Source organism: Entelurus aequoreus, linkage group LG08, assembly GCF_033978785.1.
Source record: "Entelurus aequoreus isolate RoL-2023_Sb linkage group LG08, RoL_Eaeq_v1.1, whole genome shotgun sequence".
NCBI lineage: Eukaryota > Metazoa > Chordata > Actinopteri > Syngnathiformes > Syngnathidae > Entelurus > Entelurus aequoreus.
Genome location: NC_084738.1, coordinates 17,367,529 through 17,511,082, shown reverse-complemented (window position 1 = coordinate 17,511,082; position 143,554 = coordinate 17,367,529). Strand labels below are relative to the sequence as shown.

The 143,554-nt window shown below is 38.8% G+C and overlaps 9 protein-coding genes and 1 long non-coding RNA gene across 17 annotated transcripts in view; 6 read left to right on the top strand and 4 right to left on the bottom strand.

Moving 5' to 3' along the window:
• The window catches only part of si:ch211-180a12.2 (uncharacterized), a 113,610-nt gene extending 99,963 nt beyond the window's left edge, over positions 1 to 13,647 (top strand). For both annotated transcript variants that reach the window (XM_062055774.1, XM_062055773.1), the window contains exons 8-13: positions 3,990 to 4,040; positions 4,185 to 4,439; positions 4,504 to 4,851; positions 9,898 to 10,158; positions 11,195 to 11,488; positions 13,408 to 13,647. In XM_062055774.1, the coding sequence (XP_061911758.1) occupies positions 3,990 to 4,040; positions 4,185 to 4,439; positions 4,504 to 4,851; positions 9,898 to 10,158; positions 11,195 to 11,488; positions 13,408 to 13,436 (1,238 nt within the window). In that variant the 3' untranslated portion in view covers positions 13,437 to 13,647. The remainder of the gene's footprint in view (positions 1 to 3,989; positions 4,041 to 4,184; positions 4,440 to 4,503; positions 4,852 to 9,897; positions 10,159 to 11,194; positions 11,489 to 13,407) is intronic.
• Positions 13,648 to 15,851: 2,204 nt separating this feature from the next.
• Positions 15,852 to 35,010, top strand: si:ch211-136m16.8 (uncharacterized). Its single transcript, XM_062055769.1, has 6 exons — positions 15,852 to 16,025; positions 24,990 to 26,777; positions 26,848 to 27,046; positions 34,573 to 34,616; positions 34,692 to 34,777; positions 34,843 to 35,010. The coding sequence occupies exons 1-6, from the start codon at positions 15,984 to 15,986 to the stop codon at positions 34,901 to 34,903; spliced, it is 2,220 nt and encodes a 739-aa protein (XP_061911753.1). The 5' UTR covers positions 15,852 to 15,983; the 3' UTR covers positions 34,904 to 35,010.
• Positions 35,011 to 35,516: 506 nt separating this feature from the next.
• Positions 35,517 to 38,855, top strand: LOC133655528 (lymphoid enhancer-binding factor 1-like). Of its 2 annotated transcripts, none has more exons than XM_062055770.1 (8): positions 35,517 to 35,630; positions 35,719 to 36,145; positions 36,290 to 36,342; positions 37,905 to 37,979; positions 38,068 to 38,221; positions 38,285 to 38,392; positions 38,469 to 38,517; positions 38,679 to 38,855. In XM_062055770.1, exons 2-8 carry the CDS (start codon positions 35,756 to 35,758, stop codon positions 38,804 to 38,806), a joined length of 957 nt encoding a protein of 318 aa, XP_061911754.1. In that variant the 5' UTR covers positions 35,517 to 35,630; positions 35,719 to 35,755; the 3' UTR covers positions 38,807 to 38,855. The 2 variants fall into 2 exon arrangements, with proteins under 2 accessions (XP_061911754.1, XP_061911756.1); XM_062055772.1 differs by having other exon boundaries at positions 38,612 to 38,855.
• Positions 38,856 to 40,233: 1,378 nt separating this feature from the next.
• On the top strand, positions 40,234 to 53,564 carry LOC133655526 (putative uncharacterized protein DDB_G0277255). Its single transcript, XM_062055768.1, has 9 exons — positions 40,234 to 40,414; positions 40,631 to 44,431; positions 46,064 to 46,109; positions 46,200 to 46,328; positions 48,485 to 48,556; positions 48,634 to 48,756; positions 50,117 to 50,233; positions 50,305 to 50,376; positions 53,451 to 53,564. The coding sequence occupies exons 2-9, from the start codon at positions 40,727 to 40,729 to the stop codon at positions 53,483 to 53,485; spliced, it is 4,299 nt and encodes a 1,432-aa protein (XP_061911752.1). The 5' UTR covers positions 40,234 to 40,414; positions 40,631 to 40,726; the 3' UTR covers positions 53,486 to 53,564.
• Positions 53,565 to 53,777: 213 nt separating this feature from the next.
• eif3c (eukaryotic translation initiation factor 3, subunit C) lies at positions 53,778 to 81,785 on the top strand. Its single transcript, XM_062055764.1, has 23 exons — positions 53,778 to 53,950; positions 55,940 to 56,057; positions 56,134 to 56,199; positions 56,278 to 56,467; positions 59,215 to 59,340; positions 59,480 to 59,531; positions 63,384 to 63,508; positions 63,649 to 63,779; positions 66,653 to 66,803; positions 66,895 to 66,998; positions 69,591 to 69,732; positions 69,841 to 69,972; positions 70,123 to 70,216; positions 70,312 to 70,499; positions 71,836 to 72,060; positions 72,133 to 72,324; positions 72,392 to 72,563; positions 78,397 to 78,556; positions 78,636 to 78,701; positions 78,774 to 78,861; positions 81,004 to 81,169; positions 81,264 to 81,305; positions 81,380 to 81,785. The coding sequence occupies exons 1-23, from the start codon at positions 53,782 to 53,784 to the stop codon at positions 81,517 to 81,519; spliced, it is 3,039 nt and encodes a 1,012-aa protein (XP_061911748.1). The 5' UTR covers positions 53,778 to 53,781; the 3' UTR covers positions 81,520 to 81,785.
• On the bottom strand, positions 81,739 to 93,931 carry prodh2 (proline dehydrogenase 2). Of its 2 annotated transcripts, none has more exons than XM_062055767.1 (10): positions 93,441 to 93,931; positions 89,724 to 89,914; positions 89,494 to 89,620; positions 86,686 to 86,757; positions 86,529 to 86,609; positions 85,010 to 85,153; positions 84,298 to 84,464; positions 82,316 to 82,426; positions 82,165 to 82,253; positions 81,739 to 82,079 (listed from the first exon to the last, which is right to left on the bottom strand). In XM_062055767.1, the coding sequence occupies exons 1-10, from the start codon at positions 93,585 to 93,587 to the stop codon at positions 81,910 to 81,912; spliced, it is 1,299 nt and encodes a 432-aa protein (XP_061911751.1). In that variant the 5' UTR covers positions 93,588 to 93,931; the 3' UTR covers positions 81,739 to 81,909. The 2 variants fall into 2 exon arrangements, with proteins under 2 accessions (XP_061911751.1, XP_061911750.1); XM_062055766.1 differs by having other exon boundaries at positions 93,357 to 93,928.
• Positions 84,194 to 93,576, top strand: LOC133655525 (uncharacterized). The gene is made up of 4 exons (XR_009827006.1): positions 84,194 to 84,470; positions 89,434 to 89,626; positions 89,741 to 89,978; positions 93,326 to 93,576. It is a non-coding gene; the product is annotated as an uncharacterized LOC133655525 (long non-coding RNA).
• Positions 93,932 to 100,502: 6,571 nt separating the features above from the next.
• tbx6 (T-box transcription factor 6) lies at positions 100,503 to 106,286 on the bottom strand. The gene is made up of 8 exons (XM_062055765.1): positions 106,087 to 106,286; positions 105,783 to 105,984; positions 105,429 to 105,696; positions 105,210 to 105,353; positions 103,204 to 103,274; positions 103,069 to 103,127; positions 102,665 to 102,992; positions 100,503 to 101,635 (listed from the first exon to the last, which is right to left on the bottom strand). Exons 1-8 carry the CDS (start codon positions 106,154 to 106,156, stop codon positions 100,663 to 100,665), a joined length of 2,115 nt encoding a protein of 704 aa, XP_061911749.1. The 5' UTR covers positions 106,157 to 106,286; the 3' UTR covers positions 100,503 to 100,662.
• Positions 106,287 to 115,019: 8,733 nt separating this feature from the next.
• Positions 115,020 to 125,870, bottom strand: nif3l1 (NIF3 NGG1 interacting factor 3-like 1 (S. cerevisiae)). 4 transcript variants are annotated; one of them, XM_062055761.1, is made up of 9 exons: positions 125,758 to 125,818; positions 124,231 to 124,376; positions 121,543 to 121,565; positions 121,069 to 121,487; positions 120,820 to 120,979; positions 120,612 to 120,735; positions 118,798 to 118,936; positions 118,631 to 118,714; positions 115,020 to 115,254 (listed from the first exon to the last, which is right to left on the bottom strand). In XM_062055761.1, coding segments are annotated over exons 3-9 (1,113 nt in total). In that variant the 5' UTR covers positions 121,545 to 121,565; positions 124,231 to 124,376; positions 125,758 to 125,818; the 3' UTR covers positions 115,020 to 115,069. The 4 variants fall into 4 exon arrangements, with proteins under 4 accessions (XP_061911745.1, XP_061911744.1, XP_061911746.1 ...); XM_062055760.1 differs by lacking the exon at positions 124,231 to 124,376 and having other exon boundaries at positions 121,069 to 121,565; positions 125,758 to 125,870; XM_062055762.1 differs by lacking the exons at positions 121,543 to 121,565; positions 124,231 to 124,376 and having other exon boundaries at positions 125,758 to 125,808.
• A 5,927-nt stretch (positions 125,871 to 131,797) lies between these two features.
• On the bottom strand, positions 131,798 to 136,165 carry cabp5a (calcium binding protein 5a). 2 transcript variants are annotated; one of them, XM_062055759.1, is made up of 7 exons: positions 135,958 to 136,165; positions 135,836 to 135,885; positions 135,484 to 135,514; positions 135,258 to 135,401; positions 133,670 to 133,779; positions 133,438 to 133,585; positions 131,798 to 133,358 (listed from the first exon to the last, which is right to left on the bottom strand). In XM_062055759.1, exons 2-7 carry the CDS (start codon positions 135,881 to 135,883, stop codon positions 133,330 to 133,332), a joined length of 510 nt encoding a protein of 169 aa, XP_061911743.1. In that variant the 5' UTR covers positions 135,884 to 135,885; positions 135,958 to 136,165; the 3' UTR covers positions 131,798 to 133,329. The 2 variants fall into 2 exon arrangements, with proteins under 2 accessions (XP_061911743.1, XP_061911742.1); XM_062055758.1 differs by having other exon boundaries at positions 135,954 to 136,163.
• Between the last annotated feature and the right edge of the window lie 7,389 nt (positions 136,166 to 143,554).

Here is a 143,554-nt window from a genome sequence, read left to right as displayed (position 1 = left end):
AGAAATGATGATGTCGTCCTATTCTTCCTGCTGCCACTAGGGTGGCATACTTTGACTTAAGGGGTTTATTTTTTTAGTTGAACACCTGCTTGGATAAATATATCGTAAATACTCTGATCATAGACAGGCTATAAAGCAAAGCAAGAACAGTTGAGTAGCGGAACCAACAAAGCTGCTTGCACTTCAAATGCTGCTACCATATTTTTCAGACTATAAGGCGCACCTAGAATTATTTAATTTCCTCAAAAATCAAAAGTGTGCCTTTTATAACCTGGTGCGCCTAATGTACGTATTGATTCTGGTTGTGTTTACTGACCTCAAACCAATTTTATTTGGTACATGATGGAATGATAAGTGTGGCCAGTAGATGGCAGTCACATGTGTGGACTGCAGGTTGACGCCTTTTCAATAAATAATGCTAGCAAGTACGGTTAAGCAAGCAAGACCAAAACTTTGATGTTTCATTGAGAATATTACACACGGCGCTCAAAAATCTGTCAAAATAATTGATGGATTGTCGGAACATTACGACTACCATAGTCAGACGTACTGTGCTTCAACATACGGGTATTATTATGGTGTGTGTATAGGCACCCCTAAATGGCACCTATTAGGAGATACACTACCGTTCAAAAGTTTGGGGTCACATTGAAATGTCCTTATTTTTGAGGAAAAGCACTGTACTTTTCAATGAAGATAACTTTAAACTAGTCTTAACTTGAAAGAAATACACTCTATACATTGCTAATGTGGTAAATGACTATTCTAGCTGCAAATGTTTGGTTTTTGGTGCAATATCTACATAGGTGTATAGAGGCCCATTTCCAGAAACTATCACTCCAGTGTTCTAATGGTACAATGTGTTTGCTCATTGGCTCAGAAGGCTAATTGATGATTAGATAACCCTTGTGCAATCATGTCCACACATCTGAAAACAGTTTAGCTCGTTACAGAAGCTACAAAACTGACCTTCCTTTGAGCAGATTGAGTTTCTGGAGCATCACATTTGTGGGGTCAATTAAACGCTCAAAATGGCCAGAAAAAGAGAACTTTCATCTGAAACTCGACAGTCTATTCTTGTTCTTAGAAATGAAGGCTATTCCACAAAATTGTTTGGGTGACCCCAAACTTTTGAACGGTAGTGTATATTATCTGGCGTTTTGTTTCACCGCATTATGCAAAACCAACTTTTCTTACCTATTGGTACCTGCTGATGTGTATTTGGGATCTGCATAAGTCCCAAAAATGTGCGCCATAGTCAATAAACTCATTTTTTGTTATCCTCTTGTTGTTAGACATCCATCCTCTGCTGTTGCCAGTTCTAAAACAAAGTGACGTATAGTTCGAACTTAATCTGTCAGTAAACTTGATATGGAAGCGCTAAAAACTACAACAAAAGATGACAGGGAGAAGACGCAGCAAAAAACGGCGCATCCTAAAGAGACTGTCAGAAATATTATAATCCAGTGCGCCTTATGGACCGAAAAGTGTGGTTCTTATTCCTGCAGCGACATCAAGATGTTTCTACAGCCGCACCTGTTACTGCTAGCGATGTAACGAGTTCCGTCATAATGATAAACCGCGATAAAATGCCAGACCGGCAGTATCGCCGTTTTAAATTTGAATTACTGTAAAACCGTGATGGATTACCTCATTTTTAAAAAAGATCACAGTGCTGCTGCTCATTCCCCAGAGAAACAGCAAGCGTGCTAATCGCTCGCTAGTTTGAATACTAAAGTTAAAGTACAAATGATTGTCACAGACACACGAGGTGTGGCGAAATTATTCTCTGCATTTTACCCATGACCCTTGATCACCCCCTGGGAGGTGAGGGGAGCAGTGAGCAGCAGTGGTGGCCGCGCCCGGGAATAATTTTTGGTGATTTAAAGGCCTACTGAAACCCACTACTACCGACCACGCAGTCTGATAGTTTATATATCAATGATGAAATCTTAACATTGCAACACATGCCAATACGGCCGGTTTAACTTATAAAGTTCAATTTTAAATTTCCCGGGAAACTTCCGGCTGAAAACGTCTAGGTATGATGACGTTTGCGCGTGACGTCAAGGGTTGAAGGAGACATTTTGGAATAGCACGGTCGCCAGCTTAAATTGTCTGTTTTCATCGCTAAATTCCACAGTATTCTGGACATCTGTGTTGGTGAATCTTTTGCAATTTGTTCAATTAACAATGGAAACTGCAAAGAAGAAAGCTGTAGGTGGAATCGGTGTATTAGCGGCTGGCTGCAGCAACACAACCAGGAGGACTATGAGTTGGATAGCAGACGCGCTACCGTGAGTACAGCTTTGGCTTCCAAACATTAGATCGCTTGCCCGTACGTGCGTGGCGCTATGTGCATGTCACGTACGTAACTTTGGGGAAATATATGTTTCTTGCCGACTCTGATGGCGGCCGGGGTGTCGTCGAAAGCTACAACGCCCACCGCCGCGCCGCTGTCCTCACCTTGACTTCCTCCGTCTCCGGGCCGCCGACCGCATCGATGATCGGGTGAAGTCCTTCGTCACACCGTCGATCGCTGGAAAGCAGGTGAGCACGGGTCGTGATGAGCAGATGAGAGCTGGCGTAGGTGGAGAGCTAATGTTTTTAGCATAGCTCTGTCGAGGTCCCGTGGCTAAGTTAGCATCGATGGCGTTGTTAGCAACAGCATTGCTAGGCTTCGCCGGCGGTACAGCATTAACCGTGTGGTTACAGGTCCTGGGTTTAATAGTAATAGTAGTATTGTTGATCTTCTGTCTATCCTTCCAGTCAGGGGCTTATTTCGTCTGTTTCTATATGCAGTTAAGCACGATGCTATCACGTTAGCTCCGTAGCTAAAGTGCTTCGCCGATGTATTGTCGTGGAGATAAAAGTCACTGTGAATGTCCATTTCGCGTTCTCGACTCTCATTTTCAAGAGGATATAGTATCCGAGGTGGTTTAAAATACAAATCCGTGATCCACAATAGAAAAAGGAGAGAGTGTGGAATCCAATGAGCCCTTGTACCTAAGTTACGGTCAGAGCGAAAAAAGATACGTCCTGCACTGCACTCTAATCCTTCACTCTCACATTCCTCATCCAAGAATCTTTCATCCTGGCTCAAATTAATAGGGTAATCGTCACTTTCTCGGTCCGGATTGCTCTCGCTGCTGGTGTAAACAATGTGCAAATGTGAGGAGCCCTTCAACCTGTGACGTCACGCTACTTCCGGTACAGGCAAGGCTTTTTTATCAGCGACCAAAACGTTATCGTCGATGTTCTCTACTAAATCCTTTCAGCAAAAATATGGCAATATCGCGAAATTATCAAGTATGACACAGAATGGATCTGCTATTCCCGTTTAAATAAGAAAATGTCATTTCAGTAGGCCTTTAACCACCAATTCCAACCCTTGATGCTGAGTGCCAAGCAGGGAGGGAACGGGTCCCATTTTTATAGTCTTTGGTATGACTTGGCTGGGGTTTGAACTCACAACCTACCGATCTCGGGGCGGACACTCTAACCAGTAGGCCACTGAGTAGGTACTACAGTACTTACTCAGTATAGTAATACTATTGAATATATATTAATATTGATATCAAATATCAATACTAACAGTAATACAAGACACAACATCTTTCCCCATTACAAACAACACCCATTTTGCCTTTAATATTAAACACTCTAAAACCTTTACGAATTAAAACAGAAGAAGAGAAACACTCAAATAATAATAGAACAATATGTGATGTTTTGATGTGTGTGTTTATTTATTTTTTTTAAAAATGTTGTCACTGGATTTTTAGTGCGTACACAAGGTACTTTTTGAGCACATTCAACAATATTGTGGTAATGCTTTATAACTACTCATTTTAGTCACAATAACCTTTATATGAAATAATATTATCGTTACATCCCTAGTTACAGCCAAGGTTTTTTTAGCTCTGCAGATTAACAGTATAGAGGCATTCATTTGAGCATTTACGATATTTGTATCTTTTCTCTCTCAGCTGCACCAGAAGTATCCGAAATTCAACTGGCAGAGACTCCAAATGACTCCGGTAAGGCAGAGGTTCAACTGTGTTGTTAGGACTGTGATATATATTTATGACGTTTACACCTGGCTATGCTAAAACCCCCCATGTAAATATAGCTACAGTAGTATTAAAAATGTTCCCAAGATTTACCTGTAATTTGTTTTCCAGACATCATCAGTCTGACGGTGCGGGCATCCCATTTCCACCCTGATGTCATCACCTTCCGCTGGTTCTGCCAGGGGGGCGAGCTGAGCCCCGTGGCCTCCCAGGCCTCGTCCTCCCCTCGACCCAATCCTGAGGGCTTTTTTTCCGCCTTCAGTCAGTGTAAACTACCTCGCAGTGAATTAGAGCAGGGGGGCACCAGAGTGTGGGTCAGCGTCCATCACATCGCTCTCAAGCAGCCGGTCACCCGCGAGACCAGAGGTCAGAAGGCAGACTGATTGTTGTGTGACAATATTAACATTAACGCCTCACACTTTTTCTCCAGGCTTCATCAAGCAGCCGCGCGTGTCCGACATCATCAGCGCCGCCTCCCTCTCGACGGACCAGACTTTGACCCTCGGGTGTGAGATCACGGATTTCTACCCTCCCAACGTGACGGTCACCTGGCTGAAGGTGAGAAAAGGCGAGCGAGACGACAGCGAGGACCAGGTTATGGAGGGGGGAGAGCTGTGGGGCCCTACGGAGATTCAGCCCAGGCTCTACAGAACCACCGCCACTTTGAGGACCACAGCCCACCAGGAGAAAAAACAGCGGGGGGACGGGATCAAATGCAGAGTGGAGCACGCTTCCCTGCATGAACCCATTGAGAGATTTTGGAAAAATGTTGACATTGGTAAGAATCACTCAATTAGCTGCATTTTTTAATTTAAGAAAGGTAGTCAGAATTGGCTTATTTGTTGTCTCCTTGTTGCTCGGCATAATTTAAAATCAAACCACTTGTTAAAAAAATGCGGTGGTTAGCCTAATCATTTCATCGTTCTGCCACTATTACATAGTGATGCAGTACAAATTCAAAGGAAACATTGCCCTCTAGTGGCTCTAGTTGGGTAATGCACCCTTGCACAATGCAAAATGTTTAGATATACAGTAATTTACATAGAAATAGAAATAAATATATATATATATATATATATATATATATATATATATATATATATATATATATATATATATATATATATATATACAAGCATTTGTTTATTAAATCTATAATATTTTAGTTTTGGGCTTTTTACAAGGTACATATTTTCAACTTTTTTTGTTGTTATTGTTATCATTAGGAATTCTGAATACTTTTATACAGGATAGCACTTCCAACAGAGCTTTACAATACAAGGGTTATGACTGAGATAATAGTATGAGTAGTATGAGAAGTATAATACAGTACTACAAACAATCTGCTCTTGATGAATAACATTACCCTCTGGTGGCTATAGTGGGCACTGCACCCTGCATAATTATTAAATATACAGTACTTTTACATAGAGATAATAATATATACAATCAATTATTTGTTCTTTAATCTTTTTATACTTTAGTGTTTTTTTTACCAATGCACATATTTTTCACCATTTAATGTTTTTATTATTGTTATGAAATTTGACTACTGGTACTTTTTATAGGATGGTGTTTCCAAAAACAGTATTACAGTACAAAGATTATGAGACAAGTATATCACAACAAATAATCACACAATTGAATCACTACTCTCTTTTGAAAAGAAGAAAAACCCTTTTGTGGCTCTAGTGGGGCATTGCCCTGACACAATGCATAGGTAAATATACAGTATTTTACATAGGAAAAAAATAATACATACATTAACTTATTTGTTCTTTATTTTAATTATAGTATTTTGGGTGTTTTTTGTTTTTTTTAGAGTGAACATTTTTTTTTTTTTATTATGAAATCCATACTACAGTACAAAGTTAATGAGACAAATGTATTAGTACAAATTATATCATAATTGAATCACTACTCTTTCGAGCTAGAGTGGAAATACTCTCCAAAATAATCTGCCTCATTTTGAAGAAGTAACTTTAGAGGAACTCTCACGACTTGTTAATCAGACAAAACAAACATCATGTTGATTCACTTCCTGGAAAACTCATCAAGCAGCTGTTTGCAACATTAGTACCATCGGTGCTAAATATTATTAACTTATCACTCTCCTCCTGTATTGTTCCCTTAGATCAGGGGTGTCAATATCATTTTAGCTCAGGGGCCGCATGGCGGAAAATCTATTCCCACTTGGGCCCGACGGGTAAAATCATGGCATAATAACTTAAAAATACAACTACGACAACTTCAGATTGTTTTCTTTGTTTTATTTTGGCCCAAAACAGAACAAGGCCATTCTGAAAATGTACATATCACAAATAATCCTTTTGACAAAACACTTCAAGTTAGTAAAACATTTTGAGGGGAAAAATGAGTGCAGTTTAAAAAACAACATTAAAAACACAGTGAAATTAGACTGAATCTCAGTGTTTCTACAAACCAATTAAACTTTAAGTCACAGCCCATCTATGATTGTACAGAAACAAAATGAGGCATAAATAAAAACGCTTCTATGTATCAACTACCTCATTAGTGATTTCCATTGTTGACTTTCTTTAAATTTGCACAGAAGAAAATCTTTTTCACAGAACTATATCAATGTGCAGTGTCTCATCCAGCGTTTTAAGTGAGTTACCAATTGTTTACTTTAATCCTCTCTCGTTTGAGTAACACAAAAACAACCTTCTTTCATCTTCGTAATATTGCAAAAAATCTGTCCCATTTTGTCCACCAGTGACGTGTCGATCATTGTACATGCGCTTGTTACATATTGTCTTGATTACTGAAGAAAAAAAAAACAGACATACCCAGAAAAATTCCTAATACACGTATTTTTGGTACTCCAATCTAAAATACCTCTTACAGTAATCAATCACATTTTATATTCAGTTTTACACATTAAGAAAACAATTACAGCCATACTGTATACCAGAGCTAGGCAAATATTTTGACTCGGGGGCCACATTGAGAGAAAAAAATGTGTCTGGGGGGCCAAGGTGTATGTGTGTATAAATTATATATACACATTTAGCTGTAAAAATCTGCTGTACAGTGTGTGTGTTTTGGTCCCTTTTTTTTTCAGGAACACTATTACGAAAAGTCACAATGTCCCATAGAATTCTAAAAAAGTTATGACAGATCACCTCAAAAAAATGGAATGGAATTCCCCAGTTTTTTACTGAATAGGACACCCAAAATGTACATTAAAATATAGAAAGTGGGATTTACAATATTAACTATGAACAATAAAACACTGAATATTAACAACATATGAACATCGCTCTTCTTTTACTTCTCAGACCAGCTCCTCGATAGACATATTTTGCAATCAAACAAAAAACAACAAAAATAAAAAAAACAGCAAAATATGAATGCAATGACACCTACAATATGATATATCATCACTTTTATGTAGAAATTCGTTGTACAAATTTGCTTCTGCATCTGTTTCTGACACACGCGTTTCGGGCTGGCTGCTCTGAACACAAACCCCGGCCACTCTGCGTTGTTCCTCGTCTGAGCTGCTGCGACGTAGATTACCGTAATAACTTGTATAACACCCAAAAGCGCAGATTTCAACCATTGAAATACTTTCTATAGTTCAAGACTTACTGTCATTTAAAAACAGCACTGCACATTATAATGGCGGCTACAGTTTTGATGTTAAAGGTCTAAAAACATTATGTAGAACGTGTGGCCGGCAGGCCGTATTTTGCGCGGGTCTGCTGTATACTGTATTGTACTTTAAAACACATTCAGTTACACAACATCAATTGATTGAAGTCTGATGATTTTTTTGGAGGGAGTGAACTTTTTTTATGCAAATCTCGCAGTTACTATTACTACTCTGTATTAACTACAAACCCCGTTTCCATATGAGTTGGGAAATTGTGTTAGATGTAAATATAAACGGAATACAATAATTTGCAAATCCTTTTCAACTCATATTCAATTGAATGCACTACAAAGACCAGATATTTGATGTTCAAACTCATAAACTTTATTTTTTTTTTGCAAATAATAATTAACTTGGAATTTCATGGCTGCAACACGTGCCAAAATAGTTGGGAAAGGGCATGTTCACCACTGTGTTACATGGCCTTTCCTTTTAACAACACTCAGTAAACGTTTGGGAACTGAGGAGACACATTTTTGAAGCTTCTCAGGTGGAATTATTTCCCATTCTTGCTTGATGTACAGCTTAAGTTGTTCAACAGTCTGGGGGTCTCCCTTGTGCTATTTTAGGCTTCATAATGCGCCACACATTTTCAATGGGAGACAGGTCTGGACTACAGGCAGGCCAGTCTAGTACCCGCACTCTTTTACTATGAAGCCACGTTGATGTAACACGTGGCTTGGCATTGTCTTGCTGAAATAAGCAGGGGCGTCCATGGTAACGTTGCTTGGATGGCAAGGCGAAGTTGGTAGAGTGGCCGGGCCAGCAATCGGAGGGTTGCTGGTTACTGGGGTTCAATCCCCACCTTCTACCATCCTAGTCACGTCCGTTGTGTCCTTGGGCAAGACACTTCACCCTTGCTCCTGATGGCTGCTGGTTAGCGCCTTGCATGGCAGCTCCCGCCATCAGTGTGAGAATGTGTATGTGAATGGGTGAATGTGGAAATACTGTCAAAGCGCTTTGAGTACCTTGAAGGTAGAAAAGCGCTATACAAGTATAACCCATTTATCATTTATAACATATGTTGCTCCAAAACCTGTATGTACCTTTCAGCATTAATGGCGCCTTCACAGATGTGTAAGTTACCCATGTCTTGGGCACTAATACACCCCCATACCATCACAGATGCTGGCTTTTCAACTTTGCGCCTATAACAATCCGGATGGTTCTTTTCCTCTTTGGTCCGGAGGACACGACGTCCACAGTTTCCAAAAACAATTTGAAATGTGGACTCGTCAGACCACAGAACACTTTTCCACTTTGTATCAGTCCATCTTAGATGAGCTCAGGCCCAGCGAAGATGACGGCGTTTCTGGGTGTTGTTGATAAACGGTTTTCGCCTTGCATAGGAGAGTTTTAACTTGCACTTACAGATGTAGCGACCAACTGTAGTTACTGACAGTGGGTTTCTGAAGTGTTCCTGAGCCCATGTGGTGATATCCTTTACACACTGATGTCGCTTGTTGATGCAGTACAGCCTGAGGGATCGAAGGTCACGGGCTCAGCTGCTTACGTGCAGTGATTTCTCCAGATTCTCTGAACCCTTTGATGATATTACGGACCGTAGATGGTGAAATCCCTAAATTCTTTGCAATAGCTGGTTGAGAAAGGTTTTTCTTAAACTGTTCAACAATTTGCTCACGCATTTGTTGACAAAGTGGTGACCCTCACCCCATCCTTGTTTGTGAATGACTGAGCATTTCATGGAATCTACTTTTATACCCAATCATGGCACCCACCTGTTCCCAATTTGCCTGTTCACCTGTGGGATGTTCCAAATAAGTGTTTGATGAGCATTCCTCAACTTTATCAGTATTTATTGCCACCTTTCCCAACTTCTTTGGCACGTGTTGCTGGCATCAAATTCTAAAGTTAATGATTATTTGCACAAAAAAAAAAGTTTATGAGTTTGAACATCAAATATGTTGTCTTTTTATCATATTCAACTGAATATGGGTTGAAAATGATTTGCAAATCATTGTATTCCGTTTATATTTACATCTAACACAATTTCCCAACTCATATGGAAACGGGGTTTGTATAAAATACTAGCTAGTGGTGGTGGGTCCAGTGAAGCACTATAAAGTACTAAATGAATGTCACTAGATTGTGATTGACTTACTTTGCACTTCTCCTCTTTCACAGTTGCTCCCACTATCCCTTTGTCCATTTCGGTGTGTTGGAGCAGCGAAGGCGTGGGCGTGTTCTCTCTCATGTTAAAAGGGGGTCACCCCAAGGTCAAACTACAGTGGACAGCGGGCGGCGCTACCCTCTCGCCACTGGTGTCCAATGAGACAGAAGAGATCGGGGACGACGGGCTGAGGGAGCTCAAAAGTGTGTGCGCTCTCGAGAGGACCACGCGACCACCCAGTCGGACTCCAAAACAAAGGAACAGGCACAGAATAAGTACTTATTTTGGAAAAAAAAGATGTTTGAAGTAGAGATGTCCGATAATGGCTTTTTTGCCGATATTCCGATATTGTCCAACTCTTAACTACCGATTCCGATATCAACCGATACCGATATATACAGTCGTGGAATTATTATGCCTAATTTTGTTGTGATGCCCCGCTGGATGCATTAAACAATGTAACAAGGTTTTCCAAAATAAATCAACTCAAGTTATGGAAAAAAATGCCAACATGGAACTGCCATATTTATTATTGAAGTCACAAAGTGCATTATTTTTTTAACATGCCTCAAAACAGCAGCTTGGAATTTGGGACATGAGCATGAGGAGGTTGAGGTGGGCGGGGTTGAGGTGTGTGGGAGGGGGGGGGGGTTATTTTGTAGCGTCCCGGAGGAGTTAGTGCTGCAAGGGGTTCTGGGTATTTGTTCTGTTGTGTTTATGTTGTGTTACGGTGCGGATGTTCTCCCGAAATGTGTTTGTCATTCTTGTTTGGTGTGGGTTCACAGTGTGGCGCATATTTGTAACAGTGTTAAAGTTGTTTATACGGCTACCCTCAGTGTGACCTGTATGGCTGTTGATCAAGTATGCTTTGCATTCACTCATGTGTGTGAAAAGCCGTAGATATTATGTGATTGGGCCGGCACGTAAATGCAGTGCCTTTAAGGCACGCCCCCAATATTGTTGTCTAGGTGGAGATCGGAAGAAATTCGGGAGAATGGTTGCCCCGGGAGATTTTCGGGAGGGGCACTGAAAATCGTGAGTCTCCCGGGAAAATCGGGAGGGTTGGCAAGTATGACTGGGAGACGCAACTGCTCTGTACTTCTCCCTACGTTCGTGTACCACTCCGTACAGCGGCGTTTTAAAAAGTCATAAATTTTACTTTTTGAAACCGATATTACATTTTAAAGCATTTATCGGCAGTCTGATATTATCGGACATCTCTAGTTTGAAGTGCAGGAAAGTGCTTCCATTTGAGAAACAAAGTGGTACCGCAGTATATGACGGTCATTTTGTATTCTGTTTTGGTTACAGAAACAAAAGCAGTGGTCACAGACCCGAACGCTGAAGAGATAGCGTACATCGACGAAAAAGAGGACGGAGAGAACAACAACAACAACGTGGAAAAATACGAAGAAACAAAGTTGTCCGATGTGGATGAGGGAAGCGATGAGGAGGACGAGGAACGAGAGTGGGACTCCGGTGCGCTGCGCATCAACAAGGTGGATTTGAGGCAGGGCAGCAGAGAAAGCGAGAGGGCTCGCCTGCGGGTGTGTGTGGAGCTGACACACCCTGCACTCACACTTCCTGTTTACAGAAGCTGGACAGGTATTAGGACACACAAAACATCACAAATAGCGTTGCTTGTATTCCGTCACGTGACTTTTTCCCGGAAGTAAAAAAACAGTGGTGGTCAACCAAGTCAAGATGGCTTTTGTACAGAAAGCAGTCCGTAAACTATCTGAGTACGCCAGAGGCCGAGATCTTCCTGCAAAAAGCAGATATGAGCAAAGAGTCAAACTATGCGAGAGAATCTATCACTATACTTCATCAAAAAATATTTGTCGAGTGATGAAGGGTTATCGCGTGGTCGCGTTCCCAAGACATGTCAAAAATATCTTGTGCTCCAGTCATCGTTCTACACGGCAAAACAGATGAAAACTTGGAAAAGAATGGAGGTCTACAACTCCTTTGTGTGTGGCTGGGTCAAGGAAATTGGTATCAAGACCCTCCCGGATAAATCATGCATCGTTTTTGCTTGAGTAAGATTGAGTTTCATGATTCAACTTCACGTCTACAGCCGTGTTTGTTGCCTTGTTGTTGTTGTTGCAGGAGCCCTTTACGAGCATGTGTGTTTTTCCTCCGACTTTTACAAAATATAACTAGATGTCAACATTGCGTATGTGCTGTACACTTAATTTATGATTGCTGCATTTGGTAAAAGCTTTATTCTTTTTGGTTACGCTCACATTTGCTTTCTTTTATTTAGAGTCACCGAGTTGGTGGTTTACGAAACACTCATAGCAAACATGTATTGTAAGAAATACAAATAATATCAAGAAAATACTTAAATGGGAAATAATAAACGTTAAAGTATATCAAACAAACCTAAAGTGATCACTGCAAACTTGTGCATTATTTGACTCTGCTCCCTTGGACTAGAGTATGTGCCACTTTTCTCTTTGTCGTTTCGTAAAATGTTTCACTTTTCCTCCCTTCTTGATTACCTCTCGAGGAACTTCGAAGGAACGTTTATCCTTTTCGCGATTTGTATGGTTCGCACAGCCGAAAACAATGAAAGCATAGGACAATTTTCTTCGTGAAAGGCTAAATGGCGCCTATTAGGGGTGTGGGAAAAAATCGATTCCAATTCGAATCGCGATTCTCACATTGTGCGATTCAGAATCGATTCTCTTTTTTTTTTTATCTTTTTTTTTTTTTTTTTTTTTTAATTAATCAATCCAACAAAACAATACACAGCAATACCATAACAATGCAATCCAATTCCAAAGCCAAACCCGACCCAGCAACAGTCAGAACTGCAATAAACAGAGCAATTGAGAGGAGACACAAACACGACACAGAACAAACCAAAAGTAGTGAAACAAAAATGAATATTATCAACAACAGTATCAATATTAGTTACAATTTCAACATAGCAGTGATTAAAAATCCCTCATTGACATTATCATTAGACATTTATAAAAGAATTTAAAAAATGAACAATAGTCACAGTGGCTTACACTTGCATCGCATCTCATAAGCTTGACAACACACTGTCCAATATTTTCACAAAGATAAAATAAGTCATATTTTTAGTTCATTTAATAGTTAAAACAAATTTACATTGATGCAATAAGTTGATAAAACATTGTCCTTTACAATTATAAAAGCTTTTTACAAAAATCTACTACTCTGCTTGCATGTCAGCAGACTGGGGTAGATCCTGCTGAAATCCTATGTATTGAATGAATAGAGAATCCTTTTGAATCGGGAAAAAAATTGTTTTTGAATCGAGAATCGTGTTGAATTGAAAAAAAAAAAGATTTTGAATCGAATCGTGACCCCAGGAATCGATATTGAATTGAATCGTGGGACACCCAAAGATTCACATCGCCTATAGTACCCATTGAGAACAGATGCTAGCTTGACCACCACGCATATTTAATGAGCCGGACATGACGTCATGTAAATCCAAGCAATAGTGTGGTATGCACCGTAAAATATTATTTTCTTTTTTCTTCTAGAGCCCATTGAGGAAATATCTTCCATGTGAACACCTGACAGCTACGAAAACTACTGTTATTATATTCCAGTGAAAATGTTTAGTAAATAGAAATGACTACTATAGCTCCATTTTTATTCGTCTGGTAGTTTAGATCTTTATTTATTATTGTTATTGTATGCTTGTATTTTTGTACAAATATATTATATGAATAAAAACCATCAAAATAAGCATTTTAGAATAAAATCTGACTTCATTCTGAGGGGGGGAAATATGTGTGTGTCGATGTGTCGTCTGTGCCCAGGCCCATTAAGTTCCCCTTTTAAGTCATACTTCTCTTTGTATTTTATTTTTGGTTTAATTGTTTTGCTGCATCACCATATTGCAAGCCAGGCTTACTGTGTTGCACACCGGATGTGGTTTGGGGTTTTTAGTTCCCCTGGCTATGCTGTGTTGATAGTTACACAAAGCCATGTAGTAATGCACTTTTTTTTTGTTGGTACACTCATGTTGGGAGATACATAAACTCTACGATAAAGTATTTTAAAAAATAAGGACATTAATACACATACTATATATATATATGAATAAATGTAATACATATACATAATATAGTTGACATTCACAGTTCATATTGAAAGCTGGTTTGAATGAATGGGTTATTCCGTTTAACTGTGTGAGAGGGTCAAAACAATAGAAATACGTATAAATAGCACATATTGGTCAATTCTGGTAGGATATCAACATATCTTGTGTTAAAATGTAAAAAAAAATTTACTGGCGTTTTGAGTTTAGAAAGCATACAAATAACTGTGGTAAATTAAACAAAACAAAAAACAAAACGGAAGTCAAATTTGTACTGAAAATGTTGGCATTGGCTCGACGCCACTTACTAATAAATGCAGTGCCAGTATTGTCGATACCGATATAATACTTATGAATTGAACTGTTTCAAGCTCCTTGAATGATTTGCCTTTTTTGCCTTTTTTTAAATCACAATACAGGAAAATGAAATAAAAAAAAAAAAATTTTAATCAACAAACTTATTTGTGAACAATATTGGTCAATTCTGGTCGGGATATCAACATATCTTGTATTAAAATGTAAATATTTTTTACTGGCATTTTGAGTTTAGAAAGCATACAAATAACTGTGGTAAATTAAACAAAACAAAAAATTAAACGGAAGTAAAATATGTACTGAAAATGTTGGCATTGGCTCTATGTCACTTACTAAATGCAGTGCCAGTATTGCCGATACCGATATAATACTTATGAATTGAACTGTTTCAAGCTCCTTGAATGATTTGCCTTTTTTGCCTTTTTTAAATCACAATACAGGAAAATGAAAAAAATATATATATTGTTAATCAACAAACTTATTTGTGAACAATATTGGTCAATTCTGGTCGGGATATCAACATATCTTGTATTAAAATGTAAATATTTTTTACTGGCGTTTTGAGTTTAGAAAGCATACAAATAACTGTGGTAAATTAAACAAAACAAAAAACTAAACGGAAGTAAAATCTGTACTGAAAATGTTGGCATTGGTTCTATGTCTAGCCTTTAAATGGACCCCCTTTTTAGACCAGTTGATCTGCCGTTTCTTTTCTTTTCTCCTCTGCTCCCCTCTCCCTTGTGGAGGGGGAGTTACGATGAAGTGCTGGCTGTCCGAGGTCGGGACCCGCGGTGGACCGCTAGCCTGTGCATCGGTTGGGGACATCTCTGCGCTGCTGACCCGTCTCCGCTCGGGACGGTTTCCTGCTGGCCCCACTATGGACTGGACCTTCGCTGATATGTTGGATCTACTATGGACTGGACTTTCACAATATTATGTCAGACCCACTCGACATCCATTGCTTTCGGTCTCCCCTAGAGGGGGGGGGGGGGGGGGGGTTTACCCACATATGCGGTCCTCTCCAAGGTTTCTCATAGTCATTCACATCGACGTCCCACATGGGTGAGTTTTTCCTTGCCCTTATGTGGGCTCTGTACCGAGGATGTCGTTGTGGCTTGTGCAGCCCTTTGAGACACTTGTGATTTAGGGCTATATATATAAACATTGATTGATTGACATTGATTGATTGATGTCACTTACTAAATGCAGTGCCAGTATTGCAGATACCGATATAATACTTATGAATTGAACTGTTTCAAGCTCCTTGAATGATTTGCCTTTTTTGCCTTTTTTTAAATCACAATACAGGAAAATGAAATTTAAAAAAATATTGTTAATCAACAAACTTATCTGTGAACAATTCCGCAATTTATAAGTTCGACAATATAAGTTTCAATATCAATAAAATACATTTTACATGCTGTTGTTTGAGTAAAATAATGTTGAAGAAAATCGAAATATAAACAAATTAAATTTTAAAAAATTACAATAAACACAGAATAAACGGGAAATCATTGCGCTCATCACGCCAGTGCAATACTGCTGCATCCCTTGGTATCGACACAAGCGATATTTGGATGATTCTTCTTGGCCTCAGCTGAGGTAATCATCCTCGTTACAAACCGGAAGTTCCTTAATGAGGAACTGAAGCGACAGAAGCAAACATTTGTCGTCGACATAGAGTAAGTTTTTGTCAAGATGGATCCAGCCAGGATCGAGGGTACGCTGTGGAATGTTTTGGTGAGACGCTTTTGTGATTATTTGTGTTGGTCTATGCTTGTAAATGATTACGTCGTGCTAAAAGTCGATTCAGAGTAAAGACACATTTCCCTTCCGAGCCCCTCGAGCGTGATGACGTATGAGACGTGTGTGTCGGTGCCTCGTGAGTGATGCTTGTTGATGCTGACAGCCAAAACTTCCAATACTTGTGTATACATTTATTTTTATTTTGTTATTAGTTTGTGTTTAATATCCCATTGTTTTGAACATGTAAAATAATATATGCTGTGTTATACATATAACACTTCTCAACTTAAGTAAGTCAATGTCCAATATGTGCGGCAAACACGTGTCGGTTCTGAAATATGGGACTTTACCCACAAGACCAAAGGTGAGGTCATTTGTAATTGGGACTTCATGGACCGATTGTCCAATCAGATTGCTCCCGTTGTTAAATTATGTATAGCGCATTTCTACCTTCAAGGTACTCAAAAGCGCTTTGACGCTATTTCCACATTCACCCATTCACACACTGATGGCGGGAGCTGCCATGCAAGGCCCTAACCACGACCCATCAGGAGCAAGGGTGAAGAATCTTGCTCAAGGACACAACGGACGTGACGAGGTTGGTAGAAGGTGGGGATTGAACCAGGAAACCTCAGGTTGCTGGAACGGCCACTCTTCCACCCGTGCCACGCCGTCCCCTAAGACGACACTTTATTTTGTAAGACCCATCCATCCATCCATCTGTTTTTTTCCTGCTTGACCCCCTCAGCGTCGCCCATTTTTGTAAAAATATTTTCATGAGAAAACATACTTTCTGTGTGGCGTTTGCATGTTCTCCCCGTGACTGTGTGGGTTCCCTCCGGGTACTCCGGTTTCCTCCCACCTTGTCAGGGGATTGAACCAGGAACCCTCAGCTTGCTGGAATGGCCACTCTCCCAACCGCGCCACGCCGTCCCCTAAGACTGTGGGCACACTAGTGTGCCGTGAGATATTGTCTGGTGTGCCGTGGGAAACTATGCAACTTCACCTAATTGGTCCAAAAAATATTGTTTTGCAAATCAATAATCATAATAATGTGCCGTTGTCTAGTGCCTGTGCTGTGTAGAGCTTTGCAGGGTAATCTTGTAATACTCCATACCAGTAGGTGGCAGCAGGTAGTTCATTGCTTTGTAGAAGTCGGAACGCGTCAAGGATGGTCTGTTGTGATCCCAATATGCAGAGCACAGCGGCAGACAGCGTGCAGGTAAAAAGGTATGTAACGCTTAAACCAAAAAATAACAAAAGGCAAGTCCCGCTAGGAAAAGGCACCGAAGCATAGGAATGGCTATATGTAAAACAAAAGTAAAACTGAACTGGCTACAAAGTCAACAAACACAGAATGCCGGACGACAGCAAAAACTTACAGCGTGTGGAGCAAAGACGGCTTCCACAAAGCACATCCCGTACATGACATTACAATCAACCATGTCCCCACAAAGAAAGATAGCGTACGCACAACTTAAATAGTCTTGATTGCGAAAACAAAGCAGGTGCGGGCAATCGCACTCAAATGAAGGCGTGAAGCTCCTACAGGAGAACACCAACAAAACAGGAAGGGTCACCAAAATAACAGCGCAAGAAAGGAACTAAAGCACGACACACAGGAAACAACAACAAACTCAAAATAAGGCACGACAACCTGGTGGAGTTTCATTGTTTAACCTTTTCTGCTGGTGGTGTGCCTCCGTATTTTTTTCATGAAAAAAATGTGCCTTGGCTCAAAAAAGGTTGAAAAACACTGCCCTAAGACGACACTTTATTTTGTAAGACCCATCCATCCATCTGTTTGTTTTCCGCTTGACCCCCTCAGCCCTTTGAGACACTTGTGATTTAGGGCTATATAAATAAACATTGATTGATTGAGAGTCGCCCATTTTTGTAAAAATATTTTCATGAGAAAACATACTTTGTGTGGCGTTTGCATGTTCTCCCCGTGACTGCGTGGGTTCCCTCCGGGTACTCCGGCTTCCTCCCATCTTGTCAGGTTCAAACACTGATGACATCTATGAAACATACGAGAAGCAAGGAATCATGCAGAGACAGAGTTACATTCGGCTCAATTGAGGAGACTTGTTTGGGCTGTATTCTAGTTACAGATCCAAACTACGTTCTAAAAGTCCAGCCCATGTCCTTCCTCTATTTATTTGGGAGGTCCCTGGTTACATCACTGAAGCTGTCACTGAGGGAAGGGGGTAATCTCAATAGCTCCAGTTAGACACAATATATGATTATACAAAATGTGTCACGGTACTATATGTTCGGCCTTGGCATTAAGCAGGCCGATTCTGGAGACACTGATACGAGACTGGCTTGCAATAATTTGGATTGCCAGCTTTGCAAAGAAAAATAAAATTTCAGCACAATTGATAACTACAGCAACGGCCCTAAAGCATAAGAGTTGTGTGATAGTATATACATAACATACATAATTCTAACAACCTCCAAAAAAAATATATGCACCTGGGGATAGATTGATTGGCAACATTAAATCGGCCCTAGTGTGTGAATGGGAGTGTGAAGGTTGTCTGGTTATCCGTGTTGGCCCTGCGATGAGGTGGCGACTTGTCCAGGGTGTACCCCGCCTTCCGCCCGAATGCAGCTGAGATAGGCTCTAGCGACCCCGAAACGGACAAGCCTTAGGAAATGGATGGATGGATGGAACACATTTCATAAATCATGCATTTTTAAAATCACGTTGCTATCTTGTATTCAGGTCGATACAATAATTTAAAGATTTGATTGCTGTGTATTGTTCGTAAAAGTCTTACTGTGAGAGTAATTAAGTTAAAGTACCAATGATTGTCACACACACACTAGGTGTGGTGAAATTTGTCCTCTGCATTTGACCCATCCCCTTGTTCACCCCCTGGGAGGTGAGGGGAGAAGTGGGCAGCAGCGGTGGCCGCGCCCGGTAATCATTTTGGTGATTTAACCCCCAATTCCAACCCTTGATGCTGAGTGCCAAGCAGGGAGGTAATGGGTTCCATTTTTATAGTCTTTGGTATGACTCGACCGGGGTTTGAACTCACGACCTACTGATCTCAGGGCGGATACTCGAACCACTAGGCCACTGAGTAGTAGTAGTAGTAATAATAGTAGTAGTAGTAGTAGTAGTAGTAATCTACATAGCTCAAGTCGTCACAGTCGTTGCTCGCCATATTGTGCTTTGAGGTTTGCGGCGTCACTCTGTTCTTTTCTAAGCATTTTCAGGCATAAACATTGCTAAATGGATTATGTCCACTACATTTAAATCAAATGAGTCTAAAAGTGACTGTTATTTCATGTCTATAGAGCTGTTAAAACCATACTTAGATTGTCGTGAAGTTATTTATGGTCCAGCTATGAAAATATTCTATTTAAAATCCTTAATTCTTACTTTAAGGGAAATTTAGTTGCAGGGTAAGCCTGCAACCAAATAACCGCAATAAACGAGGGACGACTGTGTAGACCCTTTAACTGTTTGCAAACCGCGATGATGCATTTAGGTCCCGGAGGTATGGCGGCGTTAGTCTTTTTCAAAATATGCAAGAGGATTAGCAACCTAGGATCGCGAAGAGTACTTTAAACAAATTGGCTTTGGTGAATTGTAACCGACTTCCAAGATCCGTGGGTATCTGAGAGGAAGGAACGAAAGATATAAGTGGCCAAATATATACACATTTGGTGGACAAAAACAAGTTTGGGGCATACTGGCAGCTGAACGTATATACCGGTCCCCTGTGGTTACGGAGAAACTATAAAATATCATAACATACACTCAAAGTTTTGTGAACTGAAATCCGAAGTCCTGCCCAGTCAAAGATAAGGACGCAAGACGGATGTACAAGTTCTGGATCATCGTAGATAAGCCAGAGAACTACGTACTTGTAGCCAACTGTACCCAGCATGGTGAGTATTGTCATTTATACAGTAACTTTCTAATTTGTGTAATTTTTTATAAATTCTAAGCTACTGTAATTTCTGGGCTAAAGGCCTACTGAAACCCACTACTACCGACCACGCAGTCTGATAGTTTATATATCAATGATGAAATCTTAACATTGCAACACATGCCAATACGGCCGGGTTAATTTATAAAGTGCAATTTTAAATTTCCCGCCACACTTCCGGTTGAAAACGTTTTTTATGCTGACGTATGCGCGTGACGTCAAGGGTTAGTACGGAAGTATACGGACCCATTGAATCCTATACAAAAAACTCTGTTTTCATCTCAAAATTCCACAGTATTCTGGACATCTGTGTTGGTGAATCTTTTGCAATTTCTTTAATGAACAATGGAGACTGTAAATAAGAAAGTTGTAGGTGGGATCGGTGTATTAGCGGCGGACTACAGCAACACAACCAGGAGAACAGAGATGGATAGCAGACGCGCAAGCCGCCGAACTCACCTTAACTTCCTCTGTCTCCGGGCCGCCAACCGCATCTGTGATCGGGTGAAGTCCTTCGTCGCACCGTCGATCGCTGGAACGCAGGTGAGCATGGGTGTTAATGAGCAGATGAGGGCTGGCTGGCGTAGGTGGAGAGCTAATGTTTTTAGCATAGCTCTGTGAGGTCCGGTTGCTAAGTTAGCTTCAATGGCGTCGTTAGCAACAGCATTGTTAACCTTCGCCAGCCTGGAAAGCATTAACCGTGTAGTTACCTGTCCATGGTTTAATAGTATTGTTGATTTTCTATCTATCCTTCCAGTCAGGGGTTTATTTCCTTTGTTTCTATATGCAGATAACGTGATAGCATCGTGCTTAGTTCCTAGCTAAAGTGTTTCGCCGATGTATTGTCGTGGAGATAAAAGTCACTGTGAATGTCCATTTCGCGTTCTCGACTCTCATTTTCAAGAGGATATAGTATCCGAGGTGGTTTAAAATACAAATCCGTGATCCACAATAGAAAAAGGAGAAAGTGTGGAATCCAATGAGCCAGCTTGTACCTAAGTTACGGTCAGAGTGAAAAAAGATATGTCTTGCACTGCATTCTAGTCCTTCACTCTAACGATCCTCATCCACAAATCTTTCATCCTCGCTCAAATTAATGGGGTAATTGTCGCTTTCTCGGTCCGAATCTCCCTTGCTCCATTGTAAACAATGGGGAATTGTGAGAAGTCCTTCCTCCAGTGACGTCACGCTACTTCCGGTACAGGCAAGGCTTTTTTATCAGCGAGCAAAAGTTGCAACTTTATCGTCGATGTTCTCTACTAAATCCTTTCAGCAAAAATACGGCAATATCGCGAAATGATCAAGTATGACACACAGAATGGATCTGCTATCCCCGTTTAAATAAAAAAAATCATTTCAGTAGGCCATTAAAGCACACCTAAATATAAGCTGCACCCACATAATTTTTGAACTAACTTTATTTTGTACATAAATTGGCTTTACAAGTTTATAAGCCGCAGATGTACGCATTGAAACAATTATTTACACAAGCGGTAAGACAGTACAGTAGCCTACAGGAGAGTTCATTGAGTGCGGTCTTTGTCCTTGTCCTCAGGCACGTGGCGGTACAGCTTGTTCATGGTGATGAATTTCCGTTAAGTGCGATGGCTGTTTTGATGGCGGGGTCAATCGCCTTCGGCTTTAGGGCTGCGTTTTGTGTATTTTGTCGTGTCTTATCCATGATGAGGGGGAATCCATAATGCACCATTATTATAGCTGACTGAATGATTGTGTGTGTCTGGTTTAATGTGAACAATATCATTGGTCCACCGTGACCAATTTGGCATTTTTATTAGTCTTATTAGTCTGATGTGATGAGGCTAAATTTATTGGCTCGTGAACCCGGTTAGCTTCAGTATTTTATAAAGCGCAGAAAAAGTAGCGACTAATAGTCTGGAAATTACAATATATCCTAATTTTGACTGAGATTGTGGTGTGGTACATTACATGCTCTTGATGTTTCCTTCTTGGTTGTGTTTTTTGCCTTTTGGTTCGGGCCCCTTCTGGTCTACGCAACAAGGTGTGGCACTTTTGTGACTTCTGCGGTACTTTTTGGTGTTTTTTTTTGTGAACTTTTGAATCTGCCTCTGGGGAACCCTTTGTCCATGGCCATGTTTGCACCGGAGACCAGCTGCTGGCTCTCTGCCACACCGTAGTCCATTTGGAGAGGCCATAGGAGATGCAGAGGAAGAGACGGGGCTGCGGAGCTAGCGTTGAGACGGGCTGAATAAGCATGTATCGGACACCCCGGTCTCCTCGGACAGATTTTCGCTCATTCATGCGGACCGGACATTGGCCGAGAGCTAGCGGGCCGCCTAAGATGGAGTCGACTCTCTTGGTTGCTTTTTTGGGTTTGTTCCTGTCTCTGGCAGTGCTGCCTGTCCACCCCAGCAGACAATGGCGTGGAACACCAAAGGCCACCGCTATGTGGTGTTTTTGTTTTGTTGTTTGTCTATGCGTGGTTCAATCGTATGTGCGCAATATGTATTATTTATTGCTAATTTTTTGGTTTTTCGTTGTTTTACTTTTGTAGCTGTATGTAGAAATGGTACCACTGAAGTGGCAGCTGGTTGCAACAGTTATGTGCATCTTTTTTATGTCCTTTTGTCTTCATTGATGTCTCATGATGTCTTGTTTTCACCTTATTTTTTGTGGACTTATTGTATCTGCACTGCAACTACATGATTTCACCTTTGTGGTATAAATAAGGTCTATCCTATCCTTATACCAGTTAATGTTGCTTATCGGTCCAGGCATTCCAAAGAGACAAGAGTAGATAGATAACTTACCCCATATAAAATGTGCATGTACAGTACAATTAGTCCAGTTTTTGTCTGAAAGTAAAATTTGCTTTTGGTACAGGGGTGTTTCGTACAACCAAATACAACTTGTCATTTTGATGATTATTGTTTGACTCTACCTACGTTTTTTTGCTGAACAGTCAGAAGCCAGGTCTATTGGAATATTTCACTAGCATTTATTATAACAAGTCACAGGTAAATGTTACAGCATTGGTCTCACTCCTGCAGAAGTTTGAACTGAGTACGTAAGTGGGTGCTTCCACAAGCAAGTCACTGCCAAAAGTGAGCCTCAATCAAAAATGTTTTACTTTGTTTTTTTTTAAGTAAAAGAGCAGACAAGTACAGTTGATCAAAGAGTCAAAGGTTTCCTGAGGGTTGAGGCAATCCCAAGGAAAAAGAGGCAACAAGAGTTCATGAAGTTGGGAGCCAGTCCAAGGCTGTCGATGAGTGTAATTTGTGTCAAAGGATGGAGGATGTGTAGCTAAAATAATTAAAATTTAAAAATAGTTATCTGAATCTAGTTCTTCTATTCTAAGATGAGATAGAGTAGACTTTATTTATCCCACAAAATTGAAATGTGGTTGCAGTGCAGATTCAAAAAATCCACAAAAATAGGTGAAAACAAGAGAAGCATTAAGGAACACAAAGGACATTAAAGACATTAAGAGCACAGAGCTGATGCAAACACCTGCCTTGTCAGTGGTGCCATTTACACATATAGCTACAAAAATAAAACGCAACAAAAAATGAGCAGAAAAAATAATACATATTGCGCACATACGAATGAACCATGCATAGACAAACAACAAAACAAAAACACCCTTATACACCGCGGTGGCCCTTGCGGAGCTCCACGCCATCGTCCGCTGAGGTGGAGGGCAGCACAGCTAGACAAGGGAACAGAACCAACAAAGTCCTTCTTAGGCTGTCTCCGCGCGGACTCTGGTGCGGCAGTGAGCCAGCAGCTGGTCTCCGGTGCAAACATGGCCATGGCCAAAAAGCTTCCCTGAGGCAGATCTAAACGTCCACAGAAAAGCACCAAAAAGCTACGCAGAAGTCATGAAAGTGTTACCCCCTGTTGTGCAGTCCTGAAGAGGCCTGAACCAAAAGGCAAAACAAGAGGGAAACATCACAAACAAAAAGGAGGGCACAGAAGAGCACAGAGCTCCTGCAACTCGAGGTCATTATTTTTCGCCTTGCGTAAGTGATTAGAAACAGCGAAAATATGCATCAATGTCTCCAAAACAATTGATAGTATAGTATAATTACACAGCCAATCAATGTCATCAGCAGCATGTTATGTGTACTTGCTGCACATGCTGACCTATTTTGACGGTTGGCAAGCTAATGGTGTGCTGTACTTAAAGAGAGGTAACTGCCGGCTGTCAACCCCTTATTATGGCAAGATGAACCGGCAGAGGCACAGCCTTAGATATGAATAGGTAGATGGTACACGCTCCTCTGAGCTTCGTGCTTACGGCGAGGCTAAGCTAGTGGGAACAGAAGTGGGTCTGTGGTTGTAGAAGGCACAGAACTGAAAACAATGTCTGAAAAGATGTACAATGCCAGCAACCCCACACTGTACTGCGCAATTTTTATTTTTTTATTGAAAGTAGGACCTATCACTTTCTGTATATTACAATGATGAAATGCGACCCCTATAGGGACAAGCGGTAGAAAATGGATGGGATGGGATGACTACTGATTCTTTTAATATGCCATAAAACTTATAAGGATCTCATGATTTCGACAAGTGAAATTCTCCGATAGTTTGTGTGTTTGCTCAGGACACATTAGAAAATTGGGTGAACATTGGCAATTTTTACAGTTTTTTCAAATCCATTTTTAGTTCGCAAAAACAAAATATATATTTTTAACCTGCTTAACCGTTTGATGACCCCGTTTTACTGATCGACCTCATTAAAATTTGCTTTTTAACGACTCCCTGGTTGTTTGCGAACTTCCTTTATCTCTACAGGTCACTGGTAAAAGTTGTTTGGCTTGTATGTAGAAATCTGTAGACTGTGAATATAAGACGATTTCTTCTTCACTTTTTTTTCCACGGGTAAAAAATACTGTCTTGTGTCAATACAGTTAATACAGTTTGTTAATCCTAGAAAATATTAACAAATGAATGGTATTTTAATACAAATTTCAATACGTCTGACAAGAAACATTGTGTTTCTATCCCTCTGCATCTTGTTTCTCAGTACTATATAACCGGAGCTGTGAACAGATTCCTCAGGTCAGAACCGCCCGACAATGATCTGCTTCAAGACCCCACAGTTGAAAGCAGTTCTGGTGGTGATGCTCACATGTTGCTCGATGTTAAGGAGCAGCCTATATCATCTCTGCCTGACTGGAACATTGACTTAGATGCAGGTGATGAAATCAACCAACCGGGCAAAACCACAGAAAGTACAGCCCCTAAGCAAGGCGAGGAAGGTGGAGAGGAGGGATACAAGACCACAGATGAGCCGCAAAAGGTGGATGACAACACAATAAATAAACACTTTGATACAGATTCCTCAGTAAAGAAGGGGGAAGAAGCTGCGGTGCAATTCTGCAGGGTCGCTCAGTTAAGTCTTGAACAGAGGAATACCATGAGCTTCAAAGACAACAGCAATTGTTTGACATCTGATAAAGGAACCAGACTTGCTGCTCTTGAAGATCAGCTAGAGCCTGAAGGACCTAAGGCTGAGGATCACAAAGAGGACAACCAGCCAACAGATGAAAGAGTAGAGAAGGAAGACAACAGTATAGATGTTCAAACTCTGACAACCGAGAAACACACCTCTCCAACCACGGACAACCTAAAACATGGCGGCCAAATGCCAATAAAAGCAATACATTTAAATGAAGAAACAGTTATGAGTAAATCAAAGTGTTTATTGGAAGAATTAGCTATGGCAATACCAGTAAACTCTGAGGGGGAGACAGGATGGGACAAAAGTATGTCTTCAAGTGTATGCGATGATTGTGGACGGTTACAGGAGCTAAATCCTCCAAATTGGGACGAAAGCCAAGCGCTACTTCCTGAAGACCACAATGGGCAGGATGGAAATACAACACAAAGGTTCCTAGAAGTCGGGGATTCCAAGGAAACCCCAGACTTATCAGAAAAGGTGGAGAACAGAGAGCAAGAGAGCCTTCAAAACAGCAGCAGCATCGTCGGAACAAAACCTGAAACTAAGACTGCTAATGCCAAATCGGTACTGCCGAGCTTGATGAGAATGAGACTCGATGCAAGTTATTTCCTTGCAGATGATGACGTAAAAGACCATCACAATGGGATTAAAGTGGTTGAACTAGAACAGGGTCAAGGGTTATTTGTCGCAACGGGAGATAACGAGATCAGAGGAAGAACAAAGGAGTCAATTAGATTGGGCCATGAGAAACTCCTTGATGCTCAGGTAGAGCATGGACAGATGACTGAGAACATGGCTGGATCAGAGCTTGTAGAAGACACAGGACTCATCACAGAACAGGGCTATGAAAAAGAAGACAAAGTCACAAAATCTGAAATTGCTGACCGACTGGACAAAGATGCCCATGTAGTTCAGGTAGCTACTTATTTTACTGAGGAAGCAGTCAGCCAACATCAAGATGTCCTTGACTTGTGGATACAAAACTCCTTCTCAAGAGACCCTAATCAGGACCAGATATCAGAGGAGAAACCTGAGGATGTCAAATGCATCTGGGAGAAGCAAGTGGGCTACGATACAGAAAGCTTCACTGAGATATCATCATCATGGAACGCAGAGTTAGGGTTCTCGGATCAGTCCAATGACGAATGCGCTTGCATCGATGATGCAACAAATCCTCCTTTTGCTGCTGAGCCGGCCAAGGCTAGAGAGCTTCTTGATATGAATGCAACAGAGAGCCGTCAGTTGCATTTAGGGTTGCACAGAAGTGGCTCAGAAGCTTCATTGGAGGAGTTGGCAAGATATTCTCAACCCTTAAAGGCAAAGTTTACTGAATTTGAAGATCACATTCAGGTATGATTCCCTTCCTTTTAAATGTGACTGTGAAATCAGACGACTCACTTTTAAATTTGCGTCACTGCAGGTGAGCGGCTTTGATTTGAACTTTGCCCCGCAAAAGTCAAGGATCGCCCTGAAAAACCCACATGTGAGACCGCCCAAAGATCCACGCTCCCTTCTCCAAAGGCCCTCAGTGGATCCTGTGTTCGCCCCACCACCAGCGACCAAGATCCCTGCAGGTGTGCAGGTGTTGGGAGGACTGGCATTTGGGATCAAACTGCCAGGTAATAAATACTCTGATACAATATCCCAAAAGTGAGTACAACCCAGTTGTATTATATCTTCTCAAGGGGTAATACTATAAAAAGTACTTTTAGAGCAGAGGTTTTCTACAGGAGTTTTGTGACCACTGACCACAGGCACTGCAGGTTGGCCATGAAAGTTTTGGTTGAGTAAATGATAAATGATAAATGGGTTATACTTGTATAGCGCTTTTCTACCTTCAAGGTACTCAAGGCGCTTTGACAGTATTTCCACATTCACCCATTCACACACACATTCACACACTGATGGCGGGAGCTGCCATGCAAGGCGCTAACCAGCAGCCATCAGGAGCAAGGGTGAAGTGTCTTGCCCAAGGACACAACAGACGTGACTAGGATGGTAGAAGGTGGGGATTGAACCCCAGTAACCAGCAACCCTCCGATTGCTGGCACGGCCACTCTACCAACTTCGCCACGCCGACTGTTTTAATTATATACTATATTCCCCAGCCAATTTTTTAGGTGTATTTAAATGTCTTGAAATACACATTGTAATGTAGTTCAGAACACACCGTACTCAATGTGTGATACATGTTTTAAAATAAAATTAATAAATAAATATTATTGTATCCAGGTTAGCATTTATCATTACCTGCTAGCGATTAACACACCAGTTGTCAGCTAGCATTGAGCGTGCCTGCTGGCGATTAGCAACACACGCCACCAACTAGCGATTAGCGATGCTAATTGCCAGCGAGCAATTACCGCTCCAGTAGTTGTCTGCTAGCAATTAAAGGCGTTATACTGTGTTTTTATAATATCTCATTATTGAACAATAACGTACCTGTTAGGACCAGTTTAGTTTAAAACACAATTTTATACAGAATATATAAGTCGGGGATCCCCGCTCCATTTCTCAATCATTTTGGGGGTCCTTGGCCTGGAAAACGTTGAAGGCATCTGCTTTAGAGTAATAATTGTACAGCCGTACAGATTCACTCTACACTGAAAATGCGTCAACACACATCCATTACTTTCTAAATAGCTGGCAGTACTAATATCAAGATGCCTACAGTCAAACATGGTGGTGATAGCATTGTGGTTTGGAGTTGCATGAGTGCTGCCGGCACACTGGGGAGCTGTGGTTCCTTAAAGGGGAACTGCACTTTTTATGTTGCCTATTGTTCACAATCATTATGAGAGACAAGAACCCCCTTTTTTTTTTTTTTTGATTCTAAAGATAAAATGCGATTGCAAAATGCGGCTAATAGGAGTCACCATTGTAGCCTTCAAAACCCTCCATCCACCTGTTATGTACACGCTACAAGTATGTACGGTATGTGTATATATACATATATATATATATATGTATATATATATATATATTGTAGTAACAGAGACGTTCACAACAATATGTAATATGTACAATATTTACCGTATTTTGATCATTTTAAGCATTGCTGGAACTTCTTTCCTCAGCACATTTATTTGCGTTTCCATAGCAGCGCACTTCCGGCAACAAATGTGTGTTCCTTCCTCCGTAAACAAACACGAGTGTTTTCTAATCATGGCAGACTTGGTAATAGACAACAAAGATAGCTATTTTTGGAAAAATGAGGATTCACAACTTTCTTTTTGAACCTGAATATAAAGAGGATGAACTACTGTTTAGAGAAACGAGCACGGCGAGAAGGTGAAACGTTGAAGCACACGGAAGCCGAGAGAGTGAGGTTCGTGTGACTTGACGCAGTAAATGTGGAACTTGCAGCCAAGCTATGCTGACAGAAATGGTGTGCTTACCCAAACTAAACCAGCTGGAACAAACCGACAACTGTCCATCGAGTAGAACACTATAGTATTGATCATGATATATTACATATTATATATGTTATTACAACTACAGTACATTCGCTGTCCAGCTAGCTGCGTACAAACAAAACATGAAATGTGGGCTAATACTTTACAGATACTGTATTATGATAGTTCATGTTTTTCAGTCAGTACAGATTGGTGTTCTATCACATTGTGTTGTGCATTACAAACTCAAAAGCCATTCAGCTGCTGACGCAGTAGCTAGCTTATGGCTAATGCTATAGCATGCCGTCACAAGGCGATGTGTGACTATGCTAGAAAATGAGTTCTTCTGTTCTTTGCTCTTTCAAGAACAATGTCGCTGCAGCTTTATTATAAAGGTTACAAAACGTAAATTAAGTATTGTTGGCAGTTTTTGGATGCCTTTTCAAAGTGATTTAGAGGTAAAATGCATTGCTAGCCACCTAGAACAAGCCAATTATTACAAATTAGAACGCAAAAAAAAACCTTTTGTCTTCCTGTCTCTCGTAAGGATTGTGGACGATGGGCAAAATTCTGGAAATCCATCACATCCACATTTCATTTTGGCCAATCAAATATGTTCCTGAGCTGCGTTCAAATGCGCATATCAACTGTCGAACCAATCGAAATACATTTTTGTTTGTGTTTCTTGCTAAAGCAAATTAGGGTCAGCAACGTGTAATTGCTCAAACTATACAACTCTCATGCTTACACGTATCTAAGGTTCCAGTGGTGGGCCGTCAGGGATAGCAAGGCCTTCTCTGCTGGCCTAACATGACCAAAAATCATGATCATAATTAAAGATAACAGTAATTTTTAATTTACTTTCTCTAAATATCTAAAAGTATTCATATTCTCTTCATGTCATATTATGCTCCTTCCAATGCTGTTGTTTTTAGGTTAGGCTTTGTGTCCAATCAGAATTCAGCTAGCTTATGTTGCCATGCTGTACGAAATCTGCCCTGAGCCTTCAGAATAAACAATGCATTTGTAAGTGAACGGACACAAAGAGTTGATGGACAATTGCAATAGCCAATCAGATCACGAGTTGTTGTCAGTAAGGCTTTCTAAGTGGCCTAACGCTGTGATTGGATACTCACTTGGGAGTCCCAAGTGAGTATCCAATCACAAGTTGCGAAAACAGGAAGTGGCACCAGAACCATACGGCCAATAGAAAGCCACATAAAACTCACCGGTACAATAACCACGAAGATAAAGTGTTTGTCTTACACCTAGTAATCCGCTGTGGTCAGGCGAAGCCAAGCAATGCAGGTTTAGCGAGCGTTGCGCCCTGCTGTGAAGGAAATACCTTTTTGGCAGGCAATCACATTTTGGCACAACACCGGCGGTGAAATGGGGAAATACCTGCCTCTTTCACACGAATCAACCGACTACGACGGTAACACTGGCTTATACGGCGTCGGATGGGTTCTAGAAATTATCAAGTTCAAATATTTTATTTCTTAATTTTTTTCATGTTTCATTTGTTTTATACAATTTTTTTAATTTTGACAGTACCACGTAAGATATGTTTTAATTGCTGAAGCGGGTTTATTGAATGTTAAATGCGCCGAAAAATAGACCCTTTTGTACACTGTTGAGGGGATTCAATTCCCAGTAGCGTGCAAGTGTGTTTCTGTATAGTATCTCCAGCCGTGTCCATGTGGTGACATAAATTACCGTATTTTGAGAGGTGAAGTCGGACTAAGTAGGACATCACTGTAGGCCTCGGTGAGAAACGCACGGCCCGCCACTGTAAGGTTCGGGTCTATGGCAATCAGCCTTCCGGATAATGTAGTATACAATAATCCCTCACGTTTCATTGATCACTATTTTAGGCACATTTTTATTTTGGGCCTAAATTAAGTCTTATTTATGTCTATGTATTACAGTATAATATTTGTTTTATATTCTAATATGTTGTGGCAATCACAATAGGGAACTTCTGTTTTCATGTGTTATCTTTGCTACGACGATCACGTTGACCAACATTTAGCAGAACAACCTACACCCGTTCTCTTAGCCCAGGGGTGACCAAAGTGCGGCCCGGGGGCCATTTGCGACCCGCAGCTAATTGTTTACCGGCCCGCCACACATTCTGCAAAAATTGCAAAATTGATAGTATTGCAAAAATGTAAAAAAACATTTTAAAAAGTGGAATGAGGTGAAATCTAACAAGTAAAAGTTGCAATGTTGACACAAAGCTGCCATGCAGGCTGTTTTTTTTCTTTTCTTTCTTTCTTTTTTGTTTTTTTTGCCATTGCTCAAAAAAAAAAAGACAAAAAATCTGTTATAATGAATCATTGACCTATTCATGGCTCCAATTACTTCAAAAATGTCACTTTAAAATGTTTTATGTGGAAAAAATATTGCATATATTGTGTGGTTGCCATATAAAAACATCAAAGATTACTTTGACAAAAGAGCCTAAAAACAAACAAAATAATAGTTCAAACGTAAAATCGACAGATATATCTGAAGTTGATCTCGTAACTTAAGTGTTGAAAGTAAAACAAAATCTAATAAAAATGTATCACTTTGAGTGGGGGACCTTTTGGATCCCAAACATATTTAGTGGGATTTTATTAATATTTTCACTGATTTCTCAAAAATATTAAAGAATTAAAATCAATGGTGTCCTGCATTATTGATCTTTTAGAGCTCTAATTACTAAATACTGCATAGTTCCAGTTTTACTATAAAAAACAAAGTTGTCTTTGACAGAAAAGGCATACAACCTTTTTTTTTTTTTAACTTTATCAACCTGAAGTTGATATAGACATTTACTGTAAGCGTTAAATAAAACATAATAATAATAATTTGACTTATTTTTAACATTTTAATGACTGAGACCCTTTATGGTCCCCGGGAGCCCTAAAGGTTAAAAAAAAAATCCATACATTTTGTTATGGTTTGAAAATGAAAAATATCAAAATGGCCCCCGCATGCTTAAATTTTTCCGTGTGCGGCCCTCAGTGGAAAAAGTTTGGACACCCCTGTCTTAGCCTTAGAGCAGGCCTGGGCAATTATTTTGACTCGGGGGGCCAAATTTAGAGAAAAAAATGTGTCTGGGGGCCGGTATATCTATTTTTAGGAAAACTAATACAAAACTTAACAATAAAGTCTGATTGAATGCTAAAAATGTTATGACAGACCGCCTTAAAAACGGAATGGAATTTTTTTTTTTTCTATGAACGATAAAACCCTGAATATTGAGAACATATGAACGTCACACCCCCTCTCAATCGACATATTTTTACAATCAAGCCAAATGCAACAAACACAGCGAAATACGAACTTGAAGGGTAAAAAATATATATATATCACTAAGCTTTAGAACTTTCTTGTAAAAATCTCCTTCCGCGTCTGTCCCTGACACCCGCATTTCAGGCTCTGGAAACACTCTGTGGAAACGCTCCCCACCCACACTGCTTGGTGCCTCTTCTGACCTGCTGTGACGTAGATTACCATAGTATATAGTAGGGTTGTACGGTATACGGGTATTAGTATAGTACCACGATACTAATGAATCATATTCGGTACCATACTGCCGCTGAAAAGTACCGGTCCGCCACACCCTAAGATTTTTTGTTAAAATAAAGCCAATAATGCAATTTTTTCCGGTCCCCTTTATTTAGAAAAGTATCAAAGTATCGAAATAATATTGGTATCAGGACAACGCTAGTCACTAAAATATCATGCAAAAGCGCAGATTCCAACCATTGAAATACTTTGTATAGTTCAAGACTTACGGTCATTTGAAAACATCACTGCACATCATAATGGCAGCTACAGTTTCCATCTTAAAGATCTAAAAAATATATTTGGGAATGTCCGGCAGATTGAAAAGCTTAACGGGCCGCATGTGGCCCCCGTGTCTTAATTTGCCCAGGTCTGCCTTAGAGAAATTACACAGGATGTGACAAGGTACTTCCAAGTAGTGACCATGCTGGAGGCTTGAGCAAGGACACCTGAAATAAAAAAGCACTGAAGGCTACAATAGGGTAAAATGAGTATAAAGGTGACTAGAGTATATGGGTTATGAGTAAGTCAATAAATTGTTTCTTGGAAGAATTAGCTACGGCAGTACCAGTAAACTCTAAAGGGAGAGACCGGATGGGACAAAAGTATGTCTTCAAGTGTATGCGATGATGTTGTAAGGTTACAGGAGCTAAATCCTCCAAATTGGAAGGAAAGCCAAGCGCTACTTCCAGTGTTATTTCATGTAAATGAGCTTTAATGCTAAAAATATTTTTTTATAAGGTTGTAAACGGGAAACACTGTTCTCTGGGACATGTCTTGTCCCTCTCGGGGTTGCGGGGGGTGCTGGAAGGCTTTGGAGGATATTGTATGCTTTAGAAAAAAAAACTCTTAAAGTAGAATGTTGTAACAGTTTTTTATGTTCTTGTTATGAAAGTATGAATTTATAAATAAGAATCCTACCTCCTTGGAATTTAATTTACCACAGTCAGGCCTGGAACCGACCGAACTAGACAAACAAGGGATTGCTGTATGAACATTTACCAACACACCCACGTCCTCCCTTCCTTGCAACAAAAGTGAAAGTTTACGATAGACAAGCACTTTTAAACCGTAAAACATAAACAGAGTGTCTGCAGACAGTGGGTAACAAGCGCCTTTGGAATTTTTAATTTTATTTTATTAAATTGTTCTGGTGGGCACATTTCCAGAAAGCTAAGGACCAAGGATCTAGACTCCTCTCTTCAATATTATTCTTATTTTGAGAACCAGCGTCCTCTGCGTGGACTTTTTTTTTTTTTTTTGGTCTATTTCTTTTGTCAGTTACAAATGTTTGGAGGTCCACTGTTTACTGCAGAGGATGCTGATTCTGAGGATCTAGGGTAAAATGTCAATACAAGGAAAGTTTTATTTCATCACTTGTCAAGTCATAAATTAAAACAAGCATTATGTTTACACTGGTCCAAGTTCAACGATCTGCTGTTTTAAGGACCTACTGCAAAAAATTATAGTCAAAGACCATCTATTTATCAGCCCGGCAGCGTTTTTAAAAAAACTGTTAGTTTCTTCCAAGTTTTGAACTGAACGAAATAGCTGGTCTGGCCCGAAGGTCGCCAGTTGAGGAGCCCTGATACAGTAACTGATTCAGAGAAAGGGTGTCTACTTGTAAATTAGCTTTTGTTACTTTCCATAATAAAAGAAGTAAAACATACATTAGTTTTTCAAACTATACATACATTTGTGTGTAAATAAAGCATATTTTGTTAGATTTGTTAAAATCCTGTGTTTTTAGGGCTAAGGTTACAGGGAACATTTGAAACATTAATTTAAAGCTAATGCGATTTAAAAAAATATATAATAATAATAATAATTTAAATTGGCCCTTAAACTAATGCAATCTTTAAAATGAGTGAAATCATACATCCATTTCCTACCGCTTGTCCCTTCCAAGGTCGTGGGGGGTGCTGGAGCTTATTTCAGCTGCATTTGGGCGGAAGGCGGGGTCCACCCTGGACAAGTCGCCACCTCATCGCAGGGCCATCAGTTTAGACATTCATGGCTGTGTTGACTGTACTTCTATACACTAAGTTATAACCAAGTTTCATTTTCATAGTAGAAGAAAAATAAAATGGTTCCTGAAATGTGCAGGATTTGCTTACTTTAATGTATATTTGATATTATAATGACTATTTTAAAGCTAGTCTGCTGTACTAACACATATTGTTTATTTTCAGGACTCTATACAGGTTTTCCTGCTCTAAAAAAGTTACCAAAGAAAGTAAGTGGTGAAGCCATAATAATCGCATTTGAAATTGTCTGTTTTTGAGATGAAATAATGAATAAATATCCCCAGGAAGCAGAGTTAAAACCAGAGAACGGTGAAACGCCCAAACAAGAAGAGTTGCCGCAAAAACCTAAATGGATGCAAAGACAATCCGGGTAAAAGCAAACTATTAACTCTTGATTGTATCTTCTTCTTGTTTACATATGTTATTCTCTTGTAGATTTGGAAATCCATTTATGTCAGAGCTGAAGACCAAATTGAAGAAATCCACCAAAAAATGAGAATGGTTGTACTGTGAATATCTTGAATATATTATGGAATAATACTTTACGATGTCGCTGTATAAAAAGCATGTTTACATTTTGTAATAAACTTAACTATAAATATGTTTTTACTGTCTTTTCAACTTTACAAGAACAAAATAGTTTAGTGCCTGTATTTGCTGTAAATAAGGGTGCCAAATTTAATGAGTTGATTTAATAATACCGGTGTCTTCAGTATTAAGCATCTAAAATCAAAGTATGTAAAATTACTAAAACGGGTTGCTTTAAAGTGACTGAAAGAAAACATCCCTCCCCCCCATCCTATTGTGTTCCTATGCAGAAATGTCTCCTAGAGGCTATAAGGAGCATTGCCTTGACATCAAAGCACTACTTGGGACAGTTCGTACTATGATCCTCCAACTGTGACATCATAGCAGCATCATCCTTTTTCAATACATATATCTTCTCTTTCATCCTCCCCCACCAAAAAACAATATAACCCAAATCTAAGTTTAACAATATAAAGTTTACAAACAATTATAATTGTGCTCCTTAAGTTCAACTGGGTTTTGCAAAAAGGCTTAAATATGTTGAAAAATGTCAGGATAACTGTTGTGGTTGCTATGGTGATTGGAGTGCTTATGATATCACAAAGACAAAAGGGTTCAAAGACAAGGGGGATAGTTGGTTCAGTGTTCAGTGGCATTTGTCTTCAGACCCTCACAGACACAGCTTGACCAAATTGGTGAGTACCCAAATTATTTAATGAAAATTTTAGCGGGATGCCTATGTTTACTGTAGCATAACTTTTGAGCCAACTATGTTTATCACAGGTTTGTTCCACGTTAAAAACATTGCCGCCGCCATCCAATGGATAGTGATGACCTGTCAGACCACCTCATCATCCTTTGCGATAATGAGATATTGGGTGATACCCCCAACTCCTCATCCTCCCCAAACCTCCCTTCACCTTGTGACCCCGAGAGCATCTACACTGAGCTTCGGACTGTGGAGGGTGAGGTGGATGGCTCGGGTGTCTGGTTCCCACTGGAAGTCCCGACTGCAATGATGGCTTCTCCCAGTTTGGAGCCATCATGCTGTGCTGGTTTCATGCCGCCCATGCCACCTTACAGCCATGGCTTGGTAAGTGGAGTAGGACCACATCAGCAGCAGCTTCACGAGACAATGTTTTGTCAGGCGCCTCCACATTGCCTTCCCTATGGCTGGTCTACCAGTAGCTACAATCCTCATTCCCACATGGTAAGTCAATTGGCTTCAAAGTTGTGTTCAAAATTACATTGAAAAAAATAGCAGCTTTTAGAAGTGTTTATTTGTAGTGAATATTAGAATTGTGTGATGTTGTATGTAGCAACACAGTTTAATTGCACAATCTCCTTTTTATAGGATGAAGATGCAGCAATGATGATGCAACATGGTGGTGTCAACTTTGGACTAATGTATGTAAAAGAGGCACATATTTGCATGACTATGCTTTTACTTTATCAACCATTAAGTATGTTTACTTTTTTCAAGCCATTGCAGATGTATTAAAAGAATGCAGATTAAATCTGCCTGAGGATTTATTTTATACAGAATTCTTTAAATTGGCTAAAAATGGCAAAGCCACACAGAAAAGTGATCCTCATGACAAAAGTCTCACTGGAATTCATTGACAATGTATGTTTTTTTTGTATCTTTTATTTTAAGATTTCAACTTGGACTGTCAGTTTTCAATATTTATAACTTGTCATTAGATGTTGTTTCTTACCTTTTAAGGCAGGGGTGTCAAACTCATTTTAGATGAGAAAAATCTACTCCCAATTGGGCTGGACTGGTAAAATCACGGCACGATAACTTAAAAATAAAGACAACTTCAGATTGTTTTCTTTGTTTAAAAATACAACAAGCACATTCTGAAAATGTACAAATCATAATGTTGGGGGATTTTTTACACTTACATGTTGCGGTTATTAATAGTAGTCTATCTTTATTTGTCGTTATTTATACTTTCTGAATATATTACGTGATAATGTTCATCTGTCAACCTATAGGTGTTAATTTTCAATCTATCTAGATAAAAAAATACCAAAATCAAATTACAGGATGTTATTTATGTAGTTTGCTCATTTTCCTTGACTTCAGGGTGTACCCCGCCTTCCGCCCGAATGCCGCTGAGATAGGCTCCAGCACCCCCCGTGACCCCGAAAGGGACAAAGCGGTAGAAGATGGATGGATTGTGCACTAACGTTTTTGGGTTTTTTTTGCAAATAATTGCTATTGCGACATCTAGTGGACACATTTAGAACAGCAGTTTCTTTCATTCGAAAATTTCGGCTAATTTTTATACTTTGCAAACTCATCCCGCGGGCCCAATAAAACCTGTTCGCGGGCTGTACGTTTGACACCCCTGTTTTAAGGCACGCAGCAAAGTATCTGAAAACTGTTCTGTTAGGGTGCCTCGCTTGTGAGTGTGTCTACGGTTGTCCCTCGCCACATGGCGCTTTAAATACTGCATCTCCACAGCACAGATTTAAAAACAAATGATTAACTTACATATTCTAACATTTCTGAATTAAGCAGTTTCTAGCATAAACATTGCTGAACTAAAATAATACTATTGTTTTTTAATACCTGCCAAGACCTAACCCAAATTTCACATGTGAAAGTGTTTTGTATGACAAAGCTACTTGAAGTAATACTGGCCACTTGAGGGGACCAAACAGTTCACAGCGTGCTGTTCAGTATTGTGGCCACTGGTTGTCTCAGCCTTAGGCACCTCTACTATATTGGATTAAAAGAGTGTAAATATGACCCGAGAGGGCTCTCATAATATTGAAAAACAAATTTAGAAGTTTGGGAACAGTTTCTATGTTCTAGCTAAGAAACTATTTGATTTATAATAATTTATTTCTACATAGCAATGTATCTGGGTCATGTCGGGAACCAATTAAGGAAAAAGGGATGATTTAGAAGCGTTCTGCATATGTAAATATATATTTTGTCTTTTTTCTCTATATAGGAAGCGAAATGCTGCACAAAGAAATCCAATTCCTGCTTGCGTCCCTCTGCCCTCACCTAACACATCCACATTAGTGTATGTTCCTACTTTGATTTAAAAATCAGCCTCCCCCCACCCAACCGATGGATTTAATCTGGGTTCTCGCCTCTTTCTGATTCTGCAGGAAAAAAGAACATGACAGCCATCAGGATGAAAAAAGGTACATCAAGAAGCCGCTGAACGCCTTCATGCTATACCGGCAGGAGCAGAGGCCTAATGTTGTTGCTCAGCTCAACATTCGAAACAGCGCTGTAGTCAACAAAGTGGTCGGACAGATGGTGAGTGTGCATTAAGGAGTTTGTATCATCAAAAACTGGAGTGTGCGTTGTGTCCCCCTGCAGTGGAAGTCACTGTCAAAAAGACAGCAGAGAAAATATTACGAGCTCGCTGAAGCTCAAAGATTGCTTCACGCCCAGCAGCACCCGGAGTGGTCCTGCACAGAAAACTATGTGAGTTTAAAGCCCGCGGCTCCTTTTTGTTATGGCTGATAACAGAGGACAACTCTTAAATGTGTGTGTGTTTTAGGGTAAAAAGCGGAAGAGACAAAGGAGCAAATGTAACACCAATGGTCAAGGTAAGACACATCAGTGTTGGAATTTGCTGGTTTTATTCTCAAGTGCTCCATTCTGCATTTCTATTTTCACTAACCTTTTTGTTGATGTTGCCAGGGGGAGAACTACTTTTCTCACATTAAATTGTCATTTCTGTTGCATCACCTGCGCGTGACATCTGCAGTGGACACTTTTCAGGCTCAGATGCCAGACGCAACGTCTGCCAATGCTGTGGATGACAGTAATCAGGCATCGGCTAAGGCGCGCTGTGCCCAAAAGCAGCTGCGGATGATGCTGGAGTTGATGCTTTAATTTGACCCAACCTTTCCAAAGTTCAATAAATTGTAATGCCACATTTAAATTGTTTTGTTTTTGTATGTTTTATGAATACCTAGAGGGTGCTATTTTTCCAATGTATTTTACTCAGTATATCCCGCCCTCAGTCTAGGACAGTGGCTCTTAAAACTTTTTTCACCATGTTCCACCTCAGAAAAAAACTTGGCTTTCCAAGTGTCATCATAATGACAAATATTAAAGTACAGTAGCGCAGTAGGCATAAGTATTAATTAAATACAAGGCAGATGTTTTATTTAACATTTTACAGTTTTTGAGCGGTAAGACTGTTTGAACATAGGAAAACAAAACACTAATGATTTAGGGCTATATAAATAAACTGATTGAATCAAGGGATTCTTTGGCGTACCACTATTGGTACACAGACCACTGTTTGATAATGACTGGTCTAGAACATAATGTACACTATGTACTTGCGTAACACGTGCACACACAATAGCTTTGGGTGTTTGCTAACAATTGTATATTTTATAAGATGACTGCAAATTGTTTCACTTGGACTGCATACTCGTGTGTGTGTGTGTGAACGAGACAGGGCGAGAGTGGCTGCAGTACACATGTTGGAATTGGGGGTTAAATTCCTGCTCAATGGCTTAGTGGTTAGTGTCCGCCCTGAGATCGGTAGGTCGTGAGTTCAAACCCCGGCCGAGTCATACCAAAGACTATAAAAATGGGACCCATTACCTCCCTGCTTGGCACTCAGCATCAAGGGTTGGAATTGGGGGTGAAATCACCAAAAATGATTCCTGGGGGCGGCCACCGCTGCTGCTCACTGCTCCCCTCACCTCCCAGGGGGAGAGTGTGATGGGTCAAATGCAGAGGATGATCTCACCACACCTAGTGTGTGTGTGTGTGTGTGTGACAATCATTGGTACTTTTTTTTTTTTTTTTAATTCCTGAGCGCTGCTGCTCACTGCTCCCCTCACCTCCCAGGGGGTGGAACAAGGGGATGGGTCAAATGCAGAGGGTAATTTCACCACACATAGTGTAGTGAAATCAGTGGTACTCCATCCATCCATTTTCTACCGCTTGTCCCTTTTGGGGTCTATCTCAGCTGCATTCGGGCGGTAGGCGGGGTACACCCTGGACAAGTCGCCACCTCATTACAGTATCAGTGGTACTGTAACTTTTCGGGAATTACACAAACTTGGTAATTGTAAAAAAAAGATACACAAGTGTAAAATGTGTTCTGTTAAATCACGAATGATAACATAAGCTAGCCAGTGGTGTTCTTGTTATAGTTTTTGCTTGACCAATATAACCAGGTAAGTTGCCAACAGCCCCTGTTAAATGACATACCAAGAGTTTGAACACGCATGTTTATTTCCTCACCCAGGACTGAAGGGGCAGTGTCACAACTTTTGTTTCATACACACGAAGAAGAAACCAGCAGCTGTGGTTGGATGTTTGTGACACACGAAGAAGAAACCAGCTGTTGTGATTGGTTGGATGTTTCTCTACCCAATCACTTAAACTAGTCAAGTTTTTAAAACTCGAGCGCCAATCGTGCAACCAAAGTGTTGTCGGTGAGACTGAGCTCGACGTAAAGCGACTTCTATGTCACGGGTAGGTTGCTGCTTTTATTTATTAACATTACCGAGCTCAGCTAGCCTAGTTTTACTGTCATTCGGTGTATTGTCAACCTCAACGTGTCATGTCGTGGCTAAACTGTAAAATAATGTATCCTCTGTTTTTGTTGGTGATAAATACATAGTAGTTTTCAATTATTTTTTTTGCGGAAATTGTGTTTCTTTTGAGCTATTTTGCACTTTTCCTCTACAGGTTGTTGGCACTGACTGTTAAAAAAAACAAAACATGTGCCATTAGATTAGTTGGACTCCATTTCGTAATTCCCATCAGCACCGGAAGATTTCCAGCATGGCAAGAAATGTGTCAACAGGGTGTTCGTCATCTTTTCTGTCTAACCAGGAAACGGGCATAAATAGAGAAAACATCACCCCTGAATTACCTCCGGCATCTTCCATGCAATATTTGGATTCTGACAACTTCCCGGAGATTACTCTCCTTGACGTCACAGGAGATTGCGAAACGCACCAGAATATAAATGATTTCTCTACACTTACAAGCATGCCCGCAACACCTATGTCTGCAAGGGGGCCGTTTAGAATGTTTGTGCCTCACAATAACTCTATGAATGAGTCAACTCCAAGGATGAAGGTAAACAAAGCAGTCGTCAGACAGCCGCCTCACCTGGATAGCAACATTTCTGTGTTTTGGTTGTATGATGAGTGTTTGCCAGACATTACTGATATCTCAATTGACTGTGAAAAGACTATAACCTCACCTCGTGACCAATCTGCTGCCTTAACGCCCACTACTTGTGACAACATTTCACAGAACGCAAACTTTGAGTCTGACATGGAACACGTAACGTTGAAGCTTGGTGAAGCCACCAGCAAGAAGATGACTTCTCTAAAAATGAATAAAGCACTGAATAGTCCCATATCTTTAGCTGCAGGTGCCACAGGGGAGAGTGTACCTACAGATCAAGATAGCCTGCCTTCTGGGAAAGCAACCTGTGTCACAAGTGATAACAACACAATCATGACAGAAACGAGTATAACTGGTGGTCACCGTAACACCGTTGATGGCCATTCCCAATCTAGTAGTAGAATCCGCATGTTAGAGAGCAGCTGCTGTGACGCTTACCACAACACTTTAGAGACTAACCCTCCACATTTCAATAGCACATTTCCTTTGGTCGAAAAGAGTTATAGTGATAATCACAACACCTGTGATTGTAACCCTCGTCAGTCCAGTTGCATTATAACCAACACTTCTAGCGATGGTCACCAGAACACATTCGATGCTAACCCTCTTCATTCCAATAGCACATTACCTTTGGTCGAAAAGAGTTCTAGTGATAATCACAACACCTGTGATGCTAACCCTCTTCAGTCCAGTTGCATGATAACCAACACTTCTAGCGATGGTCACCAGAACACATTTGATGCTAACCCTCTTCATTCCAATAGCACATTACCTTTGGTCGAAAAGAGTTCTAGTGATAATCACAACACCTGTGATGCTAACCCTCTTCAGTCCAGTTGCATGATAACCAACACTTCTAGCGATGGTCACCAGAACACATTCGATGCTAACCCTCTTCATTCCAATAGCACATTACCTTTGGTCGAAAAGAGTTCTAGTGATAATCACAACACCTGTGATGCTAACCCTCTTCAGTCCAGTTGCATGATAACCAACACTTCTAGCGATGGTCACCAGAACACATTCGATGCTAACCCTCTTCATTCCAATAGCACATTACCTTTGGTCGAAAAGAGTTCTAGTGATAATCACAACACCTGTGATGCTAACCCTCTTCAGTCCAGTTGCATGATAACCAACACTTCTAGCGATGGTCACCAGAACACATTCGATGCTAACCCTCTTCATTCCAATAGCACATTACCTTTGGTCGAAAAGAGTTCTAGTGATAATCACAACACCTGTGATGCTAACCCTCTTCAGTCCAGTTGCATGATAACCAACACTTCTAGCGATGGTCACCAGAACACATTCGATGCTAACCCTCTTCATTCCAATAGCACATTACCTTTGGTCGAAAAGAGTTCTAGTGATAATCACAACACCTGTGATGCTAACCCTCTTCAGTCCAGTTGCATGATAACCAACACTTCTAGCAATGGTCACCAGAACACATTCGATGCTAACCCTCTTCATTCCAATAGCACATTACCTTTGGTCGAAAAGAGTTCTAGTGATAATCACAACACCTGTGATGCTAACCCTCTTCAGTCCAGTTGCATGATAACCAACACTTCTAGTGATAATAAACAGAACACTTTTGATGCTAAACCTTCCTCTCAGAACAATGGCACAATAACAATGTTAGACGGTAGCTATACTGACAATCATCCTAACACTTTTGATGCCAACCCTCCTCTGTCTGGTAGCACAATAACCAAAGGTTTGAGTGATCACCACTACAATTCCGATGCTATCCCTCCCTCTATGACCAATGGCCCAGCAATGATGTCCGAAAGCAATTCTAGTGATCGTCACCAGAGCACCTTTGATGCAAGCCTTCCTCAGTCTGGTAGCACAATAATCAATAGTCTGAGTGATGGTCACCGTAACATATTGGATGCTAACCCTCCATCTCAGTCCAGTAGCACAGTAACCATGTCAGAGAGCCAGTCTAGAGAATGTCACAAAAATGCCTGTAAGGCTAATGCTACTCAGTCCGGTAGCACAATAACCAACCGTTCCAGTGATGGTCACCACAACACGTTTGACCCCAACCCTTCTCAGTTCGGGGACATGTTAACCAACAGTTTTAGTGGTCACCACAACATTTCCGATGCTAACCCTTGTCAGTCTGGAAGCACAATAACCAACAGTTCTAGTGGTCACCACAACATTTCCGATACTAACCCTTCTCAGTCTGGGAGCGCAATAACCAACAGTTCTAGTGGGCACCACAACATTCCCAGTGCTAACCCTCCATCCCAGACCAATGCTACCCTAAAGATATTAGAAAGTAGTTCAAATGATGTTCACCACAACACCTTGGACACTTTCCCTGCTCAAGCCAGTGGCACAATAACCAACAGTTCCAGTGGCGGTCACTGCAAAATCTTAGATGCTAGCCCTCCATCTCAGTCCAATTGTACTAAAACTATGTCTGAAAGCAGTTCCAGTGATGGTCACCACGACAGCTTCGATGCCAACCCTCCTCAGGTTGGTAGCACAATAACTAACAGTTCTAGTGGTGGACACCAGAACATCTCTGATGCTGGCTCTCCTCAGTCTACGCTCCATGTGTCAGAAGGTGGCTCCAGTAACAATAACCACAACACTTCTCAGCCAAATGGCCCAATAACAGTGTCAGAAAAGAACTCGAGTGACAGTCACCAAGGCACCTTTGATGCTAAGCCTCCTCATCTCAGTGGCCCAATACCTATGTCAGAAAGTAGCACCAGTATCAACCATCACAGCACTTTTGATGACAAACCACCTTCCCAACCCAGTGCAACAACATCAGTGTCAGAAAAAAATTCACGGGATGATGGCCCAAATGACAAGGTGTCTCAACCCCTTCAAGGAACATTTGAAGCCAATCCAAATGTGAGTCAATGTGAGACCAAGGATTTTTCAGAATCTGTGGTTGAAGACCCAAGCATGGATACAGTCTTCAACAAAAAAGTTAAAACTTTAAATCTGGATGACACCCTTGATTTGAGAAATGGCAGTCAGTTGATTACTTCAACACCGATGACCAGTTGTAAAACACTTACCTACATCAATCGGGACCAGGACAAATTGCTGGAGGCACAGAAAAGTCTCCATGAGGATGCTTCCAGCAAACAAGCAGCTCAGGCGCCAACGTCCAATATGTCATCCAACATCACCTGTGATCAAAAGATGCTTTTGCCTGCTAAATCCATGCTGCCCACCTCCAAAGCTGCATCGCAGCTGCTCAAATTCAAGCCGACATCCCTGCGTCCAGGACGAGGAGACATGATGGGATCAGGTCTGCCTATGACAAGGCAAAGAACTTCGGCTGACGCTTTGAGTGCACGCACACTTCAGAAGGTAGGCTTTTTTTTATGGCCGTTAATGTTGCTGTTTAATTGGGAAAACATGAGGCCATAATAATACAGTATTGACTTAAGACTCTTATATGAAGACTAAATCAAACACAAAATTAATCTTGGTTTAAAAAGCATCTTTTTAATATCAATGACAAAAACCCATCATGTTTCCTAGCTGCTAGATGGTTGATTGATGACAATTATTTTGAAATTAGCACCATTACTCCTCCTGTGTTTACTAACTTGCTAACAACATCCAGGCCCTTTTTTCCTGCGGGCTTGTGTGTCACTGGTGTGTAGACAGAGTTTAGTAATTATCGTTTAGTTTGTTTGTTTATTCAAGTAATACAGAAAAGAGCAATTTGTATTATTTCTAAAGTAGGATACAGAGACCACACAAATCCACTCTTCATTAGGGCAGGATTATTAAAACTAAAAGACATTGTAGAATTGCATACTCTATTAGTGATGTTCAAAGCTAGAAATAAAGTTCTTCCGAAGGACTTACAAAAGTTATTTGTGTTCACTTCTGAAGATGAGAATAACAGAGGCCGTATGACTTTAAACATACAAGAGCGCGAACACATTTGAAACAAATGTGCATGTCCGTTGTTGGTGTGAAAGCATGGAATTCTCTAAAGAAAGACTTAAAAAGTTGCAAGAATATTTTTGAATTTAAAAAGAGTTACAAAAAGAGACAACTGGAATTATATCAAACTGATTTTTGATTTTGATTGGACGTGTCATTGTAAAAATGCTTAAACGAAAATTAAAAATTATGTTGGAGTTCGGGTGTTGGAGGGAACAGTGATAAAGTCATCTAAAATAATTTGTTAAAAAAGGGGGCAGACATACTGTATATATATATATATATATATATATATATATATATATATATATATATATATATATATATATATATATATATATATATAAGAATATTATTCTTCCATCTGCTCCTTTCTGATCATGGAAATGTATAAGAAACAAAACAATGAAAGTGTGAACTGTACATGGCTTGTATATATGCATTTTCATGAAAGGAATAAAAAGAGATGATGATGAAGTAATTGGATGAAACACACTTTATTGCCTCAATGTGTGTTTTAGGGAAAACATATTAAATAAAGTAAATTGTTCTGCTTGCCATAACCGCCATTATTTTATTTTAATTATTAATGCACATCATCAACATAGAACCCACACTTTTAACATTAGTGCATTAATAAAAATAAAAATGCTCCGCTGTTCAGCACCACACAGATCACGGCACCCACACACTACCCCTCTCGTGTGGTTTATTGCAGCTGCCGTGCGGAAAGTATGGCCACGTATATAAAGTTCCGGGTACTCCATTTGGTCCAGCTTTTAACAATTTTTATTAGTTTAACACTTAAAATTAATAATCTAAGCAACAGGGTATAATTAGTTTTTTTCTAATCGATTAATCTCTGTGCGTGTGTGCATGCGAGCGAGCGAACGAGTGAGTGACGAGAAAGGCTCCTTTACTTGGGCTATAGTCGTGTAATCTCTAACCAACCTACTTGGAGGAAGAGGGGGTATCGTCTTATATTTGGGTCAATACAGAAATTATTTAAAAATCAAATACTCAGAATTATTTTGTGCTTTTTAGAGTTCATCTGTTTGCCGCCCATACAACTTGGGAGCAACGACGACAGGTAAGATTCTAAGTTAATTATTTTTGCTTGATTAATAAAACACAGTGATACGATACGTGTGTTTGTGGTCTTGTCGTCCCTCTCTATTAGTATCCGAGCTGCCAAAGTCTGGCCTGGAGAAGCCACGGTTGACTGCAAAACCATCAGGCCTCCCCAAAGTGGCGTCACTCCTCAGAACGCGATCCACGAGAAGCAGCACACTGACTTCCTCCAGCGCTGGTAAGGACTGTAATTTTATAGAAAGATATGGTTGTCATTAGGGCGACACAATTAACCAAATTTTAATCACGATCACAATTTTAGCTGGCACAGTTAAAATGAGGGACATCGTCTGCGATATTAACATTTTAAAAGCGGGCTCCGCTGCATATCAAAACAAGCACTTTCACAACAGCAGAGAACAGGGGCCGTACTTATCAAGCTTCTTAGAGTGCCATTTTACACTTAAGTCCTGAGAATTTGCGAAATTTAGTCCTACTCTCAAACTTAAGAATAAAAGCTTTTTATCAACGTTCTTAAGTCTAAGAATCACTCCTACTCTCCACAATATTTAAGAGACCTTAAGAGGTGTCTTAAGTGGTTAGGAGTTGCCAGCAGGGGATGGCACTGAGGCGAGAGAGACGTGCGCGAACATTCAAGGAGCGGAACGATGTTCTGGATTTGTGTGATGACGAGCAGCTGATCAAACGGTATCGTTTAGACAGAGCGGGTATTATTTTTGTCTCAGATTTAATACCTTTCGATTCCATGTTGATTTCTGCATTAACTGCAGTGGGCTAGTATATATAGAGCCACCCACACCAGTTTCAAACTAGTTGCCTAATTAATGAATTGGAAAGAAATTGTTATGACAGTAGCGTATGTGTGTGGCCGTGAGGTGAGTGACGTCAGTGAGTGTGTGGGCGACAGAAGAGAGGGAGCGGTAGCGTGAGTGCCGGCGGGGACTAGTTTGTTTTGTATTATTTTGTAGTTTATTGTCAAAATATACACTCCCATTGTCCACTTAAATATTTCCAAGATATTTCTTTATTCTTAGACAACGGATTCCCTTCCGTGATTGGTCATTTCTATGGACACAGAAATTACGTCACCTAAAATTCCATTTACGGCACATAGTAATGTCGTAATTCAGCTCTGAGTGTGACACTTAAGATTCAGTCCTACACTTCGCTGAAAGTGTGAGTAAGACGCTTGATAACTAACTTTTAAGTGCAGCTTTCAGCGAAGAATTTATTTACTCTTAAGTCAACTCTTAGCAGACTTCTTAGGAGTAATTCTGAGAAGCTTGATAAGTACAGCCCCAGGTCTCTGATGCGTGCGCCTGTCAACACCAGAGGCCATTGTTTATGAGCACAAAAGTCCATTACCATGCCGAACTGAAACATTAACATTATTAGTATTATTAACATTAACACATTTTTCCCAGGGTTTAGCTGTATCCAATTGGCTTCGTTTTTTACTTTGAGTTCTCTCGCTTTACTTCTGTAGAGTCTTGGCGTGCATTTTAAGACTGCACTACTGTTTTTAGATGGCGACAGGTGTGGACAATACTGGAGACATATGCATTTGTCCCAACCAAAAAGTATAGCGGAGGAGAAAAATATTTTGAAATTGCTTTCATTTTGAAAGCGCAACATAGCGTGGTGTCACTGGTGGCTCCTTCACTATGAGTGTGTTTTTTTCATGTCAAAAAGTTATTACTTTAAAAACCAGTTCATGTGACATAGCCTTTTGTGAATGTTTTGCAGTCTACTGTATAGTTAATTCCTGTATGACCTATTTCTGCTCAAATGAGCAAATGATCTGTACAGGGACCAATACAGATTGTGTCTAACCATTATACTAAATAGAACCTGCAGACACTTTTCCATCGAATCGTTGCACTAAAAAACTATATTTTTGTATTTTGTTATTTAATATACATGTTTCACACGGCAATCAAATGTATGATGTATATGAAATGTATATCAAGCGGGGGTGTCCAGTTGATGATGCGGCCACCCATGAAAAGTCTTTTTTTTTTTTTTATGGCGTCGGGGAAAAAAATCATCAAAAATGGAAAAATAGAGCTAAAGGCATCAAGTAATTGGAAAACACTGGCACTCATAATAAACAAAAACACAAATATTAGTCTTTAAATATGCAAATAATGTTTATTTAGCCTTTTATTAGACTATTTAATTTGAAATTACACGATGGCTTCGCGTTTAGACTGTTTTACCTAATATAATGAATAATTGGGATTAATAATCGTGATTTCAATTATGGTTAAAAAAAATAACCGCAATTATTATTTTGACCGTAATCATGCAGCTCCAGCTATCATGTTTGAAATCCTTTTGTTTTCTCATTCCTTTTAACCTCTAATACTGCAGTCAAGATTCCCCAAACAAAGAAGCACAACTTAGCCAGAGATGAACCCGTAGTAAAGAAGAAGACAAAGATGGGTGAGAATATATTTTCCACTATTGCAACCAAAACACTGCTGTCATGACAGTGTGGCTGCTGCTGTGTAATTTTTCAGATGTCTCCACATCGTCCAGTCACGTAGCATCAACACCTTCTGTGGATAGACGGAGCTCAGCCAGAAGCTTGAGGCCATCTGCCAACTGTCAGCCAGCTTTGATGGCTATATGCCAAAAATACGGTGGGCTGGAATTTACTTTAAGGCTGGTACACAGAGATTTTCTAAATCTTGAGTGTTTTTATCTGTTAAAGACCCCACACATAAAGATACAAAATCAGGCATTGCGCTGTTTTGATCTCTGTGTGTGGTGTGCTACGATAACATCAGCATACACACATGACGATTCTGTCCCACCACAGAGCCATACTATCGTCCTCTAAGCCCAAAATCCTGCATGAACAAACATGATTTAAAGGCCTGGGTGTTTTTATCTAAATATAGATAGTATCGATGCCAAGGCGGGTATTGGTATCTGATCAATACTAGCATGGTGGGATCATAACTTTTGCTGTAGCTCCTCTTTTATACGTGGAAAAAATGACTCGATTTTTCTTAGAGTTTATGCGGCTACAGCATCTCTTCTAGTCTGTCAGTGCAAACAGCGGGATTTTTCACAAACATCTGCATTTAATGTTAGTTATTTTGGAGGTTTTGTTTACATTTTTAAATTAATGTCTTTCTTACATTACTTTTTTATAATTTTGCACGAGCGACTTTTTTCTTAAACAACTGTGTGTAGTATAACTGAAAAGGGATGATGTATATACTACTACATTGTTTTAAAATGTAATTAGTCATAAAAATATTTTCATTGCCAGAACATATGTTTCCTGTGTGTTCACAATCATACCTAAGTACCTAGAGGCAAATTCACAAAATTAATCAATGATAATCATGTTTCAAGTCAAAAAGTGTCTGTATCCGTTTTGGCGATACTAGCCCTGTATTTACTTGGCATTTAACAATACCAAAATTCACAGTATTGCCCACCGCTAGAAAATCGAAGAAGACGCTTCATGACAACCAACCACCATAGCAACGAGTGAAAAACTGACAATATAGAAGAGGCCATAGTGATGTCGGCACTATTTTAAAGATAAAAATCCTAAACTAAAAGAGAAGAAAGCGTAATGGAGACAGCTTGAACACAGACTTTATAATCTACTGAGCAAGCTAGAGGGGAGTATGTCATCAATAAAGTACCTGTAAAAAAAAAAAAAAAATTGGCTTCCTGATGGGCTACTTTATGTGCCACGTCACAATTCACGGAGCAGTGACTCAGGCAGCATCTGTGTTCCCCACAGACATGAATAGTTTTGGTCGCAAATATTAAAACTGTTCAATATTTACTGTCGGCCCATAGTTCCCCTATCCATTTTGGTGCTAATTGTCAGGGCAAATTCACTCTAAATAAACTTCAGACCACAAGACATAAGATAATCGGACAATCTGATTCTCTTTATGTGTACCCCGCTTTAGGAATTCTAACTTTTGTTCCCTCTATTTGCTTCAAACTCTTTTTTTTTTTTTCTCCTTTCAGATGCGGCATTGTCCACCAGCACTGCTGAGACATTAGTAGTTGGTGATGCTGCCTCTAAAACTAAAAGCCTAAGACTGCCTGTAACTAGTCGGAGAGTTCCGCTGACTAAAGGCAATGGTGGGTTAAAAAAAGGCAATATAAGGTCAAGAAAGTCCCATATTTTCATTGAATTCTGTTGTACATTACAGGTTGTGCCAAATGCATCGTTATGGAACAGCAGCTTAAAATGCGAACGATAGAATGCCAGAAACTGAAAGAAGGTCCAGTTGCCTTTATTGTCCTCCTGTGTGAAGTTCATGTTTATTTATATGTATGTGCTTCTTTATTAACACTAAATATGCTATTATGCCATTGCCTCCTATGTCCCTGACACATCAATAATAGAGATGTCCGATAATATCGGTCTGCCGATATTATCGGCCGATAAATGCGTTAAAATGTAATATCGGAAATTATCGGTATCGGTTTTTTATTATCAGTATCGTTGTTGTTTTTTTGTTTGTTTGTTTTTTTTATTAAATCCACATAAAAAACACAAGATACACTTACAATTAGTGCACCAACCCAAAAAACCTCCCTCCCCCATTTACACTCATTCACACAAAAGGGTTGTTTCTTTCTGTTATTAATATTCTGGTTCCTACATTATATATCAATACAGTCTGCAAGGGATACAGTCCGTAAGCACACATGATTGTGCGTGCTGCTGGTCCACTAATAATACTAACCTTTAACAGTTAATTTTACAAATTTTCATTAATTACTAGTTTCTATGTAATAATGTGTTAATTCCACGACTGTATATATCGGTTGATATCGGTATCGGTTGATATCGGTACCGGTAATTAAAGAGTTGGACAATATCGGCATATCGGCAAAAAGCCATTATCGGACATCCCTAATCAATAATGTACCACAATTCTTCTCAACCCAAAAGAAATATTGCCTTTGTGAAAAATTATACTTCAACTAGGGATGTCCGATAATATCGGACTGCCGATATTATCGGCCGATAAATGCTTTAAAATGTAATATCGGAAATTATCGGTATCGGTTTCAAAATTGTCGGTATCGGTTTCAAAAAGTAAAATGTATGACTTTTTAAACCGCCGCTGTGTACACGGACGTAGGGAGAAGTACAGAGCGCCAATAAAACATAAAGGCACTGCCTTTGCGTGTCGGCCCAGTCACATAATATCTACGGCTTTTCACACACACAAGTGAATGCAATGCATACTTGGTCAACAGCCATACAGGTCACACTGAGGGTGACCGTATAAACAACTTTAACACTGTTACAAATATGCGCCACACTGTGAACCCACACCAAACAAGAAAGACAAACACATTTCGGGAGAACATCCGCACCGTAACACAACAGAACAAATACCCAGAACCCCTTGCAGCACTAACTCTTCCGGGAGGCTACAATATACACCCCCGCTACCTCCCGCCCACCTCAACCTCCTCATGCTCTCTCAGTGAGAGCATGTCCCAAATTCCAAGCTGCTGTTTTGAGGCATGTTAAAAAAAAAAACTGCACTTTGTGACTTCAATAATAAATATGGCAGTGCCATGTTGGCATTTTTTTCCATAAATTGAGTTGATTTATTTTAGGAAAACCGTATTACATTGTTTAATACATCCAGCGGAGCATCACAACAAAATTGGGCATAATAATGTGTTAATTTCACGACTGTATATATCGGTATCGGTTGATATCGGAATCGGTAATTAAGAGTTGGACAATATCGGATATCGGCAAAAAAGCCATTATCGGACATCTCTAACTTCAACCATGTGTACATGCTAGCAAGACTAAAAACCTTCAGCATTCCAGCATGTGGAATTAAAATATGGAACGGATTGAGGGAAGAACTCTCAATATGCACTAATATGATCTAGTTCAGGAAACCGTACAAATACACGTTGTTTACGAGGTAGAAGAATGCTGGACCACAGTGTCTGATATCATGATCTGAAACCTATTACTAAATAAGGCATTATCTATCATCCACCCATCCATTTTCTACCGCTTGTCCCTTTCAGGTTTGCGGACAAGTCGCTCATTCATTACATATTTATCTGTTAAGTATATTTATTATACTAATAGCTACTAGAGGTGGGGGAAATAATCGATTTTGAGATGCATCGCAATTCGCACATGGACGATTATAAAATCGATTTAGTAAACGTCAATCATCTATTTATTTACTGTAAATAAAGTAATGCAGACAGTTTTAAAATTTGTCTGACTGTAGTGAGCCACCCCACCGAGAGATCCTTTATTATATGACCCTTATGTTCCAGGTTTGCACACATTTGTATTCATCTTAATTTAATACATGTGATGGGAATTAATTGAACTGTTTGATAGGCTCCAGCACCCCCCGCAACCCCAAAAGGGACAAGCGGTAGAAAATGGATGGATGGATGGGTTATAACAAATGCACTGTTTGACGGTTGATTGATGATAATTCTCTTGAAATTAGCACCATTACTCCTCCTGTGTTTACTAAGTTGCAAGTGATAAACGTTTATTTAGTGAAACAAAAAGAAATGTAAAACTGCATCAGTATACAAAATTTTAAGATGTGTCAATAATCAAGTTGTTATTGAATCGTGAGGTTCCCAAAGACCTCATATCTACTAGTTATTCTTCATTCCTTTAAAATTATTCAAGGTATTTTTAAATATTCTGTACTAATTTATCACCCAACAATGTTGCTGTCAGCTAAACTTAAAATGTATCTATGTTTATTTATAATGCTGTAATAATAACTATCTACTAACTATTAACTACTGCTATTACACATTGCTTATTTTCTTCTATCAATAAACCAATGGTAAATATATATTTTTATTTAGTTTATAATTATTTTAATTTAGCGATTGCTGTGATACGGAGAGGGGGTAAGATTCAGTAAGTTGTGCTTCTTCCTACTCCTTTTCGGAGACATATTGTGTAATTGTAAGCAGGAGATGTACTCTATTGGTATTATTTTTATGTATGTTCAAATTAAACAAACACTATTATAAGGAACCATGGCGGCCGTGGTTTTTTTGTTTGTTTGTTTAACTAATCCTGTTTTGTAAAGTCCACTGATGTGTGAGACATTTCAAGTCAGTCTGAGTTAATGGATCAAATGTTGGGGTTGAACAATTTTGGCATATTTTACAGAAAAATAATAGCCACAGCTGTTCAGGAGTACAAAATATACCACACCATATTTTTAATGTGACCATATATTTTTACAGTTTGAAAAGATCAAACTGTTCATTTAGTCAATAGTTAAGGTCCTCTTTTTAATTCCAATTTTTGTTTGCCTTTCAGAGCTGCAAAAGTACAAGAAAGAAGAGGAGATATGAAACACCCCGATTCCATCATAAATATTAATTTTATCATATTTGTAAGATTTTGACCATGTTAATAAATTGTCTAACACTGCTTTGTTTGTGAAGTTATTGTGTTATTATATAAACAAGATAAAAATGGTTGAATATTGTATGATAGAACCTTTTATGTGTAAAATAATATTTTCACCGTGGCTACATGTATTTTTTTTAATAAAAGGCAAGACATTCTAATTGTGTTCAAAGTAGAATTGTTTCAAGTATTACTGGTGGGAGTGCTCATGTTATACCGGTAGGTGACGCCAAACCGGATGCCGGTGGTTGACCAATCCAGTCGAAGAAGAACCACTTCCTTTCCTGGCTCAAGAGACCGGCACGACCGTTGCGCAGTCTTTCCTTGCCAACACCGCAGCAAAACTGGATTTTATCACTATTCAAACGCGAGAGAAGTGTCACAGAATACATTTTATAAGGACGTAGGTGAGTTTCGGTCAGGAAAAATATCCCCTTTTGATCATTCCTTACTGTCGCCGCCATGTGCCTCAGCTGCGCGGCCTCCTGCTAGCATAATGCTAATGTAGCTTAGCATTAGCACAGAACCACGTTAGTTAGCACATTCGACAAGTCAGCTAAAATATAACACAAATATACATTTTACGAGGATTGCTAGTGTGTATAATGTCACAAAGCGTGTCAAATGAGCAACAACTTTGTCAGTCAACATCACTGGGTGCATTAAACTGTTAGGCATAGCATCTGTCAAGGCTATTTCGTGTTAGCATGTGTAATGTTATTTTATAAATAACCGTGTTATTGTCAACCGGAAGTGTCGCATATTGTGTTTGTTTATATTTTGGAGTTACTCTTGCGTCCCATTTAAGACTGTGGACTAGCATGGTTCTATAGTTACTAGGGCTGTGAATCTTTGGGTGTCCCACGATTCGATTCAATATCGATTCTTGGGGTCACGATTAGATTCAAAATCGATTTTTTTTTTCAATTCAACACGATTCTCGATTCAAAAAGATTTTTTTTTCCCGATTCAAAACGATTCTCTATTCATTCAATACATAGGATTTCAGCAGGATCTACCCCAGTCTGCTGACATGCAAGCAGAGTAGTATATTTTTGTAAAAAGCTTGTATAATTGTAAAGGACAATGTTTTATCAACTGATTGCAATAATGTAAATTTGTTTTAACTATTAAATGAACCAAAAATATGACTTATTTTATCTTCGTGAAAATATTGGACACTGAGTTGTCAAGCTTATGAGATGCGATGCAAGTGTAAGCCACTGTGACACTATTGTTCTTTTTTGAATTTTTTTATAAATGTCTAATGATAATGTCAATGAGGGATTTTTAATCACTGCTATGTTGAAATTGTAACTAATATTGATACTGTTGTTGATAATATTCATTTTTGTTTCACTACTTTTTGTTTGTTCTGTGTCGTGTTTGTGTGTCCTCTCAAATGCTCTGTTTATTGCAGTTCTGACTGTTGCTGGTTTGGTTTTGGAATTGGATTGCATTGTTATGGTATTGCTGTGTATTGTTTTGTTGGATTGATTAATTTAAAAAAAAATTTATTGTTTTTTTAAATAAAAGTTATAAATCTATATACAGTTTTTAAAAATGAGAATCGCGATTCGATTTCGAATCGATTTTTTCCCACACCCCTAATAGTTACATTATTATGAAGCGTTGTGTCTTGACACTAGGGCTGTCAAAATTAACAAGTTAACTCATGTGGATTAGTCCCATAAAAATATTGCTTTAATCATGTACACGGTTGGGTTAATCATGCAACAAGCCCTGCTACCTTAACCGCTGTTCGGTCAGTGATCAGATCAATGCAAACGTTAGTACGAAATTGAGTGAGGAGTATCCGACTGGTCTGCGATGACGGGGCGACTTGTCCAGGGAGTACACGCCTTCCGCCCGATTGTAGCTGAGATAGGCTCCAGTGACCTCGAAGGGAATAAGCGGTAGAAAAATGGATGGATGGAATCCGACTGGTGTGCTCGCTGGCAAATTTCACTCCAAAATACAGTCTAAAAAAAACTTTAGATTAATCTGTTTACAAAGTGTTCAAATAAATTACATGCATTCACGTATAATGTTTAAAAAACGTTCCTGGTAGACGTCATGACAGTAAAATTGAGATTGTGTGCAAATATTGGGGTATTTTCTTAAACAAATTCAGGATGTTCCCTGCCTTCCGCAAGTGCAGCTAGTATAGACACCCCCCCCCCCCCCCCCCATCTGACCCCGAAAGGAACAAGTGGTAAAAATGGATGGATGGAAATCTTAATTATGCAAGCAAGTAATCACCTGTGATTATACATGATTAAACCCAATTCCAAAATGTACTGAATCATGATTACTCCGAATTCCAAAATGTGATTAATCTGATTTTCAAAAGTAATCTTTTGACAGCACTATTTTTGACCACTGTTGTTTTGCAGATTGGGCCATTTCTTCAGACATGTCTCGTTTTTTTGCCACCGGGTCTGACAGTGAGTCAGAGGACTCCTTATCAGCAGATGAGATCACCCCCAAAGCACCCGGGACCAATTTCAAGCAGTCAGTTCAATTGTTGCTATTATTGCCAGTGTAACTTTTGATTTAAGATGATCTAATATTTCGCTTGTGTACACAGGTCACTGCTGCTCAGTGATGATGAGGAAGACACCAAGAGAATTGTGCGCAGCGCCAAAGACAAAAGGTTGGCATAGATCCTCTTAGCAATATATTTATTCTACAACTGTGCACACCAAGTTTGAAATATGTTCCTGCATTATAGGTTCGAGGAGTTGACCAATCTCATCAAGACTATCCGTAACGCCATGAAGATTCGGGACATGTCCAAGTGTTTGGAGGAGTTTGAGCAGTTAGGTCGAGCGTTCCTCAAAAGCAAGAATATAGTCGACAAGGAAGGTGTTCCTTCTTTTTACATCCGTCTATTGGCTGACCTGGAAGACTACCTGAATCAGGTCAGATGTCTCTTTTGTTCTCATTTATGAAGGTTTGACATTGTTTCTTATAGCTCAAAGGGGAATTGCGTTTTTTTTTTTATTTTGCAGTTATTCATATTATTATGTGAGATAAGCATACCGTATTTTCCGCACCATAAGCTGCACCTAAAAACCACAATTTTTCTCAAAAGCTGACAGTGCGGCTAATAACCCGGTGCGCCTTATATATGGATTAATATTAATATTTATTTTCATAAAGTTTAGGTCTCGCAACTATGGTAAACAGCTGCCATCTTTTTTCCCCGTAAAAGAGGAAGCGCTTCTTCTTCTACGGTAAGCAACCGCCCCATAGAAGAGGAAGCGCTTCTTCTTCTACTGTAAGCAACCGCACCCGCCCCCGTAGAAGAAGAAGCGCACGGATATTACGTTTCATTTCACTTGTGTGTTTCTGTAAAGACCACAAAATGTCTCCTACCAAGAGACACGCGTACAAGGTTCCACTGACTTTTGATATTCATGTGAACCGCACTGTGGATACAACGGGAGCACGTACGGTGAATATTCGCACCACAGGGAATGAGAAGTCGGCCTACTGTGGTTCTAGCTTGCCATGCTAACGGCCAGAAACTTCCACCCATGGTGATATTCAAAAGGAAGACCTTGCCAAAAGAGAACTTTCCAGCCGGCGTCATCATAAAAGCTAACTCGAAGGGATGGATGGATGAAGAAAAAATGAGCGAAGACACCGGGTGACTTTTTTCACGCAGGTCCGTCCCTGTTGATCTACGACTGCATGCGCGTCCACTTCACAGATGGTGTCAAAATACAAGTGAAGCACACCGAAGAAAAATAATTCGATGGATTTGTGGATGAGTAATAACTTCAGAAAGTGAGCTTTAAATGTTTATTTTGTGTGTTGTGTGACACTTGAGCAACTTTGAGTTATTGATGTTGCTATTGCTCTGCACTATTTTGAGTGTTACTATTTTTGTGATTGCACATTTGCACATTACATTTTGGGAGTGAACAGAGTTGTTAGAACGCTGGTTTGTAATATATTATTAAAGTTTGACTGACCTATCTGACTGTTTTGTTGACATTCCCTTTAGCGTAGCGTAGGTGCGGCTAATAGCACAGGGCGGCTAATAGGTAAACAAAGTTTTGAAATATGACGTTCATTGAACGTGCGGCTTACAACACGGGGCGCCTTGTGGTGCGGAAAATACGGTACATATGTTTTTTATATGCAATTTTACTCATGAATACACGTAAATGTAAGTTAGCTAACAATGGAACCCATCGGGGTCGCTCCATTTTGCCTATAAATCTCCCTAAAAACACCCAAAAACCTCCACCAACGTATTATATACATACTGTAAGTATATAGAAAATGTAGTAACAGGCATATAGCAGCACATTCACATACACTCATCACAACGTTCGCTTTTTCCTTCAACAATGACCATACTTCTAATCATGGCAGACTTCATGGGAGACGACAAACATAATAAAACAATCACTTACTATACAATGTCTGCTTTCACTAAAATGCCAACTGATGGGATGATCAAATCTGTCTGTTTGGATGAAAAAATATTCATATTATTGCAAATGGTTGAAGAAAAAAAACAGTGCCGCACAATAGCCTCTTTTTGTGTCTTCCTCGCCGGCGGGTATATGTTGAAAGTCACGGATGACAAACTTCTCGGTTTATGTCCACAACCTTTTTCTATCCAAGTTAGAGGCATGATATATAATCTAGAATTAACTTTCACCAGCTAACAGGCTATGTCAACAATGCAGCTGCACAAGTTAGTTATAATTACCGTAATTTCCGGACTATAAGCCGCACCTGACTATAAGCCGCACCAGCTAAATTTAGGGGAAAATACAGATTGCTCCATATATAAGCCGCACCCGACTATAAGCCGCAGGGTTTTGATGTGTAATTACCGTAGTATATAGGGGTTCCTGCTACCACGGAGGGGATTGTCGGGACAGAGATGACTGTTTGGGAACGCAAAGCGTCCCATTTATTAACAATAAATCTTTCAATCATTCAATCAAACTTTCACATCTTTGACATGGCGAACAGCATTCGTGCAGAGTACAAATAATACAACGGTGCAAAGTAATACAAAGTGCTCGCCTGTACGTTATCAAAATAACCAGCCTACCGGTATATGAAAAGTCAGTCTTTAATCATTGTGTCATCGTCTTCCTCCTGCGTACTAAAACCACCGAAATCCTCTTCGTCTGTGTCGGAGAAGAACAGGCCGTAAATAAGACGCACCCTTGTATAAGCCGCAGGGACCAGAACGAGGGGAAAAAGTAGCGGTTTATAGTCCGGAAATTACGGTATAGATTAAGGTGCGGCTAAAATAGTTTGTCTGCCTAATTGCTTGTAATAACAATATTGCTAATATTAGTATTCAGGTCACAAGATGTAAATGGAGTATTGTTGGTTCTTGTTGGATGTTTTTTTTTTGAGTGATTTAGAGGCAAAATTGATTACTCACATTAGCACCGTTGCTAGCCATCTATAAGGAGCAGATTATTACAAATCAAAATGCTGAAAATAATACATATGTGTTATTGTTTCTCTTGAGGATTTTGAATAATAGGCAAAATTCCAAAACAAAAGTGCAGTTCCCTTTTATTGGGTGAGAGTGTGTGTTTGTATGGCCTTCAAAGTATCTGCACTCTGAATGTAAACAAACAAAATCTGCATTTTTCTGTGTAATTTATTATCACAATTGTTTCAGCTTTGGGAGGACAAAGAAGGCAAGAAGAAGATGAACAAGAACAATGCCAAAGCCCTCAGTACACTCCGACAGAAGATCCGAAAGTACAACAGGGATTACGAAAAAGAAATTGCTGCTTACAAGGAGGTAAGGAGTTGTATGAAAGTTGTTAAAACGTGGTCAGTAGGAATTGATCACCTAGTTTAAATGTATGTTGATGTTTAAGCATCACTAGAGTAGAAAGATGAAATAACACTTAAAATTGTTGTTTCCTTCTTTCACTTAGAACCCTCAGGAGTCTGCAGATGAAGAGGAGGAGAAGGGACAAGATGATTCAGGTAACCACATTTTTCCTCCTTATTACTAATGAATAATAAGGTGTCTCTCTAGGTCACTTATGTGTGTGAGTGACTGGAAAAAAGCTCTGAATCACTTGGGCCAAAGTGGTTTTGTGTCACATGTTGGTTTGCAGGTATAAATCTCAAGAAGAACCTTAATATTATACGTCCCGCCTTTTTCATGCAGTAAAATTACCATTTTATATCGGGATTAATATGATAGTAGTTTAATTTCTATTAGATAATATTAGCTTCTAAACATCACTTGCCATGCCACATTATACTGAAAGTGACATTTTTAAAGATCTGTGACGCCGCTAACATGTTCCTTAGTTAAGAGACTTACTGAATATGCAATGTTTTTCAGTAACGAGTAATCTAAACCAGTAATCAGATAAAATTTACCGTATTTTCCGCACCATAAGCCGCACCTAAAAACCACAATTTTTGTCAAAAGCAGACAGTGCGGCTAATAACCCGGTGCGCCTTATATATGGATTAATATTCATATTTATTTTCATAAGGTTTAGGTCTCGCAACTACGGTAAACAGTCGCCATCTTTTTTCCCCGTAAAAGAGGAAGCGCTTCTTCTTCTACGGTAAGCAACCGCCCCATAGAAGAGGAAGCGCTTCTTCTTCTACTGTAAGCAACCGCCAAGGTGAGCACCCGCCCCCGGAGAAGAAGAAGCTCGCGGATATTTAATTTCATTTGTTTTTCTGTAAAGACAACAAAATGTCTCCTACTAAGAGACACGCGTACAAGGTTCCACTGGCTTTTGATATTCATGTGAACCGCACTGTGGATACAACGGGAGCACGTACGGTGAATATTCGCACCACAGGGAATGAGAAGTCATCCTACTGTGGTTCTAGCTTGCCATGCTAACGGCCAGAAACTTCCACCCACGGTGATATTCAAAAGGAAGACCTTGCCAAAAGAGAACTTTCCAGCCGGCGTCATCATAAAAGCTAACTCGAAGGGATGGACGGATGAAGAAAAGATGAGCGAGTGGTTGATAGACGTTTACGCGAAGACACCGGGTGACTTTTTTCACGCAGCGCCGTTCCTGTTGATCTACGACTGCATGCGCGTCCACATCACAGATGGTGTCAAAAAACAAGTGAAGCACACCGAAGAAGAATAATTCGAGGGATTTGTGGATGAGTAATAACTTCAGAAAGTGAGCTTTAAATGTTTATTTTGTGTGTTGTGTGACACTAACGTATGAGCAACGTTGAGTTATTGATGTTGCTATTGCTCTGCACTATTTTGAGTGTTACTATTTTTGTGATTGCACATTTGCACATTACATTTTGGGAGTGAACCGAGTTGTTAGAACGCTGGTTTGTAATATATTATTAAAGTTTGACTGACCTATCTGACTGTTTTGTTGACATTCCCTTTAGCGTAGCGTAGGTGCGGCTAATAGCACGGGGCGGCTAACAGGTAAACAAAGTTTTGAAATATGCCGTTCATTAAACGTGCGGCTAATAACACGGGGCGCCTTATGGTGCGGAAAATACGGTACTCAACCAAGTCACTCTGCGTTATTTTCCTTTGCAATAATTGTATTTGCATTCTTCTTGCATTTTAGGAAGTGATGGCATGTACGCGACAAACGTTTTCAGCATGCGTCAAGTCAGTTTTTTAGCCCAAGATGTAGTCACGTGTAAGGTGGGGAGAAGACCCACGGGCAAACTTACCTTCATGGAGACAATTAGTTGCCTGCAGCCACAAGATTTCTAGAATCCCTTAAATATCTAATTAAAACGATAAAGAAAGTTTTATTCTATTTAAAACAAAAAAATGTTGTCTTTATTTGTGAGGTTATAAATACATAAAAATGCTTAATCGTGATAGTTTTGACAAGATACCCCCTCCATTCTTACGCAATGGACTATTAGGGATGATGTTTGATAATAAATTATCGAGTTCGAGCCTATTATCGAATCCTCTTATCGAACCGATTCCTTATCGATTATCTTATCGAGTCCAGATAGGTTGTTGTATATGGAAAAAAACACAATATTTGGTTTAACAAAAGCTCACTTTTAAAACAAAAAACAAAAAAAAAGCTCACTGTTATTATATAAGAAAAAAATAAAATCTGATAAATAAATAAATATTGACTGTTGCCCCCTAAAAAAATAAAATAAATAAATATTGACTGTTGTTACCCAAAGTATATTAAGTGGGATTTTTCAGAAAAACAAATATATACAGTAACACAAAAACAACCTGTCTCTGTGATCACTATAGGTGTAAAAATAATAATAGTGTTAAATAAAATCAGTCCCTTGGGCACAAAACTTAAAATAATACAGCTCTCCAAAAAGTGCACTTCTGCTGCTATTTGACATAACTGTTTGTTATGATGCTTTGACATTTTTGCACTTTATTTCTTCATTGAAAGAAAATTCTATGAAGAGAAAAGTTGTTTGCAAATGTGGTTACAATGCTAAAAAATGAAATGTTAAAGCTAAAAAAAGAAATACACTTTATTGAGTTAAAATATTTCTTTATAGGGGGAAAGATGTGATGTTATGAGCTAGGGAAAATAACAACTACATTACCCAGCATGCAACGGGAGTGACGAGCATGCGCGGTAGCCCCGAAAAGTGTTGTTGCATGTCGCCACCGGCAGCTAAGAATGAGTTTATGAGCACGCTGTGAAAGTAAACGTCAAGAACTCAGCCAACACACCTCGTCTGCATTATTTATAATTAGACAGACAGCACATATGTGATTTTGTTTTGTTTACAAGGAAAGAAAAACAAAAGTTTAAAAAGGGAGATGTCATATATATGTATGTGCTGCGGTTGCTTTAAGAACATTGCGACAGCTGCCGTAAAGGAGGTGCGTTGCTAGCCTGGTTGCTATGTTTCCGGTTGGTCGTAAAAGTGTTCGTCATGTGTTCGTCATGTGTTTGTACCCTGCTCAAATCTCTCAGTAAAGTTATTCATTGGATTATACCTTTTGTTTTGAACTTTATTACACCTTGGAGCGCGGTCCATTATTTTTCCTGCTTTCCCTATCTGCGCCTAATGACTGGGCTACGTGACGTAATTTCTTGTGATGTCTCAAGGGGCATTTCTGGTCGGGACGGGATTCGTTCCGAGGGATTCGAATAAAGAACCAACTCTTTTTCTTTACTATAGTGGTCTCGATAACGGGTACCGGTTCTCAAAAAGAGATTCGAGTCCGAGGCCTCGGTTCTTTTCTTATCGAACAACTGGGAAAACCGGTTTCGAGTATCATCCCTATGGACTATTCTATATTACTGCACATGTGCAGACGGGATTCAGGAAGATAAAAACAAACTTGTTGGAGTGGTTGTTGTGGTGTACATGAAAATGGAGCGGAGAAAGCGAGAAGAAACATACAGATTTTTATTGAACTACCAAAGGTGACAACCTTTTTCTTGGTGACACCAAATGTACACCTGTGCTCTACAATGGTGGAAAATTCAGCAATTATGTGGACAGTGACGCATTTAATCACAAAAATGTGAGTATTAGAGCACTCAAAATGGTAAAAATTAAATCTGTGCCCTTAATGTAATGCATAATATGCAGCGAGCAACACAAAAGAAACACTGGAGTGATGAGAGATGGCTATTTGCTTGCTGGAAATACAGACATCAGCTAGAATTTATGTCAGCTAAAGATAACAATATTAAGGTTTGTTGTAGTCTGTGCTGGTGACAAAATGCAACTAATAAAGGCACTTGTAATCTAACCATGTTACTTTTTAAAGAAGGATTTAGATTACTTTTTCAAAGTGACTGTGGCAACACTGTTAAAGACAACTGATAGTTAGTTTTAATTCAATCTTGTTTTTTGCACTGTTAGGTTCATCCTCTGACAGCAATGATGAAGGTGACGAGGACGGTGTGTCCGCCAAATCCTTCTTGAAGAAAAAGCCAGAGGCCACGCCTGAGGCCAGCAAGTTCCTCAAGCCTGCCAAAGGATCCGGGGTATGAAATCCGTTTGTCTAAATTTAAGATGGGTTAGTTGTTCATACGTAATTATGTCAAACATTGTTTAATTCTACTTAGACAGAATATTAGATTGTGTTGTACCTGTTAGCTAATGTGATTTCTGTGCCCTATACCAGGACGAGTCCTCCTCTAGTGACGATGACGACGACGATGAAGACTGGGGCTCTGACACAGTGGACACTGGCAGTGAGAGCTCCGATGGAGGAGATGGGGTAAATGCATCTCTTGCCATGGTCTTCCTCAAGAAGTAAGTCTGAACAATTTAAGTACTATATGTGGAACCTGTGCTTTGATCATGGTCAATATGACGTCATCATATAATTTGCATAATCATCAATGATGCATGTATTTTCTTTAAAAAGGCTAAAAGAAGTATGCATATATTTAAAAACTAATTTGTGTTATTAGTATTAACATATTTTTTCTTATATCATTATGCTCTCATTTAGATTTTGTGTTGCTTATTGTACAATATAACAGAGGCTAAACTATACTCTGCCCTCCCTTAATGTTGAAATTTAGTTTGCCAGATATCTATACAGTCCATGAAGTACCTGTAAATCTAAGCACACAAAGAAAAGTACACCATTATACACATGTAGAACACATACATGTAGGATCAATCAATCAATCAATCAATGTTTATTTATAGAGCCCTAAATCACAACTGTCTCAAAGGGCTGTACAAGCCACAACGACATCCTCGGTACAGATGTAAATTAATAATACAGTTTGGTGTAACATGAAAGTAGTACATTTTATTCAGGATGATGGTTGTCTTTTATGCTAAAGTACACTGGACCAGTTCATTGACAGGCTAACAAAAATGAACAGAACAAATTTGTACATTCATTCATTTTCTATACCACTTATTTTCATTACGGTCATGGGTGTAAGCTGGAGCCTATCCCAGCTGACTTCGGGTGAGAGGCAGGAAACAGCCTAGATTGGTCGCTAGCCAAATATAGGCAAACAACCATCTACTGTCACATTCATAACTATGGACAATTTAGAGTCTCCAATGAACTTAACATTAATATTTTTGGAATGTGGGAGTAAGCCGGAGTAAACCCACAAGCTCATGGGGTGAACATGCAAACTCCACACAGACATGTCCAAATTAAGTTTTGAACACGCACAAAGCATAAGATTAGACGTTACTGTCAGTAGTGTTGTCAAAAATAGATTAGTTTTAATGGGGCTTGAAAAAGAAGTGCCAACTGCTGAGTGCCAACTCCGTTCGAGGGTCGACCAGGTGCGCAACCAGCTGTAGTGCCTATGCTGACAGGCGGTTCAGATGCATGTTTTTCAAAACAAAGGAACTTTTTTATATTTGAGATGTTTTTCAAAGCAATTATGGCCAAAAGTGCATAAATAATAGACAATATGTTATATATATTCATACATTGCATTGTTTCTCACAGAACATTTGTTAGTTAAGGTGGTGTCTCTCCACCTCATCGCTGCCAATAGACTACAGACCGCAGTGAAGTAGGCCGGCTCCGTCGCGTGAAGAAGCCTACAATTTTAGGTTGTGTTTTCCACTCCATTTGCTGAATGGCGATATACGGTATATATTCCGATATTTTTTCTGTTATGTAAAAACAAAACACAAAACAGTCCTAGGTACCTGAGATACTAAGTATGTCATTATTATGAATTAGTAAGTCAATATTTTGACTTATTAATTTACTAAGTCAAAATAATGACTTACTAAGTCAAAATAATGATTTATTAAGTCAAATTAATGACTTACTGTAAGTAAGTGTTTGCAATAAGCGTTTGGAAAAAAAAAAGAGTTAAAAGTGGGCCCACATGCTCAACTCATCATGCTTAATTTATTACAGCATTTGGGAAGCCTGTTGTTGATTTTATCAACATGTGATAGCAGGGACCCTGCCATTCAAAACTAGGCTGCTACATTACTAATGATTAATGTAACTATAGCTGAAAAAATAGTACAATAGCAATAGGAGAGACTATTCATCCCTGAACACCGTGGAGTTCATGTCGGCTTTATGATGCAGTTACATTATTATATAAACTATTAGAGACAGCTTCAAGAAACTCTTCATTTAACATAATGTTGTTTTTTGCTGCTTAAAAACAGCTCAATCAACACAGAAAAAGGTCAAGTGAAATAACTTAGTTGTTAACTATAGGTCAATAATGCTTGTCTTCCTATCAGACAGACAGGGCTTTGCTGTCCGTTTCATGTGGGGCGCACACACACAACAGCTTGTTAAGGCGTTAGTTTAGGCGGTGGCTCTTTGTTGTTAAGGCGGCTGCCTTAACAAAGCGCTGCAGGAAACCCTGCATTGTATTACTTAAATTAGTTTCCACATAAAAAAAATGTTGGGGTGTGGCAGCTTTTATTTTGCCGTGGTGCGGCGCCATGATCAATTAAATGTAGGGGAAACCCCGACTCCTTCATATCGACAAACTCAAGTCCTCTTGTTACTAAAACGTGCCCGCTTAAACTGGCATTGTCATACAAGGGCTACCACTTTTGTGGTAATTTTGTGAAATATTGGTCAGATTATGTTGACATGTATTGTCAACTTCCTCTTTATCTTTCAGCAGCATGGAACAATGACATAACTATCGTCTCCTTACACATCACTGAAACATGCACACTGTGACTTCCTGTTAAGTGCAAAAGCAGTGAAAAGTTTCAAAATAAAAACACGGCAGTGTTGATTAACCTTGATTCTAACACAGCAAATAACAGAATGTACCCATTTTATATTAATTTAGATTGTTGGCCACCGAAAGAATGTTTGCATGTCAATTACTGCATAAGCTCTGTTGGATAAAGTCTGAAATATTATATGACGAGAAATATTGGTTTTGAGGAAAACCATGTCAAGGAACAACCACCGGTTAAAATATCTCAGTCATATTTTCCATATATCTGGCAAAAGTCACAAGTAAATGTGCAAGCAAAGACTGGTTTTGATTTTAATACATTTTTATATTGGCATGAGTCAGGTAGTCCAAGGGGCACTGATAGTAACGTGCTCCACTGTACTATTCCCCAAACTATGTTGACTACTCTTCTTTTGTGTATGAGGATAAAGGTGTGTCATTTTCTCTTATGTGGTGTTTCTTTGTGTTCAGGGACAAGGGGCCTGACAAGGGTGGTGAAAAGGTTGGGAAAAAGAAGAAGCTCAAGAAGAAGGAGAAGCTGGGGGAGGAGGCTGAGGAAGAGGGAGGGGAGGAGGGCGAAGGAGGCTGGGAGAAGGTGAAGGGAGGTGTCCCTCTCGTCAAGGTAAAGACAACTTGCAAACAAGCCTCTTTTGAAGGTAACACCCATAGTTCAATACACTTATTGTCACGTGCACGTTGTTTTAAATCATCAGGAGAAGCCAAAGATGTTTGCAAAGGGCACCGAGATCAACACGACGGTGGTGGTGAAAAAGCTCAATGAGATTCTGCAAGCCAGAGGCAAAAAGGCCACAGACCGGTAACCAATCTCATCTAACTCACCATTTCTGAAGGTTCAGTCTCAATTTAGCACTGTATCAGGGATGTAACGATAAAAGGTAATAATGATAACTGTGGTAAAACTCGACGGTTAGTATTACCGTTTTAAACTTAAAATTATCGAAACACTGTGATTGATATCCGCACTTTGAGACACTCACGGACCAACTAGCTCTAGCTCACTAGCGAGCTTAAATGCTAACATTAATACAAAACAAATTAGCAAAAAAAAAATGAATGGGGAAAGCCCCATTAAGAAACAATATACCCCAATCTAAACTTGTATGAACACATTGCTTTCTAAGCAACAAAGCTATTCAATTGTGTACAATGAACCTACCAACTGTGTTTTCTTATATAAAACAATAACAATACCGGGATAATTTTTGTCACAATACCATGATATGACATTTTTTTGTTGTTGCATCCCTACACTGTGCATGCATGTATGTTAGGAATTTAACGATAAACGGTAATAATGATAACGGCGGTAACATTTCCCTACGGTTAGTATTACCATGTTAATATTATCGAAAAAATGTGATTGATAACCAGTGTTGGGACTAACGCGTTACTGTAACGCCGTTAGTTTCGGCGGTAACTAGTAATCTAACGCGTTATTTTTTATATTCAGTAACTCAGTTACTGTTACTACATGATGCGTTACTGCGTTATTTTACGTTATTTTTTATGTAGTATCGGCTAGAAACAAAAGATCTGAGTGTGTTTTATTGCAGCGCTACGGTGTTGTTCTTCTGAATCTCTTGTGTCACACGGAGGAGGCGCGCTGTGTGTGGGGAGGGAGGGAGGGGAGGGGTGCGCGCAGCAGCATTCGTGAGGGAGGGGCGGAGGCAGAGAGAGCGAGAGAGTTGTTAACACGCATGCGTCGCCAGGCTCAGGTTTTTATCAATAGATTTATCAGATTTAATTTTTTATTATCTATAGCAGGGGTGTCAAAAGTGTGCCCCGGAGGCCATTTGCGGCCCACAACTAATGTTTTAAAGGCCCACAGCACATTCTAAAAATACTATTAAAATAAACAAAAACATAACAAAAGTGAAATAAAAAAGCTTAAAGGTGAAATGTAATTTAGAAAAAGTTGCAATGTTGACTAATAAAACAAAGCTGTTATTTTTCCTTTTAAACTGTCATTGCTCAAAACATAATATTGAATCAAAATCAATGTTATTATGAATTATAGTACACACACTCTGTCAATTCTCTTATATACTCTTTCATTCTAGACTTCTAGAGTGTTTGATTATCACATCACTCTAAATGTATAGAATATAAAGTTCACAAACATAAAGAGGGATCCTAGTGGGCCAGGCCAATATTTCCTTATCTCTAAACTAAAACTGGGGAAATGTGTAGAGTGTTCTGGGCTTCAGACATGATTTTATTTCAGAATTAGAATTCCTTGACAGAAAAAACGCCTGGTTAGGCTCTGGTATGTAAAAATAAAGTTAAAGTACTTATTTGGTTTACAGCTATGTTGTTATTTTGCTGTTTGTTACTTATGTATGTTATGTTGCAGCTATTTAAAATAGTTTTGTCAATTTGTTCTGGCCTGAAATAAGTTGGACCTTTGAAACATATCTTTGTCTTTGTGTGTTATATGTAGACCTTATTGCTTAGCAGAGTTCAGTGATGCAAATGCATGTCAAGTTGATCAACAGATTGTATTATTCTCCAGTGTAATAACAGTACTGAAATGAAGGCTAAAAGGGCATTAATGGGAGCTTTAAAAAAAAAAGAAGGAAAAAAAGTAACTAAATAGTTACTTTTCACAGTAACGCATTACTTTTTGGTGTAAGTAACTGAGTTAGTAACTGAGTTACTTTTGAAATAAAGTAACTAGTAACTGTAACTAGTTACTGGTTTTCAGTAACTAACCCAACACTGTTGATAACCACACTTCGATAAACGTATGTACGGACTAGCGTTAGTTTGTCAGCTAGCTTAAATGCTAAAATGAACATTAACGTCTTTCCACATAAAGAAACGTCAGTCCCCAATCTAAACCTGTATAAACACACGCAACTAAGCTATTTACATTAAACATAAAGGCTGTGCTGTCTTAGTACAACGTTATTCATCTATACTCAACAGTATCAGGTTGACACAGACGGTGTCCTCAACAGGAAGTAAACTTGCGTCACGTCAGATAAATCGGAAGTGAAGCAAAGTGAACACCTATTTTGCATTTAATAAAAAAACATTCTAAATCGTTAACAAATTAAAATGGATGAAGATAAACACATATTTAAACACTCAAAAAAATATGGCTCTTATAAAGCCAGAACAATTTTTAATGTTTCTTCTGCCAAGAAAGTATATTGTGTGTTTATATTAGTCATTAAAAAAATAAAATAATAAAGATTTCAGTGTGTGTGTATAAGTACTTTTTGAGCTCATTCAACAATACCGCAATGATGATAACTGTGATACTTTTGGTTACAATAACCATTATATGAATTTTCTATATTGTTAAATCCCGAAATATGTTTAGTTACATCCTTAATATATGTATAGTGAATAATTTATAATTTTCTTGTCTTATCATTGCCAGGACTGGTCAGATTGAACTGCTCAATGCCCTGGCAACCATCTCTGCAGAGAATAACCTTGGTGTAGGAGTGACGGTCAAAATTAAGTTTAACATAATTGCTTCGCTGTACGACTACAACCCCAACCTGGCAACCTTCATGAAGGTACGAAGACTGTCGCATACACGTCGTAAATATGACCAACACTTATCTCATCTACTAAAAACATATTTAGTACGTAAATGTCTGTCTTTCTTTGACCATCTCTATCAGCCGGAAATGTGGAAGAAGTGTCTGGAATGCATAGAGGAGCTGCTGGACATATTGTTTGCCAACAAGAACAACATCTTCATTGGGGACAACATTGCAGAGGACAGTGAGAACCTGGCCATCATAGAATCTCAGGTATCCCTCATGGGCATTATTCAACCAAGTGTGATCTGATAATTGTTGTTTTGCATGCATTCTTACATACTTAATGTGGCTTATCAGCCAGAATGCAGAAACAATCTCAATCTAATTTGATAATATGATTTGTTTTTATGCCTTTCTCAGCCTTTCAGGGTACGAGGCTGCATCTTAACTCTAGTGGAGAGGATGGATAAAGAATTTACTAAGATCATGCAGAACACCGACCCTCATTCTCAAGGTGAGCAACATATTGAGTTTTTAATGTAAACTTAAATTATCCCTCTTTAAATAAGGGGGAAGGTGATGTTTCACAAAAGTACATTCTTCTTTTAGAATATGTGGACAATCTCAGAGATGAAGGGCGCGTTTGTAGCATCGTGGACCGTCTCCTCAACTACTTGGAGTGCCATGGCACCCCGGAGGACATTTGTCGCGTCTACTTGCGGCGAATCATGCACACATACTACAAGTTTGACTACAAGGCTCACCGGCGCAGTCTGGGCATTCAGGGAGAAACAAAGGTGATTTAAGGAAAATCTGTTGCCAGGAAATACGCTATTCAAAGGAATTTATAGCCGTTTTCAATCTGAGATCCCACAAAATAGACTCATCCGAGTTGTAACGTAGAGCTGGCATTTATTTGCTTGTGCCTTTAACGCAGAACTAGAATATATATTAAAACAATCTGCAATGTAGCGAGGGATGGCCGTTTTTCCAATGCAAAAAATGTTGCTAGCTTCACTTCAACTGGCATTCATAGTAAACAAAAATAGAATTTTGTGTTTTTAACTGGCAGAGTTTGTAATTAGACTTGGATTTAGACAAATTTAGACTTAGACAAACTTTATTGATTCACAAGGGAATTTGTTCATCAAATTAATCAAAATGGAAACTTGCTGGGAAAGCATGAATTTGATCTTGATATGAACTAGGGCTGGGCGATATACTGGTACTATAGTTAATACCGGTATATTTTAGAAAGTGGTATATATTTAAGACAGTACCGGTATTTTTGATGTGCCTTAGTTAAGGCTGTTTGATCTTCTGCGCCTGACTTGCGATCACAGGGCATTCCTATTTGGCTCATTCCCGCATCCCGAGGCTTCTCTGATGACGTACTGTGACGCGCATCAAACTTTTTTTTTTTTAAATATGGGGCCGCAATGCCGACTTCTCGACTCCCGAGTTATGCAGTGCTTTGGACAGCGACTGCTTTTGGCGATTGGTGAGTGACTACAGCTTTATTTACACATGCACCAATTTGCTTTAGAACCTATATCTTTTGTTGGAAGCATTCCTTGTAGCGAATTTGTCACTAATCTTATCTGTTGTTCACTTCTGTTAGCGACTTATCTCTGCTGCTTGCTCGGTGTGTCAAATGTTTAGCTACACGTCGTTTTAAAAGTGCCTCTCCCCATAGCCTGTGACTGTAGTTTAGCGGCTGGGTGGCTGAAAAGTAGTTTTGAACCTTAACAACCTGCATCTTTCACCGCAGTGAGCGAGTAGAAGCTCCATCTATCCCGCGCACAAGTGTGAGGCTATAAACCTAACGTAAATGAACGAAACTGCTTTGACTTAGTAACAGCAAATTAATTACTTTATAAGAATAAACAACATATTACGTTACTACTTACAACAAAAATAATCTGAGTCCTCAACACTGCTTATCTAGTCGTCAAACACTGAGGCAACCTTTAGCGATGTCTTTTTTTTTTTTTTTTTTAAGATATCTGTAAGTACCGTTTACTAAAAATACCGCAATATCAGTTTTGGTCCATATCGCCCAGCCCTAATATGAACACAGCTTGTAATTGATCATGATTCGACTATGAGATATATATGCCTGGTGTCACGCAGGACCAACAGGACCAGGAGGAGAGCGAGGGCGAGGACAGCGCCGTCCTCATGGACCGCCTCTGCAAGTTCATTTACGCCAAGGATCGCACTGACCGCATTCGCACATGTGCCATTCTCTGCCACATCTACCACCACGCACTGCATTCGCGATGGTACAAAGCCCGCGATCTGATGTTGATGAGCCACCTGCAAGACAACATCCAGCACGCCGACCCACCAGTGCAGGTGTGCACAAAAGACAACACAGCAACGCGCCGTGGAATCTTCCAATGTGCTAACTTTACATCGTCCTCTTAGATCCTCTATAACAGAACCATGGTCCAATTAGGCATCTGTGCGTTCCGTCAAGGGATGATCAAAGATGCCCACAATGCCTTGCTGGACATCCAGTCATCAGGCCGCGCCAAGGAGCTCCTGGGTCAGGGTTTGCTTATGAGGAACATGCAGGAGAGGAACGCAGAGCAGGAGAAGATTGAAAAGAGAAGACAAGTCAGTCTTTACAAATATAATAATGTGTTGTGTTGGCTTGTCTGATCATCACTTGTTTCCCTCATAGGTGCCGTTCCACATGCACATCAACCTGGAGCTCTTGGAGTGTGTATACCTAGTGTCGGCCATGCTACTGGAAATCCCCTACATGGCCGCCCATGAGTTTGACGCTCGCCGCCGCATGATCAGCAAGCAGTTCCATCATCAGCTCCGAGTGGGAGAGAGACAGCCACTGCTTGGTAAGGCATTTTGGCCTTTTTAATTGTTGCTGTTTTTTTTCCTGAAAATGTATTTGGTATACTGTGGAAAATAAATCTGATGTTTGGAATTGTATTGCCCAATGCCTATAGCCTTGATGCTGGAGTTTAGACCATTGAAAAGTCATTTGTAGAGAGACTTTCAACAGCAGTTTTAATGCTAATGAGCTATTTTAGATTCCTCCGTGATGGGGAGTGCTCTTCCAGCAAATGGTGGGTAACAAGTGGTGATGTGTGCATGTAGAAGGATGTTTTTCTCTCATGTCATGAAATCACAAAACTCCAAAAGGGAGGCAAATGCATGAGAAAGATACATTTTTGCCCACATTTCAATCTTTTTTTCCCCATGGTCCAAAGTAAAAATGTATCAATGGGCTGTAGGCAAAACATAGCCTGGCAAAGCATCAAGAGTGAGGAGTTAAGTCCCACACAGACTAGGGATGTAATGATGAATGGTATTACAGGCCTCGAATTGTACTTTCTAAGGTCAAGGCAAGTGTTGCCTTAAAGGAGGGCTCATATCTTAGGCAAACATTATTTTCGAGGCAGGGGCCCCAAAGCATTCATATATATATATATATATATATATATATATATATATATATATATATATATATATATATATATATATATATATATATATATATATATATATATATATATATATATATATATATATAGATTGTGTGTGTGTGAATGTTGAACATAAGTCGGCTGATGTAAACAATAATGGAATGAAAACTGCATGGCGTTTTATATATTCGTTTATACACAACTTTACTACAAGTTAAGTCATACACTGTATGATACTATTTCAATTTATTGACATTTGATTATTTGTATATCATATACTTGTGTGTGTGTGTGTGTGTGTGTATATATATATATATATATATATATATAAACATATATGTATATATATCATATACTTGTGTATATATATGTGTGTATGTATATATATATATATATATATATATATATATATATATATATATATATATATATATATATATATATATATATATATATATATATATATATATATATACATATATATTTTTATATATATATACACAAATATATGATATATACCTTATACATATATATTTATATACCGTAATTTCCGGACAATAAGCCGCTACTTTTTCCCCTCGTTCTGGTCCCTGCGGCTTATACAAGGGTGCGGCTTATTTACGGCCTGTTCTTCTCCGACACCGACGAAGAGGATTTCGGTGGTTTTAGTACGCAGGAGGAAGACGATGACACAATGATTAAAGACTGACTTTTCATATACCGGTAGGCTGGTTATTTTGATAACGTACAGGCGAGCACTTTGTATTACTTTGCACCGTTGTATTATTTCTACTCTGCACGAATGCTGTTCGCCATGTCAAAGATGTGAAAGTTTGATTGAATAATTTAAAGATTTATTGTTAATAAATGGGACGCTTTGCGTTCCCAAACAGTCATCTCTGTCCCGACAATCCCCTCCGTGGTAGCAGGAACCCCTATATACTACAGTAATTACACATCAAAACCCTGCGGCTTATAGTCGGGTGCGGCTTATATATGGAGCAATCTGTATTTTCCCCTTAATTTAGCTGGTGCGGCTTATAGTCAGGTGCGGCTTATAGTCCGGAAATTACGGTATACACAAGTATATGATATACAAATAATAAATAAATCAATGATAAATGGGTTATACTTGTATAGCGCTTTTCTACCTTCAAGGTACTCAAAGCGCTTTGACAGTATTTCCACATTCACCCATTCACACACACATTCACACACTGATGGCGGGAGCTGCCATGCAAGGCGCTAACCAGCAGCCATCAGGAGCAAGGGTGAAGTGTCTTGCCCAAGGACACAACGGACGTGACTAGGATGGTAGAAGGTGGGGATTGAACCCCAGTAACCAGCAACCCTCCGATTGCTGACACAGCCACTCTACCAACTTTGCCACGCCGTCCCCTAATAATAATAATCAAATGTCAATGACATTTTAGATAGTATTGATGTTATTTGAACACTGATACAGTTTGCAGTTGAATAAAGGACGAGTGAGCATCCCAGTAAACAAACTAAAGACTTTTTAAACAAGTTGTGACAACGTTCACGACACATCGCCTGCTGCATGTTTCCTGACGTCATTAACTTTTAGTCACAGCAGCTGATGGACGCTGTACTAAGAAAATAAAAGCAACATCAAATAGTTATCTCCTTCGCTGTATACTTTTAGTGTGGGGGCAAGTGCATCTGGGGACGGCGTGGCGAAGTTGGTAGAGTGGCCATGCCAGCAATCGGAGGGTTGCTGGTTACTGGGGTTCAATCCCCACCTTCTACCATCCTAGTCACGTCCGTTGTGTCCTTGGGCAAGACACTTCACCTTTGCTCCTGATGGGTGCTGGTTAGCGCCTTGCATGGCAGCTCCCACCATGTGAATGTGGAAATACTGTCAAAGCGCTTTGAGTACCTTGAAGGTAGAAAAGCGCTATACAATTATAACCCATTTATTTATCATTTATCTGTCGCCAATATTGTCCACACCGGTTTCCATCTAAAAACAACAGTGCGCACTTAAACGCACGCCGGGAAGCGAGGGAAAATTACGTTAAACCAAGCGCTTGGCTCCGTTTACTCCGAGGGGAAATCTCCGGAGCAAAGTCTGTAGTTTGTCTGCCATGATTATCAAGCCAAAAGACGATAGAATGCATTAACAAATGACGGATTTTCGTTAATTAAAAAAATAGACAGAATTACTAACCGTCGGGAATTTTATCGCAAATTATCATTATACCGTTTACCGTTACATCCCTAGTCAGTTAAAAAGTAAAAAGTCAAGGGTGGTCACGGCATGTTCTTGCCGTAGATGCTGGTCAAGGGCACTTGCCGCGGTTGCTGTGGTTAAATTCGAGCCCTGGTATTATTGATGACGGCGGTAAAACTCCCTAGAGTTACTATTACTGTTTTGAATTAAAATTATCGAAAAACCGTGATTGATAACTGCACTTTGATTAACTCACGTAATGACTGGCAGCATGCTAGCTTAAATGCTAACATGAAAACAATAGACATTAACAATTTCCCTATTAAAAGGGAACTGCACTTTTTGGGAATTTTGCCTATCATTCACAATCATTATGAAAGACATGAAGACGGATGTTTATTTTTTTATGCATTCTAAATAATCAAAAGATTGCTTACAAGCTGAGCCTATGGGAGCCGCTCTATTCTGCTTATAAAACCCTTCAAAACATCCAAACACCTCAATTAAGGTTTTATATACATGCTGTAAGTATATACTGTATGTAATGTAGTAACAAACATATTTATAATAACATTTAATATTTACGTACTTTGATCAATTTAAGCACAAGCGGCACGTTAATTTCCAAAACACATCACAACGTTCGCTTTTTTTTTTCCAACTGGATCACTGATTAAAACTCACTGCAGGCTTTATGAGAGCATAATAAAACATCACTTACTGTCCAAGGTTTGCTGTCAATAGGATGCCGACTGCTAGGATGTTCATATATTCCCATTTAGATGAAGAATGACTCATAATCCTCGCGAAAAAAAGGGGGGTGAACCCAAGCGTCTTTCCGTGTCGTTCTCGCTATTTACGGGTCTAAATTGGCTGTCAAAATGTACCAGCTTGTTGGAATACGTCCTCATATTTCTACTATTCCGGTGAGAGGCATGATTTATGATCTAGAATAAAGTTTAACGAACAAGGAAGCAGCTCATCAGTTGATCATGTCAACATTAGCACACAAGCTCCTGATCATGCCGCCACCTGGGTTAGCGCTTATAATAACAATATCACTGATACTTATATATTATATTTAAGTCACGAAATGTAAATAGAGTATTGTTGGCGCTTTTTGGATAGTTATTTATTGGGTTTTATGGGCGAAATAGAGGACCCCCTATTGGCTCTGCTGTGAATAGACTTTTATTTACATTTACGAGTTAGAATGCATAAAAAAAATAGATCTGTTGGCATGTCTTTCACAATGATTGTGAACGATAGGTAAAATTCCCCCAAAAAAGTGTAGTTCCCCTTTAAATACATTGCTGTCTGAGCAACTAAGCGGTTAAATTTTACTTATTACACGATGTGCTCTCTAAGTTTAAAGTGATTGTTCTATACTAAGAGAAATACAAGACAGGTGTTTTTACAACTAATGCAAAATAGTTGGTTTTTCTAACGGTGTGTCTATTTATTTTAGTTATTTGATGATTAAATTTATTTAAACTGACTCAATAGATTTCATTGTGTGTATAAGTACTTTTTGAGCACATTTAACAATATTGTGCAGGGTTTCGACTAGACTGCAAAGATATTTGTGTTGGTGGCGGCGTGGTCCCATGACGTCATCTAATAATTTGCTATGATGATGTATAACTTTTTTTTTTAAATGCTCATAAAATGTGTATATACATTTAAAAACAAATGTATTATTTGTTAGTATTAACGTGTATTTTTTTATCGTTTTGCCATATTTTCAATGTTGCTGCTTATTCAACAATGTACTTTTTTGAGATGTTTTCAAGTTTCTAGAGAGTTTGAATAGCTTTTCTTATTAAAAACATCTAGTAACAAATCTAGCATCTTTTTTTGTTGTTATCATAAAATGTACTCATGTTTAGAGACTTTTTCTGTCCCTCAATGTCCCTGACGAAAGAGGCGAGCTGCAGCGAGCATGACGTTACACTTGCTTCGCACTGTTGCTCCAGTTAGACTTTCTCTTTTTAAAAGCCGCCACCATCCTCTTAAAATGTGCACATTTTGTGGATGGCTATCCGCGGATATATCTTGGAGTATATTGAAATTACATCTACATTGCAGACATGCTGACTTCGCTCCAGACAATGTTTGTGTTTTGTTTACATCCGGTTTCGTCGGCGCAGTTTTCAGTAATAAAAGTATTTTTCCAGTGGTTGAGTTTTCGGTACATCACTTGTCAATAATAGGCTATATATATATATCAATTCATACTGTAACGACCAGCTGGTGTTAATGTTTTATGTTTGTGTAGTTTGGATTTGATGTTAGTTTTTCCCATGTTTGCAAACACATCGTCCGTGCCTGAAAGGTGATTGGCGGAAAATGAGGAAGTGTTGTGTGTTGGGGGAAGCGCGGCTGTGTTTTAACGGGATGTTAGAGCTGTTGGAATTGTGCCGTTTGTTATCATAAGATTGGATTGATTAAAAATAGTGTCAGACTTTGTGTGATTTTTTTCTGGGGGCTACAATATATTACTTTAATTTGTTTTCAAGTTAAAAAAACCCCACCATATTTTCAAGGTGTGGTGGTAATGAAAATGCCATGGCGACGCGCCACATTCAATTACATTAAGGGGAACCCTGTCGTGATAATGATAACGTGATCATTTTGGTCAAGAGATTGTGATAGGAAATTTTTATTTTGTTACATTCCTAATACAGACATAAGTATGGTAGTAAATATTGTCATGTTTTATAGATGGCAACTATTTAGCCTTGCGGACATTCCATCAATGATTGTGTGAGTTTGAAAGAGATCTGCATGAATATGGATTATATTTTGGAAGCCACCCTTTGGCAAACAAAATGACCAAATTTGGCCTGTGGGCCCCAATTTGGTTACCTCTGCTTTAGAAACACTACTACACTATTAAAAAGTATATTTTGCATCATAAGGGGACCGTCAATGACTTGCATTTAGGTGATCTTTTGCTTCGCCGCCATTGGGTACTTTTAATGTCAACAAAAATACAATTTATCTTTATACATGTGCCTTACATTTCCTGCTTTGTCCACCATCCAGGACCCCCAGAGAGCATGCGGGAGCATGTGGTGGCAGCCAGCAAGGCCATGAAAATGGGAGACTGGCGCACCTGCCACTCTTTCATCATTAATGAGAAGATGAATAGTAAAGTGTGGGACCTGTTTCCCGAGACACAGCGAGTGCGAGAGATGCTCGTCAGGTTGGTACATAAACCAACTCTGTTGTTGTATGTTTTTATTTGCATTTTGTTCACTTTCTGACTCTTCTATGCTCCATAGGAAGATCCAAGAAGAATCGCTGAGGACGTACTTGTTCACGTACAGCAGCGTGTACGACTCCATCAGGTCAGCTTTTACACATCCATTCACTCAATAAAAACAGCAACCTTTCTTCAATTTGCTGAATGTGTCCTCCAGCATGGCGACGCTCGCCGACATGTTTGAGTTGGAGATTGCTACAGTTCACAGCATCATCAGCAAAATGATTATCAACGAGGAACTGATGGTAACTCTTCCTGGCTTCCTCCTGACTTGTAGAGCTCAGAAGTGTTAAGTAGTAAACGCAATGCATTCTGGGTCTTGCTGGCTTCTGAATAGCTTATTTACATGGTTGAATGCAAGTCTTTTTTAACAAGTTTAAAACATAGCACTAACATGCAACATCAGTAACTGCCACAGTGGTTGTCATGATCGCTTCAGGGAAGAAGAAAAATATTTTTTTGAGATTTTTGTCATTTCCAGCATAGAAGCAAACCTAAAGAAGTCGGGTTAGTGAGCTAATGAAGAGAATGAACAACCTGGATAGGAGCCGTGAGACGATCAAACATGACTTTTAACACCATCACTTGGTACATGTTGGTGTGTTCACTGCATTTTCACAGAATGTTTAATAAAAGCCTGTTTTATTCTATTGCGCACGTAGCATTTAGTAAGAAGTTAGCATCAGCTAAGCTAGGTGCGAGCTACCAACAACGCACAGTATTTTGGAAAAAAAAGCAAGACCTATATTAATAGATCAATAACTGAGAAGACCTTAAATATTTCCTACATCAATGCACACTGTGTTTCAGACTTAAAAAGATATTTACCTTCAAACAAATTTCTCCAGGAGACATCACAGTGACAAGTACTGGTGATTTACCTCTGAAAGGACCAATGTCTTCTCTTTCTGATGTAAAATTCCGAGGTCCTGCACCCACCCAAAGTTGGTTTGCTTGTGAGTCTTTACCGACTTAGCATTCCGAAATGGCCTGGATAAAAACTGACATCATTGACGACTCGGGCCACTGGCAGCTTGCTCATGTCTATTGGACGGGCTCATATTGATAAAATCCACCAATTTTACTTATTTTTCGGGGTCACAAGCCTTTGGAAAAGGGACCACTTTGTTTTGGTACGATCCATTTTAATCCAGTTTGTTGCTCTCTCTCACATTACCACGGTTCAGTAGTAGGCCGTCAAGGCCAGCAAGGCTTTTTCTGCTGGCCTAACATAAATCATGATCATAAATTGATAAAAGTTACTTATTTTGAATTTGCTTTCCCTAAATATATAAAAGTATTTATCGTATTCTCCTTTAGCCTCCTTTGTTGCTGTTTTATCCAATCAGAATTCAGCTAGCTTGTTGCCAGAGCTGTATGAAATCTGCAGAAGGCCTTCTGAATCAGCAGTGCGGCGGTCTGTGCAGTGTCGGTTAACAGGGCACCTACAGTTGATACAGTTGCGATAGCCAATCAGATCACCAGTTGTTGACAGTAGGCCTCCCTACGTTGCCACACGTTGAACGTGACATAAACGCCTCCTTTGATAGGATACTCACTTGTGACTCACAAGTGAGTATCCAATCACAAGTTGTAAGTTGCAAAAGCAGGAAGCGCAATGCAAATCAACAGAGCCCCACCGGAGCCACACTTTGCTAATAGGGAAATATGAAATCTACTTGCTTTTTTAACCCACGATGGCCAAAGGACAGCAAAACGTTGGTTAGTTTGCAGATATATACTTGCAAAGCCATTTTCAAGAAGGATATTTCAAGAGAAGCTACATCTCTTGTGACGAGGTCGGCCGAACTCCGAGCTAGATAACCTGTCCCAGTCGGTGAAATGGTTTACATGCCGCTTCCAATCGAATCACTCGGTACCCCTGGGTTACAGCTTCCAACGAATGCTGCAAATTGTGAGTTCAAATATTTAATTACATTATTTTTTCAGGTTTCATTTGTTTTTACAGTTATTTTAATTTTGACATTACCATATAGAGGTATGTTTTAATTGCTGATGCGGGTTTATTGATTTTTAAATATGCTGGAAAATAGCCCATTTTGTTCAATATTGAGGTGATTCAATGCAGAGTTGTGCACAAGTATGGTTCTGTATGGTATTTCTCCAGCCGGGGTTATGTGGTGACATAAATTATGGTATTATGAGAGGTATTTATTAAAGTCAGACTAAGTAGGACATCACTGAAGGCCTAGGTGTGAAATGCATGACCCGCAACTGCCTCGGGTACAGTACAGCCAAGTAAACAAAAGCTTGGACCAGCAACAATGGCTACCCAGCCCCCACAATGCATTGCAAAATCATGTGGCCTTTCAAACCCTGTGGAAAGGGCTGCAATCGTTTGTATTTAACGCTCCCTTCTGTGGCAGGCTTCTCTGGACCAGCCCACACAGACGGTGGTGATGCACCGCACAGAGCCCACCTCCCTGCAGAACATGGCCCTGCAGCTGGCTGAGAAACTGGGCAGCCTGGTGGAGAACAACGAGCGTGTCTTTGACCTGAAGCAGGGCGTCTATGGCGGCTACTTCAACAGAGGTTGGTTCCAATTACCCATCTGTGTTTTTGCACTCACCACTTGTACACTCAGCCGTTGCTAAAAGTTGTTAATTGGTTGCCACTTGCATTCCAGATCAGAAAGGCGGATATCAACAGAAACAGTCATACCAGAGAGGTATGTAGAGTAAGATATATTTCTATGCAGATTAGTTTCACATCTCCTGACTGTCATTGTTGTGGCCTCCACAGATCAGAAGGGCGGTTACCAGTCCAAACAGGGTGGTTACCAGGGTGGTTACCAGGGTGGGTACCAGGGTGGTTACCAGGGTGGGTACCAGGGTGGTTACCAGCGTGGAGGCTACCGGAATCAGAACCAAGGCAACTACTGACCTTGGCATATTTACATTCCATTTTATCATCGAGCACCACCTGGCTGCACCATCTGATTGAACGCTGTTTGTGCTGAGTTGGAACCATACAGTTTATTTGCAGTGTGATCAGTTATCTAAATAAACCATCTTGAATAGTCTGTTGCCACCCTCCTACTCTTGGACTCACATAACACTTTTGAACACATCTCCAGTAAGCATGTGCCACAAAGTATGACAAACACGTTTTTATTGTTTACAACCAGAAATAAAGCAATTAAAGTGCACATTTTTGGAAGTTTTTCACACAAGTAAATTCATCTGGCCTGTTTCACATCCAGTGTTTACGTTCCGCTAGATTTGACCTGCTACCAACCTAATTCCTCTTAATATCAAATGTCTAGCGTGCTCTCAACTTGAGCGTTTGAGTCTCCTGAGAAACTCCTGCCTCAAAAGGTCTCGCTCTTTTCGGATTCCCTGCAACACGGTGCGGTTCTCCTGAGCCCGACGCACCAGGTAGGGCAGCGTGTCGTCCACCGAGCCGTAAGGTACCGACTTGTACACGGCGTAACCTTCCTTAGCTGCAGGGGAAGAGCAGGAGAGGGGATCAGTTTCCATGACAACCAGGCATTTTGTTAGATATGACTTCCTGTTGATAAATCTCACCCAGTGTGAGGGAGACATGATCACACATTCCCAAAAGCTGACCAAAACACACGGAGCCGCCATATTTGTCAATGCCTAGTTCTTCAACCCTGTAAATGGAACAATAGATGAGATCACATTAACTCCTATTTTCGTGTGACCTTCACCTCACCCTTCGGCCGCTCGCTTCACTGACTCTTCATTGTGCGTGGCCACTATGATCCTGTAGCTTTCAGGGTCCTGGGCGATGACTTTCAGCATCACCTCTAGCAAGCTGTTATAACTGCACAATCAGACATTAGGTAAGACATTTGACATCTGTCTCTTGTAACATCAATCTGGAATCTTAATACTGTCGTGACAAATATAACATTTATCAACCTTCAAAAGCATAAACATAAAATAATGCTATTTTTTTTCACTATTTTTAAAGTATGTAAAATAAAAATATGACATTTACTATGTATCTATGTGCATATATATGTGTATATATAATAAATTTTGAGCCCATTTGTGAATAATTAGGATAATTAAAGAATATATATAAATGTGGATATATAATTAAATTGAATGTGATCCTTTAGGGCAGTGATTCTCAAACTGGTAGCGTACCACTAGTGATATGCAGGCTCTATCTCGTGGTGTGCCAGAATGACTTAATTAAATATTCTAACAGTGTTACTGTTCAAACTATGTGTAATGTTACAGTGGCCAAAAATATTAAATATACTTGTTAAATAAAACCTCAGCCTTGTTCATCATTATGGTGGTGCTTGGAGAGCCAAGTGTTTTCTGAGGTGGTACTGAGTGGGAAAAAAAAGTTTGAGAACCACCGCTTCAAGGTATACCACATATAATTTTAAATCAGGAAATATGCGAAATTGCTAACAAAATAAATAAATCATAAAACCCTTAGGCATTTAATGTTCCGTTTAGGTCAGGGGTGTCCAAAGTGCGGGCCGCAGGTCATTTTTTAACGGCCCCACGACACATTCTAAAAATACGATTAAAAAAAAAACAAAAAACGTGGTATAAAAGAGCAAACAGGTGAAATGTAACAAGAAAATGTTGCAATGTTTACTCTAATAACAAAAAGCTGCCATGTTGGCTGTTTCTTTAAAAAATAATATTTAATCAAAATCAACGTCATTATGAATTATTGACCTATTCAAGGCTCCAATTAAGTCACATCAAATATTCCACTTTGAGATATTATTTGGGGAAAATGTTGCATATTTTGTGTTTGCCATATAAAAAACTGAGCTGTTGTTTTTTAAAAGAAGGGCCTAAAACGAACAAACAAAAAACATAAACAACAATAAAACTTAGAATTGACGGACCGATCTGAAACTGATCTTGAGATTATTGTGCTAAAAGTAATCAGTAAAAAAAAAAAGTATAATTTATTTTTTAACACTTTAATGAGTAGGACCCTTTTGGATCCCCAATAATTTTAGAGGGATTTTTTTTTTTTGCGTGTGTTCATTGCTCAAAAAATGTCAATGTTGTTATGAGTTATTGACCTTTTTAAGGCTCCAATTATTTTATATTCTCAAATATTCTACTTTAAAATTTAATTGGGGGAAAATATTGCATAGTTGGTGGGGTTTTTTTCATAAAAAACCTGGGTTTTCTTTGACAAAAAGGGCATACAACTCAAATGTTTAAAAACGTTTTTTTGACAGATAGACCTAATGTTGATCTAGAGATTTAAACTTTGAATAATAATAATAATACTAAATAATTACACATTTTTTACCAAAACTCTTTGGGCTCACCGGGATCAAGCCTGAGTGGCGGCCTAAATGTATATTTTTTTATACATTTATTGTATTGGTTTTTAAAATAAAAAATATCAAAATGGCCCCCGCTTGCTTTGATTTTTCAGTGTGCGGCCCTCAGTGGAAAAAGTTTGGACACCCCTGTTTTAGGTGATAAATACTTTTACTTCAACAAGTGATTTGTATGTTTCAGGCGCACTGGCGCAGTCCACCATTATATCCAGCAGGAGGTGCTGTTTTTCTTTTGTACCAAAAAGTTATCCAAAACAAACAATGAAAAACATGCTTGCCCAGGAATACTAGGGTTACACTTGTTTTTAAGGCATAATATTCAGTCATAAACGTTGGTTAAAGCGATCCTTTATGTTCCCACTTGTTATTTGTGTCCTCCCAGCAGTCTTGAACGGGATCCGGGCGACCTTCTCTCATTGCGAGCTTCCTCTCTTTGTCCATGTAAGCTCCTCTCACCAGTTTTACCCCCAGACAGAAACCTCCATCCTTGGACTGAGCAAGGGCCTCCAGCAGGAGAGTCCGAGTCTCCTGAAAGTAAGTATTTAGTGTATTATTATTATTATTATTAAAAATCTTTATTTCCGTATCAATGAAAAAGGAGTTGTGACTCGTCTCAATTCGCTCACTTCCATACTTAGTTTGCATTTTAAGATTGCCAAATGCGAATTTACAAATTATCACAGCAGAAACCTTAAATTATTGTATTTGGACGAAAAATACCCCCCCCCCCCAACCAACTAACTAAGATTTGTTGCCACTGACAAACAGCGCCCCCATTTGACTGTAAATAAGCATGGGCTACTTTCACAGATTTGGGCGTGGGGTTGTACAGAGGGTGACATTACCGCACGTCTGGCAACACAAAAAAAAAACAAAAAAAAACCCACCCTCAGCAGTCGCCATCTTGGCTACGTAGCGAACGCGTGATCGTCATTTCCGGTAAGTACGCAACAACATTAAAAAGGCTTTGGGACAGCAAAAAACTGTCAACATTTGCAGTATCTATATGCGCAGTGTACATCAATTAGTATCTACAGATGTAAGTATTCAATTTTAGAAAGAGCCATGGTTGCCTTCAGGTAACACTGGTACGTATTCCAAATCCAGGCGCCATCTTTGTTGAACTTCTTCATCATCGCCATGGTAACCAGGGTCAGTGCTGGGTTCATGTAGGTGTATTCTGCATCAACCAGGACGCGCACCTTGTTGACGCTAGCCTGAGAAACACAAGTCACGTGTGTGTCAGCCATCTCGTTTGTTGCTTTATTATGGAAGTAGAATTGTCTCACATCAACTTACATATTAAGTTAAAGTACCAATGATTGTCACACACACACACTAGCTGTGGCGAAATTATTCTCTGCATTTGACCCATCACCCTTGATCACCCCCTGGGAGGTGAGGGGAGCAGTGAGCAGCAGCGGTGGCCGCGAGCGGGAAACATTTTTGGTGATTTAACCCCCAATTGCAACCCTTGATGCTGAGTGCCAAGCAGGGAGGTAATGGGTCCCATTTTTATACATCAATATGATATTAATACATATGCATGTATTAATAAATATACAAATACAAATGTGATATACAAATAAATAGATAATTTGTATAAATAAATGCATATTTGTAAATATATTTTTGAGATTTGAAAATATATACAAATCAAATTTATAAATATAAAAATGTGACATACAAATAAATCAAGAATTTGTATAAATACATGTGTATTTGTAAATATATTTTTGAGATTTGAATATAAATATGCTTGATTTTGTATTTGTATTGAAATTGCATATGTGCATCGCTTTTTTGCTTTTGTATCGATGAGACATTCCTCCCACAAACCAGATGCACAAATAAATGTGACCTACACACTCCCCTGAACAACCAGCAGAGGGCACTGCAGCCAGAGCGGTCTGGGTCGCAAAGCATTATATGCAAAATGCCCGGAGTTCTCTGCACAAAAATGATCTCCGTCTTTATAGAGAGAACGCACAACGGGCCTGAGCTAGCTAACGTTAGCGTTGTATTAGCTAATGCTAATTTATCCAGTTAATCTGAAAGACCGTGCTTGCTGCTTATTTTATTGTATCAATGCCGTTTAATGACCTTGTCCCGATTTAGATACTGATCTCTTATCAGGCTGCAGTGCCCTCTGCTGGTTGTTCAGAGGAGTGTGTAGGTCACATTTATTTGTGCATCTGGTTTGTGGGAGGAATGTCTCATCAACACAAAAGCAAAAAAGCGATCCACATATGCAAATTCAATACAAATACAAAGACAAAATCGAGCATATTTATATTCAAATCTCAAAAATATATTTGCAAATACACGTTTATTTATACAAAATCTTGATTTATTTGTATGTCACATTTTTATATTTATACATTTTATTTGTATATATTTTCAAATCTCAAAAATATATTTACAAATACGCATTTATTTATACAAATTATCTATTTATTTGTATACCACATTTGTATTTGTATATTTATTAATATATGCATATGTATTCATATCATATTGATATATATATAAGTGGATGTGAGACAATTCTACTTCCATACTTTATTGACGGTGTGGCATTCATGGTCTCGCCTGGGCTATTTGCTTGAGTCGCCGCAGGCTACATTGAAAGTGCGCCGCCTCACTCTCTTCCAAACCGGGGAAGTTGACAGTCTAGAAATGTGGGGGGGAAATCATTTAAAGGTTTAGAAGGAGGAGGGGATTGTGACATGGTGTAGTGTGGCCGCACCTCTCCATTCATGGCTCTGACCAGAAGGTCAAGGTCGTAGGGTTGTTTGGAAATGATGGTGGTGAGTTTGACCTGGATGGACACAACCATTTTAGTAACATTTTCAGATATGGATTATTCATATATAGTACAGACCAAGAGTTTGGACACACCTTCTCCTCATTCAATGCCTTTTCTTCATGTAAAGTTAAAGTCCCAACGATAGTCACACACACACTGAGTGTGGTAAAATTTGTCCTCTGCATTTGACCCATCCCCATGTTCACCCCCTGGGAGGTGAGGGGAGCAGTGAGCCGCAGCATGCGTCACGCTCGGTAATCATTTGGTGATTCAACCCCCAATTCCAACCCTAGATGCTGAGTGCCAAGCAGAGAGGCAATGGGTCCCATTTTTTGTAGTCTTTGGTATGACTCGGCCGGGGTTTGAACTCACGACCTCCTAGTCTCAGGGCGGACACTCTAACCACAAGGCTACTGAGCTGGTATTTACATTGTAGATTGTCACTGAAGGCATCAAAACTATGAAGGAACACAAGTGGAGTTATGTACTTAACAAAAAAAGGTGAAATAACTGAAAACATGTTTTGTATTCTAGTTTCTTCAAAATAGCCACCCTTTGCTCTGATTACTTCTTTGCACACTCTTGATATTCTCTGGGTGAGCCTCTGGCACACCTGTGAAGTGAAATCCATTTCAGGTGACTACCTCTTGAAGCTCATCGAGAGAATGCCAAGAGTGTGCAAAACAGTAATTAGAGCAAAGGGTGGCTATTTTGAAGAAACTAGAATATAAAACATGTTTTCAGTTATTTCACCTTTTTTTGTTAAGTACATAACTCCACATGTGTTCATTCATAGTTTTGATGTGACAATCTACAATGTAAATAATCATGAAAATAAAGAAAATGCATTGAATGAGAAGGTGTGTCCAAACTTTTGGCCTTTACTGTATGTTCTAAAATGTCCAGGACGCAGGTGTTAATAAAGATGTACAATTTAGCATAGTTCTCAACTCGTTTGGCTACAGCAGCGGTTCTCAAACTTTTTCTCGCAAGTATCACCTCAGAAAACATTTGGCTATCCAATTACCAGCATAATGACCAACATTAACAAGTATGTGATATATTTTTGGCCACTGTAACATTACACCCAGTTTTAACAGTAACACTGTGTTTGAATACTTAGTTAAGTGATAATTTGGCATATCACTAGATGGAGCCCACATACCTCTACTGGTACGCGTACCACAGTTTGAGAATCACTGGGCTACAGGACTCACCCAAAGACCTACGTTGGTATAATTTAAGAGTGTATTTCTGAATTTCTCAATAATTTTAATGAATACAGTTGAGTTTGTGTTTATTTGGAACATGCATGCATACAACATGATACATCACAATTTCCAGTTTCTCTATTCAACATGTTCGAAAAGGAGTAGGAAGAAGCAGAGCTTATTTAATCCTACCCCTTTTCCTTTACATAACAGTTGCTAAAACTTTTGTTCACTTCCTGTTCTCAATGCATTCACAATATACTCCATAAATAATAACAATTAAAAAAAATCAATCAATAATAATTAGTGAAGTAAGTTATATTTCATATGGTGAGATAAGTAAGATTATCTAGAAAATGAATGGATGGATGAAATAAATTCAGAATGTTTATCATGGTTCTTCTTCTTTGTACTTTGTAAACACTTTAAGTTTGAAGAGTTTCTTGAAGTGGATCATATTAGTACATTGTTTGATTTCTTTGCTTAATCCATTCCATAATTTAATTCCACATACTGATATACTGAAGGTCTTAAGTGTTGTACGTGCGTACAAATGTTTTAAATTACATTATTCTCTCTTTAGTTTACAGCTGAAAAACAAAACAAATTCAGTGTCTCATTTAATGTGAAATAATGTCCAAAAGTTTGATATTGTAAAGTTTACAATGTAAACTATTCACACACTAATAAAAAAAATGATTAAACTACAAAAACTTCCTGAGCATTTATTGGTCTCTTTGTCTTAATTAAACTCTTGAAATTAAGTAATTTTTGCACCATATTATCACTTATTGAGATGCGTGAGTAGTAGCGGCTTGCAAGCGAAGGACTGGCAACTGCACGCGGTACTCATCGTTTACTTAAAAGAGTTGTTCACAAGACTCGACTCGTTCGCAAACGTCACATCGCCACAAGGCATTGACCCACCAATTAAGAATTGGTAGTCTCGACACCAAATACTACCTATAACAATTAGGTTTTTTAAAAATTGCTTTGTTTCTTTGCTTTGCTCGGATCACGATTTTCGCTACCTATGCTATTTTTACAAATATGTTATCTTTATATTACCAAATGAATCATACTTTTATCTAATTTTCGAAATCTGTGGTGCACTAGAAAGAGACAGTGTACCACAAGTTGTTCTCATACCACAGTTTGGAGATTAATTGTAGCAGTTTTCAAACTCCAAAATACTTTAAGGAAATCTCCTTTTTATATTTTGTGTAGTTTTCTGCTCAGACCAGAATCAGTGTATGCTCACTTGCTCTGCTTTTGACAGCAAATTTTATTTTACCAGCGAGTTAAATATTTGTATTGTTCTTGAGCATTTCTTTTCCCTTTCTTAAACCACATTTTTATTTATTTCATTTTATTTAGGACTTTAAGATTTTTTGCAAACTGCAAAAAAATATTATTTTTGTGACTGAGTTAGCTTGATAGGTTTTTTAAAACATGTTTTTTCTTTATTTTTCTCAAGCTGCTGTTCCTCGCACACCCCTGGTCCTAATGGAGGAGGATGAAGAGAGGCCTTCCTTACACACAGTTCAGGGCTGAGCAGCGCCGTGACCTTCAGCTGCATCATGGGATCTTTGCTCCAGGCATTGCTGTGTGACATGCGCACGCATTCTAACATGGCCTCCATGTTGTCGTTATATCGCTTCTCTCTGCAGGTAACACGCACACACAGCATAGTAACAAATGTGTAAAGTGTTTATCATGTGCTTTTGTTTTGCCTATTAGTACTTAAGCTTAAATCATCATCCTGACCCTGTACTCTCCCCAAGATCCTCCTCGATGGGGACGGCCAGCATGGGCCTCAGTCCCAGCAGGCTCATCTTCTCCATGGACTTGGAGATCTCCTTCTCGTTCTCTCCGGCCACAAACTGAGCGTAGACTGTGGGCCTGAGCAGCAAGGAGAACAGGCGCCTACCCAGAATGGTGCGAGCCACGGACATCAGCTGCAAAGAGACAACAGGGGTCTCATGTAAAGAGATCTGTGTGGCTTTCCTACTAAAAATAGATGTAAGTTTAAATCCAGAAAACAGCATACACAAGTAAAACTTCAGATGTATTAAAGTGTTCGCATGTATAAATCCAAGCACATTAGTTTGTCACATCGCAATTAACTTGAAATCGACCGCAGACGTGTCACCACGCCCGCTTATTAATACGCAAATAATACTGAAAGTAGCCATGTGCTTAAAGGAGAAAAAATTTTAAAATGTTGCCTCTCGTTCACAATCATTATGAAAGACAAGAAGACAAAAGTTTTTAGTTTGTTTTTTTGCATTCTAACATGTAAAAATCTAAAGTCTAAATCACTTTAAAAAAGCATTCAAAAACCGTCACCAATACTTCATTTACATTCCGTAACCTGCATAATAACCAAGCTGTAGTGACATTGTTATTGTAAGAGCGAACACTGAGGAACTCTTTTTCTAGAGTAGTAACACGTCGGCATGCTTCTGCATTAGCTGTAAAAGCTAACTGCGGCAAGAGATAAGCTAGCTTATACGTCAGCACGAAACGCGTTTGAGTTTGTAATGCACAACACTGCGATACGAGACCAATCAGTACTGACTGAAAAAAGTGAACAATCACATTATAGTATTTGTAAAGTATTAGCCCACATTTCATCTTTTGTTTTTACACAGATAGCCAGACAGGGTATGTACTGTAGTTGTAATAACACGCATGACGTGCTGCTTGTATCATGATCGATATTAAGTGTGACTCCCTCGATGGGTAGTTGTGTGTTTGGTCCAGCTGGCCGGGGATGTTTTTCCGGATTATTTGGGTTAGCACTCCATTTATGTCAAAATGGCTTGTCTCCAAATTCCACTTTTACAGATACATGTCACGCCGACCTCACTCTGTCGGCTTCCGTCTGCTCCAACGTTTCACCCTCTTCTCCGCGCTAGCTTCTATAAACAGTAGTTCATCTTCCGTTCATTTAGCTTAAAAACTAGAAAGTTGTGAATCCTCATTTGTCCAAAAAATTGTTGTCTTTGTTGTCTGTTACCAAGTTCACCATTAATAGAACACACTCGCCTTTAAGCCCGGAAGTAGGAACACAAGTTGTTGCTGGAAGTCGGACATGCGCTGCTATGGAAATGGAAATCAATGCGTGGAAGAAGTCAGTTCCGGCAATTATTAGAATTACGAAAATACGGTAAATATTGTACTTATAACATATTGTTATGAATGTATCTGTTACTACATTATACAGTATATAGACTTGCAGTTTGTATATAAAACGTTGATGGAGGGTTTTAAAGTTGTTTTAGAGGGCTTTCAAGGCTATGTTGACTTCCATTAGCCGCATCTTTCAAGCATTTTTTATCATCTTTAAAATCCTGAAAATAAAAAAACCTGGTATTCTTGTCTCTCATAATGATTGTGAACGATAGGCAAAGTTCCTAAACAAGTGCAGTTTCCCTTTAAGCTCGGCACATGTGTATATATATATATATATGTGTATATATATATATATATATATGTGTATATATATATATATATATATATATATATATATATATTCATATATATATATGTGTGTGTGTGTGTGTGTGTGTGTGTGTGTGTGTGTGTGTGTGTGTGTGTGTGTGTGTGTGTGTGTGTGTGTGTGTGTGTGTGTGTGTATATATATGTATACATATACAAACCCTGTTTCCATATGAGTTGGGAAATTGTGTTAGATGTAAATATAAACGGAATACAATGATTTGCAAATCCTTTTCAACCCATATTCAATTGAATGCACTACAAAGACAAGATATTTGATGTTCAAACTCATAAACTTTATTTTTTTTTGCAAATAATAATTAACTTGGAATTTCATGGCTGCAACACGTGCCAAAGTAGTTGGGAAAGGGCATGTTCACCACTGTGTTACATGGCCTTTCCTTTTAACCACACTCAGTAAACGTTTGGGAACTGAGGAGACACATTTTTTAAGCTTCTCAGGTGGAATTCTTTCCCATTCTTGCTTGATGTACAGCTTAAGTTGTTCAACAGTCCGGGGGTCTCCGTTGTGGTATTTTAGGCTTCATAATGCGCCACACATTTTCAATGGGAGACAGGTCTGGACTACAGGCAGGCCAGTCTAGTACCAGCACTCTTTTACTATGAAGCCACGTTGATGTAACACGTGGCTTGGCATTGTCTTGCTGAAATAAGCAGGGGCGTCCATGGTAATGTTGCTTGGATGGCAACATATGTTGCTCCAAAAGCTGTATGTACCTTTCAGCATTAATGGTGCCTTCACAGATGTGTAAGTTACCCATGTCTTGGGCACTAATACACCCCCATACCATCACAGATGCTGGCTTTTCAACTTTGCGCCTATAACAATCCGGATGGTTATTTTCCTCTTTGGTCCGGAGGACACGACGTCCACAGTTTCCAAAAACAATTTGAAATGTGGACTTGTCAGACCACAGAACACTTTTCCACTTTGTATCAGTCCATCTTAGATGAGCTCAGGCCCAGCGAAGCCGACGGCGTTTCTGGGTGTTGTTGATAAACGGTTTTCGCGTTGCATAGGAGAGTTTTAACTTGCACTTACAGATGTAGCGACCAACTGTAGTTACTGACAGTGGGTTTCTGAAGTGTTCCTGAGGTCATGTGGTGATATCCTTTACAAACTGATGTCGCTTGTTGATGCAGTACAGCTTGAGGGATCGAAGTTCACGGGCTTAGCTGCTTACGTGCAGTGATTTCTCCAGATTCTCTGAACCCTTTGATGATATTACGGACCGTAGATGGTGAAATCCCTAAATTCCTTGCAATAGCTGGTTGGTTCTTAAACTGTTCAACAATTTGCTCACACATTTGTTGACAAAGTGGTGACCCTCACCCCATCCTTGTTTGTGAATGACTGAGCATTTCATGGAATCTACTTTTATACCCAATCATGGCACCCACCTGTTCCCAATTTGCCTGTTCACCTGTGGGATGTTCCAAATAAGTGTTTGATGAGCATTCCTCAACTTTATCAGTATTTATTGCCACCTTTCCCAACTTCTTTGTCACGTGTTGCTGGCATCAAATTCTAAAGTTAATGATTATTTGCTAAAAAAAAAAAATGTTTGTCAGTTTGAACATCAAATATGTTGTCTTTGTAGCATATTCAACTGAATATGGGTTGAAAATGATTTACAAATCATTGTATTCCGTTTATATTTACATCTAACACAATTTCCCAACTCATATGGAAACAGGGTTTGTATATACACGTCTGTACGTATAAAGATGTGTAGGTGGACGATGGTTCTGAAGTACAGGGTTACATGTACTAGCAAGTGTATTTATTGTATTTATTTAGAAACATGTGAAGAGCTGATGCATATCAATCAATAAACTCACAGGTTTTGCAGACCATCAGACTGCATGGCTCACCTTGTCACAGTTGTTCACCAAGACAGGGAAGGAGCAAAGGCGGAATACACCCAGAGCACGTATTAACTCGCCCGTGCTCTTCACCTGGAATGCTCTGGGATCCTCAAAGGCCAAAGAGGCGGCCAGGAGGTCAGGCGACTTGTCCGTAACCACCATCCTGTGGGAGGCTGTGGCCATAAGCCTCACAGAGAGACTGTACAGGCGTGAGCTGCGCAGGCAAGTAGACATCATCTTCCCTCTGTGGAGTTCGCAGCCGTTGCGTCTTCCTTGTTTGGGTTCTCTGGGTGTGCATCAGTGTTTACATGCAAGTTGTCGAACTGGTCCTTTCACATTTAGGAGAGGAAGTCTTATTACTGTTATTATTTAATCCAGCCTTGCGTTGGCAACAGTCAATCCAAGACTTGTTACCAACACTTTACCTCGGTCTTCCTCTGACGGTGGAAACAAGAAAAATGTTTATCTTTGAGCCGGTTAATGAGTGACTTTAGGAAAATGAGCTCAAACATCCTCTAGGACCCTTGGCATTAGTCCACAAGGGTTACCTCCATTTTAGGACAAGCAAATCAACACTGAAATAGTTTTCTCATTTTATTCCCAACAATTATCAGTAGCACCTTGAGGATTCTGGCGGGAACTCTCGTTCAACCCTTTTTCTATTACGCATGCACCTCCTGGTACCCCAGCACCTCCAAAACCCTCAAATCTAAACTCCAAACATCCCAGAACAAGCTAGTCAGGTTACTTCTAGACCTCCACCCCAGATCCCACCTCACTTCTACCCACTTCTCTAAAGTGGGCTGGCTCTAGGTGGAGGACAGAGTTAAACAACTTGCACTGAGCCTAGTCTATAAAATCCGCTACACCTCCCTGATACCGAAGTACATGTCAAACTACTTCCTTAACGTAAATGACCGCCATAACCACAACACCAGGGGGAGCTCCACTATCCACGTTAAACCCAGATTCCGAACTAACAAAGGTCTTAACTCATTCTCTTTCTATGCCACATCAATGTGGAATGCGCTCCCAACAGGTATAAAAGAAAGGGCATCTCTATCCTCCTTCAAAACCGCAATAAAAGTTCACCTCCAGGCAGCTACAACCCTAAACTAACACCCTCCCCGGATTGCTAATAATCAAATGTAAACAATCAAATGCAGATACTTTTTCTTATGCCTTCTGATCTCTCTCTCACTCTCTCTCTCTCTATGTCCACTACTTGATGTCCATATCCTACCCCCCCCCCCCTCCCCTCCACACCCCTGATTGTAAATAATGTAAATAATTCAATGTGATTATCTTGTGTGATGACTGTATTATGATGATAGTATATATGATAGTATATATCTGTATCATGAATCAATTTAAGTGGACCCCGACTCAAACAAGTTGAAAAACTTATTCGGGTGTTACCATTTAGTGGTCAATTGTACGGAATATGTACTTCACTGTGCAACGTACTAAAAAAAGTCTCAATCAATCAATCAAACCATTCATTTTCAGCATCATATCCTCTTGAGAGCCACCGTCCTCTGCAGTTACTCCTGAAAAAGGAGGAATTGTGTCAAAATAACTACTTTGATGTGTTGCCTTTGTGTATTTTTTTTCTGACAAATACACCAGACAGTTATTAAAACCCTGAAGTGGCCTGGACTTGAAATTTCTCACACCGCTAAATGCGCTTAACAAAACACATATCGTAACTTTAAGAAGTTTTGTCCAATTGAAAGAAATTTGAGGAATGTCAAGCACACGTCTACACTTCGTGGGTAAAAAACATCAAACAAGCATATTAGAAGATGGTAATATTTACAAAATTAACAAAATGTGTCACCATGTTTGTTGTGAATGAATTATAATAAATATAGAGGAGTAGGATTAAAAAAGCTCTTGTTCTTCCTCCTGCTTTCCAACCTGTTGAAAAACCGCGGCGAAAACTGCCCCACGCCATCACCAATCTCACTGTCATTTCTGCACTTTAGGTGATCATAGATGGATACTGTCATTGGCAAATATTATGTGGGCGTGGCAAGACTCCAAACTTTGATCTGATGGTTCGTCGCGAAACGTTAATAACTCGGTGTCACAAGTTAAGATCTTGATCCTAATTGCTGCAAATGACGATGACAGTCTGAAGTGGCTTTTTATCAATCAATCAATCAATCAAAGTTTACTCATATAGCCCTAAATCACAAGTGTCTCAAAGGGCTGCACAAGCCACATCAGATCCCACATCAGGGCAAGAAAAAACTCAACCCAATGGGATAACAATGAGAAACCTTGGAGGGACCCCCAGCCCCCCGGGCGACAAGTGCATAATATGCATAATATTGTCCATAGTGGATCTAACATAGTGTGAGAGTCCAGTCCATAGTGGGGCCAGCAGGAGATCATCTTGAGTGGAGACATATTGTATTGTATTTTATACCTGTGTTTTTTCTTTTATACGTTGCGACGCCTTTTTGAGGCCCTTAACATGCACGAAAAGTCGGGCGCTTCAGGTATGGCAAAAAAAATAATCATATTTTGGGAGTCCTGAATTTTTTGGTGGTGGGTCAGGGCATCGGGAAGGACGTGAGCGCCATGCGTGCCGGCCAACTCGCGTAAACTCCTGCGCTGTTCGCAGCTTTATCCATTTTCTACCGCTTGTTCCTTTTGGGGTCGCATGGGGTGCTGGAGCCTATCTCTGCTGCATTCGGGCGGAAGGCGGGGTACACCCTGGACAAGTCGCTACCTCATCTCAGGGCCAACACAGATAGACAGACAACATTCACACTCACATTCACACACTAGGGCCAATTTAGTGTTGCCAATCAACCTATCCCCAGGTGCATGTTTTTGGAGGTGGGAGGAAGCCACCGAGTCACGGGGACAACATGCAAACTCCACATAGAAAGACCCCGAGCCTGGGGATCGAACCCAGGACCTTCGTATCGTGAGGCACATACATTAACCTCTTGTCCACCGTGCTGCCAACTCACAGCTTTAATGATAACTATTATTTTACGGGTTGAAAATATATAATTCCACGTAACATTATTTTCCTAAATATTTTAAAGCCCTGATTTAATAGTATTGTTAAAATTGTAATATACAGTACAGGCCAAAAGTTTGGACACACATTCTCATTTCAATGTGTTTTCTTTATTTTCATGATTATTTACATTGTAGATTGTCACTGAAGGCATCAAAACTATGACACCTGTGAAGTGAAAACCATTTCAGGTGACTACCTCTGGAAGCTCATCCAGAGAATGCCAAGAGTGTGCAAAACAGTAATCAGAGCAAAGGGTGGCTATTTTGAAGGAACTAGAATATAAAACATGTTTTCAGTTATTTCACCTTGTTTTGTTAAGTATATAACTCCACATGTGTTCATTCATAGTTTTGATGCCTTCAGTGACAATCTACAATGTAAATAGTCATGAAAATAAAGAAAATGCATTGAATGAGAATGTGTGGCCAAACAATTGGCGTGTACTGTGTATAATATTTGAATGGCTGATTGGTACTGATTTTCAAAGCAACGCACGAGTTAACTGTCAACTTTTCATGTTGAAGACAGGGTTACATATTGAGATGGTGCCACTTCCAATGTCTAACACCACGTCAATCAGTCCGCAGAGGAAAATTATTAACTGGCCTCCCTTTGCCAGCCTCGTCACTTATCTTTGAGATGACCTACTGAACCATCCGGAACGCCCATGGAACAAACATTTGCCAATCAAGAATGAGGGCCTGTACAGAACAAGTAAAACGCGCAGTGTGAAGGCAACATTAAATATGATCGATAATTAAATTGATGGAAGAAACAGACTCAAAAATGGATTAAATAAGATACCAAATAAGACAAGACTACTTGCTGTATCACTAAGTCATGTAACAATGCAGTAAAAACAAAAGAGGATTTACGTCACTAATACTATATTAGATTTTTAAAGGTTTAAAGAAGTAGAGTTGAAGCAGTGAAATTATTGTGTAAATGAATAGTAGAAAATGGATGGATGAATCCTAGTAAATCTAGAAAACTAAACCTCAAAATAAAAGGAACATGATGTTTGCTTCTACAATCACAGTTTAGTTTCAAGCATGTTGCTATTAGTGTACGACTTTTGGCGTATAATGTGAGTTAAACATTTCAGCAAGGGAAAATTTGATTAAATTTGAAAAGTTAGTGTTTCGACAATTATTTCATATGTACTGTATACCTCTCTATAATTGTGTATTTTCAATATTTTTACATTAGTTCCTTTTTGCGCTATTACTTAATTCTTTGGCTGTTGTTTTTTTTTTTAATGTATTTTTATTTATTTAAGTTTCTTCGTGTCACGCCGACCTCACACTCTCGGCTTCCGTCTGCTCCAACGTTTCACCCTCTTCTCCGCGCTGGCTTCTATAAACAGTAGTTTATCCTCTGTTCATTCAGCTTAAAAAAGATAAGGTTGTGAATCCTCATATGTCCAAAAATAGTCTTAGTTGTCTGTTACCAAGTCTTCCATTAATAGAACACATTCGCCTTTGAATCCGCAAGTAGGAACACAAGTTCTTGCCGGAAGTCGGACGTATGCTGCTATGGAAATGGAAATCAATGCGCGGAAGAAGTCAGTTCCGGCAATTATTAAAATGACGAAAATACGGTAAATATTGTACATATTACATATTGTTATGAATGTGTCTGTTACTACATTATATATAGACTTGCAGTGTGTTTATGAAACGTTGATGGAGGGTTTTAAAGTTGTTTCAGAGGGCTTTCAAGGCTACAACGTTGACTTCCATTAGCTGCATTTTTGAAGCGTGTTTTATCATCTTAAAAATTCTAAAAATAAAAAAAAGATGTGTGTTCTTGTCTGAAAAAGTTAGTGTTTCGACAATTATTTCATATGTATTGCATATCTCTCTATAATTGTGAATTTATAATCTTTTTACATTAGTTTATTTTTGCTCTATTACTTAATTTGGCTGTTGTTTTCTTAATGTATTTTTACTTATTTTAATTTCTACAATGGGCCGCACTTTGAAGACCCCGCCTGATCTCCAATATTGGCAGACCCGCTCTCCTTGTAATAGCACTATAGCATTCATGCTAATATTCTGTTTGTACGTGTGTACCTTGCCGCCAACTAAAATGTTTAGAACATGTTTACAATATTATTTTATGTTTTGATATAGCACAGACTGTTCCCAAGTGTATTCATTATCTTGACTTCTTTAGCGTCTCAGTTTTTGGAAGTTGCAATACAGCGTATCTGGAAAGTATTCACCGCGCTTCACTTTTTCCACATGTTGTTATCTTACAGCATTATTCCAAAATGGTTTGTATGGTGTTTTAGTTCCTGTCCAGCACTCTTATTTTGGTAGTTGGAAGTTACTTCCCCTCTCTGTCCACAATACTGGCTCCCCACACCTGTCCTTGATTGGCAACCAGGACACACCTGAGCCCGGTTGCCAATCAGTCTTCTATTTAGTCTGGCAGCGTTATGTCGCATCGTAATACTAAACTCTATCATTTGTTTTGCTTAATATTCTGCTAGGGAAGTTCTGTGTCTTAAGCGTTTATTTTAGCGTTCGCCTTCCCGCTGCTCTTTTCCCTCACTCCCTCTGGAATGTGTTTCTTTTGTTTATTATTGTTTTACTCACCTCCTGTTTCCCGTCTGCTGCATCCTGGGGTCACCTCGCCAAAGCTGCCTGCAACTCCTGACAAATACCCCATAATGGCAATGTGAAAAAAAATGTTTTCCAAATGTATTCAAACTTGAAAAATCACATCCTTTGCTCAATACTTTGTTGATGCAGCCTCAAGTCTTTTTGAATATGATGCCATAAGCTTGGCACACTTTTGGGCAGTTTCACCCATTCCTCTTTGCAGCACCTCTCAAGCTCCATCAGGTTGGGATGGGAAACGTCGGTTTTCATCCAGGATGTCTCTGTACAGTGCTGCATTCATCTTCGTCTAGTCAGGGAGGAGACCAAGAACCTGATGGTCACTCTGTCAGAGCTACAGCATTATACTGTGGAGAGGAGAACCAGAAGGACAACCATCTCTGCAGCAATCCACCAATCATGGTAGAGTGGCCAGACAAAAGCCATGTCTTAGTAAATGTTTGCCAAAATGCACCTAAAAGACTCTCAGACCATGAGAAACAAAATTTCATGTCTGATCAGACAAAGATTGAACTCTTTGGCGTGAATGGCAGGTGTCATGTTTGGAGGAAATTTGCAGGCAACGCTCATCACCAGGCCAATATCATTCCTACAGTGAAGCATGGTGGTGGCAGCATCATGCTGTGGAAATTATTTTCAGCAGCAGGAACTGGGAGACTAGTCAGGATAGAGGGAAAGATGAATGCAGCAATGCACAGAGACATTCTGGTGTAAACCAACACTTCCCGTCCAATCGGATGGCGCTTGAGAGGTGCCGCAAAGAAGAATGGGTGAAACTGCCCAAATATAGGTGTGCCAAGTCTGTGGCATCATATTCAAATAGACTTAAGGCTGTAATTGCTGTCAAAGGTGCATCAACAAAGTATTGAGCAAAGGCAGTGAATACTTATGTACATGCGATTTTTTTTATTTTATTTTTTATTAATTTGCAAAACTTTTTTTTTTTTTTTAAACTTCTCACATTGTCATTATGGGGTATTTTGTCTGTAGAATGTAAAAGGACAAAAACAGATTTTTTTTTCTCCCCCCATTTTGGAATAAGGCTGTAACATAACAAAATGTGGAAAAAGTGAAGTGCTGTGAATACTTTCCGTATGCACTGTATGTCACCGCAGGAAAAAAAGATGTACCTTCCTGCTACTAAAAAAAATGTAGCTTTTTGTAATGTATTTTTAATGGGCTATATGTACTATTATAATGAGTTAATTTTTTTTCAGTTGAAAAATGAGCAAGGCATGCCAAGATTGCCGCCACATAGTAAATGCTGTTTTCAAACTTGTTTAGGAAGAGAAAAAACCTTCAACAGAGTATTTTTTTTCCAAACCAAAAAATCCTTAACAAAAATTTAAAGGAAAAGATACAAAACAAAGCAGCAATTTTTAGCACACTGACCTCAGCTATCAACAATATGTTTCATATTCTAGTATAACAACATTTTATTTGTGACTTGTTTCAAGTTAGTTTTTTTATTTCAAATGCTGGAATGGATATTTGAACAAAACACTATTTACATAACTTTTTTTTTTCCCCTGAGAACATGTACAATGAACCAAGTCGAAACTAGTCATTGCTAATTCCCCTAAAAGCGCTATCAAGACAAAACGTGTTTGTAAAATGAAGTTATCTTTTTTTGTCTTCTTCTTTAGAACACGGCTCTTGTGCTCACATCCAAGAAGGATCCCTGAGGGTGGGAGTGGCCATGCTGGTGTCTGTACAGGTGCCTGAGGGGGATGGAGAGGGACGGGTGAGGGTCCTGGCACAGGCGGAGAGGATAGGAGGAAAATGGCGGGTAGATGGCTGTCGTGGCGGTGGAGGGCGGGAGGCAGGGGGGAAGGGGTGGCTCTCGCTGAGGGATGAGGGAGGGGTGGTGTAGCATCATGTCAGAGCGGTAGGGGAACTCCACCGAGGAGTACGAGGGGGGCGGGTTGGCCAGTTGAGGGTGAGCTGCTGGGGGCAGAGATGGAGTGGAGGAGAAGCAAGAGGGGGGTTGGAAAGGAAGGGAAGAAGGGGTGTGAAAGGGAGCTTGAGCTTGGTGGCTCAGGTTGGAGAGGTGAAGGGCCTGGCTGGACGTCATGTTTGGGAATGACAGGTTCTGCATGTGTGGTGGGAAAGCATACGATGCACCAAAGGTGGGATTTTGAGTGGGGGCAAGTAGAGCGTTCACCTGGGTGGGATCGGGGTTCGGATAAATGAACGCCTCCGAATTTTGCTCAGTGGGAGAATTGTTGCTATTGTTGGAAAGGGCATCGTCTTGTTGCATGAGCAGGGACATTTGGTCCTGGGATTGACATGGCAGGGGAGGGAAAGAAGTGTGCTGGGCGGCGGTGTGGCGGCTCATCATGGCTGCTGGGTGATAGGAGGGAGAGGAAGCGGGGGACAAGAGGGGCTGCGGCGAGGCGGTGTTGGACGGTGGAGGAGTGGGGAAGGTGAAGGTGGTTGACTGCATAGAGGGCGATGTGGAGGAGGGGGTGGACAGGGTCGGGGACGAGGAGGAGGTGGGATCGTTTGAGGAAGCGGGAAAGGGAAAGGACTGAGGGAGAGGAGCGAAGGAAGGAGAGCTAGTCTGAGCTGACGGAAAGGAGGAGCTGAACGTCCCCTCACCCAAGGAGTCGGAACTGTGGGGGGACAACAGACATAGCAGATTATTTGCAATAATCATGCATTTTCTTTTGTTGTATGTCCATTTATTAACAATAATCATGCATTGTCCCCGCCTACCGCCCGAATGCAGCTGAGATAGGCTCCAGCGACCCCAAAAGGGACAAGCGGTAGAAAATGGATGGATGGATGGATGTCTGTCATTGTATGTCCACAAGGTAGAATTGCAATAGGTTCTACTGACACGTGTGCCAGAAGGATACAACTACCATGTTTTGGCATCCTATACTGTGGCGCTGCACCAAGTTCCTTTGTCGAATAATATTCCATCATTAGTTACGGCATGGGCGCAGTAGCACAGCAGACCCAAACTGTTTGTTGTCGCGTCCAGTGTAAAAAACTAATTTAGTGAGTTTTCTGTCAGGAAACATCTGCAATCTTGGAATTTTACATCGCTACATATTAAATATAGATGGTGTTTGTTTATATGGACTTCATATTTAATACAAAGAAGTGATTCGAATGTGGCGCAGTATAAGCTTGTCACATCTTTAAAGTGAGCTTTTTGAGTCATTTCCTCACTGACCAAATTAGGTAGTTTTGATTGAGCTCTATGAATTCTGCCTGGCAACAAGAATCAGGACAGTGTCCCTTACCAAATATTTATATTGCTTCTATCTCCAAATGTGGAAGAGCTTTTTGTCGTTGGTCATGACAAAGAAATCTTAACAAGTAGTGGGCATGGCTACTGTGAGGCAGTTTTTGTTCACTGACCAATAGGGCAATTTAGATCCAGCTCTGCAAATTCTGCCTATTGCAGCAAAAGGCCTTGCAAATGTTCAGGTAATTGAATCTGCATGTCCTGTGTTCATCAATAGTTTTAGGTTTTACGTCTTATGATGTATCAGAAATGATTGAACTTTTTCTGCGACTTTATTACTTACGAGGAAAACATTTTTCCCAGTAGTCGTGCTGATCTGCACTGCTTGGTGGAACTGACTTAAGTTACAGTACATGTAAATACATGTTTTTTTCTGCACACTTACCTTTCAATGATAGCATTTGTGACCTCACTTCCTGTTGCTTCCTGCATCCCATCACTCATAGAGAGACCCATGTCAGGCATCTGGGACGCCATAAAGGCCTGGCCAAGGTCCAGAGGCTGTTCTGGGACGAGGGTGCCCTGGAAGCGGGCTACGTCTGGCGTAAATCCACATGTGGGGTCAGCAGGCAGGGGCGCCTGCAGGGAGGCCAGAGTGAGGGCTTGAAGGTCTGCTCCCGTTGTGTTAGGATCGGCGGTTGGTGTGGCAGAGACTGCGGGATTGGTGTCAGGATGGGGTAGGAGCTGAGTGGAGTCACAGGGGTCGCCGTTGACTGTGGGAGACGGAGGAGCTTTAGGAGGACATTATTGGGAAGATAGTCCTCAAATTGTATCATTCATCCAACTGACCTATATCCACTGTTTCCGTCAGGACAGCTAGTTTGCGCTTCTGTCTTGCATCTCTTTGTCTGTCGAGGGAAATAAACATTAGAATCCTACATGGAAGTGAATGAGCCCCGTAAGTTTGCCTTTGTAGGGAATTACTTTTTGCTATTCATGCCTTCTTCCCGGAAGCCTTTGGCAAAGGGGTTGGAGCTGATCTTCAGCTCTGTGATCTAAAAAAGAAGAAAGCCATTGATCAGTAAAGTCACTTATAGAAGTACTCAGAAATAAAACATTTAAACCCTGCTGGGTGCCGAATAAACATTTTAATTTTAATTTTATTGTATTCTAATTGTATTATTTAATTTAATAATTAAGAAATAGTATATATATATATATATATATATATATATATATATATATATATATATATATATATATATATATATATATATATATATATATATATATATATATATATATATGTATATGTATATATATATATATATATATATATATATATATATATATATATATATATATATATATATATATCCATAGCAAATACTGATTTTATTTTATTATATTCTGAAAAAAAAAAAACATTTGTAACAATCTATTTAATTCTACCTCCTTATTATCTTACAAGTGTACATTTTGATCTTAAAATTTTTTTGGAGTGCATATAGCTACTGTACTTATTTTATTGTATCTTATTTTATTCTGAACATGAAAATATTTTATTTGTAACAGTTTACTTAATATTAACTTGATATATAACAATTCCGAATTTCAATTCTGGACTATTATTGAGGCACATAGCAAATCATTATTTGACATTAGTTTCATTTCATCCTCAACGACAATTCAGAATTCAAACCCTGACTATTATTAGGGTGCCTAACAATTCCTTTTGTATAATATTTGATTGTGAACAAGGAAACATTTGTGACAATTGATTTATTACTACCCTGTTAATATCTGACAATTCAAAATTTGAATACTGAACTATTTTTTGTAGCGCTCATAGCAAGTACTGTACGGATTTTATTTTGTCTTATTTTATTCTGAACAAGAAAACCTTTATAATATGTTATGTATTACTAAATACCCCCCTTAATATCTGACAATTGACAATTTAAATCCTGAACTATTTTTGAAACGCATACAGCAAGTACTGTACTGATTTGATTTGATTCTGAATACAAAAATATTTGTAATAATTTATTTAACACTAACCTCTTGATATCTGACAATTAAGAATTTAACTCCTGGACTAATAATGAGTTGCATAGCAATGACTTGTATTTTATTTAATTCTGGTCAAGGACACTTTTGTAACAATTTATTTAATCTCACCACTCTAGTACCTGACAATTAAAAATGTAAACCGTGGACTATTTTTTTGGGCGCTAAATTCTTATTGCTTTTATTTTTATTTTATTCCAAATGACAATTCAGAATTGAAACCCTGGACTGTTTTTTGTGTGCATAGAAAATTATGATTTTCTTTCATATTTTTTTTTTTCTGAACAAGGAAACATTTGTAACAATTCCAACTTTTAATCTCGCACTATTTTTGGAGCACATGTAGTAAGTACTATACTGTTTTTTTTGTGTGTGTATCTTATTTTATTCTGAACAAGAAAACATGTATAACAATTTATTTAATACTACTACCTTAATATTTAAAATGTTTTCATTTCAGCCCTGGATTACTGGGGTGTATAGTAATTTTTAGAATCAAATAAAAAAACATTTTTTTTATTCTGAACAAGGAAACATGTAGAACACAATAGCAGCTTATAATGTATATTTTCTGCTGGATCTACTCTCTATTTTATGCTGCCCTTTTTTCTTTTCTTTTTTTGCTGTAGCTGTTACATATACTGTAATATTGTACATGGTAATTGGGATTTGTTATATATTATATAATATAATATAATAATATATCAGTATATATTACATACTGTATATATGATATGTAAACATTACATATATGTTATATTTTATATTGCTATTATGGTACATTTTTAGTCTACTTAATCCCTGCATTATTTTTTCCATCCTTACCCTTTGCATCCTTTGAAACTGAGCTACTGTGTGGAACAATTTCCCTTGTGGATCAATAAAGTTTGTCTAAGTCTAAGCTATACGTGACAGTATACCTTGTTGTTCTGGTAGGCGGTGACTGTGATAAACTGTGTCTCGGGGAAGACGAAGGAGTGCTGTCCTCCGCCCCACCTCAGCATGTCCCTGGCTTCAATCACGTGCACTCTGGGCTGGTAGCGATGCAGCGAGTGGAGGATGATCTAGGAAATAAAGGCGAGGAATAAAGATGTCAGGGCGCCGGGTAAGTGTTTTCACGTCACATGTCAGCTACTTACATGTCCTTGTGAGTCCAGTGTGTTGTTGGTGAGTTTGGCGTAGTGAAAGGAAATAGTGCGGCTCTGCCAGTGAGCGCCAGTAGCGGGGGAATCCGGGTGGATGAACACTCTGTCAGGTAGCCTGGCCTCGGCCCCGCCCACAGCCTGCCATCCACCTCCTTGGAAGCGGTAGCGGGAGTTGTCCACCGGGGTAATATCCAGGAGAAGGATGTAGCGTAGGGATGGGTTCAGGCCGGACAGCTTCAACTTCATACCTGGAAACATACGTCTTGCACAAGAGGGGTGGAAAGGAGTGAGTGATAAAAGGTCAGAGGTCAGCAATTTTTTTTTGTTTTAGTTCTATTCTCAACTTACCTGCCCTTTTTGGTGATGATCATCTCCGTCCCCACTGAGCTGAACTGCTTCCATAGGAAAGAGTTCTCCAGCTCCATTTTCACGTCGTCTTTCTGCGCTTGTGGGGCAGGCTCGCTGTGGACAGGCGGGGGCGCCGCAAGCCTCGGCGGCAGGGCTTTGGACGCCGCCGCGTCACATGTCGCGGGGAACAGCGGCTCATGATCTTTGGGAATAGCGGAGAAAGATTGTGAATTGATTTCAGGAATGCCCATTGGGATGCATTGTGGTTGTCTATGACCTAGAGCGTTTGAAAGGGCCCTCTCACCTCTGTAGAAGCAGTCTCCAATCCTCTGAGGTCCCAGAGCCAAACCGGGGTACATGTCCACTCCAAGCATTGGGTGTCTCGGTCTTCTTCAGCTGGGGAATCTCCCCACCGCTTTTCCTTTCTTCTAGAAGCTCTTCTTTTTTGTGCTTCTCTTGCTGTTCCTCTGACGTGTTTGGGTCCAAATGCCCTCACCACTGATGGGCTCTGTTAAATAGGTGTGTGGCTGTTGACACGTGGAGGACAAATGGTCACATTTTCACACCATCATACATCCATCTATCCATCCATCTTTGAAGTCATTTTCTTTCAGTAGTTCAATTCAAAAAGTCAAACTTAATACTTACTTTACATTCTATGGATTCGCTACTCTACTTCTTATTTCTTAATAATTACCCAGCAGGCACAAGTTATTGATACAACATTGATTATACATACATGTCCTTTAAAACTGACTTTGAAACACTGTTGCAAAATAGTTGTCTACCGTTGGATCCACGTTGTTGGTTGGGAAATGACCAAATTTCAATGGTCAAATCAACTTCAGAACCCAACACTGATTAAACATAGTTAAAAAGCATGTTGTTTCAACGTTCAGTTCAGTTTCAGTTTATTTCGAACATGCATACGATACAAAGTAATGCATCACACATTTCCAGTTGTTTCATTACAGCACGTCCGAAAAGGAGTAGGAAGACGCAGAGCTTATTTAATCCTACCCCTTTTCATATCATAGCAATTTTATCCAAATTCCTTGTTCTCTGTAACAGAACAGTGAACAAATAAATAATATACCATAGTAAGCAAACACATATTAAATACATAAATAATCTTTGTCTTAATAAAAAATTTAAAAAAAGGGTTCAAGATGTTCATCATAATTCTTGTTCTGTGTACTTTGTGAACACGTGTAGTTTGGACAGTCTCTTAAAGTGAATCATATTGGTGCTTTGTTTGATTTCTTTACTTAATCCATTCCATAATTTAATTCCACATACAGATGTGCTAAAGGTTTTAAGTGTTGTACGAGCATACAAATGTTTTAAATTAGATTTTCCTCTAAGGTTATATTTCTCCTCTTTTGTTGAGAAGAATTGTTGTACATTCTTGGGTAGCAGGTTATAGTTTGCTTTGTACATAATTTTAGCTGTTTGCAAATGCAACAAATCGTTGAATTTCAATATTTGTTTTTTAATAAATAAAGGGTTTGTATGTTCTCTACATCCAACATTATGTATTATTCTAATTGATCTTTTTTGTAACGCAGTTAGTGAGTGAAGCGCACATTTGTAGTTGTTTCCCCATATTTCTACACAATAACTCAGATATGGTAACGTTAAGTTTGAATTGCTCAACGTCAGGACCTAATTCAACAAGTTCTCAACGTTGTCTTAATGTCTTGTGCCTGCTGGGTAATTCATTCCTTAATATATTTTTATTTTAGCTCACAGCAAATTAAAACCTCAAACCTTATACAATTTGAAAAATTGTCAAAAAAGTTCAATATTGTAAACTACTGGTTCAGAGTATAAGCCACAGGTGTCAAACTCAAGACCCAGGCGCTGAATCTGGCCGGCCACATCATTTAGTGTGGCCAGCGAAAGCCTTGTAATAATATGTGTATATATATTATTTTGTCTTTTCTTAATAAATGTATTTGTTCTTTCCATTTTGACACCCCAAGAGGGACTAGTGGCAGGAAATGGATGGAAGGCTGCAATTGCATATCTTTTTCACTTTAATATTATCTAATAATGCAACAAATATTATACTATCATACATGTCAAACTTTTTTTTAGTTAAAATAAAAATACTAATAATAAATATCTGCTTGACTTATGATTTCAAAGCAAGTTATCTATCAAATTCTAGACTGTAAAAATGACACAATTTTACCGTAAAAACTGACTGCTCAGTTGCCTGAATTTTACTGTAAAAAAAAAAAAAAGAACTAGTACCGTTTTCCATTTACAGTAATATGCTGTCAAAACTACCTTCATTTTTACATAAAAATTGTGGTGACTGAGCTACCAGTTTTGTACTGCAAAATCGAAAGATTCTTTTTTTACACTATATGTAAAAAATATAATAACCAAATGCATAGGCAATTGTATAATAATATCATTAGGTGAATCCTTATACATTTATATTTATAAATTATTCAGTTACAAGCGGCCCTCTGAGCAGCCATAAATGCGATGTGGCCCTCAATGAAAACAAGTTCGGCACCCCTGCTCTAAGCAAGCATTAATCTGCCTCTTTATAATATGAAATAAACATGTTATACATCCATCAATTTTCAAAAGGTGTGTGTAATAAGCCTATTTTATATACTAATATTGGAACCACAATTTTTTTTTAAAGAATTGAAATACCAGTTGATGTAAAATGTTCCAGTGTCTATTTTAATTGTTCTATTTTATAAAAAATAAACTTTGCTGAAGGTATGTAATAAGCCTATTTGTTATACTAATATTGTAAACTCTTAAAAAAAATGTATATATACAGAGATAGCAAAAATATATATTTTAATTTAATTTAATTTTATTTTAAAACAAACAAAATTATTATTTAAATAAATAAAATAAAAATATATTTAAAAAAATGTAATACAAAAAAAAAGTGTTATTTAATTATTTATGAAGTATACAAAAGAGCAACTAAAGCACAGTCTCATTATGGGACACGGTTTGGATCAAAAAAGCTCTGCTTCTTCCTAGTCCCTTATTCACTTAACATTTTTAGCGCAAATGTGATTGTTGTTGATTGTTATGGTTATGGTATTAGTTTATTTATAACATGCACAGAATTACAATATAATACATCACATATTTCCAGTTTGTCATTACAGCATGTCCGAAAAGAAGTGGGTTGAAGCAGAGCTTATTTGATCCTTTACTCCTTTTCCATTGTGCATGTGTATTATTTTGAATATGATCCTAATGAAATGTATTGATTTATATGCAGGAAATTTTTTAATTATCCAGTGTCAATTTAAATGTTATCATATTTAGTTTTAAAATAAACAAAAACATTAATACAAAACAAAAATGTTATTTTTCCATCAATTTGCAAAAGTAATTGTGTACCTTGAACAAGCCAATATAATGTTCTAACATGGGAACTTCACTTTTTTTAATCAATACACAGGGAGTTGCACAATTCTTCAATGTCTAGTTTTTCTAAAATAAACAAAGACATTAAAAAAAAAAAAAAAACATTAATATTCTAATATTAAAAGAGCACTTAAAAATGTATATGGAGTTGCAAAATTATATTACAAACTTTAAAATGTTTTTTTTAATAATATACACTCGTGGTCAAAAGTTTACATACACTTGTAAAGAACATAATGTCATGGCTGTCTTGACTTTCCAATAATTTCTACAACTCTTATTTTTTTGTGATAGAGTGATTGGAGCACATACTTGCTGGTCACAAAAAACCTTCATGAAGTTTTGTTCTTTTATGAATTTATTATGGGTCTACTGAAAATGTGACCAAATCTGCTGGGTCAAAAGTATACATATTGCAATGTTAATATTTGGTTACATGTCCCTTGGCAAGTTTCACTGCAATAAGGCGCTTTTGGTAGCCATCCACAAGCTTCTGGTTGAATTTTTGACCACTCCTCTTGACAAATTTGGTGCAGTGCAGCTAAATTTGTTGGTTTTCTGACATGGATTTGTTTCTTCAGCATTGTCCACACAGTCAGGACTTTGGCAAGGCCATTCTAAAATCTTAATTCTAGCCAGATTTAGCCATTCCTTTACCACTTTTGACGTGTGTTTGGGGACCACAGAACTTTCCTCCAGAAGGTCTTATCTTTGTCCTTGTGATGTCAGATGAAACAAAAATTGAGCTGTTTGGCCACAATACCAAGCAATATGTTTGGAGGAGAAAAGGTGAGGCCTTTAATCCCAGGAACACCAACCTTACCGTCAATCATGGTGGTGGTAGTATTATGCTCTGGGCCTGTTTTGCTGCCAATGGAACTGTTGCTTTACAGAGAGTAAATGGGACAATGAAAAAGGAGGATTACCTCCAAATTCTTCAGGACAACCTAAAATCAACAGCTCTGAGTTTGGGTCTTGGGCGCACTTGGGTGTTCCAACAGGACAATGACCCCAAACACACGTCAAAAGTGGTAAAGGAATGGCCAAATCAGGCTAGAATTAAGGTTTTAGATTGGCCTTCCCAAAGTCCAGACTTGAACGTGTGGACAATGCTGAAGAAACAAGTCCATGTCAGAAAAACCAACAAATTTGGCTGAACTGCACTAATTTTGTCAAGAGGAGTGGTCAAAAATTCAACCAGAAGCTTGTGGATGACTACCAAAAGTGCCTTATTGCAGTGAAACTTGCCAAGGGACATGTAACCAAATATTAACATTGCTGTATGTATACTTTTGACCCAGCAGATTTGGTCACATTTTCAGTAGACCCATAATAAATTCAGAAAAGAACCAAACTTCATGAATGTTATTTGTGACCAACGAGTATGTGCTCCAATCACTCTATCACAAAAAAAAATAAGAGTTGTGGAAATGATTGGAAAGTCAAGACAGCCATGACATTATGTCCTTCACAAGTGTATGTAAACTTTTGACCACGACTGTATATGCAATGGTTGGTTTTGAAGAACTGTATTCTCATATCTTAACCAAAAAAAAGATAATCAGATCAAGACCATTCGATCTTAATGTATTTTATTGTATTCATAGCACAGTAGTTTATTCTATTTTTTACAAATGTATGCCACAGTTGCATTATCTTTTAACAAAAAAGTATAAACTGCATGAGTATTTTATATTATTATTACCACATATATATATATATATATATATATATATATATATATATATATATATATATATATATATATATATATATATATATATATATATATATATATATATATATATATATATATATATACATATATATATATATATATATATATATATATATATATATATTCGCATCATCTTTTAACAAATATGCCACAGTGTCTTTGCAACACAGCCAAATCTATTTGAAAAAGAATAATAATGTATTGCATTCCAGTAGTGACGAGACAGGACAGAATTGGAAGGAAAACCTAGTTTACAGGCCCCTCTCCTGCTGCTTATTGATGGCTTGATGACATGTTTCTTCCTCCCAGCCATGCATCTGTTTAGTCCTCCTCAGCGGGGAGTCTTTTGGATGTTAGTAAAAAGAGGAAGCCACCTGGGCCGCTTGCTGCAATTTGGCCATGCAAAACATCAACAAATAGGAATTGGACGTTTGCAGGCTTTTAACCAATGTGTTTGTGATTGTGGTCGTACTTTGCAGTGGTGTAAAAATGCAGCATATTCATTTGTAACGTTGTATTAAGACAGGTGTAAAGTGTCCATTGAGTGAAAGTGTGTGGCTATACTTTTAATGTTCTGACACACCACTGACGCCTTCAAACTAGAAGAATAAATGTATCATTACTTGCATGATGCTCACGAGTGACAACTGGACTCAGGTAACATGAGAGTAAATGTTGTTCTAGTTGTTGTTTTCCTTCTCCATTTGTGTCTGTATAACGAGCCCGAGGGGAAGTGGAGGTGTGACCACCAAGCACAAGAGAAAGCCTTGATGGTGGGCAACAAGCGAAGGGGGGGCATATTAATGCGTTTACGAGCGGACAGGTGTGTCAGTGTAACAAGCCAATAATGAGGAGTGTGAGTCGTGTGTTGTTTCAGCGCTGCTGTTTGCATGGGGAGGGAATGCATTAAGCATTAAAAGCACAGTCCTGCTCCTTCACGTGCACGTGCTAGGTACTTTGAAGTGCATCCTCGTTTGCTTAATGAGGTCTAAAGGTCATTAAGGCAACAAACACACCACTCTTTAATCAGTATATTGATCAAGAAAAATAATTTCCTTATTTGTTTGGGAAGTGGATAGGGATGTGCCGATCGCTTTGTCACAGATCAGTATGCCATTTCCATGAAAAATTTTGTGGTCGCCATTGCCGATTAATGCCGTTTAATGCCAATCAACTGTATTTATTTCTTAGTACCTCAGCTGACAAGCGGCTAGCAACTAATTATGTGTCTCCTTACACAGTGTGGAGCCGCTTCATTAAACTACTATTATTAATCACCACCATTAAGGCAATTAAACTGCATTTCTTACTATCCTAAGTACCATTATCAAGTAATCTTATCACCGGAGGCCAAGTCTAAACATGCTACACACTCCAGGAGCAGGCATGCTAATAGCTGAGCGAACCGCTAAGATAGCTTTAAACAACACCAAGAAATAAGTGCTAAGTAAACGTAAATAATGTAAAATGAACTATGTAACAGCAGAAAGTAAGCTATGGTTAGAGTGTCCGCCCTGAGATCGGTAGGTTGTGAGTTCAAACCCCGGCCGGGTCATACCAAAGACTATAAAAATGGGACCCATTACCTCCCTGCTTGGCACTCAGCATCAAGGGTTGGAATTGGGGGTTAAATCACCAAAAATGATTCCCGGGCACGGCTACGCTGCTGCCCACTGCTCCCCTCACCTCCCAGGGGGTGATCAAGGGGATGGGTCAAATGCAGAGGACAAATTTCACCACACCTAGTGTGTGTGTGACAATCATTGGTACTTTAACTTTAACTTTAATTATGAACAAGTACATTAATTAGAGTCTAGAAAGAGGATAATGTAGCAACTGTTGGTGTGTCAGCGTAGTAGTAGTCAGTAAGCGGCACGTAAAAGGACGAATAGATCTATATATTAGTGGTGTCGGTACCAAGTGTATTATCAGTATATGATGATACAATGTGTCCGTCATGTCCTCATATATCATATAATGTGCAATAATTGGACCAGTATATGTGTATATGTATATATATATATGCATATGTATGGATATATGCATGTGTGTGGATATATACATATATATAGATACATATCTTATTTTGTATCTTTTTTTTTTTACTATATATATTACTAAATTATTGTGTATGCACCTTAGGGGATCTGCTCCAATTTCCTTGTTCTTTGAACCTATTCACTGTAATAATGACAAATAAAACTCTATTCTATTCTATGATTGATACTTCGATATTTTAATTTTTTTTTCTAAACCTTTGTGTTGGTTTTGTTAATATTTACAAACTTAGGGGATGGTGTCCTCAACACAGAATAACTTTGAGACCAAAAATTAGATGATTTAAAGGAACAGTAGATAGTAATGTTTGCTTTTGTTTAGTTATTGTAGCCTATTGATGTTGTTTTACTCAAACTATTGTATGTAATGAAAAAGAATGAGAAAACTAGTTTAGATCGTGTTAAACTGTCAATGGCATTCACCATAAATACATTTAGTTAATATATGGTATCAGTATTGGTATGGACCGATCTCACTCATGGGTGGTCTGTATCAGAATCGTGAGTATGAAACCCTGACCAGAACATTCCGAGATGTCGATATTTGTAGAACCCAGCCAATCAGCAGACCATGCTAATAATAATAATAGTACGAGGACAAGCTAGGACTCTAGGGATGTCAGATAACATCCTGTGACCACTATTTTTTTTTTAAAAAGTGTCATAATATATTGGTATGTTTTATTGCCGATAATGATATCAGAAAAAATATTGCTTTAATCTCTAAAATGGAAACCGCTCGGTAATTGTCGTTCCACAGAGCAACAAGTTTGCTCGCTACAGTCGAGCAACATCCTCCTGAGAACAAGCGTCCTCTGCAGTGGACATTTGTTTTTGGTCTATTTTGTCGGCTTCGAATTTCAAGTAAAAACGATACTTTGGTTATGCAAAACAACTTACTTGCAGAAGATGCCGGTTCTAGGGAGGAATCGGCATATCCAATATCGGTAAGAAAGCCAATATCGGACAAAAATTTCAATACAATTCATTTGAAAATCAACCCTCATTCTTTGTAAGAAGGTGTCTGCTGTATCTAGCTAAGATAAGTGTAGATGTTACAGCCATTCTGACCCAATTCCCTTGAAGAGGATTACTTTTCTTTTTGAGGTTGTTGCTCCTGCATGCTTGATACCAGCCCTCCATTTAGGGAAGGTTTGTGCTTGCTAGCTAGGAGCAAACATGATGTAAGTGATTATCAGGATTAAAACTTCCAGAAATAAATCCCCTGCACGCATGAGATGAACACATGTCCATTGCACGCCTCTGCTGATTTTTGTGTGGTGTCACTGGTTCCCATAAACTGCCAAGATACCTGTGGCGGTGGGGGCGTGGCTATGGGCGTGGTCACCATGACATCGAGTAATTTGCATAATATACTACAATGATATGATTTTCTCTAAAAAGGCTCAAAAAATGTATACTTACTAATTAATAATAACAGTTTTGTTTTAAACGTCCATCCATCCATTTTACAATATAATTACAACACTTTATGTACATATTTATATACAGATTTGAACAATAAGTTATTCACTGAAATATATTTATTAATTGTTGGTTCTTACAAAAAATATATCTCATAAAAATATAAAAGCTAAAATGTCTCTTAAAGCTCTGCCCTTTTAATTAGTGCATACTAAATCATTTAACTTTAGCCTACTACTACAACCATATTATTTACCAGCAACATAAAGTGAAACAGAGGCAGAGGTGTCCTGCCACAGTCAGTAACAAATAAACTGAGAACAGTAGTGGTGGTAGACAGATACAAAGCTTCAAACATCTGATCCACTGAACAAAGAGCTCCAAAAATCTTGATCCTACACTTCTCTTTTGTAAAGTAAATCTGAACAGCTGATATGGGCATCTACATCAACTATATGATTTGCCTGAGAAGCTGGACAGGAACATTTTTTTTTTTTTTTTTTTTAATGTTTTGTGGCAGCCTTAATACTTTCATGGCAGGCCGCCACAAATAAATTAATGTGTGGGAAACACTGTGGTGTCATCCAAAATGACAATAAATCCGGCCACATATTTATTAAGAGGAACAAGAAAGTGACAAGATGAATTCTTCAAACAATCACCAAAGGGTCCCGGTCAGCCTTCGACACCATCACGACGACATTGACAGGAAGACGTTGAGTCAGTTCCTCCCGGAAGACCGCTAGATAGCCACGCTCGCTGTTGCTGTGATCGCTAAGGATGACGCTAGTTCCCTTGGCAACCGCATCCAGCACTTCATGGTGAGACATCTCACCTAAACGATAATAAAAGAGCAATGTAAACACTTGAGGTTAAATCTATCACTGAATCTCCTATAGTCAAACTTATTGCTCAAATTAACAGCTGTGGCTGTAGACAACCTACTGATGTGCTTTTATTAACTCCACTAGATGGCAGTACCTGCATTTGACGTATCAATAGTAACCAGCCGCTTTATCCACCTCTGCAGGCGCTTTAAAATGTTGCCACTCATCTGTTGACAATGAACTAACAGCGCTATTAATGCTGACTGCAGGCATGTGACATTTCCACAAAAAGTCAGTTTTTTTAACATTAATTTTCACATCAAAATATCACTTTCGCGTTTTTTTTTTAATTGAAATATCAATACAAATACGGACAATGAACTAAGAGCGCTATTAATGCTGACTGCAGGCATGTGACATTTCCACAAAAAGTCAGTTTTTTTAACATTAATTTTCACATCAAAATATCACTTTCGCGGTTTTTTTTTAATTGAAATATCAATACAAATACGGACAATGAACTAAGAGCGCTATTAATGCTGACTGCAGGCATGTGACATTTCCACAAAAAGTCTGTTTTTTGAACATTAATTTTCACATCAAAATATCACTTTCGCGTTTTTTTTAAAATTGAAATATCAATACAAATACGATCCAAACAAAATGTATTGAACGCTCTCCTCAGCCGCAGGTAATGTGTTCCTCTTCCCTAAACGCCGTACTAAGTTGCAGGACAGGCAAGTATGATTAGCAGCAAAGTAGACAGTCGTCAACATTGTGGTTCTGATAGCAAACAAAGACGACAACAAGTAAGCTCGCTAGATGGTTAGGTAACTAACTAGCGAGCTTGTTTCGGTGCTCCAAATTAAATAGAAAAAAAAAAAGTTAAGATCATGTTCGAGAGCACCGAAACAAGCTCGCTCGTTAGCTAATATTCTTGCCAGCTGACTTGTTGTCGCCTCCATTCGCTCTCCAAGCCACAACGTTGACGGTTGTCCACTTTGCTGCTAATCATATTTGGATGATTCCAATCCAAACACTGTTAGGTCCAAACCAGTTGTAGTTCTAGAGTATTTAATAGTAGTCAGTAGTGATGGGTTGATGAGGCCTCATGAAGCGTTTCGACACATTGCAAAACTGTATTGATACTGTGTCGATACTGTGTCACTAAATACTGACATCTGCTGGACATTAAAAATCCCTACAGGCAACCTATGGACCGACTCAACTGACATTGATTTTATGACCTAGTATATACAATAATATAAACCAAGTCATTGTATTTCATTTAGGATTATTTCATATCTTCATTTAAATAAAAATATATTTTTATCTTTTTTAGATACAGTCAATAAATAATGTGAACATGTATCGTGACTAGGATGGTAGAAGGTGGGGATTGAACCCCAGTAACCAGGAACCCTCCGATTGCTGGCACGGCCACTCTACCAACTTCGCCACGCCGTCATTCCTGTAACTTTCTCTAGTAACAGTAGTGATGGGTCCGGCAACACAGATGCATCGGCGCATGCGTCGAGCTCATAGAGCGAAACCCTGTGTCGGTGCGCGTACCGCTTTTAGAAAGTCACGTGACCGATCATGAGCTGCTTTGGTCACGTGACCGATACGCGAACTGTATCGCACTGACGCCTCCTCTGTGCCCTGTGAGCAACGTTCCCTCTAAGGTGCGCGCCTGCGCAATTGCGCAGTACTCAAGCGTCCTCCGCGCACACCGTGCGCCGCACAGCAAATATATGCTGCGCACCAAATCAAACCCATCTGAATTCTAAACAAAATAAACACATTTATTCTGTGTAATTTTGAAATGCAACTTTGAGTGACAGTGACAACAAGCGGCCCTAACGGTGTTCGTCAACAACACGCATTGCGCCGCTTCCTAATAAACACAGTTTGGCGCGCAGGCGTCAGTGCGATACAGTTCGCGTATCGGTCACGTGACCGGAACAGCTCATGAGCGGTCACGTGACCAGAACAGCTCATGAGCGGTCACGTGACCAAAACAGCTCGTGTTCGGTCACGTGACTTTCTAAAAGCGATACGCGCACCGACACAGGGTATCGCTCTATGAGCTCGACGCATGCGCCGATGCATCGGTGTTTCCGGACCCATCACTAGTAGTCAGCGAGAAAGTATATCTTTGTCATGACAGATTGTAAACAGAGGTCACAACACCGGAAGTATATTACCGGAGGGAACATGGCTATAGGATAGGATTGCCAAATGGGAAATGTTTTCTGAGTTCTTTGCATGCATTTTGTGGAATTTTATATTACATTTTTAATGATAATAATGTTAACTTATCTACTAAAAATATTAAAAATTATGTGGTACATTACATGAAACATGTAAAAGTAAAAAAATACAGCCAGAAGAGGTTGGTAGATGAGAATAAATCTAAAAGGTCAAATATACGAATGTACGATTGCACCAAGAAAAATTCGTAGCTTGTGAACCCGTTGTCAAACAATGGCAATAAAAACTATTCTGATTCTGATTCTGATAGTGTAGAAACGCACCCGATTGCAGGAAATGTAGTCTTGATTTTCAAAAATTTATTTCGGGGTTTGCGTGGCAGTACTTTGTGCTGATAGAAATGTTCCTCTTTTTTCCTCAATGTCCCTCTTTTTTTTCTCAAAGGGTGCTAACATGCCTGTGACTGAGCAGTTTGCACCTTACCGCTATTACAGCTGCTGTTATGTTTTGCAAAATACTTGTTAAGAAATGGCTGTGTGGTCAAAGAGAGCAAGGCATTCCTGACCACTTTCTCATGCACGCCACAACATTATTTAAGTTAAAACATGTACAGCACTTATATCCTTTTGACAATCAGCATCCTCTGCAATTGACATTTATGTTTTGGGTGTTAAGTAAATAGGCGTGTTATGCAAAACATAAAAGTCCACTGCAGAGGAGGATTAATTTAAAATAACTTTTTGAAATAACAGCATATCTCTAATTATTGCCTGCTTTCAACATAATTTATACCACGGCGTGGCGAAGTTGGTAGAGTGGCTGTGCCAGCAATCAGAGGGTTGCTGGTTACTGGGGTTCAATCCCCACCTTCTACCATCCTAGTCATGTCCGTTGTGTCCTTGGGCAAGACACTTCACCCTTGCTCCTGATGGCTGCTGGTTAGCGCCTTGCATGGCAGCTCCCGCCATCAGTGTATGAATGTGTGTGTGAATGGGTGAATGTGGAACTACTGTCAAAGCGCTTTGAGTACCTTGAAGGTAGAAAAGCGCTATACAAGTATAACACATTTATCATTTAATTTGTGGTTTAGATAAACGTCCCAGCTATAATGCTACCAATTATGATAAAACAGCCAATTATAATACTCTTCTTTGCAGAAATAAGACCCACCTGTGACGTAGAGGTCTGCTTTGACACCTTTCAGCACTGAGGCTCCCGATCCAGCGCACACAGCCACAGTGTGAACAAACGACTCTGGGAACGACGCAAAGAGTAAGCAACATTTTTTTTTCTCCTTTCTCCTCACTGCCCTGCGCAGATTGCATGCCTGTACCCACCTTCCGTGCGCCCCTGTCCAATGGCCAAACGAACGTGCCTCAAACCCAAGTGGGACTTCATTTTCTGCACAGCGGTCGACACGGTTACTGGCTGGCTTAAGACACTGAGGCGCCCCTGGCCGTGGTTTAACTGAGGTGTCTAGGTCATCACACAGTCATATTAGAACAGAAACTCATGAAAATATACATGATAAATTAATGTCTTTGGCAAGCATTATTAGGCATGGGCTGATAACAAATTCGATATTATTGTCAGCAATGTTTTGAGACCAAATTAAGCACTAATGTAATTATATTATTACGTTAGTGTAAAGATAATATATAATAATCATATTTGGTCAGTCTACCCTCGGGCAGCTGTGGGTACAAATGTAGCTTACCACCACCAAAGTGAATGTGGAGTGAATGAATGATGGGTTCTCACTTCTTTCTGAGAGCTTTGAGTGTCAAGTGTGTAGAAAAGTGCTGTATATATCTAATCCATTATTAATAATATTATTGAAAATTAACATTTTCAAACGCAATAAACTTTTGTTTTTTTTACCTTTGTGATTTGAATGTTAAGGACTTTTAAATATCTCAAAATGGGGTCACATTATGATTTTTTTAAACATTTAAAATACTGTACCTTATGTGGTCTACATAACATATAATGCTGGTTCTTTGGTCAAAATTTTGCATACATCCTGTTTTAGAGACAGTCTTCAAGCCACTTTCTGACCGTCTCTTCAGGATGTGCCGTTTTGTGGGCGGTCTTATTTATGTACAACTAAATAGGGTTGACGGGCTCATCTTGCTCATTTGATTTAAAGCCAAAAGTATTTTCCACACAGAGATACTTGGCCTTGAAATCATCTTTTTCCGTTGTAATTTTTGTTACCTTGTGGTGCTTTTCACTAGCGGGTTGCAACTATCGAGGCTTTCTGTCCGTGCATCCTGTGTGTGTGTGTATGCTAGCAATCCTGCCTGCGCCCTCCAAGAAAAAGATTGTAGATGGCTGACAAAAGGGTTCACTTTGTGCTCAGGTGCTGAGAGCGATGCAGAGTGAATTGTCTTGCACCCATGATTGGAAGCGACAGACGAAGAAAACAAACACACACAGACATGGCAATTTATACAAAGTTGATGGATAACCTTTATTAATCCCCTAATAAATTGGAAATTGCTGTCAAATGATAATTTTTTTGAAATCAGATTAATCAAACTTTTGAATTTTGCTTAATCACTTAATCATAATTTAACTCACTTAAATGAACTTTAAAAAAGCCCAATATTTGGATACTAATGCAATTTTACTGTCAGAATATTATACAGGAACATTTTTTAAATGTTTTACTTCAATGCATGTCATTTATTTGCTCAAAACCTGCTGACAAGTTTTTTTAAGTCCCGTCGAGGTGTATTTTGAAGTGAAATTTGCCACTTAGCACACCAGTCAGTCTTCTCACTCACGTTTGGACTGACGTATGCATTGACCTGATCACAGCCTGCGGCACCTTTCAGGTAACCATCCGCGATGTTTAGTAAAGGAGCATGCACAGTCAGAATAAACTGCGGTTTTAATCTGCATATATACATGATCAATGCAATATTTTTTGTGATCGATCACAAGAGGTGACTCGTTGTTTTTGACAGCCCTAATAAAAACATATATAAATGGACTTGCAGTAGCGCTCTATTCGACAAAGTTATCGAGTTCAATTTCATTTATTGTTGATTATTTTATTGGCTAACACAAGTCACATTTTGATGAGTGTGAATAATATTTTCTAGAAAGAATTAAACCTAATCAAAACATGTGATTTGTTGCTCACCTTTTCAAACTTAAGGATGTGTAGGGAGTTGCAGGAAATGATGTGTTGTAACACTTTATCAACAACAGGGGTCAGCACAGAGCCACTGCAGTGTAGCCTGACTTGACTGTAGTCACCATCAATTCTGTTTAAAGACAAATTAAATGCATTTATCATTTTATCGTCAATGTTTTAGATCTGAAATAATCATTATTTCTACTCTGTTAACCTGTGTGCGTCTTGTACTGTCACTTCAATATCCTGTTCAAATTGTGTTGTCAATTTCTCCAGAAGAGCGTCTAAAGTCTCAGTCCTGCTTTTGAACTCCACCATGTGAGTGTGTTCTAAGGCGATGTAGGCCTGACTCAGCACAGACACCTGGCCGGGCCCTGAACGCAAAAAGAAAACCAAATGGGGGACAAATGTCCAAACTCCATTAAATATGCAGTGACAGGTGGGACTTAGTTTATATTCTCACCAAGTCCGCCAACCAGCCAGTCGTTAACTCCTCCTCTTACGCTGTCCCATGACGTGTGAGGGGAGAAGATGGCCATGCCAGCCTCCACGGCCCGGATAGCCAATCGCTGCTTCCAGTCCTTCTGGACCAGACGTTTGATTGGTTGAAAGAGCGGAGGATGATAAGAGATGAGAAGATCACAACTCATGGCCTCCGCTTCCTCCATGACGGCGTTCGTGAGATCATTGGTAAGTAGGATGGTTTTCACGGGCCGCGGCTTGCTCGGCTCCACCAGCAGGCCCACGTTGTCCCACGACTCGGCCAAAGAGAGGGGAGCGAGATCCTCCAACACCTGTACAACTTTTTTTAGCTCCATCTGGCTAGGGGCTGGGCTTTGATGACTGTTGTTGAGGGACGTCTGAGGGATGGCGTGGAAAGACCTGTTGGAAACACACCTGTAGCTGCGTGATGCTAATAACTTTTGAAGGTTCTTACATCCAGTCAACACCAGGCGAGACCTGTGTGGATAAACACAACGTTAAAAGCAATGCTAACTCCAAACAGGACAAGGCAGCCAGATGTTTATTTGCTACTTACAGTGCCTTCCAAAAGTATTGGAACAGTGAGGCCCATTCCTTTATTTTTGTTGTGGACTGAAAACATTTGGGTTTGACATCAAAAGATGGAGACAAGAGATCAACATTTCAGCTTTTATTTAAACAACTCAGAAGATAGTAGGGCTGTGAATCTTTGGGTGTCCCACAATTCGATTCAATATCGATTCTTGGGGTCACGATTCGTTTCAAAATCTTTTTTTTTTTTTTTCAATTCAACACGATTCTCGATTCAAAAACGATTTTTTTTCCCGATTCAAAAGGATTCTCTATTCATTCAATACATAGGATTTCAGCAGGATCTACCCCAGTCTGCTGACATGCAAGCAGAGTAGTAGATTTTTGTAAAAAGCTTTTATAATTGTAAAGGACAATGTTTTATCAACTGATTGCAATAATGTAAATTTGTTTTAACTATTAAATGAACCAAAAATATGACTTATTTTATCTTTGTGAAAATATTGGACACAGTGACAGTTGTCAAGCTTATGAGATGCGATGCAAGTGTAAGCCACTGTGACTCTATTGTTCTTTTTTTTTTTTTTTTATAAATGTCTAATGACAATGTCAATGAGGGATTTTTAATCAGTGCTATGTTGAAATTGTAACTAATATTGATACTGTTGATAATATTCATTTTTGTTTCACTACTTTTGGTTTGTTCTTTGTCGTGTTTGTGTCTCCTCTCAATTGCTCTTGCAGTTCTGAGTGTTGCTAGGTCAGGTTTGGTTTTGGAATTAGATTGCATTGTTATGGTATTGCTGTGTATTGTTTTGTTGGATTGATTAATTTAAAAATAATAATAATAATAATAATATTTTAAATAAATAAATAAAAATAAAAAATTAGATTTTTTTAAAATGAGAATCGATTTTGAATCGCACAACGTAAGAATCGCGATTCGAATTCGAATCGATTTTTTCCCCACACCCCTAGAAGATAGCATTATTTGTAATGGAACACAACATTTTTAGGGGAACAAAAGTATTGGAACATATAAACTTAAAATAGATTAAAGTGAATAAGACTTAATATTTACTTGCAAATCCTTTGCTTTCAATAACTGCATCAAGCCTGTGACCCATTGACATCACCAAACTTTTGCATTCTTCTTTTGTGATGCTTTTCCAGGCTTTCATTGCAGCCTCTTTCAGTTGTTTGTTTTGGGGGGTTACTCCCTTTAGTCTCCTCTTCAGCAGGTACAATTCATGCTCTATTGGGTTTAAGTCTGAAGACTGACTTGGCCAGTCTAAAACCTTCCACTTCTTGCCCCTGATGAACTCCTTTGTTGTTTTGGCAGTGTGTTTTGGTTCGTTATCTTGCTGCATGAAGAAGGATCTCCCAATGCGTTTGGTTGCATCTTTCTTTAAATTAGCAGACAAAATGTTTCTGTAGACTTCTGAGTTCATTTTGCTGCTGCCATCATGCGTTACATCATCAATGAAGATGAAAGAGCCTGTCCCAGAAGAAGCCATGCAAGCCCAAGCCATGACATTATGTTTCACAGATGAGCTTGTATGGTTGGGATCATGAGCAGATTCTTTCTTTCTCAAAACTTTCGCCTTTCCATCACTTTGGAAGAAGTTAATCTTTGCCTCATTAGTCCATAAAACTTTTTCCCAGAATTTTTGAGGCTCATTTATGTACCTTTTGGCAAATTCCAGCCTGGCCCTCCTAATCTTCTTGCTAATGAGTGGTTTGCATCTTCTGGTGTAGCCTCTGTACTTCTGTTCATGAAGTCTTCTGCGAACAGTAGATTGTGATACCTTCATTCCGGCCCTCTGGAGGTTGTTGCTGATGTCACTAACAGTTGTTCTTTATAGCTCTCACAATGTTTCTGTCATCAACTGCTGATATTTTCCTTGGTCTACCTGTTCGACGTCTGTTGCTTAGTACACCAGTGGTTTCTTTCTTCTTCAGGACATTCCAAATGGCTGTACTGGCTATGGCCAATGTTTGTGCAACGACTCTGATTGATTGTCCATCTTCTCTCAGATTCACAATTGCTTCTTTTTCACCCACAGCTTTCTGGGTTTTCATGTGGGCTCCACCTCTAAATGCAGTCTGCACAGGCAAATGTAATCTGATACTGAGTTCAGACATTCAGTGCTAATTATTGTTCGAATAATCAATGTAATTGGGAGACACCTGGGGTACCAAAACACACCTGTCAATGTTTCAATACTTTTCTCTCAAAAAATGGGTAGGTTCAAACAAAAATGTGTTATCTTCTAAGTTGTTTATCAGATCCAGATGTAAATACCTGGAAATAAAAGCTGAAATGTTGATCTCTTGTCCCATATTCATCTTTTGATGTCAAACACAAATGTTTTCAGTCTACAACAAAAATAAACAAATTGGACTCACTGTTCCAATACTTTTGGAGGGCACTGTAGGATTTCCCTCTCACAAAAAATATAAATGATTCAGTCTAGTCTAGTCACTGCCTGTAATCATAACATTTTGGTAATGATTATATTTACAGTAGGGTTGTACAGTATACCGGTATAAGTATAGTACCGCGATACTAATGAATCATTTTCGGTACAATACCGCCTCTGAAACGTACCGGTCCCACGTCCCCACGTCTGCAGTCCCCTCCAAGGTTTCTTATGTCCCATTAGGTTGAGTTTTTCCTTGCCCTGATGTGGGATCTGGGCCGAGGAGGATGTCGTTGTGGCTTGTGCAGCCCTTTGAGACACTCGTGATTTGGGGCTATATAAGTAAACATTGATTGATTGATTGATAATTCCCTTACAAGAAATACCAGCAATATAAGAAACTTCACTTGCAGTATCCAGTATCCATTTTACAGTCACACTGCTTGAATTTTGTTTGCTAAAAAAAATACCGAATCGTTTCAGATCGTATCGTTCTAAAAAAAAAATATATATATATATCGTCCCTGAATCATATCAGCAACCACACATTCTGAATCCAATTATTGTTCAAATTAATCGCTACACACCTAGATTATAATAATTATTGTACATGGAGAGGACAATGTAAAATACATATGAATGGCGTAATGAAATATATGTTAACGCCACTTTTACCTTTTACGTGATGTCCAAACTTGCAGCCTCGCCATGCCTTGCGACACTATATGCATGTTCTTGTCTTAAAATTTTCAAACCAGCCTCTGCTGGCTTTGAATCCACAAACAGCGTCAATCTTTGTAGGCATGTCCTTTGCAAGATCCCCGTGCAACAGCCTCGCCTTTTCACAAATTATGGCCTACGAAACACTGTCTCCTGCTAACTGTTTTTCCATTATCCACGCCAATAACAACTTCTCAACATCTTCGATCGTTTGCGACCGCTGTTTCGTTAACGTCGTTACCCTTTTCGCAACTATAGCTTCTTTGATTTCTTCCTTTTTTGCCAAAATGGAACTTATTGTTGATGCAGATTTTCCATACATCCTGGCGAGATCGGCTACGCGGAGGCCACCTTCGTGCTTTGCTACCAATTATTTTTTTAATTCAATAGAGGTTCTCACCCTTTTCAAAGTACTGGCACTCCCAACTTTCTTTGGCCCCATAATGGGTTATTTTCAGCTGTGCTCGACAACATTATATCATAGAAACATTTGCTTTGTTTGGGTACTCGAATCCGCTGAATAGTAAAAGGGGGAGTGGACCAGTTCGCTATGCGCGATGTTTGACAAATAGTTTAATAAAACTGGCTAAGATTTTCGTCGATAACCAAATCATACGAAAAGTGGGGGCGTACGAAAACCGAGTTCGACCACACGTCATAATAATGAGCATGGGCAGCCAACAGCAGAGCTAGCAGTGGCTATCTTTAGCTACACGATGAATCAACGCTCTTGGTAAAAGAAATACATACCATTAACTTTGTAATATATGTATTAGTAAAACACTGACAAGAAAAACAGAACCAATCACGTTACTTATTTATAAATGGTTGATTCCTAGCAAGGCTGCAGAAGCAAGATAGCCGAAACTTGTCAGGTACAAAACTTTACCTTACTAGCCTATATAAATCAACCATTTATAAATACACATTAGTAGGCTAAATGAACCTCTTCAACAAATCACGTTACTTAGCTGATGGGAAACGTGTGCACTTACATGAGAAGTTGTGCTACGCTCTTTTCCTGTTTCCGGTTTGGGCACTGCACACTCGCTTGTGATTGGTCAGAGTAACTTGCCAGTTGGATATATGTGTGGCAGTATGATGATGTCTCGTTTATCAGTAAATAACTATATATCCATTTATGTACTAAAATGATATAATGATATATTTGTATATAGCCTACAGATATAGAAAACAAGTTAACGCAGATATAAAAAACAAGTTATTAAACCAGTGTTTTTCAACCTGAGCATGTGAGTGAGATACAGTCTGGTGTGCCGTGGGAAATTATATAATTTTACCTATTTGGGTTAAAAATTGTTTTTGCAAACCAGTAATTGTAGTCTGCAAATGATGTGTTGTTGTTGAGTGTCCGTGCTGTCTACAGCTCAGCAGAGTAACCGTGTAATACTCTTCCATATCAATAGGTGGCAGCCGGTGGCTAATTGCTTTGTAGATGTCGGAAACAGCGGGAGGCAGTGTGCAGGTAAAAAGGTGTCTAATGCTTAAACCAAAAATAAACAAAAGGTGAGTGCCCCTAAGAAAAGGCATTGAAGCTTAGGGAAAGCTATCCAGAATGAAACTAAAACTGAACTGGCTACAAAGTAAACAAGAACGGAATGCTGGACGGCAGCAAAGACTTACTGTGGAGCAAAGACGGCGTCCACAATATACATCCGAACATGACATGACAATCAACCATGTCCCCACAAAGAAGGTTTAAAACAACTGAAATATTCTTGATTGTTAAAACAAAGTAGATGCGGGAAATATCGCTCAAAGGAAGACATGAAACTGCTACAGGAAAATACCAAAAAAAGAGAAAAAGCCACCAAAATAGGAGCGCAAGACAAGAACTAAGACACTACAAACAGGAAAACAGCAAAAAACTCAAAATAAGTCACAGCCTGATGTGACAGGTCATGACAGTACACCTACTTTGAGACAAGATCTATATTGATGCATGGTTGGTTGTGTTTTAAAGTCATATCCGACAATTGCGACAACGACTCTTTACTGTCAACTGAGTTTCGTTTTTTTTAATGATTTCTGCTGGTGGTGTGCCTCCGGATTTTTTCAATGCAAAAAATGTGCCTTGGCTCAAAAAAAAGTTGAAAAACACTGTATTGAACAATGTAAATGCATAGAAAAACAATAAATAAAAAAGTACATAATGTTTAGGTTTTTCATATCCAAAAATGAGTGGGAAGAAGTGAAACTTACATACTCTCACCCCTTATTTATAAATTAACTACCTAGCTTTCTTGTCATTACCATCTATGTAGTGATTCATTTACTTGTATTATTTTAGTATATTATTAATAATATTCATCTCACATATAAACACAGTTTTTGGCACAAACATACATACGCATACACATCTATAGGCACATATGAATACAAATATTAAGTGACAGTAAATAATATGTCAACAAATACCCAAATGATAATAATGTAAACACCTTGTAATTGCTACAAACACCCATTCTTGTATAAACTGTTCCATAGTTTGACTCCACTTATTGAAACACAAAAGCCTCTATGTAATATATTTATTGTAATCATATAGAAACATATTAATATTATTGATGCAGCACATTATGCATACAGACATAAGCCATATCCATCTATCAGAGGTCAGACGCAGAGAAGAAGCTTAACTCACTTTTGGAAGGTTTAATGAAAAACCTATGAGATTAATCTATTACATTGTTTAATTGTGTTATGCAACGCTGTAAGTAATATTATAAAACAATTTAATATGAGCAGGAAAAGATCAGAGGACAACTGTGTGCAGGGCAGCTGGTCCACCGGAAGATATGCCGTCTGCGGATCCGCCGCTTCTAAGAAGGATTATGCCAGCCTTTGCACGAACACGTTTCCATCCATGCACATGAACAAAAACAAAGTTGGAAGGTTGTCAATGTTCAGAGGGGACTGTCGGGTTAAACCAGAGGTCCAGTTAGGCGAAAACTGCCAGCCAGAGTGGCTGCAAAACAACTGAGGCAGAATCCCAGAGATTATTGGGGATTAATGCAATAAAGGTCGATGCTAGATGTTGGAGGGATCAAGAGCAGGATCAAGGGAAAGGTCCGGCAGCTGTCATTACTTGATGAACTGTTTGCTGTGAAGTCATCAGTCCCTGCACCGTCAATGTTGAGTTGGGTTGTTTATCATTTATGACAAATGAATTAGCACAACCTCACAGCATCAATCCACTCGTAATAGAAATCGTGACAGATGTGCTTAAAAGTGAATGGCTTAATTCTGATTAATGAATGCTGAAAAATCCCTGGGCACATCTGGTCCGCATCGTCTGACCTCGGATCACTTTGGCACGGCGTTAGAAATTACGACACGTTTGATTATTAAAGTGATTCCCTGTTATGTAAAAAGTGACATTTTAATGATGTTCTGCCAGTGTGTCACTACAGCCTGAGGTTGAGCACGAAACCTGAGAAAAATCTATCATCCCTTTCACTTGTTGGCACATTCTTGAGGTTCCAGGTGTTCATGACGTCACAGAGGAAAAGGATGTTTTAAAAACCTCTAAATTCCAGCATCGAGGCTAGGTTGTGGACAACACCCTTAGTCGTAACAGGTCATAATGCTACGTTATCTTCTGCTTGGTGAAACTAATTCAGCAAGAGTAATAGCAGTACCTCAATTTACAAGCTTAAATGGTTCTGTGACAGAGCGCTTAACTCAAAACACTTGTATGTCAAATTAACATCTCCCTTTAAAATCAGTTTAATTGCTGATCCCCCCCCCCCCCCCAAGCAGCACCATTTTAACATGTAACATGCCTTTTAAAAATGATAACACACTTTTAGATAATATATATTATGTAACACAATACAATAGAATGTACTACTAACAACTACAGTAGTAATGTATTGAAAATGTGCGGTATTTACCTTGAACAGAGGACTTCTGTGCTATCTCCTTCTCGCTGCTTCTCCGTCAAACCCATCAGCAGCAGCCTTTCTGTATTTACATAAATATTTGCCATTTAGATATTATTTTAACATTCTTGGCTGCCATTAAGACTCATTCTGCTTCAGTATGATGCAGACTAGCAGTAATACGCTCAAACTGACTCGCCAAGTTGGCGACACGCTCAGTCATCGTTTGATGATTTCTTTCTTTAATTCAATGAATATAATCCACTTCTTCTCAGCACTGTCCTTCACACTCACTTTCTTCCTTCCCTGGGTTGGAAAACAAAGTTATGTCGATCTCTAGCTATAAGAAAATGCTAACGAGTAACACCAGATATTTTTGATTAGAACTTACGGGGGGGGGGGGGCACTGTGACATTTGCTATGCCAACTAATGGCGGGGATGCTTGTCACTCAACTTTTTGCATGCAACAGAAAGCATACCAAATAGCCAAGAGAAAGCTCTTACCTTAAAAAAAACTTGAGTGGTGTCCAAAGTGCTATTTTTGGCCTGCAGCTATTTAGTTTTTTACTGGCCTGTGCGTGTTTTAGATTCAATTGATATTTCGTTATTGAGAACAATAAGATACAATATAATTGTTTTCTTTTGATAGCTTAGCATATGTTGGCCTATTATTATTAGTATCTTTAACACACAAAATACACCATATTGCCAAAAGTATTTGGCCACCTGTCTTTACACACATATGAACTTGAAGTGCCACCCCATGGAATTGTCCAAAATGTTTTGGTATCCCGGAGCATACAAAGTTCCTTTCACTGGAACTAAGGGGCCAAGCCCAACTCCTGAAAAACAACCCCACACCATAATTCCTCCTCCACCAAATTTCACACTCTGCAATTTCACATTCACTTTTCCTGGCAACCTCCAAACCCAGACTGGTCCATCAGATTGCCAGATGGAAAAGCATGATTTATTGGTCCAGAGAACACGTCTCCACTGCTCTAGAGTCCAGTGGCAACGTGCTTTACACCACTGCATCCCACGCTTTGCATTGGACTTGGTGATGTATGGCTTAGATGCAGCTGTTCAGCCATGGAAACCCATTCCATGAAGCTCTCTGCGTACTGTACGTGGGTTAATTGGAAGGTCACATAAAGTTTGGAGCGCTGTAGCAACTGACTGTGCAGAAAGTCTTTGCACTATGCGCTTCAGCATCCGCTGACCCCTCTCTGTCAGTTTACGTGGCCTACCACTTGGTGGCTGACTTGCTGTTGTTCCCAAACTCTTCACTTTTCTTATAGTAAAGTTGACTTTGGAATATTTAGGAGCGAAGAAATTTCACGACTGGATTTGTTGCACAGGTGGCATCCTATGGCAGTTCCACACTGGAAATCAATGAGAGCGGCCCATTCTTTCACAAATGTTTGTAAAAACAGTCTCCATGCCTAAGTGCTTGATTTTATACACCGGGCCAAGTGATTAGGACACCTGATTCTCATCATTTGGATGGGTGGCCAAATACTTTTGGCAATATAGTGTATCTGTCTTTGAGCTTAACGTTTCTGTGCATTGTCCCTTCAAATAAAGACTAAACTAACTAAACTAAGCAATCGGCATTAACAATAAATGCCTTTCCATGCCGATCACTAACGCTGATCCCCTGTGGCTAATACTGTATTCATTATTAGTCACCCAGCTGTCAAGTTTACAGCTGATTGTGTCCCCATACACAGTGTGGAGCCGCTCCCTTAACCCTTGTTTAATGTTCATATTGTTGTTACTCAGCCAGCGTTTGTGGGTCTGATGGACCCGTTGCCTTTTGTGGCTTTTAATGCCTCACAATCAAACACTTTTATGTTAAAATACTGAGCAGATGTTTACCTTATCCCAATAAACATCTGTTAAGTATTTTAACATAAAAGTGTTTGATTGTGAGGCATTAAAAGCCACAAAAGGCAACGGGTCCATCAGACCCACAAACGCTGGCTGAGTAACAACAATATGAACGTTGCACGGAAAATTGGTGGAAGAGGTTTGGGCAACTCTGATTTAGATGCTCATCGAGCTGATTTTTTTTTAACCAGGCAGCACAACACACAGATTTTTTTTTTAATTCAAAATTTTTTAAGCTAAACACATTATTATATAAATAAAAGTACTCTTCATGCCCGCCCCTCCAAAAAAATAAGCCTATTACGAGAGAACCGTGACGTAAGTTGACTTTTAAATGATGTGAAATCTCTCTCATCGAATCGCCGGCTTCTGCGTTTTTGGCCGCACAATCTCTTTATCCTGACGCTCCTCCAAATCCAAGGCAGACATGGTCCTTTAATCCAAAACATTTCATCCAGCATGTTTGACTGCATAGTGTTTATTGTCTAAATCCTAGCTCTGGAACATACATAGATCATCCTATTGTCTTATTATACAACCTGCAAGCTATGTGTTATGCGAGTTAGATACTATTCGTGTTGCAATGCAGAATGAATACTTAACTCTTGCAAAAAAACACATGACTCACACAGACTAATGTTATAAAGCACAGAAAGCGGTATATATTTACTATTTTTGATCATTGTATATACTTGGAATAATGATTCTATTCACTAATGTGTAATGTCACCTAATCTGTTTACATTGTCAGTGTTGCACAGTTCAAGGAATAAATAAGCAAAACAGAGATACAGTGATACCTCGGTTATCATGTTCCCCGGTTTTAGTTTGCAAATATTTTCACCAAAAGTACTTTATACGGCGTAAAGGGAGTCACGACAGTGTGACGTGTTGTGCCGTATAACTTTCTCTCCCGTGTGTGTGATTGCATCAGTTAATGTACACAAAGTTGTGTGAGCACACAGACGTCGCCCATGCGTGAAAAATAATTCCAGGTGTGTGTGGGCGTGAGAGAGAAAATATTCAGTAGTGTTAATGAAAGTGTTTCAGTAGTGTGTGTGAGAGAAAAACATTTCAGTTGTTTATGTGAGAGCATTTCAGTAGTGTGTATAAGAGTGCTTCACTAGTGTGTGAGAGAGAAAAACATTTCAGTTGTTTATGTGAGAGCATTTCAGTAGTGTGTAAAAGAGTGTTTCAGTAGTGTGTAAAAGAGTGTTTCAGTAGTGTGTGAGAGAGAAAAACATTTCAGTTTTTATGTGAGAGCATTTCAGTAGTGTGTATGAGAGTGTTTCAGTAGTGTGTGTGAGAGAAAAAACATTTCAGTTGTTTATGTGAGAGCATTTCAGTAGTGTGTATAATAGTGTTTCAGTAGTGTGTATGAGAGTGCTTCACTAGTGTGTGAGAGAGAAAAACATTTCAGTTGTTTATGTGAGAGCATTTCAGTAGTGTGAAAAAGAGTGTTTCAGTAGTGTGTGTGAGTGTTTCAGTAGTTTGTGAGAGAGAAAAACATTTCAGTTTTTATGTAAGAGCTTTTCAGTAGTGTGTATGAGAGTGTTTCAGTAGTGTGTGTGAGAGAAAAACATTTCAGTTGTTTATGTGAGAGCATTTCAGTAGTGTGTATGAGAGTGTTTCAGTAGTGTGTGTGAGAGAAAAAACATTTCAGTTGTTTATGTGAGAGCATTTCAGTAGTGTGTATAATAGTGTTTCAGTAGTGTGTATGAGAGTGCTTCACTAGTGTGTGAGAGAGAAAAACATTTCAGTTGTTTATGTGAGAGCATTTCAGTAGTGTGAAAAAGAGTGTTTCAGTAGTGTGTGTGAGTGTTTCAGTAGTTTGTGAGAGAGAAAAACATTTCAGTTGTTTATGTGAGAGCATTTCAGTAGTGTGTAAAAGAGTGTTTCAGTAGTGTGTGTGAGTGTTTCAGTAGTTTGTGAGAGAGAAAAACATTTCAGTTTTATGTAAGAGCTTTTCAGTAGTATGTATGAGAGTGTTTCAGTAGTGTGTGTGAGAGGAAAACATTTCAGTTGTTTATGTGAGAGCATTTCAGTAGTGTGTATAAGAGGTAATTCTGAATATTGTCCCTCATACGTCGTCCATGCGTTCTTGAATATAACAAATGGTAAATGGGTTATACTTGTATAGCGCTTTTCTACCTTCAAGGTACTCAAAGTGCTTGGACACTGTGTTCACATTCACACGGTGATTCACACACACATGCACCACAACAAGCAAGGGTGAAGTGTCTTGCTCAAGGACACAACGGACGTGACTAGGACGGCGGAAGCCGGGGATCAAACTAGGTCGGCCATAAATCTGTTTACAAACGACGTTGCCAAATGTTAGCCGGGGATCGAACCAGGTTGCTGGCACGGTCGCTCTACCAACCGAGCCACGCCGTCCTCCAACAAAAGTGTCAGCACTATGATAAAGAAGGTGAGAAACACTATTGAATTCAAGAAGGAAGTCGTAGAGGTGGCGCCACTCAATAAAGTCTTCAATAAACGATAAAGTTGATGTTAAATGTACGTGTAGCCATGCCATTCCTAATGTAAAATGATTCTCCATCTGTGTTAGCATTATTGGGTGTCTGGAACGGATTATTTGGATTTATTATTTCTTGTTGGAAACATTCATACACGGATGAATTCGGAAAATCGAGGTACCACTGTAGATTTAGTCTCTTGATTGTCAGTCTTTGCATAGCAGAGTAACTTGCTTGAGTTTTGACTGAAAATGTAGCACAGGTGCAAAGGTCCGGTCAGCCTTGTGGTCATTGATGGGACATCATTCTGACAAACTCTAAGGGAGACACAAATGATGACATCACCATGAAACGTATGGAAGCCGAGCAATATTTTAACGGAGAGGACGTTAGTACCTTCAAAGTCTACCGTGCCATCTCCGTTGTCGTCCGCCTCTTTGACTATGGTGTCTATCTCCCTGCGGCTCATGTGCTCCCCCATTAGCTTATTCATGGCGGAACGCAGCTCCTCTGTTGTGATCTCGCCGTCGCCATCCGCGTCGAACTATAGCAAAAAGGTCAGCGGTCAGGATGTGGTGGTGAGCTGGGTGGTGAGCTGGGTGGTTCGCGGTTACGGTCGGTGTTTGACCTCTTTAAAGGCGTTTTTCAGCTCCTTCACGCCAATCATGCCAGCAGTTTCTGCCAGAAGTTTGGGTGCCATCAGTTCCACAAAGTCCTCAAAGTCAACTCGGCCGCCAACTGTGGGGCAAATGAGATGAAAAGGTCGGCCATAAATCTGTTTACAAACGACGTTGCCAAATGTTAGCTTTTCCTTAGTAGTGTGTGTGCGTGCCTATTTATCAGTAGCATAAAGGGTATACAGTATACTAGTGCTGTCCAAAGATTTATCACAATTTTGTGATTACTGTAATCACGATTAATCATAGTAAATTACTTCCTTACACAATTGAAAATGACTTTAAAAAACTGAGTACGTTCTAAATAGACACTAAAATAAAGCCAAATAATAATGTTAAATGTATACCTCCTAGACAGTGTCAGTCAATACTAAACATTATTAAATGTATTAAAGCAGTTTTATTTTGATACAGCGTATGTATCATGTTGCAGACAATGATCATTTGTTCAAACTCATAAATGCCATTATAAATTAATGTCATTTTAATTCATTTATTTAGTCTTTTTTAAAATAACAAAAATATATCAGCTATAATTTAATTTGAAAACATTCTTAATAATTAAATATATGTTTTGTATTTTTGTTTCTTTTGATCATTATAGAAACATGTAACTAAATGGTCAAACAAACATTTTAAACAATGTTTTCATTTTTTTAATTACATTTTTTTTGTTATTGTAGATATATGTATACATATAATTTTTTTGTATCAGTTTCATTTCTTAAATTAGTCAATTACTGTGCAAAGAAAGAAAAAGTAAATGATTAAAGTTTTTATCAAAAGTGTATATTTTAGATTTTTTTATTTAGTTCATCAGCTTTATTAGCTTTGAAAAATGCATATTATATAAATATTTTGTTATTGTCGAGATAGACAAACGTACGTTTTAGTTACTGTACAATTACTGTACTGTAATTATTTTTGTTCCAAGAAGGACACAGAAAATAATAATTAGCTTTTTAAATGTCTTAAATAGTGTTGATTTTATATTACATAATTGATATAAAAAAAATTTATCAGATTAATCACAGGTTAAAAAAAATTTTCATGATTTTAAATGTACCTAAAAAGACCACAATATTAAGACAGAAATTCAATATATTGTTATCTGGTATAAGTTTTCAGGGTTTATTTTGAAATGAAATTTGCCAGTAAGCACACCAGTTGGAGTTTTCTCACGCATCTTTGCACTGACGTATGCATTGACCTGATCACTGACCATATAACAACACGCGCCACCTTTCAGGTAACCATACGCGGTTTAAAAAATACATTTAAAAAACACAACATTTTTTAAGTAATTGAAAAAATGTAACGCTGCATGCACTCAAAATGAATTGCGTAGTAAGTCTGTTTTTTTACATGCTTACTGTTATTTATTTATTTTTTAGATTAATCACATGAGTTAATGCATTCAATTAGACACCTGTTGTATATAGATTTTTAAAAAATACTGTAAAATGCCGGCCATATATAAAGTCAAAACATGAGATTGTGGTTTCCAGTGGTGTAGAAGAAGAAGAAAACAATTCTCACGGTTCATGTTGATGTTTTGACTCAGCTCAATGAGCTCCATCTCGGTGGGCATGTATCCCATGGTCCTCATCAGGTTGCCCAGGTCCTTACAGCTGATCAGGCCGTCCTTGTCCTTGTCAAACTCATTGAACGCTTCACGCAGTTCTGCGGAAAACGTGCAATCGAGCCGTCATCCAGAAAGGTATCGTTATAAAACAAGCAAAGGGCTGAGTTTGTTTCTACTTACCATCGATCTCATCATCCGCCAACTCTCTCGACTGCATAGGTAGAAGAAAATTTAAAAAATGTGGATAGAAACTATAGAAAAGTTGAGAAAAGTTTGCCCTCTTCTAGCAGCTGTATGAAAAATGATGATCGTGAAGCGAAATAAGGTAATTAAACCGTTAAAAGCAACTTTCAGTGTGATGCAGTGCACTGCAAACCACAATGATAAATATATAAATACAGTAGTGGTCAGCTATGTATAAATCAACGTTACAGTGTTAAGTGGCTGCACCTCACTAATCCAATCAACTTTTTTGGCTATAGTTTACAAACAATCAGACAAATCGATCAAAAACACTTTCCTGTATACTTACAATGTTTTTCCCGCCTCGCAAGAAGATGCACGCCGCTCCCAAACTCATGTCTGTAAAATGACATAATTATATCATTAAAACTACAAGGTACGGAGTGATGGTTTTTAACTGTTCTCACCTGCCTGTTGTGGTTTAACCAATCACATTATATGCAACCTCCAATGTTCAAAATGTTTTTTTCCTCTATCTTGACAGGTTGTCGTGGAATGGCTCTCAGCACGCCACGCCACCCCGCCTTGATGCTGCGAGTTTGTCAGATCAGGGGAGGTGTGGCTGCCTGCTTGCATCCAGTCTTGGTTATGATGCGCAGGGAGGAGTCAGAGGAGTGACCGCAGGACAGCAGGACGTGGGAGGTTGGGAGCTTAAACCATACCCTGTTTTGAGCCCAGAGGTGACATCATGATGCAAATAATCCTGCCACCTTGGCCTGGCACAAGTAAGAGTACACCATCAGTTTAAGAATGGCCTGTTTCCAGCCCACTATCGAACATGCTTTTTATCTACTGCAAGTAACAACCGTCAGCTTATTTCAGACACCAGTCATGACCTGTCAGAAAATAAGGAACAAATCTATGGCTGAAACCTTGCCAAAAATGTCAATAATATATTTGGAATTTTTAAATGAATCAATTACATTGTATTTCAAGCCCATATTAAAACAAAAGGGGAACATAAACCCATATAATTGGTAGAAAACATTGTGAAAATGTTATATATAAATGTGTGTATGTATATATATATATATTCAGATGTATGTAATAAAAAAATCAACACTAATTAAAACCTTAAAAAACGTTTTTTACTTTGTCCTTCTTAGTACAATAATTGGCTCAATAAAGAAATAAAAAAGTATTTAGGAATGTATATGTTTCCCCATCTCTACAAAAAAATATTTATAAAAGACACATTTTTAACTATTTTTTCAAATACATTTGGGTATATATATATGTAATGATAAACCAACATTACAATACTAAATAAAACACCTTTGAAAATAACTATATAATCATTTACATTTTCCTTCTTACGACAGTAATTGACTTTATGTGGAAATGAAAATGATAAAAGTATGGTTGTACAATCTCTACAGATAGAACATATGATCATAACTAAAGAGTAATGTTTTTGACATATTTCTGTAATCATCAAATTAAACAAAAATACAAAGGAAAATGTTGGTATACATTTACAATGGAATTTATTGGAATTGACTAATCTAAGAAGCAATGAAAATGATTGAAAAATATATGTTTACATATCTACAATAACGAAAAAATATACAATATACATTTTCTTGTTGTTTGAATAGGTTTTTTTTCATATTTCTGTAATGATCAAATGAAACAAAAATACAAAATAAAACATTTTTATTATCAAAAATGTTTTTTTAATTAGATATATTTTTATATACAGTTTTTGTATTAATAAGAAAATTTTTTATTAAAATGACATGAATTTATAATGGAATTTACTAGTTTTAAAAACTCGCAATATGATAAAATATCATGAAATACACTTTTTGGCTGCAACAATACGGCCTTTTGCGATACCAGTTAAAAAGCTGCATCAAAAAAATAAATAAAAGTGTTTTTATAAAGATGATAATACTTTGTAATGATTGACAGACTTAAACATATGTTTAGTGCTTTGATTTTAGTCTGCGGTGGTTCTACAATGAACATTGTTAGTGTCATTTTAGAACATATTCAGGGTGTGTACAAGGGAGGAGGGGGGTACGTGCTAAATGAATGAATAAAAGGGATTATTTCTTCCTTGACATAACTACATAACCTCCTTCAGTGAGGATCCACATGTTAGTCTTGATTAACTGGCTGAACACAGCTGCGTGACAGTGCGCATGTCCTCTCGCTGACCTTTGCACCTCTGCCTGCTTTCTTCTTTCATTCATCTCTCAAACACACATGCGCACACACACACAGCATGCACGCACACACACTCACAAATCTGTTGCATAAAACTAATCCGTCCAAATCCGAAGTAGCACCCGTTTATTTACCCTTTTTTCACAGCTGAGAGGTCATTCCAGGACTCCTGCTAAAGTATGTCTATAATAACTATAGTATTTTATGTGAATTTATAAACTATATGTTATTCCTGCTTAAATGGCCTGACAATACAAAAAAAAATGAGAAAGTAATTAATCTGTATTGTATAGCCATCACTTTGTAAATAATAATACGCTCCCTCGAGGATGTAAACAATGATAGCAACATTATTAGACACTGATGCTATGATCATTCAGAGATGTATGTTGAAGAAGGGACAGGACAAAATAAGCTTTGGTTCTTCCTGCCCCTTTTCGGACACACTATAAGTTTATTTTTTAAATTTTCTTTTGATATTAATTTTTTTTTTTTTTTTTTTTTTTTTTTTACAAATGACAAAATGATATAGGTGGTTGTATACATTTTTCAGATTAAGAAGATTTTTGGCTTGTTGTGTCCGAAAAAAATATTTTTTCAAACATGTAATGATAAAATAAAAGTAAACCAAATATTGTAAGGGTCATTATGTAAGCAATGTGCTGTGAATGATAAATTAGCAGTAGTGGATATGGAGAAGCGGTAGGATCAAATAAGATTTATTTTCAGACATGTTGAAACTCATGAATGTCTTATAAATGCAGGATATTATAGTAACAAATCATTTGTACCATTTGGAGAAGACATATTTTAATACCTACACATAATAGAAACTGCAAACGAACAGCACAACAATAAATTAAATTAATACCGGTCTGACAACAGTTGTAATTATGATCAAGGTTGTCAACGCTACAGATTTATAATGTTGTCGCACTTGCCCATTTAAATTACACACACTATCAAATTTAATTGCGACCGGATTTGGACTAAAGTCCAGAGTGGAAAGTATTCATTAAAAACAATGCAGAGGTTTTATTTAACAAGTATATTTAATTTTACACCACTGTGACATTACACACAATTTGAACAGTAACACTGTGTTTAAATATATAGGAAAATAAAACACTGTACTTTAATCAAGTGATTCTTTGGCGTACCACTAGATGGAGCCCGAGTACCATTAGTGGAACACGTACCACAATTTCAGAATCAGTGACTCCGTTTTCATGCACTAAATTAGTCTGATTTCTCAAATAGTAAATTGTTTTGTATTTTCACACTGACATGTGAAGTCCCAGTGTCCATGCACTCTCTCTCATGCGACTATTGGTCATACGCTGTGTGCCGCCCGTACACAAGGGGGCGCTTATTTTTTCTTAGCGCAGATAAAATGTATGGCTTTTCCGGTTGACCTATGTAGTCACACCAGGCATCTGCGACTCTATACGAGCCAGCAACCCAGTTCTTGTTGTACCTGACGTCCGCTTCAATATTGACACATATTACAAATATTCCGTCTCTAATGGCTATGCCAGATGTTAAATAGCAGACAGTATCAAGAAATTATTTTAGATTGCGCTGCGGACATGACACTACTACCAAAAGTGTATCGGGGCGGATGCAGGTCCGAAACAAAGAAAGTCTGGTGGGAGAGGGTTGTTTCGAAGGAATTTTCGGAAAGAGATTAATGGAAACAAAACTTTCAAATGTCTTTGAGTTCATTCAAAAGGCTCGGTGGATTGACGAAAGGAGTTTTAAATCCGAACAAAAAGACTGTTCGCTGATACTGTTCAAGATGAGGGTTGCTATTGTTGCGTACAAGCTTGCAAGTTGTGTGGAATACACTGTTATTGTTAATCAGTTTAAAGTGCACAAATGCAGCTTGAAAAGGCTTGTGTACGCTTTATTTGTTGTCTTGTAATATACAGTAGCTGCTTCATTCTCTTTAATCTCATTCGTATTTCGTTCGGGAGTCTGGTTAAACCGACATTCTTCATTTTCTTAGCTACTTTCTTAAATAAATCTTTCTTTTTTTTCTCCCATCGATGCACTTCAAAATGTAACGTTCTTTTAATTTGTGAAGCAAATAAACAGTCTCCTCTTCATTCCAATTGTTGCCTATGTTTTTATTGAATGGTATCCGCTTCCGCGCGTTGAGACTGTCGCATGCGAGATACGAAGGGTCCCCTGCGGCAGCACACACCCACTTGAGAGATCTGGTTTCCAATCACAATATCTAATTCGGTTTCTCAAAAGGCAATCAGATTAAGGTGTTTCCATGGGTTGTAGGATGTTTTTTTAGAGTCTAACTATTTGAGAAATCTGACTAATTTAGTGCATGGAAACATAGTCATTGAGGACCACATCGCAGTTATAGCTGCCGCTTGTAACAGCAAATAATATATGAACTTGCCTATGCATTTGATTATAATATAAATATTTTACGTACACTGCAAAAAATCTGAATTTACAGTAAAAAACTGGCAACTCAGTCGCCAGAATTTCACTGTAAAATATACAGTGTTTTTTGCAACACGATTGTTGTTGTTTTTTAACTCTTACAACTAAGCTGCCAGTTTTTATTTTTTTCAAACGGTGGTACCGTTTTTCTATTTACAGTAATTAACCCTAAAAACAACAACAGCAGAATTTATGGTAAAAACAAACAAGCTGGCAGTTCAGTTGCCAGAATTTTATCATAAAAAGACTGGTAGAAATGTTTTGAATAAACAGTAATATGCTGTTAAAACCACTGTAAATTTGACCGTAAAATCTATTGTCCGTTTTACAGTGTACAATTAGATGGATAACTTGCTTTTAAGTAATAAGTTAAGTATTTAAGTATATTTATATTTAAGTATTTATTTTTATTTTAACCAAAAAAATATTTGGAAAGTATGATAATATAATATATTTTTGCAATATTGGATAATAATAATAATGTTTAAAAGGTGTGCAATTCCATGCATACATATATTTTTCTCTGCCAAAATGGAAAGAACAAATACATTTAGTAAGAAAGATAACTTGGATAACTTGCTTTTGAGTAATAAGTTAAGTATGTAAGTATATTAATATTTAAGTATTTATTTTAATTTTAACAAAAAAAATATTTGGAAAGCATGATATAATATAATATTTTTTGCAATATTGGATAATAATAAAGTTTAAAAGGTGTGCAATTTCATGCATACATATATCTTTTCTGTCAAAATGGAAAGAAAAAATACATTTAGTGAGAAAGATAACTTGCTTTTGAGTAATAAGTTAAGTATTTAAGTATATTAACATTTAAGTATTTATTTTTATTTTAACAAAAACATTTTTGGGAAAATATGATAATATAATATTTTTTGCAATATTAGATAATAATTATGTTTAAAAGTTGTGCAATTTCATGCATACATATATTTTTCTCTGTCAAAATGGAAAGAACAAATACATTTAGTATAAGGGTAAGGTATTTTATTGACACATATTATTTATATAGAGTATAGAATGATGTGGCCGCTTTGGCAGGCCAAATCTGAGTTTGACATCTGTGCATTAAGTATATCCATCCATCCATTTGCTACCGCTTGTCCCTTTTGGGGTCCTGGGGGGTGCTGGAGCCTATCTCAGCTGCATTCGGGCGGGAGGAGGTGGGGTACACCCTGGACAAGTCGCCAAATCATCGCAGGACCAACACAGATAGACAGACAACATTCACACTCACATTCACACACTAGGGCCAATTTAGTGTTGCCAATCAACCTATCCCCAGGTGCATGTGTTTGGAGGTGGGAGGAAGCCGGAGTACCCGGAGGGAACCCACGCAGTCACGGGGAGAACATGCAAACGCAGCACAGAAAGATCCCGAGCCCGGGGATCGAACCCAGGACCTTTTGATTGATTGAGACTTTTATTAGTAGATTGCACAGTACAGTACATATTCCGTACAATTGACCACTAAATGGTAACAGTTTTTCAACTTGTTTAAGTTGGGGTCCACATTAATCGATTCATGGTACAAATATATACTATCAGCATAATACAGTCATCACACAAGTTAATCATCAGAGTATATACATTGAATTATTTCTTTTACACCTGTTGGGAGTGCATTCCATATTGATGTGGCATAGAAGGAGAATGAGTTAAGACCTTTGTTAGATCGGAATATGGGTTTAACGTTGTTTGTAGAGCTCCCCCTTGTGTTATGGTTATGGCGGTCATTTACGTTATGGAAGTAGTTTGACATGTACTTCGGTATCAGGGAGGTGTAGCGGATTTTATAGACTAGGCTCAGTGCAAGTTGTTTTACTCTGTCCTCCACCCTGAGCCAGCCCACTTTGGAGAAGTGGGTAGGAGTGAGGTGTGATCTGGGGTGGAGGTGTAGAAGTAATCTGACTAGCTTGTTCTGGGATGTTTGGAGTTTAGATTTGAGGGTTTTGGAGGTGCTAGGGTACCAGGAGGTGCATGGGTAATCGAAAAAGGATTGAACGAGAGTTCCCGCTAGAATCCTCATGGTGCTTTTGTTGACCAGAGAGGAGATTATATAGAGAAATCTCGTTCATTGGTTGACCTTTTTGATTACCTTGGTTGCCATTTTATCACAGGAAAGATTAGCCTCTAGAATGGAACCTAGGTAGGTGACCTCATCTTTCCTGGTGATAACAATGTCACCCACTTTAATAGTGAAGTCACTGACTTTCTTAAGGTTGATATGGGACCCAAATAGGATGGATTCCGTTTTACCCAAGTGTATGGATAGCTTATTGTCAGCGAGCCAGGTGCAAATTCTGCAGAGTTCAGCACTGAGGATTTTTTCCACCTGTGACTTGTCCTTGCCGGATACCAGCAGGGCCGAGTCATCCGCAAACAAGAACAATTCACAGTCGCATGCTGATGACATGTCGTTTATGTATATTAGGAACAGTAAAGGCCCTAATATACTGCCTTTGGGGACTCCACAGCTTATTGAGGGGGGGGGACACACGGTGCCGTTCACCTCTACCACCTGTTTCCTCCTCTCCAAGTAAGATTGCATCCAGCACCTTTGTATTGTGAGGCACACGCACTAACCCCTGTTCCACCGTGCTGCCCACATTAAGTATATATTTGATGTAATGTAATTATTCATTCATATTTTGTACTAATGCTTTGATTTTTTATGTGTTGTTCATTTGTACTCCCATATCTTAATTATTGTGTTGAAATCTGGGGTAACAATTACAAATCAAACATCAATTCTATGTTCTTACTTCAAAAGAAAGCGATTAGAATTGTAAATTATGCGGATAATCATGACCATACCAATGCTCTGTTTATTAAATTAAAAACATTATAACTGCACGATCTTGTTGACCTCAACACTGCTCTTGTGACGTACAAAGCTCATAACCACATGCTGCCTCTGTGTCTACAGGAGAGGTTCAAACCTAGGGGGAGTCCCTATGACCTCAGAGGTTCAGCTGTCTTTCAGAAAGCAAACATAAGAACAAGCTTAAAAAGTGTGTTTCTGTCAGGGGGGTTCAACTGTGGAACAGCTTGGATGATTCCTTAAAATGTTCCAGTTCCATTCACACATTTAAAAAAAACTTTAAGACCAATGTCTTGGAAAAATATATCACTCTTGAATCAACACGGTAGTTAAATCTATGATCAATGTTAATTAAAAACTAAATGTGGGATATAAATATAATGGAAGTATAATTGTTTGTATATAGTATATAATTGGTTTAACATGTGTACAAGGATATTTCACATGCCTTTACTGTGTATATAATTGAACAGTATTTATGTTGTGTACAATGTGTATTTATAATATATTGTGAAAAGGAAATGTCATATT

Excerpts from the sequence above, each read along its gene's own strand:
- si:ch211-136m16.8 (XM_062055769.1), top strand. The coding sequence starts at position 15,984 with ATGGATCCAGCCAGGATCGAGGGTACGCTGTGGAATGTTTTG. Across the intron at positions 34,617-34,691 it reads TAAAAAAGTTACCAAAGAAA|GAAGCAGAGTTAAAACCAGA; the intron begins GTAAGTGGTGAA and ends AAATATCCCCAG. Across the intron at positions 34,778-34,842 it reads TGGATGCAAAGACAATCCGG|ATTTGGAAATCCATTTATGT; the intron begins GTAAAAGCAAAC and ends ATTCTCTTGTAG.
- LOC133655528 (XM_062055770.1), top strand. The coding sequence starts at position 35,756 with ATGGATAGTGATGACCTGTCAGACCACCTCATCATCCTTTGCGATAAT. Across the intron at positions 36,146-36,289 it reads ACAATCCTCATTCCCACATG|GATGAAGATGCAGCAATGAT; the intron begins GTAAGTCAATTG and ends TCCTTTTTATAG. Across the intron at positions 38,222-38,284 it reads ACAAAGTGGTCGGACAGATG|TGGAAGTCACTGTCAAAAAG; the intron begins GTGAGTGTGCAT and ends GTCCCCCTGCAG.
- LOC133655526 (XM_062055768.1), top strand. The coding sequence starts at position 40,727 with ATGGCAAGAAATGTGTCAACAGGGTGTTCGTCATCTTTTCTGTCTAAC. Across the intron at positions 46,110-46,199 it reads CTTGGGAGCAACGACGACAG|TATCCGAGCTGCCAAAGTCT; the intron begins GTAAGATTCTAA and ends CCTCTCTATTAG. Across the intron at positions 46,329-48,484 it reads ACTGACTTCCTCCAGCGCTG|TCAAGATTCCCCAAACAAAG; the intron begins GTAAGGACTGTA and ends CTAATACTGCAG.
- eif3c (XM_062055764.1), top strand. The coding sequence starts at position 53,782 with ATGCCGGTGGTTGACCAATCCAGTCGAAGAAGAACCACTTCCTTTCCT. Across the intron at positions 59,341-59,479 it reads AAATTGCTGCTTACAAGGAG|AACCCTCAGGAGTCTGCAGA; the intron begins GTAAGGAGTTGT and ends TCTTTCACTTAG. Across the intron at positions 69,973-70,122 it reads TGGCCATCATAGAATCTCAG|CCTTTCAGGGTACGAGGCTG; the intron begins GTATCCCTCATG and ends TGCCTTTCTCAG.
- prodh2 (XM_062055766.1), bottom strand. The coding sequence starts at position 93,587 with ATGATGTCTACTTGCCTGCGCAGCTCACGCCTGTACAGTCTCTCTGTG. Across the intron at positions 86,758-89,493 it reads TGCTCAGCCCTGAACTGTGT|GTCAAACTCACCACCATCAT; the intron begins GTAAGGAAGGCC and ends GTGTCCATCCAG. Across the intron at positions 82,080-82,164 it reads TCATGTCTCCCTCACACTGG|CTAAGGAAGGTTACGCCGTG; the intron begins GTGAGATTTATC and ends CTTCCCCTGCAG.
- tbx6 (XM_062055765.1), bottom strand. The coding sequence starts at position 106,156 with ATGCTTGGAGTGGACATGTACCCCGGTTTGGCTCTGGGACCTCAGAGG. Across the intron at positions 103,275-105,209 it reads CCGCCTACCAGAACAACAAG|ATCACAGAGCTGAAGATCAG; the intron begins GTATACTGTCAC and ends CTTCTTTTTTAG. Across the intron at positions 101,636-102,664 it reads ACAAATGCTATCATTGAAAG|TTCCGACTCCTTGGGTGAGG; the intron begins GTAAGTGTGCAG and ends GTCCCCCCACAG.
- nif3l1 (XM_062055760.1), bottom strand. Across the intron at positions 120,980-121,068 it reads CTGGCTGGTTGGCGGACTTG|GGCCCGGCCAGGTGTCTGTG; the intron begins GTGAGAATATAA and ends TTTTGCGTTCAG. Across the intron at positions 118,937-120,611 it reads ACATCCTTAAGTTTGAAAAG|ACACCTCAGTTAAACCACGG; the intron begins GTGAGCAACAAA and ends GTGATGACCTAG.
- cabp5a (XM_062055759.1), bottom strand. The coding sequence starts at position 135,883 with ATGAGTTTGGGAGCGGCGTGCATCTTCTTGCGAGGCGGGAAAAACATT. Across the intron at positions 133,586-133,669 it reads TGAAAAACGCCTTTAAAGAG|TTCGACGCGGATGGCGACGG; the intron begins GTCAAACACCGA and ends TTTTTGCTATAG. Across the intron at positions 133,359-133,437 it reads TGGCACGGTAGACTTTGAAG|AGTTTGTCAGAATGATGTCC; the intron begins GTACTAACGTCC and ends TGTCTCCCTTAG.